This window comes from Melopsittacus undulatus, chromosome 8, assembly GCF_012275295.1.
Source record: "Melopsittacus undulatus isolate bMelUnd1 chromosome 8, bMelUnd1.mat.Z, whole genome shotgun sequence".
NCBI lineage: Eukaryota > Metazoa > Chordata > Aves > Psittaciformes > Psittaculidae > Melopsittacus > Melopsittacus undulatus.
In genome coordinates this window covers 44,676,940-44,821,118 of record NC_047534.1, presented here as the reverse complement: position 1 = coordinate 44,821,118, position 144,179 = coordinate 44,676,940, and the positions used below count along the sequence as shown (strand labels likewise).

General features: G+C 37.5%; 1 protein-coding gene across 1 annotated transcript; it reads right to left on the bottom strand.

Annotated features, from left to right (window-relative positions):
* Positions 1–79,319: 79,319 nt before the first annotated feature.
* On the bottom strand, positions 79,320–143,192 carry GRB14 (growth factor receptor bound protein 14). Its single transcript, XM_034065545.1, has 14 exons — positions 143,050–143,192; positions 141,292–141,424; positions 108,207–108,363; positions 101,994–102,115; positions 99,600–99,674; positions 92,311–92,448; positions 91,165–91,275; positions 90,879–90,974; positions 90,218–90,298; positions 87,957–88,073; positions 87,789–87,846; positions 87,614–87,701; positions 83,813–83,906; positions 79,320–79,496 (listed from the first exon to the last, which is right to left on the bottom strand). The coding sequence occupies exons 1-14, from the start codon at positions 143,190–143,192 to the stop codon at positions 79,350–79,352; spliced, it is 1,560 nt and encodes a 519-aa protein (XP_033921436.1). The 3' UTR covers positions 79,320–79,349.
* Positions 143,193–144,179: the final 987 nt, after the last annotated feature.

Below are 144,179 nucleotides of genomic sequence, written 5' to 3'. Positions count from 1 at the left end.
TTTCATTTTTCTTACTTCCATAAATTAGAAGAAATTACTTTGGAAATAAAATAGAAAGAGGTAAAAAAAATATCAATAAGAGAAAATTCCAGCCTGATTGTGCTGAAAACTTAGAAATCAAGTTCAGCTAAATTAAAATGAGCTCTAAGGCATGAGAGGTGAAACAGTTTATTCCACTAAATCCAGGATAACAGGAAAAGAATCATGAGGATAGACAAGATGAGTAGAATCATTTTTCTGTTGGAGCAAGGCACAGATGAAATGATTTCTTTAAAGGACTTTTTTTTTTTTAAGCATTGTTTCTTCTTCAAAGTTTCTTCTTATCCTTTCCTTTAGATTAATCAAGCCTCTCAAAATTAAGCCTTCAATGTACTAATATATTGGTGAAAAAAAAGGTTTTTGATGTTCCTCATCAGCAACAACACAAGATATACTACAAGATCTCATGTCTGTAACAAGCCCTCTCTTGTTTCTTTGAATTGCCAAGTTATTTTCTGTACTTATGAGCATCCAAATCCTTGGTGCACAATACCTCAAGAATGCAGAATATATAAACTATGCCGTTCATCTGGGAACGCACCTTCAGGATACTGTTGTTAAATAGTATCATGGAAATTTTGAAGGTCAAGAAAAACAGTCTCTTTTGTTCCCAACCTTTTCCTAAAACTGGAAATTTTTAGGAAGAACTGAAGAACCCTCTTCCCAAAATTAAATTTCACTATTTCTTTAAAGCATGTTTACTATGCAACTTAGCTGGTTCACATAAAGTACATTTAGGGATATTTATTAACTAAATAACTTCAAATTATTTACATAGCAATGTAGTTATGTATGAAGGGCTCTACATACTCTACATATGTATGCACTGCTCTACACTTAAGAGCCCAAAGGAAAATATGAACCATTAAGAGGAAGCTTTCTAGTAACATAAACCAACAGGAAAGCCAGCTACATGCAGCTCAGAAGCAGTACTTTCACTGGACTTCCACAAAAGAGGAAAAACTGTGGGTCCCTCAACAGAAAAGGAAAACTTCATACCATCTCTATTCCTCATAATGCAGGTGATTTAGTACACTGTAAAGGATTAACAATATATTTGAATATCAAGTCTGGAATTTTATGGAAAATATTTTTTTAAGAAGAGTCTTACTTGATAGACATAAACAAAACTACTAGACATGAGCATCTTGTGAGAGTCAACAAGTCAAAGTTTTCAGTCATGTACACTCAGGTAGTCTATATGCAAGAATTAAGGCCTAAGACAATATCTTTCAAAATGGAGACTATTTGTGTGAAGTGTTGCACATTACTAAAGTCCAAGACGAATACTTTAAATAACACTTCAAGTATTCTCCCTGATTATCTGGAGATGAATTTGTTGTTTACAGAACTGGTGGCTCAACTCTTCATAAAACCCTTTTCCAAGAGGACAGGCAGAAAAGATGGGGCTTTCTTTTCTTTATGAAAACTCCTCATTTTTCTTCTGTCCTAATATTTCTAGTAAAGGATAACATCAGCAGTCCAGTACTATTTCTACAGTAAGAGAGAGCGAGCATCATTTTCTGCTCTTGACAAGCTCCCCCTTAAATGTGCCTCTTAGATGTGATGCCCTATGTCACCGCCTAGCTCTGTGCAGCTACTGTTTCCATGGCTGCTTTTAAAGGTTTTAAAGCTGCCTTTTCACCTGGAAATGTAAATTGGGAAACTCTATCAGGAGGATTGCCTAGTAAGTATTTTTAATCAAAAACTAAATTTTCGGGGATACATTTAGAGAAAGCTTCTCTTAATGCAACCCACAAAAGTTGCAAGCACATCAGTTTTGCACACATAAAACCTGCATTTGTGTGAATAAACAGGGTAATTTGCAAATGTTAACTTGATCAGTCATCTGGTTTGTGTGTACAAATGCAGATTTGCTGTGTGTGTAAGCCTGAGCTAGCAAATTTCCACCCCGAAGTACAGAAACATCAGTAGTTCCGTAGTCAGATTACTGAGTAAAAGAAAAACATTTTAAAACTGGCCTTTAACATTAAAGAACAAAAACTTCTCACAAAAAATTGCATAAGGTTCAATAGGCTTTATCACTTTGACAATACCTTATTGTGAACCCCTATCTTCCAGACCTTAGGATCTTAAGCAAGACATTCAACAATAAAAAAAAAAAACAAACCACTTACACAAAAAAAAAAAAAGAAGTTAAAATAAGTAATGCTGCAAAAAATCGTCTCTATCCTGTTGGCTGAAAAATGCCTTTGAACTCTGACATGTTTAATGGATAATCACTTTGTAGTGTAGGATGTAGCATAAATTTACAGACTATGTACGGTATGAAACTGGCCCCGAAATTGTTATGCCTATGGAATACCAAAGTAGAAGAAAACCTGAATTTGTTTCCAGCCCTGAGATGAAACAAAGAGGGCTTACAATCCAGAACGGGTATTTTGTGAGTGTTTTTTTAGACGGCTGGTACAGACCTTCAAAGCCCTTTGTGTCTTATGACACGGTTATATCCTGAGGATCCCAAGCTTAAGCAACTGCACTAATTACACCTGTGAAAACAGTACTGAGAGACAGCTCGTCACACGCTGGCTTCCACAGTACCTTCAAGCACTTGCTCTCCAATCTAAACCAAACCAACAGGGCTAGATCACTGTTGCAGCCCTCATCCTTCAGTAGTAACACATGCACTGCCCATGCATCCAGAGCCCACATGTTGCTGTCTGAACAGGGGGGTAAAAAACACAAAAAAACCCCCCAAAAAACCGACACAACACACACAACAAACACATGCATCCCCCTGGAAAACCACCCTGACAATACCACGTATAAGAACAAGGTACAATCATAAAAGATTACTTAAAGTCTCCAAAAAGCCTCTGAACCCTGGACCTACACCAAAACATATCTTCTGGCCCTAATTGTTACAGTGATAAGTGCTTGGGTAAAAGCAGCAGTTTGCATTTGTCCCAAGTCACACAACATCCTCTGGAAGGATCAGTTCTTGAGGAGAGCTGTAGCTTAAAGAGCTGATGGAGCTTTTGATGCACTCACTGAGCATCAATTGTTCAGATGCCCTCAAAGGATGTGCTCCTGAGTCTCATGGCATTTGGCCAAAAGCAGCAGGATTCTCTATCAGCAGCAATGAGAGAGAGTAAACTTTTCTCCAACGTGGGCACCGATGTCAAAAACCAGCCAGTCCTCCAGGATAAAACAGATAATTTCAGTGGCATATGTCTCGGCTAATTCTGATCTTTCAAACACTGGCTAAAGTTATGGGGCAATATCTGTGGAAATCTAACCTCTCAAGGACACATGCATAGGGAAACAGATGGCTTGCAACAGACTGTTTAATCCCAAATCAAATAACAGAATCAGCACTTCAGAATGACTGCTTATATAGACACTTCTGTTAGAGTGTGGCCTACAGACAGGCAGCTTATGCAACAAGACCCCCAGAAAAGATTATGTGATACCTTAAAAAAGCCAGCATCTTAAAAAGCAATTCTCCAAAAGTATGTTATAGATAAATAATAAATTTTCCTAGGACAAATTACTTTAAACAATAACTTTTCTTTGTGTAAGTAATATTTTTAAATACATGAGAAATTCACATTTTACTTATTCTTACTTCATCCGTAAATAGTGATTATGGCACAAAACTTGTCATTTTTATGATTTTCTGAAACCAGTAAAAAACAGCTGAGAGAAAATGATCAAAGAACCAAACAAAGAAACAAAGAAGAGTTTTCTTCACATTTTAAAGAATTTAATGTCACAACACAGCACACTGGGAAGCCCAGAAACCACAGAGCATAAGAATAGCTCAGGAAGCGATAAACTCTTGATAACATACTCGAGAAAAACAACAGCTTCACTACTGTGTGAAACTCAGCATCTCTGACGTTACTGAATGCAATCTTTGAAACACACTAAGAGTATTAGCTGCTTTTTTGCAGGAATATTGGAGGGGAAAAAGTGATCATTTTACATCCTAGGATTCCATATTTATATTGAAATGTTTAAAAATATTTTATTTATTTGACAACTGAAATAATCATCAAATCCTCAAAGACCCCAGGCCACCCACCTGCCTGCTATATAACTGCTCACCAGTCAAGCCAACTCGCCCTGGGATGTGCACATACCTCTCCAGCAGCACGCAACTGCACCAGGCTCTGTACCTGCCGCCATTCAATGTACCTTCAGTTCTAAATCCTCACCATTATGGAGAACATCTTATATTCTCTTATTATTGATGCTCTTACCACAACTTGTATCTTCTATAATACAAAGTCAGCTTGTTGCCTATTAGAAATCTGAAGAACCTAAGAAACATTTTAAAAGCTGGTCTATGGAACCAACAACTGCAAAATGCTGTTGTTGAATTTCAACTTGTTTGGTGCTGAGCACAATGAAGGAATTGATCTTGCACCCAGAACCCTATACCTTCAATTTAAGGGGCAAGGAGTTGCTTTATCTCAAGATCAGGCCCATAATTTATTGTATTAGAATTCAATGAAAGCCCAAGGTAGGAGTGTGTGATTCATGTCTGGGATGACCTTTTTCTTTTTTATTCAACAGGAAGTTGTAATCAAAATACCTTTAAAACAGTTTAGTGCACAAGGAATACTGTGACTGGCAGCACCAAGCAAAGTGAATCCCAGATGCTTCTAAATAACCACTGGGCCAATTTTTCTAGCTGCAGTGATTCTATGATAGCAACAAACTGTTGTAGCATACCATGTGTAAATTGGACCACCATTCATAATTTCTGGGGATTGTATAATTACCAGCAAGAAGAAGGTCTAATTCCTGAATTGTTGACCCAAATCTCCTGTTTCAAGAGTTATATTTTCTTTTTCCAGTTACTTCCCGATGATTATTGCATGGTGTTACTGAGTCATCTCAAAAGCAGGAACACTTCAGCAGTGAACAAGTCATATATAAATAATATAGATCAATAATTTTCAACATGTGGTCTGCAGACACTTTAGGTTCACACAACCTTGCTATGAAAAGGAAGCCTACTACAGTAAGTTAACCTTTGCTGCACAGAGATACACGCCTCCACTGGAAAGTACTTGGGGAGCCACAAATCAAAAAAGGTTATAAGCCACTGATGTATGTAATCTGTAAGCAGTTTTAATGCTTTGTAGATTATAAATGCTATTTCCATTTACTGTTTAAAAAACTGCAGAGATTTAAGGCCTCACAAGTTTACTCTGAATATTCAGAGTATGATTGTACCAAACTGTCATCTGAGGAAACAACAAATTATTTAGCCAAATAACATTTGATTAAGTAAAAACCTTAAATTTTGCACCTGTTCTAGTTTTGCACAGCCCTTCATAGCTTTGCTCCCTTGATATATTAGGTTTTAATTCTTGTTATTGACAAACAAAAGCAGCAAACAAAAATAGCACAGCTAGGAGAAACAGATTATCTTTGAAAAACCAGTAGACTTAAACCCTGACAAAAAGCATACAGATTCAGTGAGCCTGTTAAATATAGACAACACTGACAAATAAACAGTCTATATATCTTTGAAGAGCTTATGGTTACACATGCACACACACACCCAGCACTACTGAAACAATGCCCTTATCTCAAGTACTTTCCACATATCAGAGAAGTGGTAAATTTCACAAAGCCTGCACTAATGTTTTGTATTTCCATTCCAAGTGAAAGACACTTCAGTAAGTAAACATGAGTAATTCAATAAAACTGTTGCTAGAGACAATGGAAAAAAAAAACCCAAACAACAAACAACCCTGTTTCAAATGCATTGATAAGTAAATAACAAAAGCAGTGGACAATATTGTGAAACACTGAAGAGCCAAGTTACTCAAAGCTGAGAACAGAATTAGGACAATTTTTAAGCACTCTGGTTGCAGGTTTTTTGGGGTACATTTTTGTTGTGTTTTTTGGTTTTTATTATTTCCCTCCAAGCCCCCATTGTGCTTGACAAACCTAAACCAAATTGTTTGTGCTATACTATTTTATAACTCCGTAGAAACTTAAATACATCAGTTGAGAATAATCACATCCCTCTTAAGGACTGAGAGCATGCTAAACAGCATGCACATATTCCTTTCACACAGTTGGGGTGCGTGGGGTGGGAGAGGCAGGGAGGCGGCTTGCTTAAGAAATGTTTGCATGATTTTGAAAGCTCTGAAATTCATAGTGGGGTGGATTTGAGCACCTCAGGATTTCTATTCTCAGAACTTATCAGAAATTCATAGGCAAAGTAACTTCTCTTCTTACTGGAGTACAGCACAGGGGGTCACCAGCAAGAACCATGGCCTCCGTATTCTAGTCACTAATTTAAAGATATGTCATGACTCCGCAAATGGTGTATGCACATGCCTAACTTCACATGCTACCAGATAGTCTCACTGGATTCAGCAAGGCCATCTACAGTAAGTTAAAAGTAAGCAAGTTTTTAAGGCTTGGTGCTGTAAAGACCTATTTATTTTCTAAGATGATGTAAATGAAGAAAAAAGTGAAGAATGTTAATTCATTCATTATAATATTACTTCATCTAACTTATTTCGACCCTTTTTTCACCAAGATTTACCTGCCAAATCTGCAAAAAAAATTACACAATGAATATTTTTAAATTAAATGAGTTGAAAAGCTCTGCATAATCTTTCCATACTGATGTACTTCACATGAATCTTCTGAGATAGCAGTTATTTTACATAAAGTTTACGAAAATTAGAAGAGTATTTGTGATATTGGAGGAAGAGCTTCTGATGGCAGAGCGACTCACCAGAGACAAACATGCACTGATTCAGTGTTATTTTCTGGAACAAACATTTTGATCCTGGGTCTCATTTCTCATCCATCCCTCTGATAAGGACTGCTATTCTTTACCTTTTCACTGTAGAATTCCTGATAAATTATATGTGCTGGGTAGGCAGAAGAGCCCTTGGAGTAAGATTAATCTTAAACATATAAAACCAAAGGAAAAAAAATCCACAAGTAAGGAAATTATAAATGCAGTTCACTGAGCATCAAATAGTCTGACTCAAACAAATGACTTAAACAGTCATGTTCCACACCACACTTCTGCATGCTGCCCCAGCTACTGCTTCTGAGACACGAGCATATTCAGCCCTTGGCAAAAATGATACATACATTGCAGTGGTCTATATTTGTCTCTCAATAGCAAGGACCTCAACTATAAAATCCTGCCTAATCAAAAATAATAAAAACAAGATGTAATACGTGTCCTGAGGTAGAGAGAAGTCGACCAGGACACTGTTGTTCCACACTGTCTTAAAAACCAGTAGTCAGATGCCTTCAGTCAAGGCAGAGGTCAGTCTTCCAGCAAGTTTGACTCTTCATCTTGTCTCTCCAATTTTTCACTTCTTCTATCTCCCTGAAGTAAAGTTTGAGCCAGTTGTTTTTTATCCTTTTACCTATTTCTTCCAGACAATCTACATTTTGACAGATTAACGTATTCAGTGCAATCAGTTGTATCTTTATCAAACAAAACCTTTTGAATACACCAGCCACTAATCTACACTATAGTCTGCCAGTCAAATTCAGTCTCAAAAAGCAGATATTTTCAATTTCCCTTCAGCGCTCCCAGTACATTGCATTTTAATGGATTCTGTGGGTCATATGGACCAAGTTGAGCCATATGTCAGAAACAAGAAAAAGATGAGTAGTTTTTCTAATGTCACTCTTCCAGGTAAAGAAGGGGTACATTTGAAAACGGTCCAGCAATCTACAACTGCTGAAAATGTCCCTGATCCATAAAAAGCTTTAAAATGTTTGCAAATTAAAAAAAAAAAGCTAAGTTAACTCTTATTTTACCAAATCAATGAGACTCACCAACATAGGTTGATTATAAATACATCCAAACTGCAGCTTGTCCTCTTGTTTCTTAGGGCTGAATAACCAGGGGAAATTACTTGAATATTTAACACAAAAGTCTATAGACTAAGGTACTTTATCCAAGATTTCTCATCTTACAAATACATCTGTAATATTCAATACAATTCTACTTTCTGTAAAAGTTATTTTCAAATATTTTCTTTCATATAACTGAATTTTGGTTCTATTAAAGGATGATTGGTAAAATTCTTTATGGCCATACTGTTTACGCCTGTAGCATAGTTTTTATCATCCAACCCATTCTGAATTGTTTCAATACATTTACTTTCTGCATTGATAAAACTGACTTCTGTGTCCTCTTTTTAGGTACCTGAAACTATGGTTGCTGTAGACTTTCAGCTTCCTTAGCAATTACGTTCTCCTTCTTCTGCCTCTGCTATAGTAACTTTATTTGCTTTAAACGTAAACATATGGGTTTCATTTCCTTTTTTTTTTACTGCTAAAAATAATAAAATTTTTATCAGAAAGCTCTGGTTACTGGTATGGCTTAAAATAGAAGGAATAAAATTATTTTTTTTTTTTTTGCTAGCTTTATCCTTTTAAATAGCAATGTACTTTGGGGGCAGAAAGATAATAGGAATAACACAGAAATGCTTGGCATTCAGGTTGCTTGTTTTTCTAAAACTGTTTAGTTAATGCTTCTCCCACACCCCTTGGGTATAGTTCTTGCCAAGATACAGATTTATATTCACTCTCTTTTCCAGTGCAACTTTTGGAAAGCTAACACATACAGTATGCACTAAGAGCAACTTCTAAGCTGCAGGCAGAATAAAACAGATCCAAAGAGTAAATGTACCTTTGCAGAAAATTGTTGAGTGGATTTAAGTTACAACAATAAACAATAAATAATAAAGTCTTTCTGAAAGCTAGAGAAGCACACGTGTCCTCTTCATTGATTTTATCACTTCATCACACACAACAAATCTGTGTCAACATGAGTGGCAAGTCTCTGAGGTAAAAAATGTACAAGTCAAGGCCATAAAAGCAGACCACATGCTTAGGAATTTGTCTATTGTAACCATAATGAGGTGGCCTGCTGTCTCTAAGGAGACAATTCATGATACAGCATATGCCTAGAGAGAAGTGAAAGACTATTTTATGAGTCCGATACAGTCAGCTGTAAGCCAACAAAGATTCAATTTCTTAAAGAGACAGAGAAAGAAAGCATTCATATGAGGAACAGTCACAAATAACCTGTTTATATGCAACTACATATTGCCCTGCAACAATATTATATCCTACTGGAATTAGCACAGCTATTCATGTAAGTAAAGATTAATCATTTAGTTCTTCAAGAAGAGGCCTTTGATGCATAACATAATCTATTCTATTTACATAAATAGCATTTTTCAGCACTCTGTTAATCTTGACAGTGCTAACAATGTTGGAGCTGTTCAGTCTGGAGAAGACTGCATGGAGACCTCACAGCAGCCTTCCAGTATCTGAAGGGGGCTTACAAGGATGCTGGAGAGGGACCTTTTATCAGGGACTGCAGCAATAGGAAAAAAGGTAACAAACTTAAACTTAAACAATGGAGATTCTATGGTCAGATGGTCAGATATAAGGAAGAAGTTCTTTACTGTGAGGGTGGTGAGTCACTAGAACAGGTTGCCCAAAGAAGTAGTAAATGCTCTATCACTGGCAGTGTTCAAGACCAGGTTAGACAGAGCCTTGAGCCACATGGTCTAGGGTGAGAAGTTCCTGCCCATGGCAGGGGGGTTGGAACGAAATGATTTTAAGGTAGCTTCCAACCCAAACCATTCTGTGATTCAGAGGGGTTACCAATATTAAAACTCCTTTTCTGGAACACACTGAGGAATAAAAAGGCAAAGCAATTTCTTTATGTTCATACTGTACCTTACTACTCTCCTACAACACAAAGCTCGCTTTGGACAATCAAGCTATGCTACTGTACAAACATATACCATTAAAATGCAAAAGGAAGTTGCAGTCTCAAAACTGCTGAAAATTAGGATGGTCTTTGACTGCTGCCTATTATTTACAGAAGTCTGCTCAGAGAGGTGTAAGCTGCCACATTTCACCACAATCATAGCTAAAAATGAAGAAAAAAAAGAAATATGTATGGAGAATTGCCAATCATCTAAAATGACATTTCATATATTTAATGAGGTGGGATGGGGACAGAGAACTAAATGTTCTGTTTTAACAAGCCTTTTACTTTGGACACAGGAGAACAGGAAGGGAAGAAGACCTTACTTTAGACAGCAAGAACTGCAGGACAAAGAATGGAAAAGTGTGGGGTGCTTGAATGCCCTATGGGAGGTGAACCCATAGTAGAAAATAACATAGCTTCTTACTCTCTGACCTTCAACAGACAAAAGGAGCTCTCTTTTGAAAAAGACAGGCAATGATGTAGGGGTTTCTAATATTTTTTTTCCTACAGAAATTTATGTACACCCATTGGAGACTGTTTCAAATCCTGTGAATAGAGTTCATGGGTATAGAGGACTCTCCAAAAGTTTATATAAAGTATCCAGTATCTTTAGCCAACTCCGTACTTTCTTTTTATTTTCTATTAGTAGAGTGTTACATGGAATATTTCAGACTTTCCAGTAGTCATTCATGCAAGCACATTTAGTTAAAAAGGTTATTTCCAAATGCTTCCTCTCTCACATGGAGTTGGAAGAAGCCATACCAATATCAACTGAGTAGTTGATTATGGATTTATAGCCTATAAATTTGAGGGCATATGGTGGGACTCCAAAATGGATATCAAATGTTCACACAGCCTCACACAGATCATGAAGTGAAGTGCAAAATAGGACACAAGTGGCTTGGATACAGTCATTTAGCATCTGCTCCAGCTGTATTAATTCAGGTTGGACATTACACAGTAGCATGATACAGACATAGACAAGCAACTGCACACATAAGACAGCTTGATTATGTCCTAGCCAAAAATCAATTATCATGCAGGAGATCTAGATTACCAGACAGACCTTCCCTCTCCATTATGCAAGTATTAGGTGGAGCAAAAGTGTGTCTTATAATCCTTTCATTCCTGGATGTTATCCACAGTCTTTTATCTTTACTTCATTACAAGTAGGAGAAAAGCTGTTTTCCAGGCATCGTATCTAGTGTACTGCATGCATCAGCAGTAACTCAGTGGACTTCTTGTTAAGAGATACAGTTGATCATAAAATGTAAACCAAAGTGAAGCCAAGAGGAGGCACCTTAAACCCTTGAAGTTTTCCTCACTTCACCTAGACACAAAAAGCTGTGTCTTTGACAAGCATAATCACCTTCTTGGAAAAGAATGCATTGACAGTATATCCAATTTAAAGATCTAGAGCCTTCATGTCAGAAACAATCATCACTCAAAATATAAAATGAAGGCGAGGGAGATGCTGTTTTCTGATGCAGTTTTACCTTAACGCTCATTAAAAGCAAACTAGAAGCAAAGTAAAAAATTGATTACACAAAGCAAAGGTAGCAACATCAGTACTCTTCTTGGCAGAGAATGAAGAGTAATCATTAACATAATTTACATGAACTGTCTGGGGGAAGTCAGAATTTCCATAGCTTACAAAACTGGATGGCACACAATAATGCTAAATAGAAGTGCTGGTTCTTGAGGGGTTGTGGGGAGCATTTAGTATGCTGCATGTTTGTTCACATTAGTCTCTGTAGTCCAAGCAGATGGATGTCAGTCTGTCTCTCTCTCTCACACACACCCCCACATTAGCAAGGCAGAAAAAAAGGGAATATTTTAATTTTGTGCTGCAAGTTTACTCTTGCCACCTGTTTTTACCATTATCAATTAAAATCGGTTGTCTTCATATCACAGGTAGTTAATAATTTGGTTGCTTTGGATCTACTCTCTCAAATCATCAACACCCAGTGGCTGAAGTATTCATTTAGTCAAAATTAGTATCAATAGGATGCTGAGAAGAATTCAGGGGACTACAAAATGCAGGACAATTACTGCTAAGCTTGACTGAAAAAAATCCTTTGTCTTGTGGTAGCAAGTTTTTGCTTTGCTTCTCCAGACTCTTTTCATCTCCTGCTCTTTTGTTTCACTGTTGTTCAACCTTCTCCTTTTCTGGTTCTATTCTTTATTTTTTTTGAATAGTTGTGTGTTCTCACTTTGTAGTTCCCACTCCTGTTTCTTCATCCAGCGCAAGTTAAATGGTTTGGTTTTTCAGAACTAAATGAGCTGATACAAAGTCAGTTGAGGATGTTGTCACAGTTTACAGGATTAGTAACAAAGAAAACGACAGAAGACTGGTCACGCGTTATGCTGCCTAGCCCTGTGATTATATGGTAGCTCCTTGTGAACATCACTGTCAGCTTTAAACCCAAAGAGCCATTATTAATCTGGATCACAAGAATACATTGTTGAAAAAAAACACTACCATCTTCACCTATTTTTCTTCATCTGCTCTCTGTGCTGTTCTAATACTGGCCAAGCTGCAGAAAATATCTTCTGCAAAATCCAAATGGAAGGTAACTGATTCATAATTCTTTATCTATGACCTAACTCGTAGAACTCAATCCTCAGCTGTCTCCAGCCTTTAACAAAGGCTTTCACAGAGCCATCAGAATGAAATAACTGAAATTAAGGTCTGAGGGACCAATCTAAACAGTGTTTCATTGAATGTTAATGAAAATGGCAAGTTTTCAAAAAAGAATTGTTAATATCAGATTTTCTAGTATCTTATAGGATGTTCTTGAATATTTAGGTGACTGGAGGATATTAAAACTTTGAACTGCAGAAGTTTCATGACATCATGAATTAAACTTTATTCCATTAAAATTATTTCATTTGTTATTTGTTATATTGATGTTCAAACATTTCAAACTAGCATATTACAGAGTAGAGCAGGTGTCACGACTTCAATGAACAATTATGCAATATGAGAAGGAGCCTAAGGCTGATTTGAACAATTTACAAAAAAGCACGGAAGTTTGTTCACACAGTCATTATTTTCCTATTCACCAGTCCATCTGCAAATACTCTGTTAATTTAGTCATTGCATACCTTTAGAATACTTTGATTATGCTTCTGTAAACTAAATCATTTTAGGTAATAGATTAACATTTAAGTATGTAAAACATTTTTTCCCCTCCATACAGAATTTTTATTAAAAGACAAATAGAGTTGGAGTGCCACGGATTTTGCATTACAAAATGAAGTTGGAAGCTTCAATGCTGCTTGCTTAGAAGTGCATCTTCATTATATCCAATATTGTTAAAAGCAAGTTCTGCTCTGATTAAGCTTCATCCTTGGTTGTCCGATTGTTTTTGCTCATGGATGCATACCAATTTGTATATTATAAAGAATCTTCTATTGATTCCATGAAGTTGACAATTTGCCTAATGGAGGGCAAGAATAATTTGTGACTGTGCCTTCCCTTCCTTTCCAAAGTGTGCCTCTACAAAATCTGCAGATGACGTATGGTCAGTGCACATTAGGTTCAGAATGAAAACATTTGTCAGCTAGATATCTAATGGCCCATTCACAGTGAATAGATGATGTTCAAAAATCTGTCGATTTTAATGGGTCTTTTAATTACAGCTTTGATGGATATGGTTTGGTTTACCTCATATATTTACCTAACAGGTACAAAAAGCCTAAAGTCTTTTTTACTCACATGTTCATCTTGCAAAACTTAAATTTGAGGAAGCTAATCAAGTCTATTTCCTTTCAAATGAGACTGAGAACCATACATCAGAGGCAGAACTTTAATACCTAAAACTTGAAATACTAGACTGAATTGAATACCTAAAACTCAAAGGAGTGGAATAAATGCAGAGAAAAGATGGTTTAGCAATTTTTTCTTTCACCTGTTTAGAAAGGCAGACTCAATCATCAGTCACATCATGTAAGTATAAGCCTGCATCCATTCAGTTTTCAACACTACTGAGTACAGTATTAAAAAACCCACACTTTATTTCTGGTGACATTTTTCACTACATATTGTCATATATGAAGAGGATTTAAAATGGATGCAACACTGTAACAAAATTTCCTGGTTTTGATGCCATTCATTAATAGCTGAAAACAGCATGCTGAAAAAAAAATCTTTTTAGAGGTAAGAAGACAATTTGCAACCCTCACCCCATCTTTCAATTGAGCACAATTAAGCTGCTATATTGCTTAAGCAAACTTAAAATCTCAGCATTTAATTATCTATGAAGTATCATCACAAAGATTCAACCATTTGTGTTTCTCTGCCTTACAGAAAATGTTTCAAAAACGGGAACACAGAGGCAGAGATTTCATGTTGCTTCAGATGCTGTCAAAGAGGTCTCTCTTTCTCTCCCTTTCTCTGTTGTTTCCAGCCATCCTTCTCTCCATTCTCCTTTGTTTGCTAAAGTAGCTTACTGACTGTAATAAAGGGAGCCCAAGTGTCAGCTTGAGACTGCCATGAAAACTAACATTCACATAAACCATTTTTTCCACTTTTGTTAAGCTTCTTATCAAAAGAACTCTCCCTCTCTCTTTCTCTTTTAGTCTCTCTCGTCTTCTGTCCTTTTTAGGATATCTTTCTAATTTTATTGAGACTCCTCTGTTAAGGTACAGCACTATAGTTCAGTAACTATAGGAAAGTGAACCCAAAAGAGCCAGCTTGAGACTACCACAAACCATTTTCACTTCTTCTGTTAACATTTCATCTCAAAGGACTCTTTTCTCTCTCTGTCAGTTGCAAGGCATCTCTTTGTCTCTATTGTGCTTACTGAGCTAAGGTGCCTCATTGACTGGAGTGAAGTGAACCCAAGCGTGCCAACTTCAGGCTGGCACACATTTTTTAATTTGGTTGAAGTTGACACCCTAAAGGACTGTTTCTGAGCAGCAATGCTCTTCTCCCCCTTACCCCGTGTCTCCTTCACTGAGGTAACTAACATATATATTCACTATAAAAATGTTTTCTAGATTACATATTTGATTTGACAGAATTTAATAGATCATAACCCTGCAGGTCATTCATGGATGTTTCTTTTATTTCTCACCACCCTGTAGAGAACCTGGGATACTGAAGTGAATATCAAATTGGCAAACACACACGACTCCACACCTGCCAAATGTGCTAGGAAAACTTAACAGCAAGGCCTGTTTTTAAGAGAAATACCTCTGAAAATAAGAGACCCAAACTTTTGCTGGGAAAATAACCCACCTAAAAAAAATCCCACTTCAGCCTGTGAAGTTTCATGTCAACTGAAATAATCAGTATACATCTCAAAGCCAAGTCCTAATCACTTCGGTTTGACTCTTTTATAGCATCTATCATTCCCTTGAGTATTTACTTTTGGTGAAAGCCTAATTATTCAGTATAAACAATGAAGATTAAATGGATTATGGCAACCAACCTCTGAGTGGAAAGATATAAGTCTAAAGATGAAGACCAAGACTGACTGGACTACAAACTCCCAGAACAGATTTTAAGTCAGTTGCTGTCAAAATGTACAACCAGCAACGCTTCCCTACCCAAATGTTTCAATGGAATAACACCACACAAGGACTCCAGTATGCAGTACTTGCCATCTCTTTTTGTTTTCAGTGATGTCCTTAACCTACTTTCTATGTCTTTTACGATTTCTGACAATGTTCAGTTAGCTCAATTTAACTCTTTTCTTGCTCTTCTGTACTGCTAAAATAAGTCATTCAGTTTTGAATTGGAAAACAAGAAAGGAAGTTTTTGATAACACGGGGTTTATCCTTCAATTTATTGTAGCCAAAACCCTACACGTTGCTGGCAAGAAAAATCCATGTGCCTTAATTACAGAACGCAACAAAAAAACCTGCTTATTTTTGCACCAGCCTGAGATTAGAAATGAAGTTTCTCTATGCAAAATTAAAACCCAGTCATGTTACTCAAAAATCTGTGCTGCTTATTTGCCTTTTCTCTCCTCCCTTCCTCCTCTTTTTTAAATGTCTGTAGATCACACTAGAATTTCAGGAATATGCATAACGCTAGCAAGCACTGCAAGTAAAAAGGGATTATAAAAATATGCCATTTAATTGTAAATACAGCAGAAATTTTGCTTAGATGTTTTACAAACTTTTATAGAGATTTTTTCTCCAATTAAAGAAAAGGTACAAAAAAAAAACCAAACAAGCAAAAAAAAAAAAAACAACCAAACAAAACAAAACCAAAAACCCAACAAATAGCTTTCTAAAAAAATCTTTAGCTTTTAGAGAAAATATTATGATTTCAGGGAACACAAAAGTTAATACCAGTTTTTGTCCACTATACCCAAAAGCAGCATTGAGCACAAAAGTTATTTCAAGTCATTACCAATAGACCCCTTAATCTTTGTTGCTGCACTAGGGGCTTTTGATTATATTCTGCTCCTGAATATACTACTGTGCAATGGTGCTAGATTCACTGAGCATCACCCCAAGGGAGCAGCAATCAAAATGGTAGGTCCTTCCATATCAAGGGCTTTGTTTTTTCATAGCACATTCAGGATTTATTCTATGTGTCTTCTAGTTTGTGAAACAAACAGATCAGAAGAAAGGATGGAAGTCAGCCACATCATCTATTAACAACAGTATAGCAGCCCATTTCCATTTCTACAGCTAAGAGATGGAAAACATGCAAGTTACCCTAAAGCAAAAGGGTCAGGAGAAAGGTGAAATTTTAGAACATCCAATCTAAAAAAATTAATAAAGGAGAAGGGAATAAATATGTCTTACAAACTTTCAGAAAGGTCGAATTTCTCATTGGGCTCTAATTGAAAACACTTTTAAACAAAACTAAGAACTACATTTTCCTGACTAGGCAAGGGACACAAACAAAACCCTAGAAAACACACCATGACCAAGTAGTGGATAACTGCAAGGCTGGTGATGATTTTCTACAAAAGTTAACATGATCTGGGTATATAAAAACAGAGCTCAGAGTTTAAAGTATCTAGCTAATGTTGACAACAACCACTTGCAAATAGAAAATTAAGTGTAAGACAAACCACATCATCTGACTGTGAATAGTTGTTTTAAATAGATATTTCATTAATTTTTATAATCAGTTTAAGTCTAATTCTCATATTACAACTGAAGTACCAAAAGTCACTAGTCCTCTGAAAATTCTTGTGGGAAAAAAGACAGATAGATACAGATATAGATATAAATAAGAGCATCATAGCTCCTGTTAAGCCCATGGGCATACTGCCATTGTTCTCAGTAAAATTACCTTATCATTAGTGTTCTGAGAGGCTTTTGGAAGCAGAGATAGGTCTTTTCTGATTTTGGAAGAAAGGAAAGTTTACCTTCCATTGCATCAGCAGAAAAGCCAAATTTCACAAGCTGTGATCAGATAAATCAACTATGATTTTTTTTTCTCCTTATGACAAAGCAAATCAGCCTCCTGGGTGAAACAATTAGATGTGCTCTTTAAGTAATACCGGGAACAGATCCATAGGACACAAAAACCTGAGAAATTTTTGAGCCCATTTTGCTCTCTAAGTAGTTAATTTATTGTTTACCTGCAGGAAATAAAATGTTAAAAACAATCTAAGCCTCTGAACCTGTCTCTGGCAAACAGCAAAATAGATACAACCGACCAATTTCAATCAGATTTCTCTGGCAACTTTTCAAAGGCAGGAAGAAGCATGACACAAGTACTCTGCCGGGCCTCATGTGTCTCTGTGAATATTCTGTAAACAAAAGCACTCAGCGCGCATCCCCAATCAAAGTCATACCAGCTGTTGTTCTTCCTGCACTTATTCTCTGCAGTGAAATAGAAGACAAAAATCCTACTACCTGCCCAAGAAAGGAAAAAGAAAAAGAAAGAAAAAAAGTAAAAAAAAAAGGTAAAACAACACACAACAAGTGGGATATTAGTGTGTATTTCAAGAAGACAAATTTTGCTTTCCAGCAGGCATGGATTTGTGTAAAGTTCACAGCATTTCAAGAAACAACAGAAAGACACATTAACTCCACAGTAGTTCATAGAAACTTTGTATGAGATAGGAAATGTATTCATGCTGAAAACATTGAGTCACTAAGCCCTCAGACTGCATTCCAAAAGTCTACCAGAAACATTTCAATCAAGAGTGTATGTGACAGCCAGGCTATTTGGGCTAAAAAGCATTGTGCAGAATTATGTTGGGCAAATCTAGTGCCCTCTAAACGACCTCATATTATGGCCATGGTATTAAGTCATGGAGAAAACTGTAAGTAAGATGAATATTTTTTTTCCCTGAAAAAAAAAAAATAAAAATAAAGGCAAAAAAACCAACTCTCAAGTTCCCAGTAAGAATGTTAGATTACCCCCTCTCCCAGTGGAATGCTTCACTTTCATTTCCAAGTAGCAGTAAGCCTATTGACCCCCATGGTGTTATCCTTTTCACTGCTCTTACAGTATTTTCTTTAATCTCTTGGATCAAAGATTGGTCAATAAAAATCATCTTTGCTTTTGTGGGGAGCAAACAAACTGCACAGAGTCCTATGATAATTGTAAATCTTCACACCTTCGGTATCAAATCTAATGAGAATTTGAGCCAGAGGAAAAAAAAGGATAAAGAAAACAAAAACAAAGACCCAACAGATTTTTTTTCGGGGAGGTGGAGAAGGAGGGGGGAGGGAGGAGAGATAGTGGGGAAGCCATCCAGAAGTATTATCTCTCTGCTAGTTCAGCTTGTAACTCAACTCATTTTTTAATTCTCTTTCAACTTTAACCTATGTCTCCTCTGTGCAGCATCCATATCCTGAAGTTAATATTCCAGAGTATTTTTAGTATCCGTCAGCATCTTTATGATCTGAACAGAGAGGAAGGGACTCTGTTTAGCAGAAACTCCTTGAAGTCACTGACAATCACTGATCACTGCATCTTCATCTACTCTGACCAATACAGAGCATTCCCCTTCTGAGTGCCAAGAAAAACACAGACTGTGGATAGTCCTGGTGATCTGGCCATGACAGGTATAACTTTGAACTGGCCTCAGGTCCCCCATCCCAAGATATAGCACTTGAAAGTCTTAACATTAGTTGAATCACACCTTGTAGACAATCTCTTGCTGTTGCATTTATATTGCCAGCTTCAAACTGCCTTCTTACTTCACCTATGAGCTGCTCAAATCTGCATTGCTACCAAGAAGTCTCCTCATTTCACCTGCTGTATTTGCCTGGCCCTCAGAGAGGTTGTCTGCAAAGCTGCTAACAGATTCTCAGTCAAGCATTCTTCACGCGTAACTCCAGTAAAAAACAATGCAGGTGTATGCCCAGAACATTTTAGTCAGAAGAGAGAAATTCCAGCATACTTGGCTGCATCTTCTCAGAGCAGAGATCCCAGATTCGGACCTTGATTTCACGGAGACTTAAGCCAGATCTTAACTGTGTTATAAGTCATGCTTTTATTTAGCAGCAATTTCCTACTTCATTTTTGAGCTCTACACCATATTTTGGCTCACACTTAAAATAACGAGAAGATTCAAAGATGAAAGGGAATGTTTTCTCTACTTGTTCTACGTGGTACCTTGTATGCACTCTGGAGAGATGTAAAATACCACCCATAAATACTGCACTATAATTATTTTCTCACACGTTCATTGCAAGGTCAAAAGTTATTCTACTAGTGCATTAATCTTAAAAAAAACTAGAGCCTTACTTCCAAATCCCTCAATTCAAGATGTTAAGACAGAGAGAACAGTGTGCGTCCACACATCATCATCATATCCCTGCATTAAGGATCATGAAGATGTCCTCTGCAAATATTGGTCCTTTGGTTCCCAGGGAGAGACAAAGGTGTTCAGAGGACAGATAAAACTTAGGTGAATCCAAATAAACCTAAAATGTAAAGAGCAATCTTGCATTTGCTGCATGAGCAAATTCCCCAGGATTTAAAACTTTGAGCATGCAAGCAATATGTAGCTGGGTTTCTTGCCCAAACCCTGAAGAGTTTTTCCCCTCTCTACCAAGGGAAAACATTTTGTCACTTGGAAAAAGAAATGAAAAAAGTAATTTTTAAGCACTTAATAGGTTTCTACTGAAGAAACAACCTTTTGTTCTCAGATGTGGAAAGGGAGTCTGTTGGATGTTTCCACAATAGTGTCAGTGATATTAGTGCACAGAGAAGCTAACAAAAGGCAGCCATGCTGTCTGCTGCAGCACTAGAACTGGAGCAAAATACAGTAAGGGGGGAGGAGGGCAGAACAAGCTAATTTCAAGATCAATTTCAAAAACAGATTTCAAAATATGAAAATAGAAACTGATACTTTAATGACACACTAAGCTGACACTGATTTAGTTACATTGTTATAGTAACCTCAGAAACACATTTTTTTGTTTAGAGGGACTTCATCATGATTCAAAAACTGTACAGAATGTACAGTTTTTCCCTGAATCTCAGTGCATCTGACATATATCACACACTGCAACAAAGCATAGACACACATTTATCTATATATTCTTACAGTTACACCGTTTATAAGATTTCCCATATGTGATAATAGCAACTCATCTAAAATATGATGGTTTGATTTTGTTTTTTAAATAAAGCACTCAGATACTAGAAATGGAATACTTCATACAGAAAATAGGTTGCTATTCTCTAAAATTGCCTCTAATGTTAGGTGAATATTAATAAAATCCATAAAGCATTAGTACATTATAGTGGCTTTGTTCTGAATTACACAGACCTTTTATGTTTATTCCTCAGTGAAAATGCATTAAAAAAAATTGAAATCCTGTCTAATTGTGCTCTCTGAAGATAGCTGGTAAAATCATTTCTAGCAACAATAAATCAATTGTAGTATTAAAATGACCTGCCAGGTGCATCTTCTGGGTATCAGACTAATTAAGGGAATGTATTAATTGCAACTATTCATCAACACCACCAGTGTTGTTAGGTAATCCTTACAATGAATGTTTTTACTATATTATCCAGCAATGAAACTGCAGTTTGACCAAATACGGCGAACTAAAGAAAAAACAAAAAAGACAAACCCCAAACCCAACCAAATACAAGAAGAGATAATTACATGTGTATATTAATTACATAGACACAACTATCTCAGCAAGGAATTTTACCAGGTTTCAGACTGATTTGGGGATTTCCCCCTGTCCCCCAAAATCCAGTACTATGGTCTAGTTCTGATATAAATTCATATGCATTTTCTGCAGCTGTGAGACAAACTTGACAAAATTAGGATCATGCAGAATCACACAGACCTTCACTGGAAAAGACCATTTACTTCTGGAAATAGATTTACTGGTATCTTCATTATTTTCCACCAGGACTTCTTTATCACTTTAGACATTCTTATAAATTCAGATAGCATAGTTCCAGTCAGTTGTTTTGAATGGTTTGCTGGCTCCCCCAGTGTTATTTTCCCTGCTAAAAATAAAAGCTGTTCTTCAAAACTTCTGATACATTTTATCACCTTGTACAAACAAAAATTGTGGATTACACAATAGCTTCATACATCTCAGACAAAATGCTGGGAGTTGCAGGATGCAGTAAAACTTTACCATAACAATTTCTCTGCCATAATATTTAGGTTAGAAGATTAGGAAAGGTATATGATTATAGACTGAAAGGGGGGTAGGGGAAGGGGGTGCACTGGGGGAGAGGAGGGGAGTGGAAGGGGAAGGCACACGTCTTGAGTTCAACTGGTAAAATACAGAGAATAGTAAATACACAGTCCAAATCTAAAAGACACAAGGACAAATTTCCATCCACTATATCAAAGTTTACATTCCTCTCCCCGGTATGCCATAAACACTCATATCTAGAAGACTGGTTCTTGTTGACTCACTGTCTATACATTTTTGGTCACTAAAACTAGATATAGGTATGGATTTTCCATTGCCACCCCTATGATTCACAGATCATTCTCTATCCCAGGTGAACCAGAGATTGTGCACCTGTAGATGCATAGGAGGTCATTCTTGTGCTCAGGCAAAAACTTAACCCTCTCTTCTAGCTGCATATCCCTAGACAGGCAGTGAGACAGTGAAACCAGTCATACTTCACACATTTGGTCATTTAGTTGTAAACTAGTGCACACAGACTTACATTAGAACAAGTGTGTCTCGATTTTATTAAAGAAAGGAGGGCTGAGGGAGACTTTATAACCCTATGGTTCCTACTTGTGCTTTTGCAAAATTACTCAAGTACTACTTCTGCAGAAAACCCAGAGAACCAGATGGTACTAGATGCAGGTAATCAAAGCTAGGAAGTAAGATCCAGAAACATCAGCATTACAGTGCACATGCCCTGGTAGCAGTTTCCCAACTGAGCTTACCCAAATGCCCGGTGCCAGGCAGAGAGCATGCCAGGTACTGGGGCTCATGGCAGCCAGCCTGTTTAGTGCCCATGGCCACGCACAGCACAGTCAGGATGTTCCTCTTCACACACAGCTCTGCAAACGCACCGCAGTCCTGACCTCCAGCACTGCTTATTGTGGTTTTGAATGTTTCTTGAACAGCTACTGCCAGAATTATCGAAATGAATTAAATAAAAAATAGACCCACAGGGAAAACCACTTGATTTTTTTATTTATGACTCAAAATAAGAATATACCTTCCTACTTTTAAAGTCTGACAAATAAGGTAATTTTAAAATTATGTAGATAATTCACAATCAGTGATGAGTTTTAAAGTCAGCCACCTGTCTCCAGTTTTGTGTCAATACGTCTGAAGAAATTCTCTCTTTCGCCTTTGGTATTCAAAGAGTTAGAAATAGAAGTTCACAAGTAAGATATTGTTCCTGTCTTTCCCTTCACTACCCAGACTGCTTTCTGATCTTCCTTTTGTCCTCAATCCATTCCTTATCCCTTTCACCTCTCTTTCTCACTCTCACTCCGTCCCCTTGATCCATCAGACATAGCCAAGCTATCTGACACCTATGCCTTAAAGTAATTTTGGACAGAAGCAAAATGCCCTAGAATCCTTAGTAATCCTCCTCAGATCCATGTACTGAGCCCTGGGTTGGCTCTTTTATAGCCACAAACAGTCTTTCAGCTAGCTAGCCTGGAAACTGAAAGCTGTTTCAGTAACAGAGGAAGGACAACAAGTCCTAAAAGAAAATGAGCTTGTTCGGGAAAGAAGGGGGGGGGGGGGGGGGAAGGAAAAAAAAAAAAACCCAAAAAAATCTTCTCTTTTCCAGTGTTAACATTAATACAAGCTAGAATGAATGAGCCAATCAATAAATGAAAGTTAAGGAACTCTCTAACTATAGGAGGTAAATGGAGAGACAGCGAGTTCATGGGGGCAGGATCTGTCTTTTCCTTGCAGTTGTACACACTCCATATCCTTGTATAAGACAACGGTTTATGAACACTGGTGGTTTTGTGAATTATTGAAACAGCTACAGCATTCTGTAAGCCCACAGAAAAATGTCTTTCACCCCTTATCATTCCCTATTGAGTCAAAGTGTAGTTTTTGACATACCAGAGTGGGATTTTTCTTTGTCCTTTTCCAGCACAACTAAATCAAAAGCCATATGGAATTCAGGGAGGTAAATAAAAAATAAAACACACACAAAAAAATCAATACACTACTGCCAAAACCCTGTGGATCTTACTACAGTTAGAGTTAAATTACCTTTCATGACTAATCAAGAATTTAGAAAAACTGAAAAGACTACTTGTACCACACTGGGTTTCAGAGCTTACTCTCCCCCAGGTTCAGGGTGTCTCAGCACTCACACACCCCTGGTACAAAAGGCAGATTTCAGTGACAAGCTGCAGGTCTTAAAGCTTTTTCCTCTCATCTTTAAGAGCAAACAACATTTTACAAACTTATCAGTGTAGGAATGCAACAGATCCTTCTATTTGCAAGCTAATATAAAAGGTTTGTTATCCCTCCAACTTTCTATTTTCATAGAATCACTTAGGTTGGAAAAGATCCTTCCAGAGCCAATCCTTCCCATCAAAACAAACAGTCTGGTACATCCAGGGAACATAATATGTGACAGAAAGCAATTAAGGATTACCTCTACATTAGAAGTATTTGTAATGAAAGAATGTGGTGATTTTGGAAGGTGGGGGTGAAGGAGGAGAGAGAAGGAAGAGGAGGAAACTGAGGAGCCAGAAGCTGCTTCCTTCTACCATGGCCCGTCAGACTTCTCACAGGTAGCAGGACATGGATCCAGATTCCATGCTCGGACTATATCAGGGTAAGAGCTTAATTCTTCCTCAGCTCTCACTTGTCATTCCCTAGTAAATCCCAAGGGATGATGAATGTCAGAAACTTCACATCAGACTTACTCTAGCATAACAAGGAGGAGAACCTGACATCAAGCTGTAGCAAATACAGTCAGATTAACTAATTCCCATTGCTGATGATGTTAGATTAGATTTTTGCAAGTTTAAAACAAAAGCTTACCCATTCTCTGCAATTTAAGTGATCGGTCATTTCTAGATCTACCAATTGGTAGACAACCAAACAAAACAAAGAAAAAAAGGTGCTGTACAAGACTTCTTCTTAAGAAAAAAGAAAAATAATAAAGTCATCATTGAAGGAAGTGGAACACACCTGTTACTAAGAGCTACAACACAGACATGGCCAGCCCCTCTCCTTCCCCCAGAGAAGCAATTTACAACAGTGAGAGGGATGTAAGTCAGGGGATCAAACACAACAGAAGTTTAAAAGCGGGTTTTGGCTGCAGTACTGATGCAACCTAATGGGGGCAAGAACAACTTAATGCCACACAAATCCATTTTTCTGGTAGAGCCATAAGGCTCTGAAACAGTCCGACAGCTGATTCCACCTCTCTGGGATGTCAATAGGCAATGCTCTTTAGAAAAGCACAGCCCAGACTTAAGAAGCTTTACTCACTCTTACTTCCTCATGATGAATTGCAGTATGTGCCACATCAAGAGGCAAAGACTTTCAACATTGCCATGTCCAGTGCTCCTAGCATTAAGCTCTTGAAACAGACTGGGGTTTTTTTTCCTGAAAATCCTGCTTCACTTTGTCTACAACAGCAGCAGATCTACTACAAAAGTGACAAGAAAACCCATACCCATAATCTGCATTTTCTCCAATTGTATTGGTACACCAGCTTCCAGCCATTAACAGTAATTGAGTTCACCAATTTCTTTCTTTTCCTCTACCTTGGTTAGAAAAGAAAAAAAAGTGTTGGGTTTTTTTCCTCCCCTCTAAAACTTATCTATTGATTCCAAAAGCATTTCTTCCTTATCATGTTTGTTCCAACAGACTGCTGTTCTCTTTATTGCACTATTCTTCTCTTATGCAGTTATACCTTAAAAGGAGCAGTTGTTTTCTTCTACATTTTATATGGATTTTTAAAGCCAACACTTATGACAGTGTTTTATCCTTAATATAGCTGTAGAATGTACCACATCTTGCCCTATTTTTACATTTTTATTTTGTAGCTGCTCTTTTTTCTGAAAAGTGTCACCCTTCACAGAAATTTTTTTAAACAAGTGTATGCAATCTAACAAACTTTTAGCTCGCTAACAAAAGCAATTGACAGATACATCACATGCAACACAGGTACAAGACAACTGTCAATATGAAAAAAAATGTCTTCCTAATAATGAACAATTGTTTAATGCTATTAACTGAAAAATTTTAAACAAACATTTTATTTAAGCATATTTAGGATAGCTGAACCTCGTTTAACAAAATAGCAATCTGTCTTCCACTGCATATGTAGGTACATAAAAACAATTGTTCAGGACTTCAGTGGCCTTGCCCAGTGCAGGAAACAAGCTGATTTTTGCTGAATCAGGGTCTTATTTCTAAATGATACCAATTTTTCTTTTCACACTTCAGATTTCCTCTCTTTTTTCAGATACAGATAGGGAGGGGGAGGAAGCTTGTTTACTATTCAGAAACACTGGAACAGCAGAACCTCTGCCGGTAATATTTTTTTTTTAGGAGGAATTAAATGTTTTTATTAGAGATCTCCAGTCAACTTACTCTAGTTAAAAGTCATTAGTCTTAAAAAATAACTGCTCTCCATGCTGAAAAAGCCAGCTATCGGATTAGTGGCATTGTTACTTCCATGTGCTAGAAAAAATTTACAGCATCATTCTGTACTGTTTTCACTGCTATTATAACAGGAAATTACCTGCAAGAGGGCACAGTACAAATTAATTCATATTGTTTTTCACTTCGGAGAAAAGTGCATCAGAATAATCACATCAGACAAATAAGTTCTGGTCACTTTGAAATATTCTGGACCACAGAAGCTAAGAAAGTATGGCAATTTCGAATAATTTCTATTTTCTCATTAAACACCAAAGGACTGTTGGTATTTGCACTTCCAAGTTCCCATGAAAGTACCTTTTTATCATTAAAACGATATTTTTCTAAAGGAAAAGTTTACAGCAATAACAGTAGTACTCCGTTTTATAGAAATTTAACATAACCCAGTGTGTTTTATTACTAAAAAACTAAACAAAAAAAAGAAAAAAAGAAAAAGAAAACCAAACCATACTGCCACTGAAGTAAACTATTATTCTCTCAGTTCTTTTTAGTTGTCAAGGAACTGTCATTAAAAACCTAGCTTCAAAAAATTTATCACTAGAGATACAGGTATCTCTTCATGTAAGTTCATTCAATCTATGACTAAGCATAAATACTTGTATTCTTGCCTTTTGTCCTTTCCATCCTCATTTTCCTCAGTTGTCCAAACAATCAGGAATTGCACGTTTCATCTGTTGCCAGCATCTCAATAATTATGATGGAGCTATAAAGGAAGTAATACATTCTGGGAATGATTAAAATCAGCCAAAACATTCTAGGCTCATGATTCATTGTGGTATGAATGAAGACACCATATTTTTGCCTTATGTCTGTCCTGCAAATTTTTCTTAGGTTTTTTTTTCCACCAGTTATCTTTGACCCTTCGTTTGCTTCTCCCCCATCACCTTCTAATTAGGCCACTTCTGTTTTTTTCTGTCTTTCTTGCTCCAGGTATACTTCTGTCCCTGCTCTCACCTTTTTTCCGCACTATGTCTTTCTAAGCACAATACCAATACCACATTTTTTTTCCTCTTTCTGATTTGTGAAAGTCTTTCTTTCCTCTGTCCCTGCCCAGGCTTCCTACCCCCTGCCTACACTTTTCCTTTCTCCTCTATTATGAGGTATGGTCTCTCTTGTATTTCTAGCTCTAAAGTTCACTGAGCTTTTGGGAAGAGAAAACTACAGCTGAGGTGAAACAACATAGGTATGTCCAAAACTACTGCTGGCAATTCAGTTCAGTTATCAGCTTTATTTGTTCAGCTTTCATTGCTACATTTAGAAATTAAATTAAATAAATAAAAATGACACCAAGACAAACCTCTTTGAGAAAAGTACTTGAAGAAATCCTTTTGCCAGGATTTTCACAGACAGCTTAAGCTGTGTGGCTGCTTTTTAGAGGATTATAACATAGTAAAGCACAATAGAAATTGCTAGACTCAAGTGATGTAGATTGAAGCATCCCTACTAACAACAAAACCTCACTAACATAATCCAGGTGAATAGCTAGTTCTTAAAGTACATAGTTGCATGGTTATAACCCTTGTGTAACATACAGCCTCTTCATCTATTCAGTTCAGCTTTTCTGACCTAGTATTTCAAATCAAGAATAACTTTATTATTTTGTTGGCGGTAGTACACAAAGTGTAAGAAGACTGAGGAAAGTGACGATCAATTAGCAGACGTTTGCAAAGACCTTAGAAAAAAGCACATGAAGGAAGAAATGCCATAATTGTATATTCAGCCTCATACTTAGTGTGTCTTGAAGCATGCTGCATTAAGGCTATTGTAACATTACCAGTACTTACATTCTTTTGCAAACCAAAATTACACACCTGCACGATGCTCCTTACAAAACACCTTCTTCAAGAAAACTCTTTAAATGAAATGTAGGCACGTCTATAAATCTTTCCTGATTTTGGTTCTACACTTTAATTTTCTTGTAGCCTTCTCACTTAGATTTTTATAAAGACATTCCTATTCCTATGTCCATATTGAGAATATTATCTTCTATCTACACATCTTTTCAGAAGGAACATTCATTTCTACAACACCTTCTACTGCCTTATATCTTGCTACAAAACAAAAGATTCTTCTGGAAAACTAAGTAATCATACATTACTATTAGATTAATGGATTTTTTTAAATGTTGCCTTTAGGTTTTTGTTTTTTTTTTTTCCCAAATGGTAATAGCCAAAAAAAGGCTTTGAAAAATAATCTATAAATTCAAATGGAGTTTTATTGGATTAATAGCTTCAGAATTTAGGATCTTTTCTTTCCTGACTAAAAATATGTCATGGCAGTATTTCAAAAGATAGGTATTCATATATCCAAACAAGAGTCAGATCTTAAGACTATTAAACACCTAAAAAAATCTTAACCACATGGAATACATTGAAAAGCAGCTAGCACTTCCTAAAGCAGAAAAGGTTTATTCAGGCATCTAACTTCAGGCATCTGATATTAGATGGTTTTGGATGCAGAAATTATGGTAAACATAAGCAGGAAAACATACTTGTGCATAAATATATTAACGACTGGACAGAAACCATTATAGTCAATTTATGGTCTGCCAATCTTCATATTTAGTAGAAACATACTCAAAAGCAATTCAAAAGACAAACTGTGAAATGTGACAAAGAATGAAGAATCAAGCCTTACTAAAAGATATCATAAGTGTTAATAAAGCTGCAGTATCTTACATACAAAGTCTGGAAGGACTTTGATAAAGACTGAAAGCAAGTACATAGAATGTTTGACTGTTTGTGAATGCTATCCACCAGATGAAGTTTTGTCTTCACCCATAAATTAGAAACAGAATTCAAAATCTTACACCACAGTAAGTCTAGTTGATGCAATTCTACATCCCACTTCAGGAAAACTGTTAGTACAAGCTCTAAAAAAAAATTATATTCCACCCACTGCCCCTATATATTTTCGAGTCACTTTAAGATAAATAGTGCTATGATAAGAGGGGGAAAAAACAGGAAAAAAAGCATTAGCACTAGCAGTTCAGCAAAACTATTCTATTCTGAAGAGTTCTGCAGAAATTACACTACGCCAGTGATATTTAATTGTGACATAAAAATTAAACACCATTTACTTGAAATAAAATTGGGATAGTATGTAAATTAAGTAAGTTTCAATTCATGTCTTCTTACTCACATCTGTTGGCAGTTTAAATAGTTTTAGTGTCATTAATTGTTATAAAAGTGCAAGATTTGCTGTATGCTTGCCACTTAGGACCAAAGGCACAAAAGTCTAATTGAACTAAGTAATTAGTAATTTGTCATTTCCTATTGTCAGCAATTACTTTCCATTAGAAATCCTCACTGAAAATTCTAATTTGAAGTGAGGTTTGCATTTTATTGCTGTCCATCCAAATTAGTTTAAAATTGACAGCTACATTTTCGTTTAAAAATTTAAAGATATTAAATATGCTTGAAGACACTGAGGCATATTCCACCCTGTCTGTAGTTGTGATAACGCATCTGGTCTCAAAAGAATGAGAAGAAAAATCCAAAATGATTCTTTCTTGTCTTCAATTACAAAATATGTACCAGCATTACATAGCAGGCCACTCATAATCTTGCTCATGCAAATAGACTCCTTAATTGACAATTTAAATAGGTAACACAGAATATGACACAAAATCATATAAGGGTTCATAGGATTTCTTATTTGCTTTTACACAGAGAACCAGAAATAAATATCACAACTGCAGGTGTAACAGGAATGACACTGTATTTTCATGCCTTGTCCTAGAGGTTTTCCTTGCGGTTTTACTGCAAGAGCAGTTTTTCTTTTGTTATTTTTCAGACTTGTTAAAGCAATCAGTGCTGTCCAGTTGTGAATGCTCGGCATGCAGCACGAGGCAGCACTTGGGAGGGCAGGAGTGCTGCAGGTTCCTCAGAAACGCACAGGGCTGATTAGCCGTGAGGAAGTAGAGTTTTTTAATTAAGAGTTGTCAAACTGATAAGTACCATCATTTCAGGTCTCATAACATAGAATCGCCTAGCAAGCAGCAACTTGGTGCTTGGTAAAATGCTTCTACTGCCCAGTCCAACCCACTCCTGAAACTAGGGGAGGACAGCTACATGTTCCAAGGGACAAACTAGATCAACTTTGTGGGCAGAAAGGCACAAATAAAAGTCATATAAACTGACTGCTGTCCCAGAGCTCTTTTGCAAGCAAATACAAATCTGAATGCAAAAAGCATAAGGTTTTATTGTTTTAATGTAAAAAAAATCCTCAAAACCTGAAATAAGATCCTGCTTAGTGCTGGTTGGCAAATGTTTTAACAGTAAAACTAACAGTTTAGCAGTTTCATACTGAATATGTTCAGAAGATACCAGCTGAATATCAGTTGCTATCCACTTGTAAGTAGGCCTCTCAGAAACACATACAGAATAGAAAATGTGTATGATAAATTATCATAAAATGCAGTAAAGCAATTTGATATATAGAGCTGGCCAAGTGCATAATGATATTTTAATGTATTTATTTACAGATTTAGAAAACTATGAAGACCAGAAGACTAGAGAATTGAACAACTGTATGTCTAACAACAGAACAGTTATTACAGGTAGTTTCAAGCACATTTACACTTCAACTGCAGTTCTACCGTATACTGCCATCTTTCTTTTTCTTAATTTATGTGATGCGATAATTAACCTTTAAATCCAGCAATGGTGATGAATTCCCCTTAAATAGTTACTCATATATACATTCATATTTCCTGAGAGCACACATCTTTCACTGAAACTCTCTCTGATAACTAGTTAATGCACATCACAGACCACTAGCACTCTATATTAAGTACACATTAATTATTGTTAATTTAAAACATAATTCCAATGAAGAAGCATATCCACATGCTTGCAAAAAGCTCATCACAATGGCACAATAAAGAAAAGGGAAGAAATGTGATGATTCTCCACTAACAAATAAGAGGCATTGTCCACAACACCTTTCATAGCTGAAGTAGGCTGTAAAGGAATCTCTCAGTACCAGAGGCCTCTTTCCTTAATTGAACTGTTTCAAGCATCATATTCACCCTTTTTTTTTTTTAAGGGGGATTGTGGAGGGGAAGGATACAGAACAAAACAGAAGGTGGAAAGGTCAACTGGACTCTCAACACAAGTCCACTGGACTGGCAGAAATCTCACTTCAAATCCTCCCCCCACTCATCCACTGCAATCAGTTTTACTTCATACTGTATTGGTAGGAGCTGATTATAATTAGATGTTTGATATGTATTAAAGAAAAAAACGATCACCAAATGCATAGACTTCTTCCTAATTATGTGTTTCCTAATTCCATGGGGTGTTCAAAGCTAGGGTTTGAAGGTATTTTCAGAATAATAAAGATAGTAGGTATATTGCAAACCATTATTCTGCCATTTCTGCAGCTGTGTTTAATTGCCAATAAGGCACTGAACAAAACAGAGAATTAAATTAAAAGTTCAATAAACACTGATCAATATTCTTGTAAATACCAAGTCTATAAAATGATCTTCTCTTTAAATGTAGTTATACTACAGGTACCGTGTAGATGGTCCGCATCTGAATTTCACATGTTGCTTGAAAGTCTAGTTAAATTTCTTTCCAGTAAAATAATTCAGAATGAAGGAATACTGTCAAAAAAGATTATAAATCTACCTTTACTTTTAAACTGTTGCTGTCTTCTGATTTTGCATTAGCTCACAATCAGCTGAATAAAGAAGTCATCTTCTGTCTAACATGTAAATAAATCATCAGCTTCAGTTACTTTACCACTGGCTGTTTGTCATTCAGAAAAATAATGGTTAATCAATGACTAATCAATGAAGATGTGTAACGTATTAGTTTGCAGTCCTTCATCATCCTATTTTCCTCAATTGCCTGGGGGTTTGTGTTCAGTACTTACAGAATCGATTACAATTGTGAGTGATCATTCAGCTCATGTTGAGAGCTGTCAGCTGTGCTTTCTGCTAGGAGTTTTTACCCTCTTGTTTAATACAAGATGCTAATATTTAGCTGCATCTGACAAGCTAGATACCACAGTAGAAAATTTTATAAGAAGTGCTTAAGTAACTAATTGCAACACTACATGTCACTTGATGAAACTAAACTTTTCCTGACTTAACAATAATCATAAGCATTACTGCCTTGCTGTGAAAAATTAAAGGAAAATAGCTGTCTGCTTGAGTCTGATCATGCCTGCAGGGAAAGCCTAAGAAAGGCAACTGACAATGATGTCTTTGTGCATAACTGCAGGGGGAAAACAGATAATTCTTCAATTTTCATATAAACTGACATTCTTCACCATATGACATTCAATGTGTGTGCTCAATTTCCTATCAGAGCCACTAGAAAAGTTGGGCCCACAGACTTTTCATACACAACATAAATGAGTAACAAAGGTTTCTAAAAAGAAAGTAATGTTTCACTGCTTGACAAGACTGTTTGCTTTGAAGCAGATTTAAGCTTGTCACCAACATAAGGAGAAAAGATTGGCTGTTGTTCCCCCACACACGCCAAATATATTACTGCCAATGTATAGGTTTATTCGCTTTAATTATTGTTTTCATACGTCTCTTGGAAAATGCATGTCAGTGGTAGTCATAGGGTGTGATGGTGGAAACTAATAATTGTTAATGTATTTCATTAAATATTTAGAACTGAGCAGTATTGATTAAAACGGCAATGCGTGAGCATTTCTGGCAGTTTTAGCTCCAACAGCTCCCTCTTGTGATTAAAACGTCAAAGCTCCCATGCCTAAACGTTTAGATGTCTTGCTAAGCTTACCGGCACTCTTTTCATAACCTATATTAAGAAAAGGAGGGCGAGGGAAGATGCCTTACAAGAAGATCATGTTAATATAGCTTTCCAACTTAAAAAACTGCTATGCAATTCAATAATCAAGGTTCATATCCAAATTTAATCTAGAAAAGTAAAGAGTAATTTCTCCATTAATTTAAGGAATGTAACTCACCTAAGACTTTTATATATATATACACATATATAAAAATATTTTATATATATATATATATATATATATATACACACACACACGTATATATAAAAAAAACAGTACGGTTCAGTTGCCTTCTTCTTAGCTGATGTGACAGGGAAGATGGCAATAGATTTCAGGAAACAAGCACTTTGAGACCAGAAAAGCCAAAAGCTGCACTGATACCAAAGGTACTGAAAATAATCAGTGCCTGTTTTACACATAGTGCACAGAAACAGTCCAAATACATCCTCTAATTCAAAATAATAAGTGACCTATTAAATGTAGCTAAAAAGCAGTATGATCTTATTATACAGAAGAATATTCCCAGTATTAACTCTTACTTTGTTTTTATGTTTTTGCCGCTTATCTGTATTGGAAATAAAATTACCTTTTGTAAAGGAGCTGATATTCAGAACTTCTGGGGTCTATATGCAGGCATATTGATATAAACCACCAATTTCTAATATGACCAGAGAAACTGCTAGTGTATTTAGTATTACTTCATACAGCAAAGAAATAAAAGCTATTAGCTATCGGTTACATGACTAGTACTAGACAAAAAATATCAGGACTACAAAAAATACGTTTAACAATAATATTCCTTCAATCAAGTAGCAAGAAAATATTGTACAGGAGTAAAACTTCATGTAGCTATATAGCCACATTATCCACAACAGTTGTAAAAGCATGACAATAATCATTATATTTAACATCTATTTTGGAAGAAACTGGTGTTTTAATTTTAAGTCACTTGGCTAAGCTTCCCCCAAGGATCTGGGAAAAAATCCTCCTGATAGCATGGCTGCTTTCTCCCTGAAATTTCCTATAGTACACAGAAATATTTAGGCATGGTCAATTCATCTTAGCAACAACCTGAACACCCACCCCAGCTCCCAGGCCTTCAGAATGACAATACAAATAATTGCTCTGAAAACACAAAGTAAAGGAAACAACACTCTGAATAACGGATGGCATTTTTAGCACAAACTCCTATTATTTCTCATTTCCCAAGTTTCTGCCAAAGACTCAAAGAACAAGAAAAGGTAAAAACAGATCCATTCCTTCTTAGTTGTTTATTGCTTACAGTAGAGCCATATTTTGTTTTGTTAGTTAAGATAAAAACAGAAATAACTGTCTATGTCAAGTTCATTCTCCGAATTACCTTGCTTTGTCAGCTGACACTTTTGGTTTTGGTCTGGAAGGCCCCAGTTCATGGCAATACTATTATCAATAACAGCCAGAGTCCGGTGACTATGTGGTACTAAAATCTCATTTATGACTTTGCCAGCCAAACTGTATTCTGACATTTCATGAAAATTAATTTCCACATTTCAAGTGGAATTGCTAAACTTTGTGTTTAAAACGAAACATTTACACCAAAACATCTAAGCAAATCATATTGCATAATAACAGAAATGTTAATTTTATACAAACAATTGATAAGAAAAGTCTTATGAGCTACATACAGTACAATTCCTGAAGCACAGAACACTTTTTTTCCCCTTGAGATATAATCTTCAAAACTATGACAAATGAAAGACTCAGAAAAGGTTATGACTTGACAAAGTAACATTTTTAAAACTTGGACACCAATCAAATTGATATAAGCATCAGTGATGCAACACTTTCTGACACTAAAGTCTTTACCACTGTCTAAAATATATAGAATAGCCTATTGTGATTGCTTAATGTCAACTTTTGTTCATAAGCTCCTTCATAAAAGTGAAACAGGGAAAAATGATTTAAAGCAGTTCAATTTGTCTATTTACCTTAATCTTTAACTATTCCCATATGTCTTAGCTACATGATGTATGACTCGCCATAAACCAATTTTTCAAAGATATACAAGACAGGAAAAAGTCAGGCTCCTAACATTTTATGCACTGAACTTTCATAGACAGCTGGCAAAACAAAACACTTCTAGACTTTAGAAAAAGCTGAAAGATTATTTTGCTCTCTTGCTTTTACAAAACATTTGCATCCATTAAAATATCTCGTGGCAAAAACTCTCAAGGAAGAAAGTCTCTTTAAAAATCTGAACTAAACAAAAAAGTTTATGTCCGCTATTTTAATAGAAAAATTGGACTTCCAAACCCCAGAGTTATGTGCTCTTTTCTGAAAACCAGCTTGTGACACTGTCCAAATTCTGACATTAAGAATTGCAAGTGGTGTAATCGCACTTTATGGGTATATGCGCAACTCAAGGCACTAAGTCTAATAACCATTTTTAAGTATTTAGTAGTAACACTCAATTCAATATGCATCACACTGAAGCATAGGACAACGCAATACACACTTTTGCTTTAGTTCAAGCAAGAACTTCAATGGCAATTTAGAAAATAAGAAACAGCACAGAATGAAAGTGTCTGACTTACCTAGAACAACCAGTAGACTAGAGCAAGTGAAGATGGTTTTGTTCCATCCAAGAAGTCACAGCATAGGAACCATTTGGGCATTAGGAGTAAGCAGAAACATATTACTCCTACTCTATAAAAAAAATTAAAAACAAAAACAGAGAATAAAAATATGCATAGATTTAGTTGGGTTTAAGTTTCCTTTTATACAATAAAATACATTTATAATTCTGTGTGATGTGCCAAACCAATTAAAAACATAAACTTCAACCAATACTAAAAAAATGTTATTGTTTCAATCTGAAATATTTAAATAACCTTCTATTTTAAAGGACAGAATTTGTGAACTTCATACCTCAGGACAGCTTCCTGAAAAGCTTTAGTTCCTGTTAAATCTAGCAACATACCTATTGTCTGTGATTTGGTACCACTATGTATTTCAAAAAACATTTGGTGTCAGCGACTCACCAGGTAGAAATACTCTGACAATAGGGAGGGGAGGGGGAATGGACAACACACACAACACAAATGTGTGTCTGCTTTCTAAGACAGTATTTTCAGAAACCTCCCTGTCATAAAATCTTTTTGTGCTAAAAACAAAACAATAAGAAGGTACATATATAGAAGGCAGGAGGGGAGGAACTCCTCTTAAACTTACAACTTTAGAAAAGGAAAAATAATTTAATCCAAAATATTTTTTTCTTTTTGAATCCTAGAATTAAAATGGCTGTTTTATAAACTTCAAGTGAGCTTGAGAAACTGACTGCAGATCATGTATACAATGTAGGGTCAATGCTGTATTGAATTTCTAGACCATTTTCAGACTACCTTCTGGCAATGGAAGCATTTTGACCACTGACACTCCCTATGGGTATATCTGACTATCCTGGTACAATGCACCATTCCCCATTATTGAATCTACAACAAACTGCTGTAGGTTATTCATTGATTGAGTGTTTAAGTGTATTCTTTGGGAGCAAATGAAGAACGAAATCTGTAAACAATCACGCACACAAAATCAGCAGAATTCTTCACACAGAGATGGTTTTCAATTTCAGCACTTCATTATCTGCATTCTTTGATAAAAGCTATATCACTTTAAATAAAGATGTACCAGAATTTTTGCTTTTAAAACATACACCAAGCTGCAACGTGGAGCTGCACATTTTATCTCAAAGAAAAATTAAGCCATCATCAGCCAATATGACTATACAGGGACATCAAGTTTAAGAACATCTGCCATACTTTATGCTAACATCTTTATCCAGATCAATTACAATATGCACTATCATAGTTAAATAACCAATATAGATGCAGACTGCAGCTCTATAATATTCCTAATGGAGGTTAGAACAGATATTAAGAGACACATTTTCATAAGCTGAAGCAGTAACTGTGCATGCTTGGATGTCTATGCGTACCTTCAATCAAGCTGTATTTTGATATCACAGAAAAAATGTTCCTTTTTCCATTTTAACCAGTGCAAAAAAACCTTTCTTTCTCTTTTATATATATAGCTCACAGTTCATTTGCACAGTTTGTCTGCCACTATGTATTTATAGCTGTTGCCTGCACAAATAGTTCATACAGTACTAGGGAGCTTTAAAGAAAAACAACCCCAAATAAGACATCTGAAGATTACTTCTCCCTAGTTTTCACCTTCAATTTAACAAAAACTAAGAAAAGGGATCATCCTAGGAATATATACAAATTATATGTCTTCAGCTTGAGAAAACTGCATTTTTATGCATCATTACAAAAGCACAATTTTGTAAACAATAAAAGTTTACATCTTCTGTAGTTAAATATTTAAGTTTTATTATTTCCTCCCATTTTGATTGAAGAACTGTAACTACAATGGCAATACTTTCTGTTTTAAAATAGTACCCACATGCCAGGGATATAGGAGCCTTTGTCATGGGAAGCCCTTTCTATATATCTAGCAAAGATTCAACTGTGCTCCAAAGAGCTCAAAGCTGAGTAGCTTGGAGCAAAACACATAGTATGTTGGAAGTAACTTTTTTGCTCAATGAGCCAAACTTCAAAATACATTATGATCCTGTTATACTAAAGTACTAAAGAACCTGCATGCTCTGTGCACAAAGACATTACAGTGTAAGCTGAGCGTAGACTAGGCAAAAAGTATCTGATCTATCTATAAGCAACCTAGATATGCATATTTACAGACAAGAAAATATTAGGGTTCAGCACAGCAGGACTGCACAGGTATCATAATTCAAGCACTTTAGTTGCATATGCACTTCAAGACAAAGCTCCCCTGCACCTGCTAGTACAAAGACATGTGTGGCTGTGTTCAGACTGCAAATTTGAGTGAGGTCTTCAGTAAGGGCCCCTTGGAGCAGTGCTGTCAGAGAGAACCTTAAGTTCACAGTCAGACTAGAAGGATTCAGTTTAGATTACCAGGGAGTAGGACTGCAAGTTGCACTATGACAGCATCTGTTCTGCAACTTAGACATTCCCAGTAGGTGCTTTTGAGCGGACACTCAAGTGTTTTATTAAATTGTGGTAAGGTATCAATTTCCTCTGCTGTCTGACAAGGTTCAAATCCATACCTCCTACTTCCCCAGGGGGCAGCTCAGCCATCTGCCAGAACCCCTAGCCTATGCTTTTCCTTTCACTTTAGTGGAACCATAGGCACATAGTTGGCAGACTAGTGTGGTACTGGACGTATTCATATACAGAAATCTAACAGCACTAGCCTCCAGATGCTTGCTTAATTCCATAGATGTCCAAAGCTCTGCCCAAGAATGGGATTCTGTTATATCCCATTACACTTGCAGGAATCCTAGAATATTTTGTCTCTTCTACAGCTGCTACTTCAGAAACATGTGGGTTTCCCATACTACACCTTCTGGCCACGCACAGGAACATTGACTGCTCTAAGACTTTCTGAAACAGCACAAAGTATCTACATTTTGACACAGCAATAGCCTATAAGTTTCCCAGAGCATCTCAGATACCAGGAGCAGTCTAACCATATTAGCTTTCTTGAGATATGAGGATTAGCATAACTAGGGTAGCCCCAGCTAATAAAGTTTGGGGTTTGGTGGGTTTTTTTTTTTAGCCTGTAGTTCAGTCATCTGTTCACAACACTCATTTGACTATGGAAACTTGCTTTTTTGTTCTGATTCTAAATATAGCTAGAATAAGAAGCATCTTATTCTTGAACATTGAAAAACACATATTCATACAGCCCACTGGGAAGCTGTATTTTGTATGAAATAGTAAATGGGTAAAACACAGTCACTGGAACAAACAGCAGAGCACAGATTTTCCATTCCTAGCAGACTACTTCCCAGCCAAGAATCCTGCTTGTTCCCTTCAGGCCAACACATCTTTCCTGAAACGGAGGGGGGGAGCAATCTAGATATAGTATAAGGTAGCAAGACCTCACACAGAAAAGGAGATGGGTTTAAACCTGGTGAAGGTTTAAGTCTGCCAGCCTGACCAAAGGTCCTTCTGCTGAACACTTCATACCAGTGGACAGAAATCCCTTTCAGAAAAGGAATATCCTGGTTTGCTTTTCTGTAAATAAACAGCATCAAGGATCAAACACCAAGAGGCAGCTTAAGGTTATAAATATCACATAAAGGTAGATGTCCAAGCTCTGAAAAATTAATGCAGTGCTTCAGTACCACTTGTAATCTTGATTTCTTATTGACTAATTTAGATGGTTGCCTTGTAAGTGTCTTTGTATAGAAAAGATCAGTAAATCTAGTGGTTTACACTATCCGTAAATCTCTATCAGTCAGAGAAGCCAAAGTAGAGGTTTAATATTGCAAATGAGGCCCCTACACGTCAGGCATTGCTGCATTCCATGTCATAACAACTGTATTGTGACTTAAGAGCATTTATACCTGCAGGCTCAAACACACAACTAAATCTGTAGGTTCTACAGAGGACTTGGAAGCACTTTAAACCTCACCTTGAATCTCATGGCTGACTAACTCAGTATTAATTCTGTTACAACATAGGGCTGCCTTTGGAAAAGAGGGCTTATGTCATCATGGGAATTTTCATGATTCGTCAAAGCAACACAATCATAAACCAGACAGAACAAGGAGAAAAGTTGATAGTGGTGGGGGGTGGTTGGGGTTTTCTTATAATCAGTAAAGTTATATGGCATGATAACTGTGCTTATTTTATAAACTCATCTTGTAAGGTTGGGTAAGCCTAGTAACAGCAGTATTAAGAAGTCACTCTAGAGTTTTGTATTCTTGTATTTTTATTGGTAGGTAAAGGAGAGAAAAAGGACTTTCTTCCTCTGTATACTGAACATGTACAGCAAAGCAAACTATCCTCAAAGAATTTTTCCTTTGGGACAGTTGCATGCACATACATATCTTTAAATTATATTAACATGGAAAAACTAGGGCATTCATCACCTTTCTGCACAAAAGTCTATGTTTTCTTTCCCATCCTGAGGAAGACATCAAGCCTGCATGTAATCACCTTGTCACTGTTTCAATTTAATTGTGGTCAGAACTTGTGTGGGTCAGAACTCCCAGAAGTGGGTCTTAGTCATTTGAGGGCAGATATTTCACTCCCCAAGTCAAGTTTGTTGATTTGTTGAAAGAAGCTGACTCTGCTGCAAAGTTGTTTTGTTTTAAACATAGAGATCACCTTATGTGTGATTACATCAAAAGGGTCACATGAAAGAAGCCTGAACCCATTTGGGTGAGCACGTTGAAGTCCCACAGGTATGAATGGATGCCTTCCATTAAGGCTGTGGTGGAAAGATCTTACAATCAGCAAGCGACAATGCTTGAGACTGCACACACCACACAAACTTTGCTCTCTGATGCATATGTACTACATTAGAGTCTTGAAATATATGGTCACTTCTGGTTTCAATCATAATATGTACTTTCTATAGATAAACACATGCAGCATTGTATGTTACATATTCCAGGCAGAGAAAGTCTTCTAGAACATCCACAATGTCCACATACAATAAGGAATATCACACTAGAATATAGCAAACCAGAAACCAGAATATAGCAAAGCAGAAAAACATAGTTTATGTTTACATTCTGCCAAATGCCGGGTTACCTGCTCCCACTTTGTTTGTTGCACCTAAGGGAGTCCTCAGTGAAAACTGAAAAGAAATCTGTACCACAGCTGCTGCTTGAGTCCATAAGTTTTCCACAGGAGAGAAAGACATCTTCAGGGCATACCACTGCCACTGCTAACAATACATTACTAGGATCATCCTAGGTTTTACCAAGCATGTGTTAGTATGCACTGTTTTAAGAACTATGAGGTAAGATTAAGTTTGCTTTTCAGATGGTCACAGCCAAGAGGGATAACTATTATTATTTTTCTTTATTTTGTTGGGACAAGAAGAGTGCACAAAACAGAAAAATTCTTTGAAGATTACTTAGGCAGAGGTCCATCTTGACTCCCCAGTATGGAAGTTATCCCCATCTTCTATTCTCATCAAGGAAACTATCTTCAGTTCTGATTATGACAACTCAGTATTTAATCTGTTCTTTAGAAATCTGCAGTAAGGAAGGCTGAAGGAACAAGTTCTTAAAATGACAGTGTGTTACTGCTTCTACTATGAAACTTTAGGGGAATGTCAGAAGCAGGCACAAATCTGGCAGGCAGCTTGCCAGAATCTTGGTGAATCGTACACTCACCTAGGTTGGAAAAGACTCTTAAGATAACTGAGTTCAACTGTTAATATAATGCTGCCAAGTCTACCACTAAACATAGTGATATTTGAATATACTCTGATCCACCCCAATAAGAACAATTTCCTTCTTAGGAAACTATCTGAAGAAGAAAAAATGTAGCAGTTGAAGGGAAGAGAGTTCTATATTTTTGAAACTTTATTGCTTGAAATTAGTAAAGATTTCTGAGTACAAGATAGTCTCTTAATAATTTAAGACTCTTTTCTATATTAAAGATTTGTTGGTCTTACACCTTGATGGATTCAAAAGGCCCAAAATAGAAGCAATACAAACACGTATCTTCTATCTTTGTCATGTGCTACTAAAGGAGAAAAGTGATTTTTGAAACTAGACTACTACATTTGAATATAATTGGCTTCTGAAGGTGCTACATTTCTTTTGTATAGAGTATAAATTACGCAAGTGCTTTTTACTTCCTGAGCTGTGATGTAGAAGTGTTGATCTAGAACAGCTGGAAAAATTAGTTATTGACACATCACTTTAGAAAAGGCTTAATACAGAAGGACAGAGAAAGGGTTGCATGTTTAACATTAGCATAATGGAATGACACTTACTGCAAATTTAATTACCTAATATGCATATTTGAAAGTTGTCTGAAAATAGTCACTGACCACTTATTGTAGTTACTGAAAAATTACCAGCTCCAACTGCTTGGACACTAGAGGCTGACAGACGCAGCGCTTGTTCCTGTCAGAACAAAGGGAGAAGCTAGTGGGAATGTAAGCACATTTTGTAAGGTAGTGTTTATTATCACTAAGGTGTCTAGTACAGATTGTGGGCAGATAGTCATAGAATAATTAGGGCTAGAAAGACCTTAAGATCATCTAGTTCAAACCTCTCTGCCACATTCAGGGACTCTTTACGTTAGACCATGTCACCCAAGGCTCTGTCCAACTTGTCTTGAACACTGAGGGATGTAGCATTTACTACTATTTTGGGCAACCTCTTTGAGTGCCTCACCACCCTCACAGTAAAGAACTTGTTCCTTATATCTAACCTGAATTTCCCCTGAAGTCGGAGGAAGCCTCACAGACCAGACTGGGAGGAAAGCTGTATAAATTTTATCCCATGCCTTTTGATGAGAAATGGCTCTGATGATGGTCTATCTACATTGATTTCACAAAGAGGTATCTGCCACATAGGCACCATCAGCCACCAAATTTACTTGGTCAAGGCCAAAAGGCAACATAAAAACTCAGCAAGACCTATATTAGTCTCCCCACAGAATACTTCTGCACTGGTGTCAGCTAAAACAACACTGAGAATTTAAACATAAATGTGAAATTATATACATGCTACTAAGCAACAGAAGTCAAGCTTAATTACATTTGGCTGCATGGATCAAATATTGCTTTCAAACATCAAATAATATAATTCAGAAATCCGGAAGTTTGGATTGTGATATTTACCCCATGTTAACAGTTGCAAAGATTATACTATGTCTATTTAAAAGGAAGTGTGATTGCTATGACAGTAATTTATTCTCATGTATTTCTTTCATTATTTAAATAATTGCCAAGTACCAAGGCACAAGACAACACCTACACAATTGTACAACATGGCTGTTTTGCCCTCCTTTCCATTGACTAGCATATGCTTACCTGTACTAAGATAACAGGAATTAACAAGGGTTGCATGACAATCTTACTTTGCCTTATTTTTTCAAATGTAGCATAGATAAGGTCATCTCCTCTGTAACACAGAGACTGGACAGGAAGAAGACCCCATCTGAGATTTCTCCTTAATTCAGGAAATTAAACTGGGACCTTCTATCCCACCACTCTCCAGCAAAAGGGAGCCCAGAAGGGAAGATTGGTAAATTTGCAAATCAGATTAAAAGCATGTTTGATTTCTTCGGGTTCTGAGCTAGACACTGTCACTTAGTAGGAAAAAAAATTGCTTGTGAGTGATCTACTGCACAGCAGGACTTTGGTTGTGGTTACTTGCAGCCTGCTCCCTGACAGCTGCTCATCCATTCTGTGCCCAGTAAGTCTCAGAGCAGAAGGAAACGCTGTCCTGAGCGCTTGCTGTTAAAATTAAACTGCTCTTAACAAAACAAGGGGACATCAAGCATCCAGCCTTATTAAAACATACACAAGAGTCACTTGGCACCTTCAAGTGCGATTTGAAGTACACTGTATTTCTGATCAACAGAAGATTGGTTTTCTTCATATAGGCACGACTGTAAATGGAGCATTTGTTTGAAATTGATCTCCCCAGTGCAAGTTTTAATGTGTTGTTAAATTCGACCATTTAAACCAGAACCAGTGAAATAAAACTCTGATGACTCTTCAAGAATTTAAGATTAATGCAGAAGGAAATTACCTTGCCTAGTCATGCCTACTTTTATTAGTACCCTGCAGTTGTGTTTTATTTTGGATGTGGCAAAAGTATGATTTGAAAGTCAAGAAGGCAACTTCTTGCATTTTGTAATTAATTATTGAACACAGAACAGTGCTAAAGCTGCATTTCCGAAGTTTGTGGTGTTGCATTTTGCAAGTTTTACTTAACAAAACTGCAGTCATGGCAGTAAGAAATTACGTCTTCCAAGGATCATGCTGAGAAATGGCAAATGTATTTCTGAATCCATATATCCAGCAATCATTATACCAGCACTGCAGAATCTGACAATTGGCTTTTCTTTTCTTATTTTTAGACATTTTCTCTTTTTTTTTTTTTTTAACATCGAAACAGATGCAGTCTTGAAACATTTCAGTAGGTTCCACTGATTACATACGTAGGGTGCAAACTGAGATTATTCCCAGCGTATTACTTTCAATTTTTATTGTGGTTTTAAGGAGAGTGTTATTTTTAATTCATGGTGAAATCTGTTTTATTTATAAAGCTGCTGTGTACAGGGAATTCATTAGCAAAATGGAAAAACTAACTAGACCAAGAGGGTTAGAGAAGTTCTAAAACATTTTATTAAGTTCTTCAGGTGAACTGTACTCTTGCTGGCACATCACAGCACACTATGTGGACTTCTCCTCAAGCCTCTGCTCACAAGAACTGCACAGCTATACTCCGGTGAAAAGTTTCAGTGCCTAATCATTAGCTACATAGCTCAAAAGATATTCAATATATTAATTCAATTAAATTAACAGAATCTGCTGTTTACTTAAGCCTGCCTTTAAATGCAAAGCTGAACTGAACGACCTAATTTTATCACCTCCCTTCCATTCTTCTCCTTTCCTTACCAACAAAAGTAAGCCTCCAGAAAATGCCTTATTGAAATACATGCATATTAAATAGCAATGGGCTGATAGAAGGTAGTATAATAGTGAGAAACATTGAGGAACAACAATTTTTATTTTTGCGTTGGTCAATACAAGAATGGCATTTGGTGCTCTGTGATTATATTTCGATGGTTGTTCACATAACAAAGACAGAATTGGAAAAGACAGACCAAGTAGCATTAGATTCTAAATATTTCTTGAATATTCTTTTCTTTTTTTCTGGCCATAAGAATGAACTGAAAATAAATATATAACTAAATAAAAGGAGAAGAAACTTTACAGAAAGAGTAACAAGCATTCTTAAAAGTGCTTTGAACACTTCATAGAGAAACATGAGACAAATAGTAAAAACCCTCTGAGGTACAAATGCTTTCATCATGAAATTACACGCTGAGATTCAAACTTCCACTATGAATTACACGGAACTCTTTAGTTAGTTGTGTGTGTGCAAGTGTTTAGCACAAGGCCGACAGCTCTATAGAGTGTTAAGCAAATGATGATTGCCTGAGTCTACGCTTAAAGTTGTCTGATCCACACTGAAGGTCTTTATAGCACTGAGCATGACCAGACAATATTTTGGGGAAGAGAATGAAGAGTAGGTATTTCCATTTGAAAACACGAAAGATATTTTCACGAAGGCAGAATGACAAAAGCTGGAGCTTGGCCAGGTTATTAGCATTAAATTTCCTCCTCTTGGGAAAACAAAAGTTCCATGAAGTTTTTAATTACCATAGGTGGTCAGGACCTCTAATTTGCATCATCTGAAAGACCTAAAATGTGTTATACAAGTATGTATGGGCAAGTAAAGTTTTTAGCTGGCAAAAGGGTAGTTTTTCTGTTTAAATTCAAATGTCAAGAAAGATTTAAAATAAAAACCCTAACACAATCTGATCCCTGAGCCCCGAAACTCAAACACTTTCCCTTAAGTCATATGTAAAAAGAATAAACAAAACCAAATTTTAGAAGTTTTAATTTTATGCCTCAGAAAATTTAGATGCCTTCACTGCAGACTGGACCTTATCTTGGGAGAGGGAAGGAAGGACAGGGAGAGAGGCCAGGGGGGTGGAGATTGACACACCACTAGCACTAGAGCATATACTAAGCAGGCTGAAAAGGAAGAGAGCTGATCATGCAAAAAAAATCCTTTTTATATTCAGAGCCATGCATTTGAAGGCAAAGGGGAGGGAGAAGCTGTGGGAGTTTTTCAGTTGCTTTATTCAACAAATCACAAGGTATAACTGAGCATAACACATCATTACAATACCCAGGCAACCTCTAAATGATAAACTAACCCAGCCTCAGAGTTAGGAGGGACTCAAACTTTTCAAAACATATTTTGAACAAGAGCAATCCTGATCCTCAGGGCTTTTTTTCATGCCTCACCTGGAAGACATATTCAATAAAATTTAACATTTTCTAGTACACTACAGTCCAGAGCCCAAAAAGACCAATAGATCAGTAACTAGTATTCAGACTTTAACAAGGGATCTGTCACACCAGAACCGCTTGAAAGCATTAGAGGTATGAAGTTAGTCACCACAAGCCACTCTCAACTTCCTTGTGCTGGAGAAGACAACAGTCAGCAACTCCAGATCACTCCGCAACAGTCCTCTTGGTCTCAAAGAGAGGGGACAACATACACTGGAGTGCTCACCTCAAGAAGCAGCTGCCACGCACTAAAGTAATTCCTGCCCAAAACTCTGGCAGCAGTAGGGACAAGAAAGTTTTCTACCCCACAGCTCCCTTTGGTATCAACTCCTCCTCTCCCTGTAAGAAAAGCTAGCACTGTCTGTCCATCTCACCAGTACAGGAAAGTGCCAGAACTTGTGCTTAAAAGTTTATGTAGGAGTGGAGGTAAGCAGGTGTCTAGCTGAAAAATAATTAATGCATATTCTGAGGACATAATGAGGAGTAGATTCAGATACCCTGGGGGGATACAAGGAGAAGAAACTTGTTCCCCCATCAATTGCATCTATCTCAGGACCTCAAAAACAGTCCTTCTCCCCCACTCTCCCTCAAAACTTGTCCATAGTATTGCCAAAATTACTTGAGTAGATCAGTACTTTCAGCTGAGTAATTAGATGTATCCTAGGTTCTTGAAGATATCTACTTCTCTTTCTGATGATTTCTGGTCATATTATTTTTCTTAACAGCCAACAGGTTTATTACACAGAACATAATCCCATCTCTGAACACCATAGGAGGAAATCAGGAAAGGAAAGTTCATCTCTTCACAATGGAAGACTTCCTAGTCACATCTAAACAAAAAATTGTCCCAGTTTAGCTGATAGAAACAGGCTATGCTGTTGCATCTGTAGATTCAGATTTTCTTCCTGCATTTTCACACTGCTGCATACAGCTGCAATAAAAATGCATTTGTATTGCTTACCTATGGCATGAGAAAAAACCTCACTACACCACAGTTCATGTGCAGTCCTGGAGAGCAGCTGATTTGTTTGGCCAATAGTTACATCTCCCTTCAGACACCATTAAACAAGCATTTAATCATTCCCTCCTGCAGCCTGTCACAAGACAGCTTTCACAACCAATAACTCTGAAGAGATGTTAAGATTGTACTGCCAAGAGCTGGGCAACACTTACTGATGTGAAACTGCTAAACTTTGTGGTGTTTCTGCTTATCTGTGTGATATCGAAGTATTTCTAGGGTTCTTGCCATTGCTGTGTGTAAGCCTACACTTAAAAGGTCTCTCTGTACTCTGAAAAAAATCATATTCACTCTACAATGAGCAGGAAACAGCTGAAAGCACTGAAAGCACAGTAGGACATGGTTGGGTACATCAAAGGAGGAACAGTTGTGTCACCAGCCAGGTTAGCAGAGCCAGCAGGGAAGCTGCACAGAGGATAGAGGACATTAGATGTAATGTATTTCAAATTTTGACAAGTGCTATAAAAATTCAAAATCAGACAGAAATAGTACAGTTGGAGAAAAAGAGAAAAAAAAATCACCACCACACAACTATACCACAGAGAAGAGGGGCAAGTATTTCAGAAGAAAACAAGAGTTAAACCATAAAGGTTGTGGTGAGCAAATAAAGAACAGAACACAACATTTCTCCAAGCACACTAATAGTATGACAGTATTGCTATATTATTATTATGGGATGTCCAGATGCAAAATTTCCCTGAGTTCGTGCACAAGACTAAATACTCAGGAGAAGATCTGAGTCTCCAAATATCCTTATGCACCTCTGTTCACTAACAGCACTGCTGTTGTACTCATGATATTCTACAGTTCTAAGTACAAGAGATAACATTTCCTTGGAAATTTAGCTTTACTCAAACTATGCAAAATTGGATTTTTAAACATGGTGAGAAGCCAGACAAGTTTCCAAGCACAGAAGCTCTTCAGATGTTCCAACTTGGTTTTAAATTGAGAGCTATCACTGCAAGCTTCATTTGATTAATTTAGAAGAGATGATCTAACCCCTCTAACAGTATCTTTTCAATAACAGTTTTTGAAACAGTAGCCTCAAAAGCACAGTCTACCCAAGCTGCAAAAGCAGCCACAGACCTACTCCACAAAAGCCTCAAGCCTCCAAACACATTAAAAATTGCCAGAGAGAAAAGACAGGCTCCTCAATATTGCCACACTTGCTCTCAGAACATCTTGCAGATACTCCTTCAACTCAGACTCTTGGGACTTTCCTAGCTCCTCTAAGTCAACATCTGCCTCCTTCAAAGATGCATTATGTACATACTCAAGATAAAGAAGCACCCAGTGCATCCATATTCTAGATTGCCATCTACCAGCCTTCCTTGAAGCATCATTAAACCATTACAATTTATGTTAGGAGAAGACCACATCTCAAGAAATTCACTGACAATGGAAGATCCTGCTTCTACTCTGCAAACCTCATAAAGTCTAAAGCAAAACACATCACTGGAATCAAACACCCCATAAGCTATTCATTACCTAACAGAAGCAGGCAAACACAGAGCAGTCAAGACAGAAGATGACCATTAACTGCCATAACTACACAGTGCTAAAACAATTTATGTCTCTTACAAAGCCACCTATGGTTTCAGTTAACATAATTCCTGACAGCCACTGTGAACCCAAATGTGAATAGAAAAGTGATAAAAGGGGCAGATATGCTAATAATTACTGCAGAATATTTTCCACCAAAGAACCATTCAATAGTTAACTTCTCGGCCTGAAGTGAGAGCAAGCTGAAGAAACATTTAAGAGAGTGGACTAGAACTAACATTCATAGCTATACATACATAGCTACAACTGTAGTGACAACACAGTGATAATGTTCTTTTGGAATATTAGAGTTTATTCACCAACCTTCTACACCCAAATATTTGCTTAATATTCCACAAATGATAATTATCTTTCTCTTTCTCTGTGCCACAGAGGTTAGTGACCTTGTCACCCCTCTCCTTGTTAATATTTCCCATTTGCTCCACAGGTCCAGTCACCTTCTCTTTCAAATTGCCTAATTGATGACCATAATCAAGTTAAGCTCAGAGCAACTGTTCTCAACCTATATTTAATTCTGAAGGGGCCTTTTTTTTTTGCTTCTATTTCAGACCTAGGAATGGCTTTGTGTTCAAAAACTTGTTTGTCCCTCCCCTCCAACCCTGCAGCTCTACCAGTTGTTTTCATATCAGTCTTCTCAAAGAGCTTGAGATAAGGCATAAACTTGTTCAGACTAACCAAAAAGCTAAAAGCATGCTGTTATTATCTTTCTTAAGCCTTCAGATAAGTAGAAACTTTACCTAAACAGTCAATTTCTATCTGTAACATGAATTTCTGGAAGAAGAGAAAGGAGAGCACCACATAGTTTTCTTCAGTTATTTTTTCTAGATCAATAAAAACAAAAGCTAAGAACCAGATGTATCTAATGCAATGATAGTAGCTCTAAGACTGATGCAGAGTCCCATGTTAACACGTTTTCCTCCACCTCAATCTCCAAACCAATCATGACTGCAGCAGCAGGCTTTATGCCAAGGAAAAAAAGTGTCAGTGGTACACAGCAGAATCTTTTTCACCTTATTTCTTACAAACCTTGGGCTCCTCAGGCATCTCAGATCCTTTGAAAAGACTGATAAGGGTTCTGTTGATGTTACCAGATTCTTCTTTAAGCCAAGCTATCAGAGGCACAGATCTTCCCTTCTGAGTACAGGGAACTGATGCCAAGTGATGGTAAGTGTCCCTACACTGCATATTGTTCTAATGCTGGGCCATCAGGAACACTGAGTCAGAATGATTCAGTGATAGGGTCCAAAGAATCAAGCTGAACTTTGCAAGTCCTAATATACAGTAGTATCTGCTGGAAAGACGCATGTGCTCTGTAATATCAGTGTCTCCTTTGCTGAAGATTAAGTATAATTTGGAAGTTAATTATTGCATCAGTTTTTCATTTTGGAGATTTATTTTTATTTCAAAGTAGCACTGATGTTTCAGATCCTTTCCCCATACAAAGTGACTCAAGTTACATATTTGTCACATTTCACTGTTATATACTTAACCAGTATATATTTTAATAGTCCAACATTATCAACAAACCACTCCCAATCCCTTCTGCAGCTTTCAATTTTAAATACCCTGGAAAGAAAAAAAGCAACTATTTTGTAGCTGAGGCAATACAAAGCTATTGCTTCCCTCCTTCTCAATGCTTTGGGATTATTTTCTTTCTGCTAGTAGCAAATATCCATTTATGTTTGCTAACTTGCTTGTCACTGAATAGGCATCCTCATGTAAGCACATCAAGCCATTTGAGAACTGTAGTACCCCTGCTTTCCAGCTGTCAACACACTTATAATTGAAGCTGCCAATAGGACTGAATTTTATGGTCTTAGATGGCAGCTATACCAGCAGCAAAACAGAAACCACTAAACTTTGTTCAGCACCTGCAATATCAGTAAGATCTGAACTCAAGTCTCCCGAGGTGAAAGGAAAGTGTATGAAGCCCACCATGCCACCTAGCCCTCAGCGTATTAAGATATTAATTAGTCACTTTCCTTATTATTCAGTCAAAATATGCTGGATTGAAACAAATTAGATTTTTAGCACATATTTCACACATTGGATCAAGTCTTGCAAGGGTTTTCTTTTATTATTTATAAGTTCATGTGCTGTCTTCCTGAGGAAAATGAGATGGTCTGTATGAGGAAAAAGGTAAAAGGAAAGCAGAGAAATGAAAATCAGATATTCCCTAATGATATTTAAAAATAGAAATTTTGCTACTGTTACATACAGCATGTTCCATCTTTTGAGATTTAATGGCTCTCTTGTGGTTTAATGGAGAATTACTTTCAGTAATTGATTATTAAAATTTAAAATTGCTAACCATCTTCATTATTAGATGAGTGAACTTGTTATCCTTGTAATTAAAAAAGCTTGAGATTCACTTTCATCCTGTTGACAGAATGGGCAGATAGGCTCAGCACTCCAGTGTGATGGTTTCAGGGTCCTTGTTTGACAAATACATCCAGCAAGTTATTTGACAATGCAAATACAGCACATGCACAAAACTAAGCAAAAAAATACTGAAAAAAAGGTAAAAAATAACCCCCCCTACAAACTAATTAAAGTTTTCAGTCCAAACTGCCATAGAGAGAACACAATATTTTTTCAATAAATTTCAATTGAATTTGCGTAAAAAAGAAAATGTATATACATTGTTTGTGTTACAAATAATATCCCACATGATACACGGGAAAATTTTTTCCTAGATGCAGGGCTATTTTCACCTTTTGGTAATTAGTGCTGGCTTCCTACCTAGCTATATTAATACAGAATTATGTCTGGGATGAATTTGAATACTGTCCTCTTCCCCCTTAAGAAAGCCTTACAGCCTCATGAAGGGAAGTAAATGGGCCTGTTACATTCAAGTCATCTTAAACAATAAAGAAGGAGAACCAGTTTTAAGATAACATTTTAAATGCAATTTAAAAGGCTGAGGGTGTGCACAAGAGAAGTCATTCTTTGGCCTTTCTGTTGAGACTACCAAAAACATTTCAGGTCCCAACTGTAATTCTACAGGCAGCACTCGAAAACATGAAATGTTTATTACAAAGTTTTACAATAAAAAGTTTACCAACTTTCTGGAGCTGTCTGCATTGTGTTGTCATTCCCATACTTTGTAAAATGATACAGGACCATCAGAAGTTCATTACTGTTACAGAGGAGCAGAGCTCCAATCACCTTGAAAATCATCTTTTCATCCTGTATATTTAATAGTAGTTTCTTTGGCAAAGACATTGCTTGCATGAATCTTTTGGCATATTCAGTGAGATGAGAAAATTGCCACCTGCATTGCTTATCCTGAAAAGCACAAGTAAATTTCCAAAATATACTGCAAAGATGTCGAAGAACAAATTTCCCATTGCAATGAGTCAGAAATCTGCTCTTTTTACCACCACATTGTGGAATCTCTCTAACCAAATGGTAATATCAGTGTTAAATCCCTACAAACTATGTCAGAAGCATAGTCCACAGGCCTTGCAGTATTTATAAACACTTTCTCCTGTCTATTCCAGGTTCTCTTTTCTTCCACTCAGTTCTTGCTCATGATTGTTCTTTTCACCTCCCAAAGTAGGGGAATGCTACTTACTGTGCCTATAAATCAGCATAGATACATCTCAGCACAATGCAATGGCAGATTAAGAATAATTAATGACAAGCATTAACACCCCAGGATGCAACGTCAATACTACTTTCAAAATAGGCCATGAAGGGAAATCCCAGACCCTTAGCAGAGTATGCTCCAATACATAACAGATAGAGCAGTAAGAGTTTTTCTCCATATAGCTACTAGCAGACAAAGAACATATCTGTGATAGTCTGCATCAAATACACTACTGTCCATTTCAGATTACTGTGCCTGCACTTCACACCAGGTATTTAGTACCTTAGCAGTGATATGATGAGGACAAGCTTGCACAATCTTTGATCTTTGATCACAGGCAAATCCATGTCAGAGATATTCAAATGCTAAAGAAGTAGATGCAGTTGGGAACATTAAAATAAATAAATAAACAAATAAATAAATAAGTAAATCCTTAGGTCTGTTTTCAGCTTTATCCTGGGAAGCAGAGAGCAAGCAGAATAGTGGCAGACATCAACAATGTCTAGTAAAATACAGATGCTTTTGCACGCACAAAACAGCAGCAGATTACCCATTAGGCTTGGATTACAGCTGAGATTAAATTTAAACAGAAGGATGTGAAAAATTCGATTTGTTGCTTCATTCGAGCAAGCTATTATGGATAGCAGGAAATATTTTGTTGATATGCAATGAATGTGCTTCCTTTTCATCCTGTATTGTTTAATCATGAAGGCTTTGAGATACTAGCATTTAATGGAGTACATTTGGTAATCTCCAAACAGTCCCACAGCTGCAAGTACTTTGGTGAGTAGAGGGAAGCAGAAAGGGCCAGGTGGAAGCAAGTCTCAAAAGCTTTATATAAGTAGTAATGCCAGTATACTCTACAGAGCCTAAAAGCTGACTCAAAGAAGATGGGGAAAGACAATGCAATTTACATTTGCTGTAACCTGCCTTTTCCTTTAAGGGCACTGAATTCCTGGTAAGCAAACTCTACTATAAGCAGTGCCAGCATGAAGTGTTCTTTTCAGCTGTCTAGATGCAATAATCACAATTCTAAGGTTTGTTTTGGGAGAAGGTGGGGTGAAGGCAGAGGGTGGACTGTCCAAAAAGATACAGATACAGCTCTGCGCATGAGCCTCAAGACTCAGCTGTCCATGATACAGTCACACAGAGCTAGTGCAAATGTCTGTACAATCACCCAACTATATACAGCACATGAAAAAAACAAAACTCAGTGCATGCTTGTGCTTTTCTTAAGTAACTCATCACATTCCCCTATATGAAAAATCTAAATCCCTTGAACTTCCCTAAAAGATCTATTTCCATAAGGCACTTATTAAAATTACAGATTGCTCTAATTCAGTATGTCATTAACTAATGTTGTGGATGGATTACAAACTCATTGTCACCCCTACACATGGTACACTGGGTATCAGTTTGGATGTTTGGCTCTGTGCCTGGTTGCAGCATGGGAAATCCAAACCTTCAAAGCTGGCCTTGTGTCCTTCTACCCTCCTAAGAGAGTTTCTCCTTGTCCTTACATGGCACTGCTATGTTCTTATTATAGGAACAGAATACCTAAAGCCTAGTGCAAAGACAAATAAATCTCTACCCTAAGGACAGAGTAGAAATGAGCTAATTGGACAACTTTTTTTTTCCAGAAGTCCATTAATGTTAAACTTACATCTTCCTTCACTTACATTATGTAATGCACATATATAACTTATGCATGCAGGAAGCCCTTTTTCCTCTAGTTTTGGTAACTGCATACTCAGCCTTGGGTCCAGCATGCATCACCCTGACCAAGCTGATTTCCATTGCATTGATATTCTAAATAACTAGCTCACAGTAGGCATCTTAGGGTTTGCATTTTACATACAACAAGACAGCCAAGAGAACCATTTTTTTTCTTTTTCAAGTGAATCAACTGAAATTACATCTGATTTAACATGATGCTTTTTCTCTACATTCTGGCTAAAGAAAAATGATTCTTAAAACTTGCATAGGAGCAGTATCAGAAGTCTACTTGTACTGACTACAAAACACCCTGGGGTTTTATATTTTAAATAAATATTTCAAAATACTGAACCATTTACAATGGTAAATTCTACATCAAGATTCACAGGAGTAAAAAAAAAAAAAAAAACAAAAAAAAAATACCAAACCAAATGTACAAAAACAGAAAATTTACTTTCAACTCTCTAATTAGAATCTCAAAGATCTGAGAAAATACCCCCCCAAAAACCCACCAAACCAAAAGCCCTATACTTCTCTTTTTTTGCTTCTTCTGGATGCAGTTGAAATCTGGTGCCAATAACACATATTAGTATTATAATGAAATGTTTAACAGTGTATAATCTTTCATTCATATCTATATTAGTTCAGGTAGTGAAAGAATGGTGATTAACACTTCATTTACAAAAGGATGCACAAGTGCCTAGTACTGGATTTGGATGGGGCAATTTAAGACATTAGCTGCTTTTCAGTAGCTTAACTACCAAGACATATCAAATTCACATTACAACTGAAATACTGGTTTGACTATTGCCCAAAGAAGGTAAAGGGGAAAGGTGGGGAACCTTGAAGACCTTTTTCCAGACAATGCCAGTGACACAGACAAATGCAATGCAATTTTATTTTATTGACACTTTTCAAATAAGTCTGAAAAATACAGTATTCCAGTTAAATTGATAATTTTGTTAAGAAACTAGTAACTTCAGCTGAGAAGTATAACAAGCCACCATGGAACATTTTTCTGCCTGTCAAGCTATAGTCTATATGTGCTAAAGATTTATAAGGCTATGCCACAACCTCTGCAAGTACAGTAAAGCAGAGTATTATCAACTGAAAATAAGATTGCACTGAGTCTTGCTTTAGTTTATTGTGAACTATTAAGTGATTGAAATTTTACACTGTTATCTACATCCAGAAAGTTTGACAGGCTTCTCTTTGTTGTTGAAACCATGACAATTGCTAGGTATAATATAGCTATCCATTTAAAAATACCTTCATTAACATAAATAGTATCAACTTCAGTCAGTTTTGATCTTGCTGCAGGGAGTACAGCCTTCAAAAGATTGATAACTATCTCTGCTAACTAAATTTTCATACCATAGCAAACCAAACAATTGGTTTACTGATACATTCAAACACCATTTATGAAATTCCTCCAGTCAGGTTTTTCTATTGCTTTAAATCTATACCTGTTCAATTCATAGGATCTGCTTTAGCTTGCTAAACTCCTGCAAAACCAGTTCTATTACAGTGCCAGAGGGATTTATATGTGGTTTTGTTTTATAAACCACAGGCTGAAGACAAGAAATGTCTGACACTTGCAGAAAGCAATCCTGTCTGGCACAGCAATGACCATGAATCAGAAGTTGGTAGATTTACTGAGTGACATGGGGAGCCTTCTCAGGGTATTTGTAGCTACAGTCACCTATCTCCATCACCTCGAGGGTGCTAAAAGCTCACACCACCAGTCCCACAGCACCCATATGCCTCAAGGCAGAGGACAAGACAAGCCTCAACCAAAAAAAAGCAGCTCTAGAAGCTCCTTACTTCCATCAGCTCCCTGATTTCCTGATACCACTGTACAAGAAGCTTCACACAACCCCACCAAGGACAACTATCAGATACCATGCCCCTCTCTAAATCATTACTCTGAGCTGCAAAAAAAAAAAAAAGGAGTCTCTTGGGTCTTAGAACAAAGTAACATGAAATTCTCTATACTATGTACTCTCATTCCACTACTTTTATTCTCCTTTCTCATCAGAAAAGTCAGTCCTCAACTGACAGTCAACTCCCATTAACTAGGTTGTTTACAAGCAATAAATAAGCTATTAACAGCACTTAGATTTTGTGAAGTTATAGTAAGGTGTCTCCAAAGATCCAATTTCCGTTTTGTTCCTTAGCAGAAGATGTGGAAATAATGAAAAATAATTTAAAAATTATCACACAGGCAAGTCCAGAAATGAATACCAAGAACACTCATATCAGTGTTTTGCTAATTAAACAGTGAATCACAAAATAGTTAGGGTTGGAAAGGACCTTAACATCATGCAGTTCCAACCCCCCTGCCATGGGCAGGGACACCTCACACTAAACCACATCACCCAAGGCTTCATCCAACCTGGCCTTGAACACTGCCAGGAATGGAGCATTCACTACCTCCCTGGGCATCCCATTCCAGTGCCTCACCACCCTAACAGTAAAGAATTTCTTCCTTATATCCAATCTAAACCTCCCCTGTTTCAGTTTTAACACGTTACCTCTTGTCCTATCACTACAGTCCCTAATGAAGAGTCCCTCACCAGCATCCCTAAGCCCCCCTTCGGATACTGGCGGGCTGCTACGAGGTCTCCATGCAGCCTTCTCTTCTCCAGGCTGAACAGGCCCAACTTTCTCAGCCTGTCTTCATATGGAAGGTGCTCCAGTCCCCTGATCATCCTCATGGCCCTCCTCTGGACTTGTTCTAACAGTTCCATGTCCTTTTTATGTTGCGGACACCAGAACTGCACACAATACTCCAAGTGAGGTCTCACAAAAGCAGAGTAGAGGGGCAGGATCACCTCCTTTGACCTGCTGGTCATGCTTCTTTTGATGCAGCCCAGGATACGGTTGGCTTTCTGGGCTGCAAGCACACACTGAAGCTGGCTCATGTTCATTTTCTCATTGACCAACACCCCCAAGTCCTTCTCCGCAGGGCTGCTCTGAATCTCTTCTCTGCCCAACCTGTATCTGTACCTGGGATTTCTCCAACCCAGGTGTAGGACCTTGCACTTGGCATGGTTAAACTTCATGAGGTTGGCATCAGCCCACCTCACAAGCGTGTCAAGGTCCCTCTGGATGGCATTCCTTCCGTCCAGCGTATCAACTGAACCACACAGCTTGGTGTCATTGGCAAACTTGCTGAGGGCACACTCAATCCCACTGTCCATGCCACCAACAAAGATGTTGAACAAGAGCGGTCCCAACACCAATCCCTGAGGGACAACACTTGTTACTTGATCTCCAGCCAGACATTGAGCCATTGACCACAACTTTTTGCATGCAGCCATCCAGCCAGTTCTTTATCCACCAAGTGGTCCATCCATCAAACGGATGTCTCCTCAATTTAGAGACAAGGATGTCATGTGGGACAGTGTCGAACACTTTGCACAAGTCCAGGTAGATGACATCAACTGCTCTACCCTGTCCATTATTTCCGTAGCCCCATCATAGGAGGCCACCAAATTGGTCAGGCAGGATTTCCCCTTAGTGAAGCCATGTTGGCTGTCACCAAGCACCTTGTTGTTTTTCATGTGCCCTAGCATGCCTTCCAGGAGAATCTGCTCCAAGATTTTGCCAGGCACAGAGGTGAGACTGACTGGTCTGTAATTCCCTGGGTCATCCATTTTCCCCTTCTTGAAAATGAAGGTTGTATTTCCCTTTTTCCAGTCATTGAGAACTTCACCTGACTGCCATGATTTTTCAAATATGATGGACAGTGGTTTAGCAACTTCATTCGCCAGCTTTTTCAGGACCTACGGATGGATTTCATCAGGTCCCATGGACTTGTGCATGTTCAGGTTCTCAGATGGTCTTGAACCAGATCCTCTCCTACAGTGGGACCAAGGTCATCATTCTCACAGTCCCTGCATCTGCCTTCCAAGACTTGGGTGGTGTGGTCAGAGCATTTGCCAGTGAAGACTGAGGCAAAGAAGTCATTAAGAACCTGAGCCTTCTCTCCAAATCGAGGCTAGACAGTTCTGATAGCTTCCAGAGGGGGCCTACGTTGTCCCCAGTTTGCCTTTTATTCACTCTGTACCTACAGAATCCCTTTCTGTTATCTTTCATATGCCTAGGCAAGTTTAATTTTAACTGGTCCTTAGCTCTCCTAACCTGGTCCCTAGCTTCCCAGACAACATCCCTGTATTCTTCCCAGGAGACCTGTCCTTGCTTCCACCTTTTATAAGCCTCTTTATTTCTTTGAAGTTTCCTCAGCAGTTCCTTATCCATCCAAGGAGGTCTCCTGGCCCTCCTGCTGCACTTCCTTCTAGTTGGGATGCAACACTCCACCAGCTATACAATAATTGGCTGTAGCATCTAGACCACAAGATTTAAACAAGTTTCTTACCTTAAAATAAATTGAAAACCTGATGTACATGCATACACAAACAAAATATTCCTAACTCTACATAGAAATCATACTATAGGCTATCGGATAATGCAAGTATCAACAAAAACTGAGGGCCAAGATCTAATCTCATGGCAGGCCCTAAGCATAACATTTGCCTCCATGGAAAGCAAGATGATGGGTGACCGGTTGTGCAGAATCCGACCTACATGGTGTAGGTATCAGACGTATTTTCATGGAAGGTACAGTGAAAGCAAGTTCTATTTGTTTTGTGCTGCAAATTGTTTTCCCCTCTGCAATATTTTATGAACCTTGTCACTATTCCTTCTGCACAGAATCAATGATTGAGTTGTTTGTGGGGTTGTTTGCTTGTTTGTGGGGTTCTGGGAGGGTTTTTTTGGTTGGTGTTTTGTTTGGTTTTTAATTCAGAGTGGTCACATGCACACACACCAACTCGTCACCTTGGGAGCCACACACCCATCGTTACCAAATGTCCTTGGACCAGCAGAACTGCACAGCAGCCCTTACTTAGGGCCACAGGAAACAGTAATTAAACCATGCTTTTCTTAACTAAAAACAGTGCATGGAAAATAACTAATTTTCCATTGCATATACAATTTATATTTTTTCCATTCCACACATTTGCACAAGTACTGTGATGGAAACATCCAAACTCTTGCATTAAACTCAAAGCTTATAATTTAAGAGCATAAGTTATAGATATACATGGAATACTGAGAAAATATTAACTATCACTACAAATATCAGTACAATGATTACAGAAATATGCTGACCTCTGAACTTACTGCTATTATTTAGTCATGCACTCCATGAGCTTTTTGTTGTTGCTTTACAACATACCAAATAGTTTAGGCTACAAATGTTTAGTTTCTCAGTCCTGCCTTTGCAGGAAGAGTGCTCAAAGCCTGTAGCCAGTCTCAGACTGCAGACCAGCAGCAGAGTATGTTACAGTTCCCTGCTGTGCTCAACACTGATGTGAGAACTGCAAGAGAACAAGGGCAAAGCTTTGCCTCTCCAGCTCTAACAGTTCTGGAGCACCCCCTTTAACAGCCAAGACAGCAGGGCTTTTATTTAGCTAGACCAACCTAGAACCTAGAGTACCAACTGTCCAAAAAAGGGATACCATCTCAAATTAACTAAGACAATGAACTCAACTATGATGTTTTATCTAGAGCCAAAGTAGTGCAATTCAGAGGCTGCTAGGAAAAAATAAGTGATGCTTCCAAAACTAAAGGTAAAGAATCGCAGTTTTAATAGATGTCCTGTCTCCTGTGTGGGGCAGAAACAACAGACCAAGAGACATTTTAACATTGTAAATATGCATCTTATTACACACACACTCCCCTGTAAAAGCTGCCAGCTCAAATAGGATGTTTTCCCCCTTCTGAAGGTTTTTGAAAGGGGCACCATTTTGATTAAAACCCAGGGGAAAGTAGAAGTCGTAAGAGCAGAGGGAACGGCTCCAGCTCAGAAGGCTGAAAAACAAAGATCCTGTTGTTCATAACTGCTCTGATCCCAGGTCATGTTAGCTTTTTGTGGCATTAGGCAATGGCTGCTTAAAAACTATCTTTCTGCAGTCCAGGGGACAAAAACACAGCAGTGTAGATCATTACTTTTCTGATAACACTAAAAAACCTAGGGTACAGTTGAGCTGTTAATAAAGCCTGCAAAAGCCATTTTCTCACACCCCGCATACTCTTGTGGTGTGTCTTCAAGGCACAGTTATTCCTTTTTAATCACATATTACCTGTTAGCAGCTCTTCGTCAAAAGATCCCCAGCCTCTCTCCCTTTGCTGTGTAGGTGGTAGCTATCACCCAGTCTTTTAGCTTTCTCCCTCAATTCCTGCAGAAAAATCTCACCCTCCAATCCTTGAGTCACAAGTATCCCTCTCTGCTCAGGGACTGTCACCACCTATCTTCTCTTGTCTGGTTGCCCAGCATATTTGATTCTCTCTCAAGGTAGAGCTGAATGTGGGCTTTTACATCTGCCTCCTTACACCTTACAGATGCACTGCTCAGCCAACCGGGAAGTCTTCTCTTCTGCTTGGTGGAAAGGAAGTTGTTCTTTAACACTTACCTAAGTATTAAACTAAAGCTTATGATTCTTCTGGTTCTTCACTTTTACAGATTTTTCAACAATAAACCAAATACATATCTGTGACTTTTCTCCAGTCTCTTCTGCACTGGAATTTCAAGTGCAGTAATTGCTACATTTTGTTTCAATAGGATTTTTACTGCTATTAAATTTAAACCAAGTATGAGTTGCAAATTGCTTCTAGCCTAGGGCAGACACATCTTACTCCAGGGCTTAATACTTTATTTGACCCTAGTTTGACTTTGTATCAGGATCTACAAGACTAATCAGACGGGTAGCTTCAAAGAAGCTTCAGGCATTAGCTTTTTAGGCCTTTTCCTTAGAAATTGTTCCTCTAAGAACAACCACAACATGAATAATAGTCAGCATTAGAAAAACAGGGAAACTGTTTCAACAAGCTTTTCCTTTTCTTCCAAAGAGGAATGCAAGATTCAAGGACCTGCAAGTCTTCTATATACAGCAGTGACCTTATCTAAGAAATGTTGCATGTAAGGCAGTAACACAGGTACTATGAGGTAGAATACCAATGTGCACCAGCAGCTTAATACGTGCAATACTCAATTTATCCTCTTCAGGAATTCTGACCTCCTACAAACAGAGTCAAGAACAAACACAGATTGCACCTATAATAAATATGCCTATAAGCAGCAATAGTCATATTTTGCATTTACAGTAAACTCTCTAATGGATGTAGATACATAGCACTTAAAAGGTCGGAAAGCTTAGGATCTTCTTGTTCAGTTCATTTCTTAGCATCTGGAAGGGCTACAGGAAATCTTTTCCCCACACATTTTTGACCCTTTTGCCAAAATTCATACACTTAGTATCTTATGTACTGTGATAGATGAAGCTGCTTTTTCACCTCTGTTTGCATGCCATCCCTACAACTCATGACATTATTAACCTCTGTTTTTCAGCATCTAATAGATGTCACCAGAAAAACAGTTTTAATAAATGTATCCTGGAAGATTCCTTTTGGAGCTAAGGTACCATATGTGAAAAGGAAAAATAATGATAAGTGATAAATGGGATAAAGATTTTAGGGAAATTTTATTGTATTTAATTAATCTACCATTTTTACTAAGTTGCTTTCAAGTGAAATGGCTTTTTACCAACTCCTTTTGAAAAGGTTAGAAGGGTATTCCCTGAGCTACAGTCATTAGCATATAGATGTCTCTTAAGTGTTAATTTCTGTTTTCACTGAATGAATGTAATTTAAAATGAGGCCCTTTCAAATCAGTTAACTTCAGCCATTTGAGAAAGATAAGAAAAACAGACTGGAGCATAAACCTCAGCAAAACCTGCTTCTTAAGGATAAATATATGTCACTATATGAGTCTCCATTGCCACATGCTGCAAATGATAGATTTCAGGAAAATAATGGGAAAGGGTGGGTGCTGGGATTAAAGTCCTACCACTAGGTGACAGAATCCATTAATAGGGTTAACAATAACAAAAAGGGTTACTTTTATAAGGTTTGGGTTTGTTTTTTTTTTAATAGTTGAAACCAGACTAGAAATTAGGGTTGTGGCAAACAGCTTTATACCTACAACAATTTATCCTTTTTCAGTTTTATGCAACAAAAGGAATCCAGCTCCTAAATTAATGAACAGTATACCAACTATCATCTTCAGCTGGATCAAGATTAGAAGCATTTTGAAGTTTTTTGTTTAAAATAAGATAGTACAGGTTCACTATGTTGTCCAATGAACCTCTGACACAACTGCCCATCCAGACACACCATGTTCTCAAAGAAAAGACGATTTCTCTTTATCAGGTCTCCAGCACTTTATAAAATAGTTAAACATGTCTCATTCTCCATCATAGAGCCATATCTTCATCAGACAACTTCCCTAAAGTTATCTTTTTTTGTGGAGTGATCATCACTTGCTTAAATATCTTTTACTTCCGGGGGGGGGGGGGGGGGGGGGGGGGGGGGGGTCTGCAGAGAGAAGGGGAAGAAAAAGAATCAATCAACTTCAACCTTGGAGAACATATTGTCTCATGAGAAACATGAGATTTGGGAAAGTGAGTTGCCCTGATCTACACAGGAATTCCACCTGTTCTGGCAAAGCTGCACGGCTTTTGATTATATTTAGTTTGCACATACTGAAATAATAATTATTGCTGTATTTTGGCAGTCAAAGTCCTCTGAAAGTGTGTTTGTTCTGAACATGCCAGCATCTGGAGAAGTCAGACCCAAGCCACAGTGTTTTCTGGGCACCAAGAACAAGGTGTGTCAGGCACTGGAAATGAAACCAGGAAGACCATTCTTCATTTTTCCCCACACAAGCCAATATTATATTAGGGAAGGGAACAGTGTAATGATTAGAAAGTCAAAAACAAAGGTCAGCTTTCTATCCATAAAGAGAAAGCAATAGCAGCCAGAAAGCAGAGTTTGATAGATTAATATTAAAGGGACAAAAAGTCAGACTATGAATAAAACACACATCAAAAATATGAATCAATAACATCCCCAAAACCCAGGTTCTACGTTCTCAGTCGGAGATTAATAGTATTCTCCTTCTAAGTTACTACTTTTTGCCACTTCTACAAGTTGCTCCATTCAGTCAAGCAAAGTAAAGGCTCATACTGTAGGATATACTAGACGGATTGGCCAAGAAAGAAGTCAGTGTTTTTCCTTACATACAAATTCTCTCTTATTCTCTACTTTACAGTCAAAACCAACTGATTACACTGAAATAGCATTTAGGTTGCAAAGTCAACATTCAACAGGGAGGAAAGACTACATTAAACAAGCACTGACAATTACACATATCCAAACTACTGTTCTGAGTTCAGATGAGGTTGTCTTCCTGAGACAGGTAATGTCAGAGAAAAACTTGTAAATACTTTAGTCAACGTGTCTCAGCCATGTTCAAGATGAATTTTCTCGTCTCAATCTTTCCTCTACCAACAGATTGAAGGCAGGCCAGCTAATGCCAGCTGTTGTATGGTTACAAGTCTATTCTGACCTGGAGTAAGACCAGCAACAACATATGAAATAAACTGAAGAGACAGCAAGAACATTCAGCTTTGATATTCTTTTTTTACCCCAGTCACTTTTCTGCATCAGACTTGCTTGAAATATGCTGATTATGCAAACTCTGAAGATGAGCTTTATGGTCTTCAAGTAAGTATAAATGCATTACTCAATCTAATATTGTAACAGCAAATATATATAATAGCAGCTAGGGGCTGGTCCATTTAATGAATCCTTGCTAATAAATCCAGCTTGTTTAAATAAGTGATGCAGTGGCACTGCAGGTACTCCAGTCTCTGCTCTTGGATATGAATTGCCCACAGAGGGAGGGATTACCCACCCACAGAATTATTCAGGTTTCCCATGTTTACCCTCTGTACAATTATCTACATTACATATTGGTTTCACCAGCCCTGTTCTACGAATAAGAAGCATTTCCATGTAAATGGCCGAGTGGAAGTTATGAAATCACCTTTCACAGTTGCAAGCACACCTATGCTAACCTTTGTTTAGTGCTTTAAACAAACACCAAACCAGACTTTTATTTTCTGTTCCCATTCTGGAAGATATTTAGGAAAAGCATGATAACTTTAAACAGTTATTTAAATCCCTGAGATTCTATTTTGCATTTGAAGTTTTTTTACGTATAGTTCCTATACCATTTTTAAAAAGTTCAATAGCTAAATTTCTTCACATTATCTCTTCCACAACAAAAATGAAAACATGTTTTTAGCAGAGCTATAAAGGCATTTATGGCATCTTTTTATATGCCATCATATTCTGTATTTTTGATTGGTTCTTCATGTAAGCAGAATCCTTGTGCTCTGTTCTTAGTGTGTATGAAATGCGAACAGTCTTTAGAAATGCAGATAATCAAAAAAAGAGCCACTAGGGAAACAAAGTAATAACATTAGCTAATGCCACACAGTAATGTTTATTTAACAAATCTGTGTTGCATGCCTGACATTTCCCCTGGCATCAATTTATTTTGTTTTGCTTTTTTCTGATAGCAGCACAAATGCATTTAAAATGTAAACTTATTTTACACCTACCAAAGTGTATACACAATATAATAAAAACATATACATCTTTTTTAATATCTTATGGGAATACATACTGGAGATGTGCATAAAGCCCAGCCACCAAAGTAAACGATCTAGATTATGGAAAATGTTCATTTTTACCTTTCCCAATAGCTACTACAACTGCAATTCTCAGTGCACTGTACATCACTGCATTATGTTATTTATAAAGTGCCACAATGTGACAAAATGATGCTATCCATCAGGATACAATCTTAACTGAAAGTGGCAGGGGAAGTGGAGTGGATGGAAAGATACCTTCACAGCCCATTCAAACTGGCAGTTTGGAATAGTTACAAATGGCAGTTTTCAGAAGTTTAATTTACTGGTCATCTGTAAAAGTGTACACAAATGATTCCATGAACCAAATTAGAAAAAAACTTTCTACTTTCAAACTTCTCTGTAACCAGGCTATCTCTTGCTCCACTTTTCTTCCAACCAAAGATCATACCATTTCATTCATGCCACCTTTGCTTTCTTTTGTAGAATCCTAGATTTGTCAGCTTTCCTTTTCAGGATCAGTACCTTTCCTCACTTAGAAAGCCAGGCCAGCCATCTGTTTCCAAGAAAGCCATTTTAATTTCTCTTTTTTTTCATTGTCTGTCAGTCTCTTCTCTTTGCTGCTTCACTAGACTTTTTCAGAACACTAAAATCCCAAACTTTATATCTTCTCTTCTAAAATGTTCAAGTTACATCAGACAACACCAAGGACAACATCGGACAACACAGCACACAAGATGACATCTCTTTCATGTATACCCACAGGCTACTTTCAAAGTAATGAAGAGTTTATTTTTTTAATAGAAAACTAAAAAAAGTGTCATTGAATTCAGAGTAATGGGAAAGAATAACCTGAAGCATGCACATACAATGACTGGCCACAAGTTTGATACTACCTCTCCAAGACCAGCAGTTGAATGCTCAACAGACATCACAAATAGAGTGCAGTGTACTGTGAGGAAGTTCTCTAATGATAGACCAGGTACAGTAGGGCAAGCAACAGGAAGGGTTCCTCTATACGGCTCCTGTTTCCCACTCCCTCTACCAGCATTTTACAGGTGACCACTGGTAGGAAGTTAATTTTGAGTCTATTTGACTTAAATGTATTTGGAGATATTACCAAAAATATGAACAAACACTTCCCCACCCCACTCAGCATTTGGGGAATGAGGGGAAGAGAATTCTTGCTGTCAAAGTAGCTATTCCTAGAGGGAAAGGGTACTTGTCTTTTTCAATGGTTTAATTTCATTTCTTCAGTACTCTGTTGTGCTTTTACCACCTCTCATATAGAGCCAGCAAGACTGCATTTCCACCTCTGAAAATCATTAGCAGTTAGCAGCTGTCCAGGTGCAGGAATTTGGGGCAGAAGGTTTCACAGAAGAGAGGATACATCAAAATCCTTCCTTGACCCAAAGGAAATTACAGCTTTCAACTAATCTTTATGGGCTCATACCTCCATTTACACACTAAAGTACTCGGGAACTAAAGAATGGAAGTAAGCTGACTGGAAAAGGTTTAACAAGGAACTATATACATCTGGGTAGTTTTGACTAGACTATGAAATCAATACAGCAAGGTTTATGTTTTCTTAAACTATCCTTAAGAAAAAGGCCTGGATATAGAAGCTATTTTATAACATGGGATTCTTACTGCTATTGCTGCTATAGCAGAATCTGTAAGGATACACTAGGATATGCTGCCATATGGTCATATTTGCTCAGTTGCCCAGCTCCATCTATTTTCTTCTCTAGTACAAGAGCAGCTTGTTTTGCACAGGGAAACACTCAAACTATTAAATCAAAAGGTATTCCTCTAAGTATAATGCATCATTTAAAAACCTGTTAGCCCAGTGTCATGTTTTAAGCCCAGCCAGTAACTCAGAACCACACAGCTGTTTGCTAAACCCTCCACCCCCATCCAAAGAAGGACAGGGAAGAGAATCATAAGAATGTAAACCCCAAGGGCTGAGATAAGAACAGTCCAATAACTAAAGTTTATATTAAAGTAATATAAAACTACTACTACCACCAGTAATAATAATGACAAGGGAAATAATAAGGAGAATATAAAATTAAAAACAAACATACAAACAAAAAAAACACCAATAAACACAAGTTATGCATAACACAGTTGCTCACCACCCACTGACTGATACCCAGACCTACCCAAGCAGTGATCTGGGCCTTCCAGGTAACTCCCCCCAGTTTGTATACTGGGCATGATGTGCTGTGATATTGAATACCCCTTTGGCTAGTTTGGGTCAGGTTTCTCTGCTTCCTCCCCATTTCTTGTGCCCCTCTTCACTGGCAGAGCAGGGGACTGAAAAGTCCATGACTGGAGCAACAACTAAAACATTGGTGTGTTACCAGCATTGTTCTCAGACTAAAACTAAAACACAGCACTGCACCAGCTACTAGGAAGAAGAAAGATAACTGTTACAGCTGAACCCAGGACACCCAGGTATAAATGTCACTGTTTACTTGTTCAACTGATAAATCCTTTAACTGGCATAAAACCAGAATGTGAATGCTTACCCAAAGACATCATATGCTGTGCATTACAAAAATTTCTTTTAAAGTCTGCATGCAGTAAATCACAGCTGACTGCCATTAAATGTTTTAATAGCACATTGATATATTTGGTGCACCGCTATTCACTGTTCATATGTACACAGTACATAGGTTATTTCCCTCTGTGTACCAGTATTATAACACTTGAACAAGTTCTATGCACTTATTTTGAGTCTGCCATCTTAAAGAGTTTAACTAATGTTCAATAAAGAGCAAAAAACCCAAAGCACACCTCCTTATCTGACTTCAGCATACCACACCAGCACAACTTTTCCATGTATCACCAAGATCAACACTGTGTAAATTGGCAGATACCTCAGTTACGAAGTGGAAGACATATTCTGTGTCAGGCCCCTAGATCTTTGGCACTCTCTTCCAGTTTCATGCACTCTTGGTCTCTAATACCTCTGCAGAACATTCTAATCTTGTTCAGCCAGCAGAAGAAAACAGAAAATCTTACACAAGAATTTTAGTCAGTATATTTATTCAATATTAAGCAGCTTGATATAATGAACCTTCATTGTTCTTCTTTCTAAAGATGTTTTTTTCCCAGCACAGAGACTCGGTAATGTATAAGAATTTCAGAGACTAATATGTTACTGGCTGTAGTCTGTGTTGCTTTCTTCCTTTTCTCAAGTGCTAGTGTCATATATCCTCATATAGCATCATTCTAGTCCTTTCTCTGCCACAACTGTTTTTCCTAAACTGTTAGCTTTCCATGTCTGGGTCTGTCATTACCTCTGTCCCACATTCAAAAGCCTTAAAAAGTTACAGGCAAGATCTATTGGAAGTCCATGGTGCAATCATTATACAGTATTGAAAGTGTCAGATGCAGATTTTGTGCCAAAGCTACTATTTCTTTAAAGCCTCACTTTCTCTTGGGTTTCTATTACATAAAGCATCTCCTATGCATATATGAATTCTTTGCTTTGGATGCATAAGGGGTTTTTAATAGTATTCATCACCTAAAAAAGATTTTTATTTTTATACACTCATGTTGAGGGTTGTTTCCCTGCCCCTGCTTATGTCAAAGATACCATAATATGTTACAAAATGTAAAACTGAGGCAAATGTCTAATTCAATACTGAGGAAAGCAGTAATACCCTGGGACTGACAGAATGGAGGCTGATATACTTGATTTAGAGAAATTTACTCCTCACACCCACAAATAACATACACATATATTATAAATGATACAAAAATCTGTTTGAGACCACTAATTAGAAATGAAGTAGTACTTTGCACAAACAGATTCTCCTTTACCAGATGGTTTCCACTAACAATCACCAATAAAAAGCCTGTTGGAGTAGCTTATGTTCAGCTAGATTAGAAGAGGCCAGAAACAGCACCGCTACATCAGCAATTAATTTCATCAGAAAGATTCTGTGACAGTTCTGTCTGGGAACTCTGGCTTTTACAACTTCCTTTACTCTGTGCAGATTTCATTTCTGCAGTGTAACATTCCTGACAACCTTTCTGCAGCAAAACTGCATTTTTTGGTTGCGAAAGATTAGTTTCATAGTCCTACCTTAGCCTTTACTATAAAAGTAAACATGCTATCTAATGACCAAAAGTTTTGACTCACTGTAAGATGACAGATTTCAGCCAAAATATCAAAACCTTTATCTTAAATACTGTTTCTATTGGCATGTCACTAATTTATCTCAAATGTCATCAAATGATTTTTGGCAACAGTTCTTTGTCTCTGGTGTCCTTATTATATCACCACTCAGGAAGTCAGAGGAATACATTTTCTATGAATAATATTTTTACTCAAGTAGTAGTGAAAACAAGACTGGCCATTTTTCAGAAGAGCTAAGGTAACATGCACCTTTAAGCACGAAATGCAATCCCTTCCCAAGCAAAGTATCATCATGTAAAAACCTAGAATCTGCTAAATGCAGCAAAATACAAGTAAACAGATTATACACACACATGTTGGATATGAACAGTAGCCACAAAACCCCTACCTACTTAAAAGGAACACCACCACCCCCACTCCCAAAAAAAAGCCAAACACACACACCAAAGCAAACAAACCAAACTACTGTTCCTTCCATTCCAACCATTCTACCATTCCAACCCAAGCTCTTGTCGCTTGCTCAGCTCCTCAGTTATTCTTGACTTCTTGCCATCTTCCCATGCTCTTTGTGGTTGGATTTCTCATTGCAGATCTTCATTTAAAATTATTATTCTAGCTTCTGAATACCATCTTATCCCCACCCACACAGCACAGACCAAGTGCTTCAGTCCTACTCCTCCCTCCCACACTGACAAGAAAAAAGCCTGAGGTCATGACTGGGTGCTGCTTGTTCCTCAGAGTCTGCATCCACAGGCAGACTACTCAAGTTTCTTTGTACCAATTACAGTTCTCCAAACAGGATTAATACTAAGTCCCTGTTTTACTAAACCAAACTTAACTATGTATGTACCTTGAACGTACTCTGACAGAAAGGTACCAAGAGATTGTCCGAGATCTCATATTCGCTGCGAAGACTTCGTTATGTGCCTGGGTAAACTGTGAGGAGAAGCTTTGCACCAAGTCTGGTGCTGGAGCCAAGAGATTTAAACTTGCATCCCTACCCCTAGGAAACAGAGGCTCTTTGCAAGAATACTGTACAGAAGACAGGTAACTTTGTTTCTTTTAAAAGTACAGGAATGGCATTAATGAGCTTATTTGACACTTCATTATGTAATGTGTGCAGTTTCAAAAATAATCTTCATTATGAAGTTTGTAACATCATGAAAGATTCTTTAAAGTACTTTTTAAAGTGTCCCAGTTCTATATGTGAAAAGAAACTATAAAAATCAGAATGAAAGAACAATTCTTAAATTAGTACAAGGGCAGAGCAACAGCTTTTTTTTTTTTTTTTCAGAAATGGCTTTTATGCTGAACATGTTTGCAGTTCTCAAATTTCTGGGTGTAGCTGTCAACATGTACATTCACTTTGAGAATATCGTCCTGGCTTAATGAGGTCTCATGGAATGATTTCTTTTAATAAAAAGTTAACATGTTTACATATGTGGTTTCCACCTACTTTTTAAAAATCTACTCCTCAGCAGAAACATCACAGCAAAGTTTTCTTTAAAACTTTACAGTGCATTCAACTATTTGAAGTCAGGCAGCTTCCAATGAAATGTTCAAGTACCCATTGTGCCATTGTGTTAGCTAACCTTTAACAAGTATAGATCACTTCCGCATAAGAAACCTAAGCGAGAAAAAAGTCACAAGACAATCACATTTTGTTTACAACTATGTGCCATCAGCAAATAGTGCCACAATACATAACACTAAATAGAAATAAGACTTCTTACTAGTCTCCCCATCTTTGGTCAAGCCTCATAATAGCAGCATACACCATGTGTCCACCTCACTTCTTTGCGTCACCATCTCTCTACCTGTCTCCAGTTTATGTTGTTGTTTCTGTTAGAGCACAAGATTAGATTCAGAAAACATATCCGCCTCACAGCAAAGCTTCCCTTGCAACATGAGGCTGCCATATGATGAATTCAGAGTTGTTCAGTAAAGATACCAGTGTTCTGCTAGCTCAGAATTGCTCCATGAGACCCCATAGGGCTCATGACAGAGCTGGTGACAATTTTCAGATTCATACACATCAGTGCAAGAACGCCTCAGAATTATGGGTCAACAGGTTCAGACTCTGCCCCTACCCCAAGCTGCTGAAGTCACTGTTCTTCTTCAACTTCTTCTCTTCCTTCTCATTCACTTTTCCATTCTCCAGTGTTTCTCAGAGTTGAAGCTGCCACAGCCTACTTGCTAAACTGGCATGGCTCTCTAGCGTTACATTTTCCCCAACCTCTTAATTGTCACAGTTTTCTTCAGGAGCTCTCAATTTATTACATTTTTCTTCTCTTGAACTACTTGCAACCAGTCTGATATGCTAGAAAGGCAAACCACTCCACTATAAAGATTTTCAGTTACCTCAAGTTTGATTTTATTGTGTGTGGGCTCAAACCACAACAACCACCCAGTACTAGCACTTCCTAGCTCTACCACCACATTTCTCTGTAAGGAGCCTGCATAACATCAAATACATTTTTCTTCTACTGTTACAAGTTTGAAAGCATCCTTGAACAGTACATGTGCATTAATCCAGTCAGTATCAAGCTTTCAGCACTAGATTTAGCAACTGTAGATACAGAACCAATGTTGCTTCCAGATTACATCAAAAACTTGCTAAAAAATGGCAAATCAACAATGCTTTTCATATAGCAGAGGGTTTTTTCTTCATTTCTATAAAAGGATAAATTCTAGGAAGACAAATAACTGACAAAAAAATCAAAGAGATGAGTTTTGAAAGGAATAAAAAAATATAATCTAGAAAGAATTACATACAGAGGGAAAGAAAAGTTGAAAGCCTAGAAGAATACCAATAGTTCTTGCAGCTCCTCAGAGCAACACAATGGCAAAAGCATATTAATTCTTCTGTTTCTAAATTCATGCTGAAGTGCCTTATTTCAAGTGGAAGTAAGAGCAGAAGTGGAACACACATCCCTGCAGACAAAGGACCATTTCACTTCATCACAGAACAACCTAGAATTCATCTGTTGCAAACCCCCATTATCTTTTAAGAAAAGGGGTAACACAATTTAGCTGAACTTCTTTGCCATGGGGAAGCCCTTTAAGGGACACCTGTACAGCTGATACTCTTTGAACTAGTGTATTAGTTTTATTTCTAGCAAAGCAACAATCAGATCATTCCTATAATGCTTTTCAGTTCCTAAATCTACAGTGCTGAGGAATGAGTAACTTCTTCAGTATTGTAGATCTCACACTTTCACAAGGCCAAGGCCACTTCAAATACAGATTCCTACTGCAAATCCTTTATTGTAAAAAGGCTGTGGGGTTTTTTTGTTGTTGTTGGGTTTCCTTTAGACACAAAATACAGGCTAATAAATGCAAATAGCATTATCAACATATAAGTGCTAAGGAGGAAAAACATTCTTAATTTTTAGTTCAACTTCATATACTGTTCTTCATTTCCCTCAAAAATAGAAATGGATACTTTACAGTCAGAGTGAACCCAGTGACCATAGTCCATCATTAAATATAATATCAGCCACAATTTCCACTTCAGCACCAAGTGAAGTATCACCTTATAACACTTTGTGAATTTCCACAAGCCCTCCAAGTTATTTTTGACATCTTTGACTCTGATCCTGCCAACACTTACACACATTATCTTAAGCATACTGAAATCCATAGCATTATGTACAGCACACAAACAAGCATATGCATAATTTCAGAAATGAGGACTTAATTGTTCAGTACAGAAGCAAAAAAGCCCTTCAGATGTGATATGAACAGGTCAGGAAAAAGAAATCACTCCAATAGGATACCTATTGTTGTTCTAAGTCCTAGTATCTCTTAAAGTTCCTTCTCTAACATTCCTTCCCTGTCCTTCCACCCTCCTACACATATCACCTCCTTTACATTCTCATTAAATGCCTAAAAATAACTAACTATGCATATGGTCTGAGTACCACAGCCCTATACCATGTAACTGGGGAGAAAGTATTTTAGTTTGAATAGCTGACCTCACATCCATCATCAGAAGATATTTTCCCAGAACTTAAACATCTAGCATAGGCAGTAGAGCTATTGCGGAACTCCACACAATTCAACACACTAAGGTTTGCTCGGTTAAAAAAATGCCAAAGCAAACTACAAATAGACAAACAAAACCCCAGCCTGTGAAAACTTCAAGTATATATTTTTTGCCTCCCACCTGCATCTTACTGCATTGTAAAAAGATTTGAAGTTACTTTTTCCTTCCCTTCAGTTTAAGGATTTTTCTTCACGTTAGAAAGTTTTCATTGTCATTAAAAACCTATCTAAACTTATGATCCCACTTGAGAAAACATCAGCCTACCCCATATTCAGGAACACAAGACTAAGGACTCATTCTTTTGTTCAGCTTCAGCCACAACGAGGGAAGCAAGAAGAGATACATTCAATATCCTCTCAATTTCTTCTAACAACTTGCTTACCCTAGTTGATGCTCTTTCCTCTGCTCCTTCTCTTTCCCCCAGTAGGTAGCTGGCATAATAGAAGGGGAAGCTGAAATAGATTTGTGAAAAAGCAGTGTTTCGACTTAGTTCAGAGCAAGAAGAAAGCAAGAAAGGAAGGTTGTACATCTGAGTCAATGTACCTCCCAGAGAACTAAAGAAATGTTTCCAGGACTGTGCTCTGATAAGGAAGTTCCTAGGTTGCAGCCTAATTTCACATCATCCAGGAGGCACACCTGCTATTTTGGATAAAGAAAAGCCATTTTTACTTAGACTTATCCTCCACAGCAAGATCCTAGCTATGCAAGTTCTCTAGTGATAGCAATACAAACACCTTCCTTGGCTCTCACTCTAGACAAAGTCACATTTGTGTTCTGCTGCCTATTATGGTCAGAGCTAGAAATACACACTACACATTACTAAAGCCTAAGAATACCACACAGAGTTGCAGATTTGAAAATAAAGGCATTTTAACTTATAAATACAGTACCAAAAAAAAGGACAGCATAACAGGTACATAACAACCTCTCCTTATGCTTTATCCCTCTCCACACCAAACCCAAATCTTAAAAAATACACAATTTCACTTACTATTCCTGCTGACTCCAAATTGCTGCATAACATGTCTTCTCTAACACAAACACCTACAAGCTAAACACAGACCACACGGGGCAACTCATTAACAATCCCAAGCTAATGGGGCTCATCAGCCACACCTGAGGTGTGACTCCTCCCTTTCCAGGAGGCAAAGGGCACAGTAGCAGTTCTGGGCTATTCATACCCTACTTTGCATAGGCCCTCATCTTCCTTCAAGCCTCATCAACAGTAATTCACTCCCATAGGGTGCTGGGGTCATCAGCCATGGTCTTCAGTGGTGCTGCACCAGGCAGAGCATCAGCTCTCCCTGCTGCAGAGTGCAGCCGTGGGAGGGATGCTGCCTAGCATCTACCCTCCCTGCCCCACTGTGTGCTAGCATAGAAGGGTGGCAGCACACAACCTCAACCACAGCCCTGGCCTGTTCCAGCTCCCAGTACATAGCCAGGTTCTGTCATCTCTTGTAGCATCTCAGAGCCATTACAAAACATCTAACACACCACACGTGGCCACACACAAACACATGCCAAAAGCTGCGCCATGCCACAGCACTGGCTAGTGGCTGCTGCCTTCACTCTCCAGGCTGCTCCTACACTGCCATGAGGATTCGCTTCTCTCAGGGAGGTGGAAAGCAAAAAGCCAGGCCCCAGGGCTGCCTCTCTGCTCTATCTACTCCCTTAATGGGTAATAAAGTCACTTTCTTTCCCCCAGGGGAGGGAGGACAGCCCATCTCTTCCAAAGCCAACCCTGCAGGTTCAACAGCACCACCCTGGGCTCCAGAGGATCCCACTGCCCCCACCCTCGAACCTGCCAAATTGCTGCCTTGGGCCCTTCTTACCACCCACCTCACATGCAGGGACAGCATCGGGAACAGCCCCTCTTAGGGACCTTTGCCTGGCATTTACCGCACTGCCCGGCTGTTCCCTGGTGGCATTAACGTACCTGAGCGGCTCCCATGGAAACCCTGGGGTTACTCACACATCGAAAATCCAGCATATGCTTAAATGTTTGTTGAAACCGCATCTTCATATAGTTTCGTTTCTAACCGTATGGTTTAGGGGAATTGTCCGTAGTATCAGCGTTAATTGCATAAAGTTCTGTTTTGAAAATATGACTCACTAGTTGATAGTTTTCCCAAATTGCTTAAAAGATTAATAAAATAATCAACTTAGCAGAGGGGAAAAAAACCCACAGACTGTTCCTGTAAGGAAATCGCTTTATTGCCCATACATGTGAATGAGCTGTTTTAATACTCAGGTTCACTGCCTCCTCTGCATTTAATCTCTTCCCTTTTATGTCCTACTCTGATTTTTTTTTAAAGACTTTCAGGCTTTTTTAAAATTAATTATACAAATCATTAGTATTAAAAAGGTAATATAATGGTTTCAAGAACAAGCTTCACAGACTATCTGCATATTTAATCATCTCTGCTAATAAATTTTTAATCACTCATTGAGTTCAGGTTCTTGTCTTGAAGCTTAACTTGATAACAAACCTAGCAACTGGTAGAACTAATTGGTACAGAGTGAGTGAATAATTTATAAGAGGAAAAAGCGCTGGGTGTTCTGGAGGTGTGCAGAGACCACAAGTCACAGATATTTTTCTGAGAGGAAGCAGGAAAACAGCGGCTGATTACAGGAATTTCACGATACACTGCTGACATCCAGAGGCCAACAGTCAATACTGTTCACGTATGTGAAGCGGGCTGTAAAGCATGCTGTAAAGTCAGATTCATTAAGTTTTAAATATTCATGCATTTCATTACAGTTAACATTAATTGCACTACCATACACATTGATTATGCATAGACCATAAGTGTTTAACCTCTGAAAGCTTGCAAGTATATTCAAGCAATGGCGTATGTTCCATCTTTGATGATTTCAGTGAAAGCTTCAGCTACGAAGTTGAAATTAGAAATGGAATGCATTACAGTGCTGAGGAATAGTAGTCTGAAATATCAGACCAGTGATAATTACTTTGTTAACCAAACAGAAAGGCTGACGTAAGCTGTAAGTTGCTTTGTATTTTTATAAACTAAAGTAATATAGGTAACAAAAATTCCGCATAAGATTCCTTGCAGACAAACGCTAGACTGATTTGCAAGCTGCATTTATTAAATAGTTTTAAACAGTTAAAACTAATTGGTGGCTGAGTGGCTTCCATTTAGATGAAGATGAGTAGCTTTTATACTATGTAACAACAGAAAAAAAATGCCATTCTGCTGAAATAAGCTGATTTGTGTCTTAAAATGAGACACCCCAAAACCCACTTACACTACAGAATAGCTCTACCCCCAAGGAAGCACAAAATGCTGTAATTCTTAAACCAGGATGTAACAGACAACATTTGACAGAAATTCAATTATCCTTGAAAGATCCCACTTGTAGTTAGTTACATACGTAATCCTCTTTTATTTAACGGGTTAAAGCTCTCTTTCAAAACATTTAGTTTGATGAACTGAAGACCTACTACATTTCAAAAAATTCATTAAGTGACTTAGTAAGATTGTTAAGTAAAAACACTCAGAAGTTTAAAAATGTCACCTAACGCTGCCCATGAACCTTAATTCCAGCCCTGTATGTATATGCATTATGAAACACCAGTGAATTAACTTTTAATCTCCTTTGAGCCAAGAAGATTTTAAGATTGGAAACTAAGGCACAAAAGGGCATGCCAACAAATACAATGCTGCGCTGAGGTTCAGAGCAATCCCTGAACTAGCTCACATCTTTAGAGCTTACTCTTGCAGGGCTAATTACCCCAGATAGAAAGCTGGGCTCGTACTGTTACACTGCTTGTGGCACCTCTGCATGGTAAACTCAGTTCTCTCTTCCTGGCATTGCACTACACTACACAGATACACTCGAAGAAAGTATGAAATTTTCAACCTGAAGAAAGTGTGCTGTGTTTCTAACGTAACATGCTCCAAACTCAGGTGCTCTGACACTTCGTTTTTCATCCAGAAGTTTAAGACTGTAGGTTCTAACCTCCCCAAAGTAAAGATAAAAATAAATCACCTCCCTACGTACTAAAAAACCCTCTACAAACATGACCAAATGAAATTGTGGTTGTTTGGTTTTTTGGTTGGTTGGTTGGTTTTGGGGGGTTTCTGTGGGGTTGGTTTGTTTGTTTTTTATTGTTGGGTTGGGGTTTTTTTTCCCCCCTTTTTTTTTTTAGTCCTTAAATTCTCTCTGAGGTAAATATAAAATTTTCCACAATTTTTAGAGAAGCAAACCATTGGAGATTCACAGACTGGCTTGCCCAAAATAGTTCTGCTTTCTCCTTGAGCTGTTAACAACTCCTGATTAGCCAATTATTTTTGTAACAGTGGGCACTTAAGTGTAGTATTCCTAATCAGAAGCCTCAGTTAACACACAGAAATTCTGTTTCAAACAGTATTGCCTACACCCTCAAAGAACTTTACACTCAGACATATCCTGGGTGGTATCATAAAAAATCCTGCCCTTTTTCTGATGAGAAAACACTGGTAGCTAGCAAGGATCTTGCAAGTTACACATCAACCACCTGTACCATTTAGCATGTTTTAAAGTAGTCTGGGATATCAAAGGGTTTTGTTTGTGTGTTTGTTGGTGGGTTTTTTGTTTGGTTGGTTTTACACATTAAGACTACCTCCCTTCATGGTTCTTCCTTCAGTAATATTTAAACAAGGAGGTAGCCTGTTAAGGCATTTAAACACCAAACTAGATTTAGTTGCTTTTACTGGTTTGATCTTCATGAGGTAGTCACAACCAACCATACAGTTCAGGAAAAGTATGCACATTTGTATAAGATTTTGTATTCACAGCAAAATTTCAGTTTAGATTTCAATTGAAAGCTGTCAAAATGCAGGAGACAACACTTTACAGGGTAAGAATGCTTTGACTACTTGCCAGTTTAAAACTTTAAAACGTCTAAACTCCATGTTCATTAAGGAGTACTTTGTTTTACTTCAGGTCTCCTTTTTGAGTTTTTTTTGGGGGGTTTCTTGTGTGTGTGTTGTTTTGGGGCTTTTTTTGGGTTCTTTTTCTGGTGGGGTTTTTTGTTTGTTTTCGGGGTTTTTTTCACTTCTTAAAAAAGCTTAAAATAAGCAGGCAAAGATTTTTGATGTCTCTCCACCACATAATCCCCACATTCTTTTTTTTTCTGATAGGTCCAAAGGCCCTCACCCACTAAGCAGTTAAGCTTCTCTACCAAGCATGATAGCAAACACATAAAGAGAAATAAAAATTAGGCAAAACTTTCACATGTCCAAGCAGAAATGCACTACTGTAGACAATTCATTTTATTTGTCAGATGATCAAAAAAACAGGGATGCAGAGGAACATGTCTCTTATTCTATACCTGTCCCTGAAATAATACTAGGCCTAAGAAGTAATCACATTATTAAACCAAATCTGAAGAGGTTTTAATTAAAAGTATATTTTTGTAATTCAAATTGTAATTACATTCAAGGTTTAAGTGTTAAATTTATTAGACTGTGAAGAGTTTTACAAGGCATTCCTAATGTAATGAGCTTAGGCACTGCATATGCTGCATCTTTGGTACACGTTATGAAGAGCTGCTTTTTTAATGAGCTTTAAAAAACACATTTGCATACCAGAGGAAAAGGTCAGTGATGTGTGGATCAAGTCGGTAAATTAAGTATCACAGTATTATGTTATTATGATTGCCTTCCACAGACACACAATAACAAAACCATAGTTACCATACTATTCTAATGCTTCCATATACATAACCTTGTCAGCTAACACACACTGTTACTCTGCACCTCTGGTCCATCTTACTCCATCCCTTGCACAGGCCTCCTTCACCTTCTATCCTCATGAGCTCCAACAGCAGAACAGCTGGGTTGTCTGACAGTCAGAGAATCAAGCACAGGCAGGAGGGGCTGCATTCAGTGTGATGGTCCATCTCCAAGCACTACTTTGCACAGTGTTTACCCCAAATAAAGATACCCAGGGCTAGGTCCTGAAGCCTCATAACAAGATCAAACATATTGGGCAGCAAAGTATCATGACAAGGATGCCTCTTTCAACCCAAGCCCCACTCAAGTCTTTGTTCAAGGATGCAGCATCATCATCTCTCTTTCAAAACAGAGATGCCAAAAATATTTCTAACACTATGATCCAAAATTCAACTTGCTCTACCAAAACAGTTCCCTTTAGCTAAAATATTACATGTTTGGCAATCTCTAAAGACTGGTTGACTGGTAGCTATATTGAAATTATTACTCTGTGATAAATAATAAAACAAGCTAGAAACTGACTGCAAATACACTCTCACAAGGTTTTCAGCAAAGAGTAAAATTCACTGGATTTACCTTTATTTGTAAGTATTGTAAATATTGTAAATGTATAAATATTTGAATAGTACCTTTATTTTTTAAGGGCAATTAAGTTGATTCCCTCCCCAACTCTGCAACAATCAACAGAGATCTCTCTCCCTCTATGTTAGAGACTGTAGGTATATACTAAACCATGTTATGCATGTTTATAAGTATCACAGCCTAGCAAGTGACACTTCAGCTCTGTATAATGATGTAGATTTAGTCATTAGAGAAAAAAAAGTCCTTTACAATATTACAACAGTAATAGCACAACTCAATACAACTGATCAGCTAGAAGTGGTTTTAATGATTTTTCACTTTTTGGATATGATAATCCTCAAAGTAGCATTCAAAAATATAGTGCAAAATATTTATTCATTTTATTTACAAATAAAATGTGCAGTTCAGCTTCTTATCCTCACCACAGTAAATATAATTTTTTATGTGATGTATAGAAACTGAGAGGCATTCAGAGACAAAAAGTTAATTTTAAACCTAAGAACAAAGATCTTCCCTTCAGCTATATTTTCGTAGAAGTGACACAATATCATTTTTAATTGTTTTCAGTTGAAAAAGAAAACCCAAAAGAAATCCAAGACAACACTAAAGAATTACATATGAAAGAAGGTTGTGTTTTTTCTTAAACCATAAAGTTAAATTTGTTGTGACAATCACAAGGCAAAGTTCTTATCTATATAGAATATAAATTTTTTCTTGCAGCTTAAACATAGAATCTTTACAATGTAATGCTTTTTTCCCTTCTTACTATACAAATTGCCTCTAAGGGGAAAAAAATCCAGTATCTTCCTTTCCCTTTGATGAAACAACAGGTACTTTGGTTAAAGAGCAATTCGTGCACAATAGTGTTTTAACTTGCAAGGCAGTACTCCTTTATTAAGTTGGTAGAATTCCACTAGCTGGATGAGATCAGTAAATCTGGTATGACCATCATCAAGGGTATAGAATAGCTTCCCATCATCTTCCAACTGTAAAAATGGAAAAAAAATAAAAATAGAATAAAATTGTCCTTTGCTATGGTATTTCTTCATGCTTGACATATTTGAGAAGCCTTCTTTGTAGACCAAGATATTTTAATCTCATGATTACTGAGAGAGGAAAAATACAGCGATCATTCACAGCAAGATCAAAAATGCACAACAGAAAGATAAAGCATTCTTCAACTTTCCCTTTAATTTAGGTATGTGCCTAAAAGGAAAGAACAGTTAAATAAATATAATATAAATAATATTCTTTCTGCATTAACAATACTTCTTTATGCCTTTGCTTTGGATGATAACTGGAGTTTATATGAACACTGAGTTTTTACAGAATGGCAAGAAACAGCCAAGACAACTAACTACTACATTTTATATAATTTATTTTATAAGGTGCACACTACTTAACTTGTGTACAAGATGATATGTGTTATCAAAGAAACTGCCCATTGCAAAAGTAACATTCTTGATGTAGTAATATATTCTTTGTTGTAGGAGAAAGAACAGATGCAGCTCCAAATGCATGCATTAGCATAGATACAGGAAAGAAAGAAGAAACTGAGAAACATAGCTTGAAATGTTGCCTTTGACTTTCAGATGCTTAAAAATTTACAATCAGTATTTCCCTATTCTAGGTTACTGAACATTGGCTCTTGGCCAGTTTGTACTGCATTGCCAACTTACTTCATCTACTGCTGATACATCTAGTATGAAGAAGCTTCAGTGCAACAGTAACTAACTAGTACTAATGTAAATAGAGATAAAAATCTCTACTTAAACTGTTTTAAAAAAGAAGAGGGAAAAAAAAGACTTTACAAGATTTGGACATACTGAACAGAAGATCCTGAAGTAGGGCTAGTGTACAGCAGCAGATGGTATGCAAGGCAAAGATGCAACTATCCCACTGGAGTACAGGAGAAAGAAGATATAATTAGCTCTCTTACCTGTAATTAAGATTTCTCATCTGAAGCAGCTGTTGAACTGCTTACAACTTACAGCAATTCTACCCCTTTCTACTATGTCTGGAAGTACTTTGCAATTTCTTTATTCTTAGACTTGGTCAGGTGAGGTCAAACACTGCTAGTTAAGGAATTACCAATGCGTGCATGTGTAAATTCCTGTGCTCCAGCAAAGAACCTGAAAATGGATTATCATCCATTGGACTTTCTTCTGCATGCAGTTGTCCTGACAACACACTGAAGACAAGGAAGAGTTGACAATTCAGAAGCCTGTTGAAGAGGATTTAATTTTCAGCTTGTTTATCCCCCCTCCAAATTAATCCCAAAGCTTGAACTGAATACCAGATTGCTAATTCTAAAGCAATCAGTATTTTGCAAAGGAAAAATTCATATCAAAGTTATGCTGCTCAGGAACCTAACATTTTCTGCAAGCTAAGAAGGCTGTTAGGAAAAAAACATTTAGTGGAAAAAGACAGTCCCAGAAATGTATATCCATTCTTCTTTCACACAGACTACAGAGCAAGTAATTTCTACACTGATATTAACTTGTATCAGCTCAGAGTAGTAAGGCTGAAAAATACATTTAAGATACCAAGTTCTCCAATTTTCACAGTATGGGATCCTAAATGTATCCCAAAGGATTTCTTTTCAATTTTTTATAATCAGTTCCCTGCCACCCACCTGCAAAACCTGTTGCACATGTTACCAACGTTAACATGATGCACTTGTTAATGTGCAGGAAGCTTGAATTAGTAGGCTTCATGCCCTATCTGAAAGGAGACATTTTTAAATGCAGTATTTTACACGAAGCAATCTAAAATGTAACAGAAAAATAATCTAGAGACTGAATTATTTTCAACTAGTAAAAAGACCTAAATGCCATATATTTACTTACATTAGGAAAAATATTTTCCCAATGACTGGAAAAAGACAAGAGTTTAGAATAACAGTACAATTTGAAGTTCAAAAAGACAATCTTGATCTTCAACTGACAAGCTACCAATTTATTGCAGTAACACAAAATGTCTTGCTTCTTAGAAAAACAATAACTTCATTTAGAAGATCAACAGCAGCCTCCCCCTCACCCTTCCCCTCAAAAAATGCTTTTCTGAACTCCTTAGTATTGGTCTAGCAAAAAGAGAACATGAGATAAGTCTGGGTATTGAGAATGGCATGAGGGTACTGAATGCAATGGCAAATTACATGACAGAAAGGAACTGAAGTATGTCTGTTTGGTGAGCTATCAGGATCTATTTACATTCTCTCTCCAGATGAAGTTGTTCTCATTATAGGTATTTATTTTCCCCCCTGGTAACTAGCATAGGAGCCTTCCAGTATCTGAAGGGGGCCTACAGGGATGCTGGTGAGGGACTATTCATTAGGGACTGTAGCGATAGGACAAGGGGTAACAGGTTGAAACTTAAAACAGCAGAGGTTTAGACTTGATATAAGGAAGAAATTCTTTACTGTTAGGGTGTTGAGGTGCTGGAATGGGTTGCCCAGAGAGGTTGTGAATGCTCCATCCCTGGCACTGTTCAAGACCAGGTTGGATGAAGCCTTGGGTGATATGGTTTAGTGTGAGGTGTCCCTGCCCATGGCAGGGGGGTTGGAACTAGATGATTTTAAGGTCCTTTCTGACCCTAACTATTCTATGATTCTACTTCAAAACCAATTGAAAAAAAAAGTCCTGCAGGTAAGACAGGTTTTACACTGAAGTGGAACAGGTCATCTACACTATCAGCATGGAAAAACTGACCCAAGTCTGTATGTCAAAACAAGGAATTCTTGGCTTCTCCAAAGACCCTACAACAGGAGAGCAAGGTTTTAGCATGCATATATATGATTAATTCCTCAAATGCACTGCTTACATCTGAAGAACATAAGAATTGACTTGGTAATTTTTCTGAAGAGGAGAATTATCCAGCTCAGGGAAAACTGAAGATAACTGCAGCTTTTGGCTACCTCTGCTCTCACAGAAGAGAGATTCTCTTTCCTAATAGGGAAAGAAAAAGTGGTCTCTTAAAATTGAGAGTTAAATGACATCCCAAATGCAGTAGAATCATACAGTATTTGTATGGAGTTCAGAAGGTTTTCTAAGCAACACAACACTTATCCCAAAGTAAATACTAGAAGTGACCACAGTCAGTAGCACAGAGATCTTACACTTGGGATTCTAACACCAGAGCATACACTGATGCTCACAAGGAAACCAGGACATAGCTATCACTTTTGGATGAAGGGATCCTCCATTGTTTATTCCTAAACACAACAAAAATCCTGGGCAATTCTTGTAACTAACATTGTTAACATTTCACTCCTTTCCTCCCCTGAAATAGTGCTTCAGTTTTATTCTACAGGAACTTTTTTAGGGGAAAATATCAGCTATAAGCCCTAGGTATGGCATACAGAAATTTGGTGAATGATCATAGTGGATCAGCAGATCAGAAACAAAACAAAAGCCGCTACACTCATTTTTACTGAGAAACAGCAAAGTATCACAAAAACTTCAGGAGGAAGAAACGTGGAGGATAGAATATTATGTGGTCTGGAAGAAAGTTTTTTGTGAAGAGAGAAGAAAAAGCTATAAGTCTGCTCAGTTATGTGGCTACAACACATAACATTGAAGTGTTTTTCATCTCAACAGAAGCATCCTGTACAAACACCAGCATAAACCACCTCAGAAAAGAGTGGAAGAGATGGGTAAAGCTGGCCATTCCGGAAGGATAACTGATCATCAATGAAAACTGATGGAAATACAATTTCAATTTAGGAAATTTCAGCTTACCTCTGAGTAGCTGGGCTAAATACGGGTATCATTTTTTTTGCTAAAATTGTCCCTTTGAAGAAGATTTGGGCATGAATATACCACAATAACAAAAATGAAGAAGAGAGGTCAGAACAAAATGTTTGAAAAATATTGACAGAAACTATCCTGAACAGGTGAGTCAGATACACAAACACACACATCATAGGCAGGCCACCTAAACAGATGACTAAAACCAAATTGTGCACGTATCTTAAATTGAACAGGTAATATGACCTTTATTCATACAAGATTTTCTGCCATCAGGATTGCTTCTGTTACAGTTCTAACAGATTTGTCTATGTCTTTAAGACACATTTTAGGATTTCACAATACTAGCCAAGCTTTGTAACCGATCAAACATCAAACATCAAACTCACAAATGTTCAGCTCTACTCAAGAATACTAATTATTTTTAGTGACAGAGGTATTATGCTTATATCTTCTGTATAACAGCAAATGAAAAAAAATCCATCAATATTCTATCACCATTATTCAATTGTTTTGGTTTACAACTGTATATATAAACTGAAATATTTACTTACAGGTACAATCTGAAAATGCTTTATTTTTAATCCATGACTCAATGACAATACAAATGTTTTGGGGTTACTTTGGCTATCACGTACCAGGAATACCCTAAAAGAGATTGAAAATGTTCACAGTAAGGGCACTCTGGAAATCCTTTTGGAAACACCTAGTTAGAACTATTGCAATTCATTTTAGTAAGTATTAGTGAAAAGCAAAAATAGCATTAATTATGTATATCATGCTTTTAATCAGTGTTTCTTTGCAAATGTGTCACTGGAAATGCTTTTTCTTAAATTCTTCTTCACCTTGTCTTATTATGTGAAAAATATGCACTCTCAGAATGAATGACACTGTAGGCGTTAGTTTTTACACTGCACAGAATTACAATGCATCTCTTCAGACAGAAAAGCACCCTCAAAGTTTGTGCTTTGAACAAATTTTTTATTTGGATTTTGACCCAAATATTGTGTGACTGTGTTACCTAAATCACAAATGTTATAGGGGAAATTCAAAAGGTGGCTTAACAGGAAGTTTACAGAAAGGGTAATGCAAGACTTGCAGGATGACTTTCATGTCTGGCCAATATTCATAAATGCACGCTCACTTCTGCACATCAGCACAATTCCCACTGAGACACACGTACACTCTGCTCACTTTATGGCATCATTATTCAAATCACAACACTCTCAGTGGTTAACAGCTGTCTCTGCAAATAGTTCACTGAAAATGTATTCCAACCAGGTTATAGACAGACATAATTTTGCCATAATCCTGATATACCTGATATAGGCTAAGGATCATTACCAATAAGAGAGAGCTTTCACTGAATCACTGGGTTTGGAATATCAGCTGAGAACAGTTTGGAGGACAGAGGGAAGTACTTGATTCACAGCTCTGTAGTGGACAGAGTCCAAACTGTATTGTGCAGGTCTGGAACAGATATGGCTAACGAATGTACCAAGTAAGGGAAAAGGAGGGACAGCCATTGAAAAGCTTGTTGCTCTTTTAGGTCACAAAAGAAACAGGTAAGAAAGACTTGTATGTATCAACCATGTAAGCACTAGTGGCCACCTACTTTTGCCCAACCACGTACCAGGAATGAGAGCATAACTGCTATATGAAAAGAAGGGATTTCAGGAGAAGAAAGCAGAAAAGGCTTACAGTGGATTTTCACTAACGGCATGGATGCAAACTACTAATTTCATACTCAAAATGATTTAAGAGTTCTATTTTTATAAGGTAAGAAAATACTTGGAATTAAGAATTTTGGAGTCCATAATCATTATAACTTCCATCAAAATCCCCATCCATTCTAATTCGGAGCTCTGATACTAATTTAGTTATCAGTGAGGGATAACTGCCAACTCAGCATGCCTTAAGAGCACACAGCAAGTATAAGGACAGATAAGACTTCCGATAGACTCAGGCTCTCTTAACAAGCTCTCTCTCACCACCTAGTGGCCTTTCACCCTCTTCAGGACATAAAAATGTTCAGAGCACAGCTACACAGATCCTTCACATAAACTTGAATGTTTTCTATGTTTGTCATTAAGGCCGACATTTTATTTTTCTTCAGAAAGATGACACTATAAGAATGTGGCACTTTGCAGATATCCAAAATGGAGTTGGCAAATGTCAGTACTGGGATCCACATTAAACAGCACAGAAAGTAATCACATTGGGTGGGAAAGAAAATTCAGGTTAATTAGGACTTATGTTCCCATTCATCAGTTCTTCTAATTTTCTTACTTTTTTCATTTTTTAACAGCAGAGACAAGCAACATTTGTTCGCCTTTACATAAAAAGATCTTTACTCTTTTCTAACCTTATCACAATAGAACTACTTTAGTTGTCAAAGTACCTTTAATAACTTTATTATGAAGAAAGGATTGTAGTTCACAGAATCTTAGGAATGTTAGTTGGAAGGAAGCTTTTCAGACATGCTGGATGACTCCAAACAACTACCCCTTCATAAACTTATAAGGAATTCTCTGAATGACCAGTTGCATTTTGTCATGGGCCTTTTGGTAACGCTATAATCCCATTCATCAATCAGATGCCAATCAGTTTTCAATCCTGTCAACCATTTATCACTGAAATGTCTTCAAATGCCCTTTAGAGGATGAAGTATGAAATCTATAAAATTGCTACATAAACTTTGTTAAGAAATTTGGCTTTACAGTGGAACAGTAGATCCAAAAACTTTTTTTCTTCATAGCACACCTTAAGACTGCTGCTGTCCCTGCTACTGGGTTATTCAAATACTGATACTACTGTATATCCTTTCTATAACAGTCCCTTTGTCTTCTGTAACCATTATGAACAGACTATCTGTTGGTACACATGGTATTAAAGAGGTCCTATGACCTCTGTCATATATGCAGGATATCTCCCTGCATGGGATCATTTTAAAAGGCTTGACATGGATTATTTTCTCTGCCCCACCCTCTGCCCCCAGAAACTAAAATCTTATTATTTTCATTTAAAACTTTTGTATTTCTGGTGAAAATTACTTCTTTCGGCTTTTCAAAAAGCATAGCATTTTTCACATGCTGTAATGTATTCATGATGTCATTGTAACTCCTGAATATGTATGTGACAGCACATGGGTGCTCATAGTACCATCAAGTCTAGACATTCTATACAAGAGTATCATCCTCACCAAAACCATGCACACCTATGAATAGATCCAAGAATATAACATAAAGAACACTGTACTAAACTAATGTTAGCAAGGTATTTGCATGTTCATCTTGAACACCATTGCTCTTTACTCGCCATATCTACTGGGTTTCATTTAACAGTGTGTTTGTGTGTACCCACTGAAATACAATGGAAGATTCATCAGCCCTGGAATTATACACTGCTCAGAAATACGTGTTTGAGTCACCTCCATGTCCTGTCCCTCTCATGTAACAAATACAAAATGAATGCAGAGTACAGGAACAGCTTCAGGATCATTAGACAGACTTAAAAATAGGAACCTTTACATGGAAAAAGAAGGAAAAATACAAAAGGGGAAGTCCAATTAGCCATCCTGACTGACTAGGACTAACTTTCCATTGCCTTTTTTTCCTTGAGCCTTTTCTGCAGATGTAGAAAACAGTATTACTTAATCTAAAACTGAAGGATTTAACCAGTAATTTGATGTTACAGGCACCTAACTGGACACACAGAAACTTAGTTTTATGCAATTACTCATGGAATAAAGGAGGCCCAAATTTACATTGAATGCAGGAGTAAGGATAAAAACATAAAAAAATAGGAGGATTTGAACATAAAATATTTATTTTGTAATTTTTGAAAACTAATATTTAAATGAGAGAAAAAAAAGTCTTATCCTAACATTTATTATTTACCTTTAGGGTACAATATGATTTTTTCAGTCATTTTACGAGGAAAAGCATACGCTGTTCAATGGCTGTCCCTGCACAGTTCATCTCAGAATAATGTTTTCAGGCTTTTGTTTCATTCTTTCATCACTAACAAGAGATACAAAATACACTGGTGCCAAAGTTGACAGTTCCCAGAGAATATTGTGCAAATACAAAGCTCAAGTGCCTGGCTCTGAGCGGACTTAAGTAATCGGTCAGTGACAGAATCAAAGTGTTAGATCACCATTTTATTGCTTCCAGAAGATATAAAACAGAAATCAACTGATCCCCAGATAGCCCTATATAAAATAATTTTTACTTCTATCAGGCAAGTGCAAACTCTTTTTTCTTCCATTTTCCTCCCCCAATAAGAAGTACATTAAAATAGCAGCTTTTGACTAGAAATGTGTCTCAGAAAAGTTATGTAAAGAATTAGCTTACCCATCTACAAGCCCATGCTGCAAAATAAGTCTCTGAGCCTCTTCTCTAGATATTTTATGATGAAACCACGACTGAGATCTGTGTATACCTGTAGAAATAAAGATCTTTAAAAAATATTTTGCCTTTATTGAAAGAACCAGCTATTGCATTTCTCTGGCAATTAACTCACACATACCCATGTTAGACATGGCAATAGGACTACCATGTGAGTTGAGTCGTAGACAACCTCTCCTCTGTATGAGAGAGAAGTAAAAACATGATTTCAAAGCTTTTTTTGTTAGGAAAACAATCAAACAAAAACAACCCAGAAAATACTATTCTGATAAAACAAAGGTATTGATACCCGCCACACTAATCCTTCTTCGACTGCAACTGAAAGGGCTTCTGTTGGATTTTCTATAATTCTGCTTCTGTGTCCTGAGAAATCCATTGCTACCAAAGAATTTTCTGAAATGCTTCTCTGCAACAAAGAAAACTAGATTTAGTTTGTTCATTTTTTAAAACATCCATCACTTAGAAGTCAGCTTCTGAAAAAACATTATGTTTTGTAAGTGGTGTTTCAAGTCTCCAGTGTTTTCCATCAGAGCCAAACTCATTTAACCCGAGGGAGCATTTGCAATTCCAGTGCCGCTGCAAACTGCAATTTTACAGTCTGGCAGGAGAGATCATCTTTTTGCCTACTGCAATGGACGATAAGTGCATCAATTTACCCGAAACTCTCTTTATATATTTAACTATAACAAGCCCTTTGCATGTCAAAACAGGTCAGGAAACTGCTATTAAGTTGTCCAAGTAACAAAAAAAGGATAACATATAAAATTCTTACACATAACCATCAAATTAACAAAGATTTGGAATATTTCATTATACATTTCATAAACTTATATATTTTAATATAAACTTTCACTCAAAGTTTACTGGATTTTACAGACTTAACAACTGTAGGATCTGCTATACTTTTTCTCCTAGTGAAGATCAAGTTTGTAGCAATAGAATAAAAACACCAAAGTTTGACAAAACAGTCTTAAAACTCATCAAAATATTTCTCAGAAACCAAGGTTTACAAAATCAAGTTTAATACAGATTGTAATGGCTTTAATGTTGGCAGGCGCTGAAATATCAAAAGATTAAAAGAACATTCTAGCATTGTGTAAGTTAAAGTAAAATCTGGAACACAAGAGGCCCAGATTTCTGTAGGGCTAGCAAAGCTTCCCAGTCCAAAACCAAAGCAGCTCTGTTTTGCTCCTGTTTGGTTACAAGCATGAATGTAACTAGAAATTACAGTTCACTGTAATTCTTGACACTGTAACCTAAGGTCTGCCTGAGTAACTGTAACCTGAAAAGAACTTTGGAAAAGTAAAAAACATGGGTGAAATAAGAGAAAACATTTGTCTCTAGGAGAGTGGAGGGAACTCCTTGTAGCTGACATGGTTGTGAGTTATTGAGGAATGTGAAACATGGAAGTGGTTCCCCTGCGAAGTATGTTCCTCAGCTTGTGCACTTAATTCCCAAGTTTATCTAATTTGCTGTTTAATTCATGAATTATGCACAAGTAGAAAAACAGTGCCATGCTTAATATTGGTTATAGATTCTGTCTGTGTTACAAACTATGTGAGTTAAAAAGCATGCATAAGAGAAGAGAGAATCAGTAATGGCTCCCAGATCCATTATAAAAGCAGCAGCTAGGTACTGTAACAGCTTCACATAACAGGAAGTGAAAACATAGTCCATGTATTAATCACAGTTTTGAAACCATGCTTATTAGCAATATCACTGAAAACTAATTTTTTTAATACCTGTAATGGCAAATGCATGTTTTAGGCATTTTAACAGCAAGAACTACAAAAAAAGCTAAAAAAATCCACCATAAAATCACTGTAATGAGTCCTTGCAACAAGTAATTCTTACTTAATTTAGCCAAAAAAACCCACAAAAGTGATATAAATCATCCATGAAAAAGTCTGAAATCAAATGACTCATAAAGAACTGGGATAATATAAGATATTAAAGAAAAGGACAACCTGATCCAATCCCAACTATCTTACTGAGGAGCTGGACACAGCATCTACTATAGGCTGCTGTCCTCCAAATTTCAGTTCTGCCAAATTACAGTGTTCCTCTGAAGTCCAGTCAGTACTGCACCAACTGAAATTCACCTCAAACACTTAACATTTCATATTTAAAAAATTAAAATGGAAGTATTACTGTATACCAAGAAGGATTTGTTACATCTTTCTTATACAGCACTTAGAGCATGTGTATCCTTAAACACTTCGCTTCTTTTTTAATGCATTTATAGTTCTGCTGCTGTTTCCAAAATCCTCTTTCCATTCTTTTTGACTGTGATAATAATGCCAATGAACCCTTAAAATACTGGTGATTTGACAAAGGGAAAAAGCCTCTTAATTGGTTTGCACTACCTGACTTGCATCAAGTAATTAATTAGCTCTGTAGTCAACGCTGACAGCCCTGAATATTTCGGCAAGCATTTGCACATGCAAAGATTTGCAGGATCAGGTCAGTAGTATAACTGACACAAGTTACTTAAAAATAGCATGATGACAGAAACAATGTATTTATTCATGGAGGTACTGTGGGACATACCATAGGTGTTATATTCAAAGGGCTGCAGCCACTTCTACCTTGATATGGTTGCATGTAATTCTGATACAGCTGCATCCCATACTAAAACCAGAAAATAACATGGTTAGCATTTTCAATTATAAACCTAAGCCAAGTAAATTGTTTTTCCAAGATGTAAATAATAACACATGCTTTTCTTTACCATTAAAACTCAGGGACAAATGCTGTTAGGATAAGGAAATGCACATTATCATCATTGTTGCCTCTGCCTTTATAAACGTACACTGCATTAAATACTACCCATTTAATACAACAAATTACCTACTCCTATTTTGTCACACAGAGACACATTTTAAAAGCATACTAAAAACATTCTTGTGTATTCCTATTGTTTTGTTCAATATTACTCTACAATCTCAATGACTTCAACAAGGCTGCATACAAACATATGCTTACAGTTAAGTATTTGCAGGACTAAGGCTTCAAGACATCATCCCATGCCCTACAATGATTTCAGTAATTTGGTCTCCATTTATTGGGATGAAATACAGTAAGATTTCACATTTCAGAGTACAAAGTTGATATTGCATTGCATGGGAACCTAGATACTCCTCTACCACACAATATCAAAATATCACATAGTAAACTTAAGCAAGAAGCTAACTCCACACAGAAAAATTACCTTAAGCAACCTAATTGCTGTCATCCAACAGGTCCTACTTTGTTCATCATCTGCACAGAGCTGTTTCAGGTCTCTGGTTCCTCTTGATTTGTTAGGCTAGAAGGCCACAGCACATTTTTTTAGCATTAATGCATATCTTGAAGATAATACCTGTTGAAATAAAAGCCACTAATTCTCCTATTTTATAAGAGACAGCTGAATGTTGTTTTCAGAAAACTTAAAGTATCTTCAGCTTACCTAAAAATTGTGGCTTACTTTAATATGTATCAGAATAATAAGCTTGTACCTTAAAGCAGAATCCATAGTTTGTTGGTGCTCCAGAAATCTTTTTGCCTGTCAAAGACATGTACATATCACTATTGCTGAATTCACAGAAAAACTGCAGATGCCTTGGCTCCTAAAAAGAAGAGCAACGTACTATAGTTAGACTATTTTTAGCCAGTCTCTCCACATAATAAACTCAGGAGATGTAGTAGTTATCCTGTTCCAAAATAGTCTTAACGTACTGTAGTTTTAACTCTGACATCATGAAATCTAGGAAGAGATAACTCAGCATTTATTTCATAATGCAGAGGAAAAACACATCAAACTAGTCAAAGAGTTCATTCTTCCAGAGAGGGAGAAAAACCAAAGTACCAGTGATGATACTTCTGGGAAAACATCCACTAAATTCAAGCCACAATAATATTAGAGTAGGAGTCAAGTTTTGACAGCTGTATGTATTTCAAACATCAAAATAAAAGGGACTGTCATAATCTGAAAACTGTCCACTACTATTTCTAACCATTATCTCCACCCTGTAAGATGAACTCAGCTAAGGAAGAAAACAAAAGAAATTTGCTGAAGGATACAAAAGCAGCTCAATAATTACTCTGTCAGTTAACACAGAAAATACAGAACAAGAAAAAACTTTGGTTTAAGTGGTTTACGTAAAAGGTGTCTCAACTCCAATGTATACAGTTTAACATAACCACGTTTAAAGAACTGCCACCAAAAAGTTGAAGTAGTAAAATGGAAAACTGTACAGTGACAAAATGTGAGAACTCTCAAAATCTTTCTGTAAAATCCCTTTATACACAGGGTTTTGTTTATTTTACATAATGAAGTAAGACAAACACTTTTCAAAGCATCTACTTACACTTCAGCATTTTAACTACTAGTTGAAAATTCATTTTAAAAGGGTACTCTGTTAACTGACTGGAAAAATATTGATCAGAACAAAGCAAAGTTAGGCAAAAAGAAACTACTGTTTCTAAGACAATACTTTCCCAGTTTTATATCACTTTAGATTTTATCTGTAATAAATATTTTTTTTCCTTTTTATCATTGCAAGTTGAAATTAAAATTTTTGTTATTAGAACAGATTTGAAGCACATACATATTTGCTCTAACTTCATTAGGTTCTCCCTTTTTTTTTTCTTTCTTCCCTTACCTTAGATGTACCTTTAATGGAAAAATAAAGGCCAGATCTTCTCAAAAGAAAGTACAATTTTTTCCAGGATTTTTTCCCCTGCTCCTTTGCATGCAAATAACCATGAATCTCAGGATATGTGCTGGAGCTTAGGAACATCTGAAAGAAAACATCAGATATGCATTTTTCTTTCCATCTGAAACCAGCTTTCTATTTCACTAACATAGACAGAACTAAGGGGAATAAACCCCTAAATCCAGTATCACACCACAGTAATTCAATTATGATTGCATCTAATCCCATTAGGAGTACCTCTGACTTAAGATGTGTAGAGTGTTACACAACTCCAAGGTATGCTAAGCAAGTTACATATTTATATGGAACATATGGTTTGAAATGAGAGCATTAGTTATGCAATATGTTGACTTCAGCAACAAAACCAGTGTTAAGAAGTTCTGATCCCATGCCTCAGACCCTATTTATATAAAACTGCAAATGAATGCTACCAACAGAAGAAGAAGAAAAAAAAAGCTACCTCTCCTTCCCCCTGTGTTACAAACCAGATAAGGGAACCAACCTAAGTTAAAATTAATTCAGCAAAGAAATCACAAAAACTGAATCACAAACCCATGCAGGTCAGGTAGATGTTACCATTTTCAAAAGGAAGAGACAAAGGAGGGACCTGCAGTGGTGCCTGAGCAGGAGCTTTAGGAGCCAAAGCCAGAAGCTGGGCCAATTATCAGGACAACTTCTGCTTAAGATATTCAATGGCTTTGCTTTAGCCATTTCAACCAGACATAGCCAGAGTGCAACACAACTGTTACCTTACAAGATACTGTTATCTTAGCAAAGACCAAGTACACAGTTTTACTCAGTCTGTAGAAGAAAACTGCAGAAGTACCCACTAAAAGCTGGCAACCATATTAACTTTATGCTAATTCCATGAAATGCACTCATTTTTATTACTCTTCTTCCAATAAAACTGCTCAGAACAATGACTCACATCTAAACATACTAACCTAGAACCCTTCAATTTCCATACATGCAAAGGAAGCACTGTCATTCCCAAGCTCTTCAAGGAAACTTGCCCCAGGCTGGTCTGTAGTATCATAAATACTATCTAGACTTATATAGAGGTAGGGAACAAAGGGTTTTCTGGTTGGCATCTGCAGTTTCCATTGCTGTATTTTCCTCCTGTCCACTGCCACTTTCAGAAAATCTGATTTGAGGACACATTGCAACAGATTACCAGGCAAGAGACAGAATGGCTAATACAGGACTGCAGCAAAATAATGAAATGAATGTGATTTTGGAAGCAGATCAAGTTCTTTAGACACTAAATAATGCAGTTCAACCAAGAAACACAAGGTTGCTTTCACTTTTATTGTTTTCCTATCTTGCAGTCTAAATTCAGCTGGTGTGAATGCAGTAACATGGGCAGGCTTCACCTGACAGGGGAATGCCCTAGCTCACAGCAAAGAATGCATTATGAATAGCTTCACCGCTAGTCACCTGAATAGTTAATTTACAGTAAGAGTGGGTACATCTATCTACAGTGCTACTGCTACACAGCTGTGTGCAAATGCAGTTTAAGCTATTTCAGCCACACTGAAGCAGATGGGTAGGTTCTGGTAGGTGTTCCAGCCTGTTTTCTTCCCATTTGCCACAAATGAACAGGTTCACTGATGGCAAATGTCAAGGCTGAGTTGAAGAAGTATTTTAACTCCATAAACAAAGTCAAATGGAAGCTTTAGGAAAATCTAAATGAGTCAATCTATGTAAAAAAAAAAAAAAAAAAGAACAGCATCTTTTTAGGGTTTAGTATTTCTGCTTAACATGAAAGGAGTGGTTGGCTCGCAGCCTGCACAAGTGTCTTTCCCAGGATTTCTGCCATAAGAGCTTCAAACCAAAAGTGCTGTCATGAAAAACACGTTTCTTACTCAGCAGACCAAAGTGGAATACAAAATACAAAGCTCAGCTTCAACAGTCATCGCTGTGCCCATGCTATCAATTAAAATAAAGTAGCAATAATGCTAGGAAAAAGGCAATCCCAAATCCATCTTTTACTTTCTAAGACAGCTGAGGACTGTGTGAGAAAATACAACATGAGCAAGCTGAAGTTAAAACTAGTAACTGTCAGAAGAAATGAGCAGTAAAAATATTTCAGTCAGAATTGAATGCAGTAAACACCTAAAATTAAAGATAGTAGGAAAAACAAATTCATTGGGATTTCTGTTCTGGGTTGGTTTATGGTAGGGTTTTTTGTTGTTGTTTTGGTTGCTTGTTTGTTTTTTTTTTAATGGAGGTTCATAAAAATTTAGTATTGGGGGAATGCATCCCTGTTCATACAGGTAATCAATATACAACTAATATAAGAAAAATAAGAAAAGTCTTTAATATAGTAAGATGAATTGTGGAGAATTAAATGATGGTATGCTGCAGGCAGGGATTACTGGTCACATGATATGCAGAAATAAGCTTGTGCCCTCTCTCCCATGCAGTGAAATATATAACATGATTTGTAGGGTGGTGTCAAATGTCACCATGTCTTTCAGATAGTAGCATATGACAGCACCAAGGACTCAATTATGATTTGCTTATCTGTAAAACCAATTTAAAATCAAGCTGAACAAAAACCAAAGCAAAATAAATGCCTGTTGTTGGTAAAAAAACAAACCAATCAACAGGTGAAAAAACAGAACAGGAAAACACACTGCACTGTCTCAAATTAATATAATAAAAAAAAAATAATCAGAAATTCTAGATGTCACTAAATGCAATGAGGTTTGAGAGCCATACTCATAACTATAAACCTTATTTGTATGCACCTTCAAAATATAACCCCCATTTTCAAGAAGGGGAAAATGGTTGACCCAGGGAATTACAAACCAGTCAGTCTCACCTCTGTGCCTGGCAAAATCTTGGAGCAGATTCTCCTGGAAGGCATTGCTAGGGCACATGAAAAACAACAAAGTGCTTGGTGACAGCCAGCATGGCTTCACTAAGGGGAAATCCTGCCTGACCAGTTTGGTGGCCTTCTATGATGGGGCTACAAAAGTGATGGACAGAGGTGGAGCAGTTGATGTCATCTACCTGGACCTGTGCAAAGCGTTCGACACTGTCCCACACGACATCCTTGTCTCTAAATTGAGGAGACATCAATTTGATAGGTGGACCATTTGGTGGATAAAGAACTGGCTGGATGGTCGCACTCAAAGAGTTGTGGTCAATGGTTCAGTGTCCGTCTGGAGACCAGTAACGAGTGTGTCCCTCAGGGATCGGTGTTGGGACCGGTCTTGTTTAACATCTTTATCAATGACATGGACAGTGGGATTGAGTGTGCCCTCAGCGAGTTTGCCGATGACACCAAGCTGTGTGGTTCGACTGATACGCTGGAGGGAAGGAATGCCATCCAGAGGGACCTTGACACGCTTGTGAGGTGGGCTGATGCCAACCTCATGAAATTTAACCATGACAAGTGCAAGGTCCTACACCTGGGTCAGAGCAATCCCAGGCACAGCTACAGAGCAGCCCTGCGGAGAAGGAGTTGGGGGTATTAGTCAATGAGACAATGAACACGAGCCAGCTTCAGTGTGCACTTGCAGCCCAGAAAGCCAACCGTATTCTGGCCTGCATCAAAAGAAGTGTGACCAGCAGGTCAAAGCAGGTGATCCTGCCCCTCTACTCTGCTCTTGTGAGACCTCACTTAGAGTATTGGGTGCAGTTCTGGTGTCCTCAACATAAAAAAGGATATGGAACTGTTAGAACAAGTCCAGAGGAGCGCCACGAGGATGATCAGGGGACTGGAGCACCTCCCATATGAAGACAGGCTGAGAAAGTTGGGGCTGTTCAGCCTGGAGAAGAGAAGGCTGCGTGGAGACCTCATAGCAGCCTTCCAGTATCTGACGGAGGCCTACAGGGATGCTGGTGAGGGACTCTTCATTAGGGACTGTAGGGATACGACAAGGGGTAATGGGTTGACACTTAAACAGCAGAGGTTTAGACTGGATATAAGGAAGAAATTCTTTCCTGTTAGGGTGGTGAGGTACTGGAATGGGTTGCCCAGGGATGTTGTGAATGCTCCATCCCTGGCAGTGTTCAAGGCCAGGTTGGATGAAGTCTTGGGTGACATGGTTTAGTGTGAGGTGTCCCTGCCCATGGCAGGGGGGTTGGAACTGCACGATCTTAAGGTCCTTTCCAACCCTAACTATTCTATGATTCTATGATTTTTAATGAAAGACTGGTTGCAGTAGCATAGAAAATATTTGCTAATGGGGATGCTTCTCAAGCATTACACACTATTTTTGAGAGTCAAAGAAGCAAACATTTTCCTAAAGCTCTGTGAATCAAGTTGAATTTGATGACTGATTTTTTCAAAGATGTGATTACAGCTGGCAATCACCCAGCCCAATGCTACTGGGAATGAGCAGGATTTTCCCCTAAACCTGCTGATAAATAATAGGGCACCAAGCAGTTCCAGTGAAGAACTGTTACTGACTCTCAGTATTGTCTCCTGTTGACTTCAGTCAGATTGAGAGTTTTAGACTGGCAGAAAGGCCAGAAAAACCTAGAAAGGAAAATGGGAAAGGCAGACTAGAACACGCCTAGGAGATTGACAAAAGACTGAAATTTTGTGCATGGCTATTTCAGCCTGAAATCAAGGAAAAGTCACTATTCTACCTTTCGCAAAATGGTAAATGCCTGTCTTGATAATCCTGCTGCGTCATTATCTTAATTTTTGCATACATAAAATTTACTTTGTTATGCTTATTTAGGAAAGGCATATGTTCTCTTCTTTAATATATCCTACATCAGGTGCAAGGTTCTTTTTATTCCTCTGGAAGACAGGTTGGACATGTGGTGTGCACAACAGTTTTTTTTAATGTATTTACACTTTAAAAAGCAATTAGAAAGAAGCAGCCAAATTGGTGAACAGAACTCTGAACTTGAAGTCTACCTACCAAATCTGAATATCAATTCCATCCATTAAACGGGGGGAGGGAAATAGGTCTACTCTTAAAAACAAAACCAGAAAGAACCTGCTATTTTGAAGGTGCCACTGTTAAATTTAAAACAGTGACATACTGCATAGGGGAAAAAAATAAAAATCTGTTACAAATAAATATAAAGCCTCTCCAAATTAAAAATTGGAGAAATGTTATTCACAGATAAAAAAAAAAAAAAAAAAACCCAAATTTTGACCCTTCAAAGGAATTTAAAAATTACACCAACACCTTATTGACCTCAGTGAGGTAGGATATCACCTATTAAGGACCCAGTTCTGTCAACACTCTATGCTGTGCAGTCTATTATTGGAAATGCTGTCATGAATAAGAGAGGCCTCAGATTAAGAGCTACATATTAGCTTCCATTTTGAAATGTTGTTAAGTACCCAACTTGCAAAAATAATCTACATCAAGACTTCCAGATGATCCATACTGCCTACCACTAGACATGTATATACAGCAGAGCAGCTGTATTCTAATAAGTATGGCTTCTAATTCTAATAGTGACACTTTTTTTCAGGCTATAGGTCAAGCCTCTCTTTGGTATACACAGATACTTGGTATATGTCAGACCTAGCAATTTTACTTACCACATGCTAAATGATAGGAGACAGGTAAACTGGACGTGTTTTTTTGTTTTCAGGCTATTCAGATGTTCTGACTTGAAGTCATCAGCCAAAATACTCACTTTCAATGAAAGTCAAGAAAAACATACTTGAAAAATATTTTACTTGCTCACCGCTCAATCCACAAAAAACTATAGAAGTATCAGAAGTGATTTTTTAATCACTTGTAAGCATTGAGTTGTTAAAACTAATGTCTCTTTTGATACTTGACCAAGCACATCACAAATAATAACCAAGACTATTAAATTGTCTTAATGAAAGTTTCCAAGGATATAGCGACTGGCTGTAAACAACCAACCCAACAGCTTCTGCTGAAACATGTGTGACGACTGCACAATTCACGAAGGTATTCTCTACCTTATGCCTCCTAAGTTTTATTGAACAAAATACAATTAAACAGACAATACAACATAAAATAGCAATAGAGGAGTGTTCACAACAGATTTTTCCATCTACCAAAATGGGATGTAATCATTACCTATTTAGAATGATTCTTAATCTTATCCACATGCTCTGCACATTCGCTATATATCATATATGGGCAAGAATATCTAAATCAAATGTTTATGTTAGGCTGCAAAATCTATTTGCTATTTGCATAGCAAAAGTGAAGCAATTTTCATTAGATATGCAGCATCTGTAGAAATTAATTTTTTTTATTTAGGTTTGTAAAAATTACTTACAGAATCTAGTATTTGTCAATTATATTTAATTTGAAACATTTTTATTCTATTTGGGGTTAACTTAACCTCCTGACTAACATCCACTTTTATAAGGATGTAACTTTTTAATACAGAGGAATGTTTTGAGAATTAGTTGTTTAATGTTTTTCATTTACTGGCAGATGCTAAAGGAGAATTTATTATATAATGAAAAAAAACCCAACAACCTAGTTTTAATATTTCCTTTAGTTCTACCTTAAATATCTTGTGTTATTATGTTGCCTTTCCAATCAGTCTTTATCCCCAAAACTCACACATAGGCTTGCTGTCTTAAGACCAGTGAAAGTTCTTCTATTAATTATTTTTTCTACTGACAAGCAAACAAGAATGATGAGTATGTTTCCACCTTTATTACTCATTTTTCCCCTCTTTTGGAAGTAAGACGATGATCCCTGATATGGTCATTCTGTGAAATTATTCCCACTGTAAATTAAAATCTTGTGTCCACTTAAAAGATGACTAACACTGAGTGACCTACCATTTTTTTTTCCCAAAGGCTACAGTAGCCTTCAAGCTAACAAATCATACTAGTCAGTCTAAATTTTCTACTCATTAAGTTTAACCATTTAAGCCTTTTTTTTATATCCAGTTGTATCACATTACCATTTCCTCGTTATTCTACCAATGCCTGCGATTAAGTATATGCCAAGTACTGCAGCACTCCACCTTTTTAAGGAGACAGGGTCTTTCACCTGAAATATCCAATAAAGGCATCAACCATTTTATACTTCATTTTCTGTTTTGACACTCCATGGCTCTGAAAGAATGTGTAAGTTTCCAAGTGTGGTCATACACACCACTTTGTACCTCATAGGGAAAAAAAAATATTAACCATATTTTGACTTATTCAAAACCTAGGAACAGATCCAACAGTGGCAAAGAATTATGCTCACAACAAAACAGGCAATGGGAAATTCTAAATTGTGCTGGCTCATCTTAATTAAAAGATTACATACCTGTAATATCCCAGAGTGGCTTACAGCTGCATGGGTCTCACTTGGAAAAGATATCATATGATCTGGAAAAAAGCTCTGTAACAATAACAATTTGTATCAAAGTTCAATAAAAATAAACATAAAATTTCCTACCTCTTTTGGATGTAAAATTAAAGTTCTCCATGCCCTGCAAGACACTGCAGATGCTGTGATCTAGTAATTCACATTTACCTTACTATCATTCCTAAATTTGTGGCATCTGATATATTATTTGCTGAAAACCTTAAAAATTTTGGGAAAACATAAGCAGTTTCTGTGTGGGGTTCTTAAAGAGCCAAGGCTACATAGTGAGCAATTCCGATACCCTGAGTCTTGCTACTCTAAAATAAGAAGAGTCTTGGCAGGCCTAAACTAGGTCAATTGTCTTGTTATTCCTCTGTAATTTTCCATGTTTTCGTGCAAAGAATGATCCCTGCCAAGGTTGTAGTTTCCCACTGTATTTTCAGAGTAAAGTATTTAATCACAATTATAACAAGGTGTAAACATTAGCTCTGTAAACGATAGTAACCTCTAGACTAACCAATTAGAGCTCAGTATCCAAGGCCGTTACATAAGGGAGTAAGGGTATAAGAAGAGCACTGTATCTAATAAAGTTTGGCAATCGTTTGATCATCTTGATTGCCTCTGCGCTGTCCGGGACTCCTGCATCAACAGTTTCTGGAAGCAAGAGGATTTCATACACCAGTACTTGGCCCTTAGTGCTGTTTTTCTAGTAGTAATTTCTATCGCTGTTGATGTATAAGAGTTGCTGGGGGTTCAATGTGCTGCAAAGTAGGGGCAATATATGCCAACATTTTCTTCTATTGCTTTCCTTACACTAGAAACCCAGCAAAATATTTTGGAATAATTTCCATTAATAGAGAATAAGTCCTCTCATTTTTTACCTAACTGTCCACTTTGTATATGAAGATCAGTTAAATCTAACTATATTAATATGGTATGGTTAAAAAGTCCACATTTAAAGTGTCAATTTCATTGTCAAGGAAAGGTCAAGGGGTAATTTATGGACAGACCTGCAGCTGGGGAGTTCAATACAGTCATGCAAATATGAACCAGCCAAGAATCTGATCATTACTTATGAAGTTTTCCCAAGGTCTGGACAAGTTTGAAGCTAATATTCCCTCGACCATCCAATGTCCAGTGACCTTCATTTTTAATAAGACTGAACTACTGTTAGGGTTGATGCATATCAACTCATTTCTAGTGAAGCATCCCTACTACATCTGGGCCCACAGTACCCAGAAGAATGACTCAACAGAAACAGTAGGGTCTCTGATCAACCACAGTTGCTTATGCTAGTCATAGCTGCATGTCTGCCACACTCCACAGCTGGTTCCACTCACTGGCTAACCACACACTTCTTTGAAAGCTACTTAGCTAACCATAGACTGTCTAAAACTTAGAATTTTTCACTGGTGCAATGATACCTCTATGCTGGGGAGTACATGATTTGCTCAGAGAAACACAGGTGGAGAAAGAAGAAAACCTCTGATCTCTTGGATCTTTTGTTATCTTAATATTTACCTTTTCATCCTTTTCACAGGTAGGTAATTTGAGTTCCCTTCCACTTTTCACCTTTCAAGTCCTCATACATTTCTGCTATTTCCCCCTTTGACATCTGAAACAAGCTGGCTTTATAAGAGACAGCATCAGGAGTGATCCAAATACACCATGCATTTAAGCAACCAAATGGTGAATTTCTCCAGCTGAGCCACGACTGCTTCCATAGCCTTTGACATCAGCCACGGTCTGAATTAGCAACATTAACCTTTGGCAACATCCTTGAATTACAAGTTGTCTCTGTTCTCCTTCCATTCCTTACATACACTAACTCTGGCTTCACTTCCACTTACTTGTAATAGGTTATGGCTGCTCACAGCCTTTTGTGTCAGCTGTCATTTAGCTGCAGCTGTGAGAAGCTGCCATTGGGCAGCACGGGCCCATAACATTCGATTTTCACTTTAACAATAAAATCCATCTTTGCTACAGATGACCCTCCTCACACTGCTTCATTTTATGTTTTGTTGTCACTTGATGGGAACTTCATTCAATTTCAATAACTTTATTTTGTTGCAGGTCTATGTGCAAACTTCAGTGTAGTTAAGCCCATGTCTGCATGTCTGCCCCCTCACTTCCCAAAAACTAAATGTATGAACAGGGATGTTTTACAGTTGCAACAAAGGGACTAGACAACAGTTACATGGCCAACTCATATGTTCCTATATCTCAGATATTCTCTCCCAGTTACTCCTTTTGGCTCTAATAACTTTACACTGCCTATCCACATGTAACAGAAAAGACTTTCTTGTAACTACAGCAATTGCACCACTTCACAGATACAATGTCAGGACTTACCAGGGGATTTTTAAAAAATTCATACTTGGCATAATTTTTTCTAAAATACAGTTTATTTTCTTCTTCCGTTACCCAATTTGACTGGACTTCCATTACTAATTCATGGTCCTCTATAGCTCTTCCTGTAAAAAAACACAAACAAATTAAAATAAACCCAAAACCCAGATAACCTGCACCTTAAGAGCCTAAGAGTAGAATGTGAAAACACAAAGATCAGGTAATTAAAATATTACTATACTAATTTAAACAAATACAAACAATGAAACAAGCAACCTGAACACGGTCCGCTACTTAGGTCCATGTTACACCAAACTGCTGTTCCACCTCAGTAGGGCCCAACTTCTGAGGTAGGTCACACATGGGTTATTTTTGTTGTGCTTTGCTTCTTTTACAGGGGCAGCTGAGGGCTTTATTCTATTGTATGGCCAAATCCACATTCTCCCTGTAGCAGCCTGTCTGTGGTTTCTGTTGGGAATGTCTTCCTAGCAGCTGTAGGACTAGCGTGCACAAAAGGAACGGTAAAAGTAAGCCATGAAAAAAATAAAAAAACAAAACAAAAATAACCTACAAAGTGAATCCTAATGTGTAGTTTGTCTTTGCAATGGGGCGAGGGGAAGAAAAGGCAAAGAATTCAGTTGTAGTACAGCACTGGCAAACAGAATCGGTATTCTCACTGTTTTAGACTGCTTCTACCATTTAGAATCTTGAGTGAGTTTTTCCATTTTACAACAGTATGATATGAACTTAAAGGAAATACATAGAATTTAAAAACTTTCCTGTAGATGTGTGGTGCATGTTGACATGTTGGATACTTTGAGTAATGCAACGAGACTACTCATAGTGCAGGAAGTTAAGCGTAAATTCTCAAGACTATGCATACATGCATAATTTGCCTATAATATTATTTATACTGCATATCCCACACACACATTTTTTTGATACATTTCATCAGCTTGTGAATTGATATTACGAAAAAAAAAAAAAAACTAAAAACCCTACCATGGACCTGCTTCCAAATGAGCACACAGTTTTTGTGCCCACTTGTATTTTGTTGTGGACTCAAACTAATGAGAATAAATGGAACTGAATAAAGTTGTGTATTTTATTTAAATTATCATTGGCACCTCCAAATTTAAATTACACTCCAACAATGAGTTACAGGTTAAGAACAAATTTGACTTCTAAACTGATGTGTCTCTGCCAGTTATGGAGTTTTAACATCCAATTCTGATCACGGTTTCAACAGGAAAAGGCAATTAAAAATTCATTATAAAAACCATGCAGCTTACGATTTTCTGATCCTAATTTTCTAATCCCATTTTCTCCACTTAGAGAAATTTTATTAGAAATTTTTTTAAAAGTCCTAACACATAAAATAATAGTATTTAAAAAAAAAACAAAATTTAATTAAGCATAACATTAAATTAATATAAATGGTAAATTTTTGCAAGTGGTCCTGGCTAAACAAATAGCCTAACTTTCATATGGTGTAGTGTGGACAACATCCTAAGAGATAAAACACAAACCTCATTCTGAAATCATTAAAACCTCTTTAGAATAACAATATCTTTCTATTGATCTTCTCTTGCCATCATAGTCACTGTTTCATGCTTCCACATGTTGGGTAACAGCTTTATTGTAGCCCACAAATCTATAAGCTTCTTCAGGAAATTTCCAGCTAGCAAATTTAGAGACAATACATTCATACAACTAAATTTCACCACAGTGGGAAAATATCAAGCTCATAACTGGCATAAGACAAAGCACTCTGACAATCAAGCAGGGCAAAGTTAAAATTTCCACTGAATTTAACTCATTGCTGAGCCCATACAGACAGAAATTAAGGATGCTACTTGAAAGTCACATATTGTAAGTGGATTAAATGAAGCACACAAAACCAGAAAACAAAAAATACCCCCAAAATAGAGAAAGTGAGCCTTTGAAAAACGTTGTACATGCTGCTCTACTGCAAAACACATTCAGATGCAAGAGACACTAAAGAACTGAAGCTCTTACTCAAAATCAGCATTTTTTTTTCCTTTCAATTTTATGGAGAGAAAGTGCTCCTCTGGGATGACATTTAAAACTCTTAAATGCTTGGCATTGTGACATTTAAGAAAATACCATTTCCTCAAGAGTTACTTCTTGGTACAAAAATAAGAAATTCTGCATCACCCCAATGGATAGGTAAGGCTGCTGGTATTTCTTTATTTTTAAGGTGACATATCAGAGAATATTCTACAATTTATTCAACTTACTTTCTTGAAGAAACCGAAATACAGAGTTAGTGTGCTCCAAAACACAGCCCTCTAATCAAATCTCTAAACGTTGCCATGAAAAAGGCACACTTTGGTTTAGTTAGATAATTTTTTCTCTTCCAGCTAGATAGCAAAGTTTCTGCCTCCTTCTCTACCATCTCTTTATTACTACTACATGAGGACCACCTTCTCCAAAACAGTCTCCTCAACTATGGAAAATAACTAAAGCACATGAAAGATTTAATACTGAAATCCATGACAGAATGCATTTCAAATGGTCTCCCTAGCCACCCAAATCGGGGAGGGGATTAAACCAAATAAAAACCAGAAAAGCCATTGCTCAGTACTACTGCACAGATAATGCTTTGTGAGCCTTCCCACAGACTACCTAAAAGAATGCAGATAGTGAAATCAAAACAAGACAGTGAAGCATAACAATGATGTGCCTAACCAAGCCACTACTTCCTACTCACAGAGGAATCCTAGAATGCAAGTCTATTGAGCTGCAGAAGCAAAATGAAAAATGTTTACAGTCAACACAAAAATTTCTCGCTAGAGAAGAAAAATTTCAGCATGAAGAGAGTACTTTTTTTTCAAAGGAGAACAGCTATGGAAAACTTCTGTTTTCACAGGCTGCCCTGTCTGTATAGGGGAATTATGTGACCCAAACACCAAGGTACCTAGTGGTAGGGATGACATAGCATCATCAAAATCCAGGTATACCACAGTAGCCTTTAATAATCTCAGGCAAGGTGAAAAACATCTATGAATTTCTTTGAATTCAGTAGCCTGGGACAATGGGACAAAGAAGGAACATAGCAGAAGCACACAGCTCTGAAATACATTGAGATTTATAGTGCTGTAATAGTTCTCATACTTTGGATAGTTGAAATAGAGCCCAGGCTACTGCAAAACTTCGGAGGTGGGTAGGAAGACTGAGCATCCCAGGTGACAGGGCAAAGGCAGGGGGTTGTTATGGGTGCCAAAAGGCAGGCAGATGGAGTACACCAGTCAGTGCCTCAGGGAGGTGGTGGAGGAACCATCTCACCTGCCCACTTGCCGAGTCAACACCACCTGGTCAGTGCCTGCCATGTAGCGTAGTGAGGACATGACAATGCTTAATGTACAACAATACAGCTCCACACTGAAAGGCATATAGGACTGTGAAAACAGGACTATACAGACTGTGGATTTGTTTTGGTTTAGGTGGAATATTTTTTTTTCCTTCTTTTTAACTTTCACATGCAGGTACCTCCACACAGAAATGTGCGAACACTCCAGTGATGTAATTAATGTCTGTCTTGATTAAAAGCAGAACACTGTACTCAGCTCACTAAGATTCGTGCAATTATACCTAATTCAGGAGTATTCAGACAGCTGTTAGATATCAAAGAAAATGTTCACTAATTTATGAATACATTATTAATCCCTGTAATACTGGAATTTACATAAACATACACACAGTATTTCTTCCTTCTATATCCATTTGCTGAAGTTGGGAGCAGAAAAAGACTCTCCAAACTTCCATGGATAAAATACACAACAAATTAATAAATAGCAAACGGTCCAAAACTAAATCATCATTTGAAAAATATTTGTTCACACTACTCATCCAGTGCTTAAGAATATACTTAAAGCAAGTCAAAATCAGTATGTTAAGTATTTCAAACAAAACCAATCTAACACTGTTATAAAAATAAATCTATTACATTCAGTATCATTAAAAACGTAGAAGAAATCTCATGTTGCTCTTAATAATGTTGGATTGCCATTTATAAGAGGAGGTTTAGACTGGATGTTAGGAAAAATTTCTTTACCAAAAGGGTGATCAGGCACTGGAACAGCCTTCCCAGGGAAGTGGTTGAATCACCATCCCTGCATATGTTCAAAAACCTGCCTTTAGTGACATGGCTTGGAGGTGGACATGGCAGTCCTGGGACAGAGGTTGGACTTGATCCTAAAGGTCTTTTCCAGCCTAGTTGATTCTATGATTCTAAGAAATTTTTTTATTTTAGAAATTATTAGTTCATCTCTTTCTAAAATTATGCCCTAAGCATACAAGTAATTTTTATTATTTCATAATCTTAGGAAAAGCAACTTCACTAATGATTTTATATTGAAATCTTCCAAGATATCCTCCAGACTGAAGAAAGCACTCTCTGACAAAGAGTGCACAAGCCACTATTGCTCTGCCATAGTTTGTCAAAAGTGTCTTCTTCAGTAGCTACTACACTACTTAAACACTAAACCACTTAAACACCAGCCACACTATAAAATACAGAAAACACTACTACTATTTATATAGTAGTGCTGTCTAAATCCATTTTTTATACCTCCTCTTCTGTAGCAGTGCTCAACTCAGATTTAACTCTGACCTTACTCTGAGCTGGAAGCATCTTACAACTGATACATTCAGTGCAAAAGGTTTTAAATATCTCTGAAATGTTACAAAGCAACAAAAAACTCTGAAAGAAATGTTTGTGACTGCCTTCATGGGACAAAGGACCAGAAAATGGCAGAAAACAGCTTTCTCTTTTGTAGTTCATCTTTAAAATATGGCTGTTCAACATAACACAGTCAGAGCTGCACAGTTAAGTTTATTTTAAACAAATGCACAAGTCCAGACTCCCTAGGTAAATACCCAGAAAGAGAGTTTAACAATAGCCTTTAGCCATATATAAATCTCCATGGTGTGTGTGTGTGCAGGGGGAGGGTTGTTTGGTTTTTTGTTGATGGTGTTTTTTCAAAAATCTACAGTACTGGAGTTGTCAGGTATCAGTGCAGTCTCTTCTGAGAATTAAGGACTCCAAGTTTTCTGTGTGTTTTAGGATGCAGAGAGGCCTCAAAACATTCTCTTTGTCAAACCATGCTTTGCACTGGCAGCTGGAACTGCTTTTGAGGTTGCAGAAGTACTGTCTTTGGTAACTCTTGTACAGTGCCAAAGTTAAATAATAATATGGAAGCTTTCAGTGACATGAAATTGAAAGCAGATTTTTTTAATGGCATTTGTCTTTTAGTAAAGTTTTCTGATATAGTTCCTTATCAAAACCAAACACAATACAGAACTGAAAAGTCATGCTGTAAAAGTAAGACTGTCTGACTAGAGTTCAATAACACATCCTAACAGTGGATTTCTAAACTCATCTTTTGCTGAGTGAAGTCTTTCATGTGTTCTGTATTTCTTATATCTCTGAAAACATCCCCTTTTTTATGCTGCAAAATTACATCTCTACACTTGAAAAAGGTACAGAGACCAGAAGGCAAAACCATAGTTGTAATATGAAACTATAAATTACACCTTTTAAACTGTGTAGCAGAAAAAGAAGGAATACTGATGATGTGGAAGGAGTTCAGTGTGTTTCATTTCCAGCAACTTAAAATACTAAGCATAACGTCACTTCAACATAGCTCACTGGTCCTTAACTAGGAGTTTAGAAGAACGGTTTTGTTCTGTCTTTAAATAGTCCTGTCCCAAGGTTCACAACACATATAGCCAAACTGAGTGCATTAAAATACTAACAGCCTACTTTAATGTTGTTTTTGAATACTTGGTCCTATTGTCCAGATATAATAGCAGCTTTCTGTCTTTGATGTCAGAGGTTTCACTGAGGTGTGTTGGAAACAGCAAAACTTTTGTTGTCTTGCTAGACAAGCAGGAAATACCAGTAAAAGATGAAGAACTGACAAAGAAAAGCAAGGAAGAGTGATGAAGAATCACTCTTACAGATGCAGAAAAAGTAACATGAGGCAAATGCACTATGACAAAATGTACTTTATAGCTATGCTTTCAACAAAAAGAGAAACAGAAGCAACAAGCCCCCAAAAGAATAAATTCACGCAAGTCCTCCATCATTTAGCTTCCAAGCCTTTCTATAGCAATTGTACTTCTATGCGAAAATGGAAAAAAAAAACCCACTTCATTTACTGCCAAACAATTGTATGGTATTAATCTTACCTAAACCTGTGTGGGTAAGTTGTTCAAACAGAGTCCAGCTATGGTCATCAATGTAGTGGTTCTTCAGTATCAAGAGCTGACATACATCCCTGGCTGTTATATCACTTGGTACTTCCAAAGCTCTGCTAGTATTGTCTTCACTATATACTTTAATTACCTGCAATAAATAAAAAAAGCTAAAATATCCGTAAGTTTAACCTTTGATTCAGTTAGTTCAAATACATTCCTCTCTCATATTCACGAGTGAGACAAGAACCTATACATATAGGATGCAATACTAAAACCAGCCATTTCTCCCTAGTGCAGTGGTGTAATGGAGAACAAAACAGCTGAGTAAAGCATATCCCACTTCGAAGTTTGGCTACTGGTCATCTTTTGCCACAGGACACTGAAAAGATCGTTGCATTCCCTTAAAAAAAATATAATAGAGAGACAAATAAACCTGGTGAAAACGTACATTTTTACGTAAGCTAAAGAAGAAATCACAGAGCATAAACAGTGAAATTCAAGAATTCAGTGACTGCAGAACTCTAAGAGTTGATATAGAGTTAGTTCAGAGAACAATCAGATTCAAGAAGCTCATAATTCTACATACAATGAAACAGGAAATGCTGGACATGCTTCAAATTTTCACAAGCAAGAACTGAAGTGATGAGTTAATAAAAAGACATACAAACATACATAAAAAATCAAAAATATCATACATGGGAAAGAATTACCATCATATGAGGACCAGAGAAGGAAACAAAATATTGTAGAACATGTAGATGCAAAAAATCTTATTACAAATATACAATCTTTATTGCGTTCTATCAGCATTTTTTTCAAGCTTCTTTATTCTACTGGAAGGGGTGTGGAGGGGAGGAAGCAGAGGCAATGCAAACTCTCAGGAGTTATCCTGTCATTTTCACTTTTAAATGTCAGTTTGAAAGTTCTTTTTCTCCACTGGTATGTATTTTAAGAGTCCTAAAGAATGGGTGTCCATAATTTCCTGAAAAGATGAAACTAACCTTGCTGATGCTTAGTTTCAAATTAAGAGGCTGAGGAACTCTTACTGCATAGTGATTGTTTGAAGGAAGGCATGACCATTTAGGTATGTTTTCTGTATTTTCTTTATCTGAAGGAGAATTAATTAAATGAATCAGATGACTCTCTGAACTGGATGGAACTGATGCAAATCCCCATAGTGACTAAGCCCATTAAGTTCAATGCAGAAGGGTTTTTTTTCCTGGTATAGGAGTAGAAAATATTTCATATTCCTCAAAGAAGTCAAGAAACCCAATACTCTGTTAGATTTCCTCTATTTTGCATTTTTTAAAAGTAGACAAAATACGAACAGTGAAAAATATTGACACTCCCCACACAAGGATCAATTTATACTCCTGTGGTATTATATGTGGTAACGATAACACATTCCCAGAATAAAAAACTTGTTTGAGATTTTATTATAAACACAGGCAGATAAACATGAACAGTAGGTATAGAAGATCTGATGCAACATTAAACATGCCATAAAAATCTTCCAGGTACTCAGAAACACACTAAGTTATCAGGTCTGGTATGCAGTACCTTGTATTTTCAAACAAGCATTTTCACTGGAAAGCTGCTCAGTGTCATGAGGCTGAGAAGTAAATACAACAATTGATCCTCAAGAATCAGATTTATTTGCCAATATTTACATTTTCCAGTACTGTGAAGTAACAGTGTTGTTTGTTCTCTACCAAAACAATGAGAGTCTGAATGTCCATTCCCAGCGCAGTGCTTGCTGTGTACTGTGCTAATGGAAACACTAAGCAGCTCCCTTGCTAGTGACAGTGGCCACAGCAGCAAGGAATTCAGCACAGGTTAAACTACCTTGCCTACTCTGTCTGTGTCAAAGCACAGGCATCCTCAAGACAAAGAGCATCAAAGATGTTTTGAATTTATCCCCAAAATCCTCTCAGTTTATTCAATTCATCCATATTCATCAGAATACATCACACACCTCACCTGAACTTTATAGACAAAACCTAAACACAGTTGTAAGCCCTTCATTAGACAAGACACAAATTCTTAAAGACAAACAAACATGTTATTGTCAGTCAGTCCTTAATTTGCTACCTTACTAAACACATGCTGATTTCAAGCATCTAATGAACAATCAGCAATGTATTGTTGCCCTAACCTGTTACAGCAGGTCCTGCTGTTTTGTGCTGAAGTTGGTAGGTAAATGAGCAAAGAGCCACAACTTCATCTCCTGCCATGTGCTTCTTTCCCACTAAATGCAAAAATTTTCCCTTGACCTCCACTCCAAATCAGGTCATCTCACCCATGATTTCTAAATAACAAGGAAAAAGGACTCCATTTGAATACCACATAGTGATTAAAGCACCTTGATGGCCTTACTCCTCTTCATAATCCTGTTTTTCATTATGGAACTACATATATGCCAGTTCTGTTACAAACTTTGGCCCTGTGTATTAGATCAGCATGAAGTCCATGATGATTTGCTTTAATACTTCAGCTAATAAGTGATGACAGCTCAAGCGTTCCACACAAGGTTCAGCCACCCTTGCCACAACACCAATCTTCAGGATATAGCAATCATTAAAAGTGGTGAATTCTGTCTCTATTCATGAATTTGCCACCTCAGAGCAAGAGTCTTCCCACAAAAAGAGACAGACCTGAAGGAAGTAGAGCCAAAGTTTCCACAGGCCTAAGCTGCATCCCACTATTAACATTCAATACAAAAGGCAAGAAGACCACATCAATATTGAATTGAATGACCAATACCACCAAAGCAGCCATGGCTGGAGTTCTAAGATGTCTATGGTTCGGCAGCATTCCCAAGTGGGACCGGTTAGCAATGCAGCATGCTTGCAGTATGATCATGTCCCATACTACACACAGACACACCAGACTCCTGCTCCCATCACACAGAAATTATGTTTTGCAGGTCAGGATAAAGCAGTATGAATTATTTAAAATCCTGCAGTATTTACAGAGATTCAAATATGAAGTTAAAAGAAGTGTCTAGCATGCTGTGCTGTGAATGAGGTAGAGGGCTATACTGGTGAGTGGACAAAACAGCACCCCATCACCTTAAAACATGTCCTACTCTGGGCAGCACTGAAGGTCAGGGACAGCTTCATTAGCCTCTTCAGTTAGTCTGTATGAGGCTTAATCTAAAAGATTTTACAGGCTAATGTGCCAGAAAGGAGAGAGACAGTATAGAATGGGAAAGAAAAGGAGAGAATTAAAGTGACTTTCCTAGTATTGGACTAGATGATCATTGTAGGTCCCTTTCAACTGAAATACTGTATATCTCAATCATTTCTCCATAATGCCAGGGTGAGAACCCATGCCAGTGCCCTGGCTAGGGACCCTGCCAACATGTACTAGCCACTATAGTTTTCTCCAGGTACTCATCAAGTTAGGTGGTGTGCTTGTTTCACAGCAAGAGCATGTACAGCCCATACTGAGGCCCTTGATGGATGATTTTTTACAGAAATTCTTTTTAAAAGGGTTAAGAGTCACAGTGGAGATGACTACGCTCTTATGGCTGAGGAAATAGAAAAACACTTTTTAAAATGCTGAAGACAGCAGCACAAGTCATAATAATGAGCTGCCTGCAGCCATTCAACTCAGGGAGCGGGAAGCCTTGGAGGTGGCCTTGGACTACAGGAGCACAGCTAAAACAAAACAACATAACAAAAAAACAATGGCAAAAAAGAAACCACACAGAGTTTATATTCTCTGTGAGTATTTTCACTTGGCTTTCTCAGCATAGTGAAATAAATCCAGCACAAGTCTAGGACAATGGATCACCCCCACTCACAGCTATGATACATTGTCTTACAATGTTGTGCCCTTTTTCCTTTCCTTGCAAGGGAGTCAAATACAGCTAAAGACAACAGTCATGTAATAGACTCTTCTAAACTTCTGCTACGATCTTATTTTAATGAATTGAATATGAAGTGTAAATCTCATGAGTTAGAGTGACCTCTGATGGGTTTTTAATTAGAAAAAGTCGCTTGTTCTGTGCTTTCTGCTGTGTTTGAAGCAAAATCCCCAGTAGGATTTGCTGGGAATGTATTTGTCCCATGGGGATTGGTTCAGATAAATAATGATAAATTCAAAATCCCATATTTCCTTGGAAATATGTTGCAAAAATACTTCTTTTGCCAGAAACAGGGGATGCTCTACGAAGTTAAGGGTGGCAGGATTATGCTAAAGATGTAGTTACACTTGCCTCCCACAGAGACAGAGATAAGGAAATCTGAGTGACCATCTCTTTATTTTTATTAGCAGTTACCATCATGTACTGGGCTGCCCAGTCATCCCCACTCTCTTCTATTCTTTCCCTGAAAATTTGACTGAGAAGTAGCACACTGTTGTGGTTTAAGCACAACCATAAATCAGACCCATGCAGTCACTCTCTCACTCCCCTCTACCTTTCTCCCCCAGCTCCCAGAGGGATGGGGAGGAGAATCAGAAGAGTGTAACTCCCACGGGTTGAGATAAGAACAGTCCAGTAACTAAGGTGTAACACAAATCACTGCTGCTACCACCAATAATAATAATGGTAAGGGAAAAAACAAGGGAAGAGAATACAACCGCTCACCACCTGCCAACCAACACCCTGCCCGACCGGAGAAGTGATCTTGCCCTTCCGGGTAACTGCCCCTAATTTATACAGTGGGCATGACGTGCTGTGGTATAGAATACCTCTTTAGCTAGTTTGGATCAGGTGTCCTGTCTCTGCTTCCTCCCAGCTTCGCCTCCTCCCAGGCAGCTACTAAGAAGGAGAAAAATGACTGCTACTGCTGAACCCAGGACACACATAACAAAAAAATTGTTAATTGAGGAGAACCTGTCATCACCATTTTCATTACAGCACACTCTTGACGTTTGTTCAAGCTATTTAAGTTCCCTTGACGATACCTTTAAGTAGAAAGTTTGGAAAAGTTGCCTTGGTAGTGTTCAAATTTTCCCTTTCCTGTCTAGTTTATAAATATAAGGAGACTTTAGTAGTTCCCAGAGCCAGAAAAAGAAACATCTCAATAGATTCCATTTAAGCCACTGGAAGTAAGAAATTAGCAACTCCAAGATCTTCTTATAAGAGGAAAGTACAAAGCTGAGCATGGGAAGTATTAATCATTTTTATTGCCTATGGGAGCAGGCAAGGAATTACAGCCTTTCTCATTCCATTTTTCAGTATATTAAAAATCAGCCAAGATCCCAGAAGTATGTGCAATGCATCTTTATCCCTCCAAAAAATTATTTTGTTAAGAAATGTTGCTTCAAAGTAAAACATATCATGTGTCACTAATCGTCTGAACTCAGAATGTAAAATCAATATTGACAAATATAATATAGTATTTAACATAGAAAATGAAAAAGGAGACTCTAGCTTTTATACTAGAAAATAATTAGATGGGGAAAAAAACCCAGAAACTGTTTAAAAGAATAAGTAAAAGAGCACATAAGGCAATCAGTGTGGGAGGAAGGAGGAGCAATAGAAGGCTGGACTCCCCCGAGTCTTCTTTCACACTCAATCATCATCTCCACTACAATAATTAAATAATATGTTTCATACACTTTTAAGAGAGGGTGTCCAAGTCTGATTCTTCAGAATTTTCAAGCCATCTGTTTTGAAAGTTCCAATCTGCAGAAACAGCACAAACATATGGAAGGACCATACCCTGCACTGAGGAATTTCAAATTTCAAACTAATTCCTAACATGTGAAAGAAACCAGGTAGATCCAACAAAAAAAGAACCACTCAGCACATGGAGTCCATATTTAAGTGCCTACATCAAAATGGCCTGACATTTACATGGTTCTTAATGTTTCTTTACCGCCATTAAGACAGTATGGATAATCAATAATCAGACCCTTTGAAAAAAAAAAAAAACCAACAAAAAACAAACTCAGGCCACTTTTATTTATAAAGGTATAAGCTCCTAAGTTAAGCTTATCATTTCTACAATTATTTTTCCCCCATGAATAACACATTGCACATTTTGTACTTAACTTTACAATTTCAGTCACATTTATGTGAAATGTAGAGTTACTGTATGCAAAACCAGACCTTGAAAAAGTCTTACACTCCAGGGTGCCATACTTCCACTGAGATCCTGCCTGATAGTGTGCTAACCTCTTTCTTTAGTCCCAGCTAACAGGCTATTTGCCTGAAGCATTTGTTCTCAAACTTCCAACCTTGCCCCCTGCTAGATAAAGTTTTTTGCTTATTGATACTGGCAGAGGGTAGGGGAATTTGGAGTGTATTTGAACTACAATGGAAGTACTTGGACATTTCCAGCATTTTGAACTATTTTATGTCTTCTATCAATAATCTGTCTTGATTTTAGAGTGAATTGGCAAAATTCTACATTCATGAAAACATTTAAGGGCAGTATAACTCACAACTAGTTAAAAAAAAGTAAAAAATAAGCGTGTCAATAAAGTTATAAAGTTTGCTGTCTTCATTACCAGGTGAGTTAAAAGACTTCCCCTTTAAATATCCCTCTCTATAGTTCAAAGGCCACCTTCCAATATTTCCATCCAAGGGGAGGATTTCCAGGCCAAAAAGACCCCAAACCAAACTAAATCAAACCCACAGTGCATATAATGGTAAATTGCAGCTGCTCATTGTAAAGCAACTATTTTCTCAATCAACACAATAGGAGTTTACCAAAATTTGTCCTCTACATGTCTCTGTGAGACTTTATTCACATAAGACCACTGACAAGCTCAAATTCTCTAACAATTCACTGATTTCTTGACTCAAAACATTATTTTTTTTTTTAGGCATAAATACTCTGTGAGAAGTTATTCAAATAAATGATTAATTTTGTGGTAACTATGTGCACATTATCAATTAAAACAATTTCTATTTATTTTCTGGGCACTAGAGCAGCTGTCAATAGCTCACACAGTTACTCCCCTCCCCCAGATGCTTAGTACTGTCTCTGTGCCCTGTCTAATCTAGTACAATACTGACCATCCCACGAAAAAGGAACTAAACGGCAATGTGAAGAAGTAACGGCAATGTGAAGAAGTAACATTCTTCTGTGAAATTCTGTGAAACATAAAAATATTTTTCCCCTATAGGGAAAAAGGTCCAATCCTCTATGTGCTGTCTGACTTTGGGCAAGTCAATATTAGGCCCTCAGTTTCCTTTTTGTAAAATGGGGCAGGGGAACTGAAATGTGTTGCTGTACAGCAGGGTAACAGATTGAACTCATTAGGATTTATAAAGCACTTAGACTTACTCATAGGACTACTGCTTTAGATGTGTAAATATGCTGTATTATAAAAAGGGAGGTTAAATTATGCAGATCTCCAAATTACAATAAGCTATGTGCAAAAATATACCACCAAATTCCTTTCAAATGAAGGTTATGACAATCACATTATGATATTAGAAAAAATGACAGAATAAAGACAAAGGTGATATGTAATTATCTGAAAGACAACATCAGTAAAACTGAAAAGAAACAAGGTTTGAGAGACAACAGGAAAGTTAAAATATAAATATTATTTAATCATGAATTTGATACATTCATGTTTTCAATAGTGGCCAGCAGAAGCAAAATATAGTTATAAATAGCAATCAAACAGTTATAGATTTCATTTCTCTGTATAAAACTGAACAAAAGGCAAGATACAGAGAAAGCGATTTCCACACTTTGGACAATTAACTCATAGTACAACTACTTCTACAGCAGAAAGTGCGATTATTGTTAACTAAACAATAGCTATACTATAACTGAAGAATTAAATAACAGGTATGTTGTAAAGTTCAATATCCTGAAAGAAAGAACTGCAGTAATAAACATGCAGATTAAACATAGAAAGTGAGAGTTTTATCACTATCAATAGCCATTACCACAACAAAGGACCAAATCAGGAGTAACAAATGAAAAAACACAATACATTCCTTAAAAAGAATGTACATTATTTATAAGAAAAGGTGAGGGTGCAACAATTTATTTAAATAGAGTCTCAAATTATTTTGCCTTACAAGAGATGTTTTTCAGACTATGAAGATTCCAAACAAAAGCAGCTAAAAAGGTATTTCAAGTACAACTGGTAAGATGTGTATGATAGCTGTGAGGAAATTAAAGCATCATTTGCAAAAATTTTAAATAATGCAATTCCATGGAACAGCAGAAATGAAAAGAAATTAGCAGCTTTGCCAAATGATTAAGCAGTCAAAGAATCACTAATACAAGATAAACACACTGCAGAGCAGTTAAGTGATTTATCTGCATTAACTATTCACAACAGATATAGAAGAGCATGTTCTCCCAGATATACTCTTTACAGGTGAAATATTGCCAGTTTAAATAGAAGGAACGCTGGAAATGAAAAAGAAAAAAAACAAATAGAATCATAGAATCATAGAATATTTAGGATTGGAAAGGACCTCAAGATCATCTAGTTCCAACCCCCCTGCCATGGGCAGGAACACGTCACACTAAAACATATCACCCAAGGCTTCAATAGAATCATAGAATATTTAGGATTGGAAAGGACCTCAAGAATAGTTATCAGAAGGTTATATAGTCTAAAAAGTAAAGAAATGTAAGAGCCAAAACTTTGGTCTATTCTATCATCAACAGAAACGGAAGCCTAGAATCCATCTTTTCGTCATCTGATGTGCATAGTGCATAAACTTCTGTTGAGTCCTAAGAAAGAGGAAAAGCCCAAGGGCTATTGCGGCAGATTTTGGGGTGTTGTATTACGAATTTGTGAGACACCATTGCCAGGAAGATAGGTAATAACCTACTAACATTACCTGAACCTGTCTCTGTGAAAATCCACTCTTAAATTTATGAGAATTTTTCCCCATCTTGTTCATAGCAGTTACTAGAATGGTTTAGACTAATCACAGAACCACAGAATCACAGAATCCCATGGGTTGGAAGGGACCTCGAAAGATCATCTAGTCCAAACCCCCTGCAGGAGCAGGGTAACCTAGAGTACATCACACAGGAGCTTGTCATCATACTTCTTAAAAACTCAGTGGGGTAATGCAGTTCACGTTAATGAGTATCAGTAACTTTTCCCAAGTCCTTCAAAAGAAGAGCTATTATGAAAATTAAACAGTTATGGAGTGAAAGACTGCAAAATACAGACAAACAGAATTAACACTTCATTCTTAGAACAGCTGGCTATAGTCAAGTAATTTCAGGCTCACACTCATACTAACCTTTAAGTCAGAGTAGAGAATCTATGTCTTATGAGCCATGATAAAAATAAGCCTTAGTTATTTTTGATTACATTATTGAGTAATGCTAACATCTGACACAAGCCTCTTGGCCATGGGAAGGTAAAAGGATCTCTATTCCTGATTCCTTTGTACCACCTACTCACAGACAGCTAATCCAATATAGGTCACTTCTCAACTTCAGTGCACAGTAAGCATGTTAATCTAAACCCAGTACACAGACAGGTGGATCTCATTTAGGAAGGCAAGACAGTTTTACATCTTCCTGTCCACTAAAAATAAATAAATACAAAAAATGATGACAACAAACTAGTGAAACATGGGTAAAATTCCTGAACCAAGGGAAATGAATATAAAACCCACTGGAGAACATAACACAACCCAGCTTATGAACAAGTACAGTTAACAAGCTATTCTCCCCTCTAGCTATGCATCGCCATGTCTTGGTGTCAGAATCACCATGCTTTTTCATACAGCTCAGTATGTCCAATCAATACAGCTCACAATACAAAGCTTACATTATTTAGGCTAAATGTACATGCTGCATGACCCATAATCTTTACTTGGAGCTACCTTTTCTCATGAAATTCATATAAAATTGCTAAAATAAATAGCAAGGTACAAAACTCATCTTGGTAGTTGCTAAGAGTTTCATATTTTGCCACCAAAGTCCTTTAAGATAAAGTTGAAAAGCCTTATTGTTGAATTAAACAGATCAATATTCAGACTGGGCTTGATTATTGCGTTACGGTTAATAAGAGTACTTTCACATGAACTTTTCATTGTGAAAAGTTAATTTAGTGGAGATGAACAGCTTATTAGCCTTATCAGTAAATTTATGGTATTAGTAATTTCAGTGCTTTGTTTCCAGACTGCCTGCTAAGCCTTAACTTTACACAGCTTTTACATCTTTAATACTAATACACAACTTTACAGTTTATTATACTGATATTTACAATATTTTATTATGCTTTATTTTTTATTACATTTTACGATAATATATTACATCACATTATATGATATGTTATCATATTGATTATATTTATTGAGACCTGACTTGGGAGTATTGTGTGTGGTTCTAGTGTCCTCAATGTAAGGACACGGAGCTGTTGGAGCAAGTCCAGAGGAGGGCCACAGGGATGATGAGGGAGCTCGAACACCTCCTGAATGACGATGGGCTGAGAAAGTTGGGGCTGTTCAGCCTACAGAAGGTGGCGTAGAGACCTCATAGCAGCCTTCCAGTATCTGAAGGGGGCCTACAAGGATGCCAGAAAGGGACTCTTCATTAGGGACTGTAGTGATAGGACAAGGGGTAATGGGTTAAAACTTAAACAGGGGAAATTCAGGTTAGATATAAGGAAGAAGTTCTTTACTGTGAGGGTGGTGAGGCACTGGAACAGTTTGCCTAAAGAAGTGGTAAATGCGCTGTCCCTGGAAGTGTTCAAAGCCAGGCTGAAGACAGTCTTGGGTGACATGGTCTAGTGAGGTGTCCCTGCCTATGCCAGGGAGGTTGGAACCAGGTGATCTTGAAGTCCTTTCTAACCCAAACTATTCTATGATTTATATATAATTATAAATATTATATATTACTTATACATCTATAATATATATTCTATTGTATATAATTCTATATACTATATATATATACACAATATATATAATAGCAACATTTAGAATGTGTTTACCATATACTGATGAAAAAACATCCAGTTAGGCTAACTGGACTTAAAAAGAGGAAGGGTATGGAAAATCATATAAGAGGATTCAAAGAATCTGACTTGAAGGAGGAACTTCATCATTCATTAAAAAAAATAATAATAAAAATGGTGAAATAGAAATGGAAAGAAAACGAAAAAAGCTTGTAGTGCACCAGTGCAAAATATGGTAGAAATATGGTAGAAACTAGAAATATGGTAGAAATTATCCATATACTATGCTGCTTTCCAAAGAAGTCGCGCATGAAGACTGGGGGAGAAATTTAATGCAAAGCCACTAAAATACACTTCTGTTTTTCTGGGGTTTCTGTACAACAAAGTTAAGGGCAGGATGTTATCAGCTGCCTCATGTTTGAATAGCTTGTCCTTATTTATGTCAAAGCACAAACATTATTTAAATGAGGCTTTCTGTATTTAATAGTGCAGTTTGTCCAACATATCCTTTGCTTGTCAGAGATAAATAGAATTCTGTGTTCCAGCACAAGAGAAAGCAAATCTGTTACTGCCATGTCCTGGCTGCACTCTATGTTTCCAAAGAGATACCAGCTACAAAAAAGTACCTATTGTTTCTACTGGGTTTTCACACTGTGTTGCTGATTTCTCCACAGATCTCTTGCTAAACTAAGACCAAGTCTCTGAATAGTATCATTAAGAGACCAATTAGTTTCTCATTTCTTTTACAGTGGCCTAAAAGAATTTTTTTAAGTTAGAAAAAAAAAATAATTTTGTTTCTTAAAATCTTCTTTCAGTTTTATAATCCTATGCAAACTTCTGGCTTGAACTACAACACAGCTTCAAAGCGAAGAGTGCCTTTGTCACCACCTTTATCACTGATGTGTTCCCATGGATGTCATTAGAGGAGGAAAAGAATGTAGATTTCGTAAGACCAAACAAATTTTAGATTTTGAGCTAAAGAAGATACAGTTTGAAAATTTCCCAGAATTTCTGGAGTTGTACAAGGAACATCCAGAGCAAGTATGACAAAGGGTATGTATGTTAACCCACTGCAATAGTTGTTTTAGAATGCTGAAGCACTTTGCAAAAAAACCCAAAACAACCCACTTTGCAGAGTCAGACTACAACATCCTTTCAGCTCAGTACTGTCTTTAGGTATCTGTTTCTAGTCATTGGTGGCACAGAACAGCAAGGTTTAACTGCTTCTGACAGAACATTTTATCCCTTAGCACTTTTCAACTTGGCTTTCATTTTTTTCACACAGCATTGTTCCCTCCTGCCTAAGCACAAATCCAAACAGAGAGTAGATCCTGCAATAAAGTTAATAAGTCTACTCAAACTATGTAAAAACTTCAACTATACACTGTCATATTATTACAGGTTTGTCTGCAAATTATCCTGACAAATCCAAACCACTACAGAAACAGAGAAAGAAAACCAGGAACACCTGGGCATGGAAATCAGGCCCTGAAATTGTTGGAAAAAATGTAATAGTCATCTAATGCAGGAGACACTCACTAAACCAAATGAAGAAAGTGGAACAAAAAAATAATATGAAGTGGATTATATAGTAGTAAGGTGTCCTGGGTTCTTCAGCAGTAGCAGTCATTTTTCTCAGTCTTAGTAGCTGGTGCAGCGCTATGTTTTTGACTTTCAGCCTGGGAACAGCGCTGATAACACCGATGTTTTTAGTTGTTGCTCAGTAATGTTTACTCTGACCAAGGACTTTCTGAGTCTCATGCTCTGCCTGGGAGGAGGTGAAGCTGGGAGGAAGCAGAGACAGGACACCTGACCCAAACTAGCTAAAGAGGTATTCTATACCACAGCACGTCATGCCCACTGTATATACTGGGGGCAGTTACCCGGAAGGGCAAGATCACTTCTCCGGTCGGGCAGGGTGTTGGTTGGCAGGTGGTGAGCGGTTGTATTCTCTTCCCTTGTTTTTTCCCTTACCATTATTATTATTGGTGATAGCAGCAGTGATTTGTGTTACACCTTAGTTACTGGACTGTTCTTATCTCAACCCGTGGGAGTTACACTCTTCTGATTCTCCTCCCCATCCCTCCAGGAGTCAGGGGAGCAAGGTAGAGGGGAGTGAGAGAGTGGCTGCATGGTTCTGGGTTGCTAGCTGGTCTTAAACTACAACGTAAGGAGAGAGTAGTCACTTTAGAAATTCAGTGTATTTTGACAGTATTTACCTCTGATGATTTGTTCTGAAATGAAAATGAGGCAAGTAATCTGAACATCCTTCAGTCGTCCAGGAAAACTGAGAAGTCAGTAGCACATTTTTCAGCTATACACATGGTGTTATACCCTAAATTCAGAGGCCTTCTGAGCTGTCTGGCTTCTGCTTCTCTTCCCCACATATAAGCCATGTCCATATTGTCATAAATGTATGTATTTTATTTGTGTTATGATCATCCTGAAAGTCTTGTCAAGCCTTGAAAGTCTTGACAAACATCAATCCAACAAATTACAATTAACAGGATCAACGGAAAAATAACAACATTGAGGGCTTGTATATGCAGCTGATGAATAATTTGATGAGTTAGTTAAGTCTGGTTGTCAAGCTAATATAAGGCAAGCAGAGAGCTCCAATTGCTATTCAGTCTAAATAGAATTTAATTGCTAACCTCTTGGAGAATGGAATTAACTGGTTCAGAAAAGAAGTCTAAGTGGTCTAAGAAAAAAGCACAATGTTAAGTTAGGGCAAAGGTCAGAGACGGAAATTATACAATGTACAAGAGTAATGAGACACTGTGAAGAAATCAGACTAACTGAGGAATAGTGAAAAAAGAGGATTCTAGTTAAGAAGGAAAAGCATTAATGGTGTCAAGTGAACACCTCCTCCCAGGTCTCAGTCCCTCATAAGAATTTTAGTGGTGCCACACAGAAAAGGTATCAGCAAAGACAAACAGCAGGAAGTTGTAACAGCGGGGATGTGGAAGGCATGGCTAAGAAAGGAACCAAAGATGTCTCTGCAAGTTAATGTTTTTGACGCCCAAGCATGTGTACGGGTAGATATAGGTCAGCAGCCCAAGACCACCATTAGGATTTGACAGAAAGAGGAGATGAAATATGGTCTGAGAAATATGATGAAATATCATAAATATGATGAAAGCCTATCAACTCCAGCTCAAGAAGATGGATATGCATTATTGGAATGTTTGACTTAGGAAGTTTGACTTGCCATGCTTTGTACGATTCCCTAGGCACTCTACAGTGTATTATGCACCATACTGTGGTAGAATAAATTTGTTCTCATTTAACTACTTTAAACTATAAAAAATAGGTTGCCTTGAAATAATGTAAACACAAATAAAGGCTTGAATAAGGAAGAAAACTTCAAAACAGAAACTTTAGGAAATCACTACCCAGTGTAAGAGACTAAGATGGACTGGAACTAGGGTAAAATTTCCAGCATTAAAATAGAACTGTATTGCTTCAGAAGTTTTGATCTGTGCTGGGTTGACCCTGGCTGGATGCCAGGTGCCCACCAAAGCTGCTCTATCACTTCCCTCCTCATATGAACAGGGGAGAGAAAACGTAATAAAAGGCTCATGGGTCATATTAAGGACAGAAAGATCACTCAACAATTGCCATCACATGCAAACCAGACTTGACTTGAGGAAATTAATTTTATTACCAATCAAAATCACAGTAGGATAATGAGAAAAAAAAAACAACAAACCTCCAAATCTTTAAATCCCTTCTCATCACTACTCCCTTCTTCTCAGGTGTAACTTTACTCCAGATTGCCTCTACCTTCTCCCTGCTCAGTGGTGCAGGGGATCAAGAAACAGGGGTTGTGGTCAGTTCATCACATGCTGTCTCTGGTGCTCCCTCCTCCCCAGAGGAAGGACTCCTAACACTCTTACCCTGCTCCAGAGTAGAGTCCTTCCAATGGGAAACAGTTCTCCATGAACTTCATCAGTATCAGTTCTTTTGACTGCCTGCATCTTTTCCACTAACTGTTCCAGTGTGGATCCCTTCTATGGGGTGCAGTCCTTCAGGAACAGGCTGCTCCACCATGGATCCCTCATGAGGTCACAAGTCCTGCCAGCAAACCTGCTCCATCATGGGCTCCTCTCTCCATAGAGCCATAGGTCCTGCCAGGAGCCTGCTTCAGAACAGGCTTCCTATACGGTCACAGCCTCCTTCAGGCATCCCCCTGCTCCAGTGTGGTGTCCTTCCCAGACTGCAGGTGAATATCTGCTCCACCATGGAGCTCCATGGGCTGCAAGGGGCACAGCCTGCCTCACCATGGTCTGTACCACAGGCTGATAGGGAATCTCTGCTCTTACACCTAGAACACCACTTCCTTACCTCCTCCTTCATTTTGGTTTTGCTGTTTGCAGAGCTGCTTCTCTCACATATTAGCAATCTTCCCTCCAGCTGCAGTTGCACAACACACAGCAAGTTTTTTCCCCCTCCTTAACTATGTCATCCCAGAGGTGCTACATTGCTGATGGGCTCAGCCCTGGGCAGTGGCGAGTCCGTCTTGGAGCTGCTGGTATTGGCTCTATCAGACACAGGGGAAGCTTCTGTCAGCTTCTCACAGAAGCCACCCCTGTAGCCCCCCCACTACTGGAACCTTGTCATGCAAACACAGTGTATGATAATACAGTCAGAACTTCATTTTTAGGTGCTTAAGGCAGCTGGCTTTTTGTTGGGTTGGTCCTGCCTTTGTTCCTGACCCACAGGCACAAAAAACAAGGAGCAGGGGAGACACAGGGCATGGCCAGTACCCATAGCAACAGCATAGAAATGAGGAAGAAAGCAAGCTTAAATATGAAGCATTGCTTGATGCAAGGTAATGAATTTAACTGGTATTTATTAATGCATCTTCAATTTATCAAAAACAAAATCTAATTTTTCAGGTACTTGCTTATGTATTGTTGTAGCATGTTGAAAGCAACACAAAGAAGAGGTGTAAGTTAGGAAAATTTGATTTTTCACACAGGACTGACACCAACACCTTGTGTATGGTTTGTTGAGTTTCTCCCTTCATATACAGCAATGTAGCATAATCAGTATGAGGTTTACTGTCAGCAGAGATAACTACTCAGCAATAGCTCCTGGTATACTTCAAGGCTAGATAACACAGTCTGAAGGTCAAGTTCTGACTTCTTGAAGCCTAATTTATTCAAGAGGAGACTAAAGTACTAGAGCTAGAAAATGGCCAAGCACTTTCTTAAGTTGATGAAAAAGCTGTTGTTGTTTTTGGTTTTTTTTTTTTCCAAAGGATTTCTGCCAACAGAAAAGGATTATGAGCAGAACAGGGCACTAAACACTGCCAATTTCCTTGGTTACTGTATGAAGAATGTTAGATGTTCAAAGAAGGCAAGAAGAAACTGAAAAAAAAAAAAAAAACGTATCAAAGATTTGTTCAAGAACTGAAGACAGAGAGGAGACAGAGTGCAACGTTAATTGTGTCACTAAACCTTGTCAAACTATACAAGGGACAAGTAATGACCAAGTGCATTAAACCATTAAGATTTTAAGACTTTTTAAAATGCTCTGTGCACTTACTACTCACCCTTTCTCACATACACATGCATCCCTATCTACCTTCATGGCAACTATGCAGCACAGTACTATACATTTTAAACTCCAAGCTCATTGACCATTTTCTGTACAACATATTATGTAAAACTGCATTGCTTGTAGAGACTGGAATGTTGCAGGATAGAAAAATCCTCCTTCTCCACCCCAGCAGCTGAACCGTAAGGACTCCTACAGTTAGTGCCATTTTGATTTCATTTATATGAAATGTGGGATCATTTTTATACATGATTAAAAATTGTAGTAGGTTCTACGGGTTTCATGTTATTCAAAGCAAGAAATGACTGGCAAACGACATATGACTGCTATACCCCCTGAGGAGGCCCTGTCAATAGGGACTCCTGAACAGTCCCTAGACCTAACCAGACCTCTTTCACAATGACAGAGAATGTCAGTCTACCACCCTCCTTCTTCCCTATCATCCACAAACTGAACTTCTAGCATCAGTTCAGCCTCTGTCATGAGTAGGTAGCAATACCTGCAAGTACGGTATGACATGACTGAATTCTAGGCAGTTCATGAACACTCTCACAACTAACAGGAAAGTTGTATGCTTCCTTGAACAAGTATCTGAGGTAGATACTTCTAAAACTAGTTTTGTGAAGCTTCAATGTATTATTAAGAGAAAGCAAGAATTATATATACCCCCAAACCAAATGCAGCTATCTCAGCACATGTTAGATATAACAACAGTGACAAGACTTTTCCTTGAGCCTACACAGCAGCTTGGCCTTCTAGCAATTTTAAACACAAGTTTATTTCAAAAACACAATACCAGTCTCCTGAATTCAGTCTGGGTTTCTGCCCACTCCCATATATATTCCTCCTCCTCCTTCCTCAACTCTTGTTCTGGCTTTACATACTTTACTGTATGTATCGAACTGCACTTCCAGCAGCAGCATATCCCGATGCTTTATCCTAGTAATCTATCTCTAAGATTTAATTCTATACTGAATTTCCAGTTAGGCCTATCTTACTGCTTTACCTGTGGTTATCCCCATTGTCTTCTCTCAGACCTCCCAGTAAGTCACAAAACATTCCATCAAGAATAAGCCACTTACAGTGATTCAAATACTTCACCTTGACAACCACAGGTTTTCTGAACACTCTTCCTAAAGTCTTTAAAGCACACTCAAGTCTATCTCCCACTTAAACCTCTCATTTGTGTTCAAATCATTGCAAGATGTTACCCTTTCTTTTACTATTGTACTGTATTATTTATTACTGTATTTCTCTTATTTTTATTCTGTAAAACAAGACAAAAGGGCACAAATCTTGTTTACGCATCTTTACATGACTGTTTTTAAAACTGTCCTTACAAAGAGATGTTTCATACATGAATGCTTTGCCTGCCTCCAGTTATTTTATAAAAGGTATCCACTTAATGACACCATTACCATGTCACTTACAGTGCCTTATTTAAAATTCCTGGATTAGCACATTGGCCTTTCATCTCAGGGAACCCAAATGCAGAACTGAAAAATTACTTTCAGGCTCTTAGCCTTGCAGACAGACATCACTAATTCTCAGTACAATTTGGTTTAAGTGACCATTTTTTCCTTGGGGGAGGGGCAAATGTTGATTAAAGTAGCGTGTGACTTCAGGCCAGAAAAATAAATGGAATAAAGATGCAAGAGAATCTTGAAATTTGCATGCTTATAACATTCCTTGACTTGAGCAATCTAAATCACATCCTCATTTTCTAATCAATATTTCTTCCATTTAAAAGACACTATACAATCTCTTAAAGAATCACTGGAAATTATTCAGCTGCAATACCTACCACATACGTACAACAAAGGTTTTCAACACCATGTAACCTAGTATCCTATAAAGTTCCCTGCTGCTGTGGAAAAAAATACAACCCTCATTGTTTATACACCTTGTGTCCAACATCAGGTGTGTAAGCACTCTTCTGTATTTAACATTTAAATGCCCACAAGTCTGCCAGACTTGTTATCTTGAATAAATGATTAGTCTTTAACTGACTGTAAAACACTGTTCTGAATCCATTATGACCTTTAGAATCTAATTTAAAAAAAAAAACAAAACAAAACAAAAAACACAAAAACCCCCAACACATTTTAGACAAATACACAAAATTATTCACACAAAACATAAAGAAGACATTTACTCTAACTGCACTGGATTAATTATATGTCTAGTCTAAACACACTATAAATCTGGTTGTAATAGTACTCAATATGCATAATTCCCCATGTTTATTAAGCAAGTAATTTTTCTGCCTGTGCTAAAAACACCCTTGGAAACTAAATGAGGCTCTACAGCTTTAGTTAAAAATGGATTACTTAAGAATAAAACACATCAACTGTGGTAAGTACCTATTTTAAACCAGAAAGAAGTATGAAATAACTTTGGACAAGACACATTACATATGTAGAATGAAAATGAGAGAAAAACATATATTCAAGAAACTGGCAGAACAGCCAGATGAGCACACTGACAACGCAAACTTTTACCTTTTGTGAGGGAGGAGAAATACCACAATAAAATGAGACTTCTTACACAATTACCCATCCCATGAATTTAAGAAATAATGACTGGGGATGTTCGATAGCCTAAAATAGTACTTCATGAGCTAAAGCTTAAGTTTCCTTGATCATGCAGTGCTAACACAACATTTTTACATTTTCAGATTCTTCTTGCATTACAAAAAATTGATGTTGCACTACTTTTAGTTAAAGGAGATGTCTAAGGTTCTAATGTCCATGAGAAACAAACCCAAATTTACACATGCACATGTATGCTCAACTGTTACTTCTTACAAGCAAGGTTCTTTCTTGCCTGCCTTCCTACCTTCCCTCCCTCACTCCAGTATTCCAGTTCCAGAAATTATGTTATTGCTACAGAAATAACAAAAGCACTTTCCGCAAAGAGAGAAGATTCTTACAGGAGGAATTCTACATGTGTAGATAAAAACATCGCAAGCATAAACAGGACTATTAAATTTGGCAGTGAGACCTCAGTGAGGACACATGCCTTTGAGAATTTTTGCAACTATGTGTAACCCAATACCTACCTAAGGCAACATCCTGTGCTGCTTCCTCCTGCTACTGCCATTTGGCTTGCAAAGTGCACAGAGAAAAAGTAAAGCCAGTAACTGCTGAAAGCTAATTTGATAGTAGTGTTGAAAATATTTGTTTTAAAATAGGAGAGAATGCACAGTAGATGGTCTTACTCACCATGTAGTTGTCAAAAGAGAAAAACCCATAAGTTTCCTCAGAGAATGATGCCCATCTCTCAACAGCAAAAAAAGAAAATTAATCCACTAAAATACACAGTTCAGTTAAAACCGGGTTTCCCAGCCTTAGGAATGCTAGATTGAGCAAAGTTATACATCTCTCCCCTCCCACCTAGCACCAAGTACTGCTGTATGCATACGGGAGGACTCCAGCACAACTACACACTGCAAGAACAAAGACCTTCATTTCCTAACATACAAATAATCAAAGAACAGTCAAAAATAAAATAACTATGACAACTGAAGATTTGAGACCAGGTGGGGTGTTAAGGGGAGGAAGAGAGGAAGGGAAGGGAACACCACAGCATTGAGAGGATGAGAGCTGAGAGAAAAAAACCCATAAACCATAATTTTTAAAATTGTCAGGACTGTAACACAGATAGGCCAAATTATCAGGACAAAACTGTGTAAGAACTTATCATGCACACATCTAAACCTGAAAGAGGAGTTACTATACCAGAAAAGTAGTATGTGATTTTATGAAGTTAGTAATATAATCTAAGCTGTACCAATCACACTAAAATTGTATGTTCACAGGCTTCCCCTCCAACTCAAACAATGAAGTAATCTAAAAGAATAACATATATCCCAAATCAGTAAGAGCTACATGTTTATACTACTTTAGACCTGCTGGACTTATGCCAATACCATAAAAAGTATATGCTGTGTCCTGTGAATATTGCTCAAGAGAATCATTTAATACAGTGAAATTTAATTTTTCACATTGGTGGTATATTAAAAGCCTCTGAGTAACAGAAGAATTTATTAACAGTGATTCAGGCAAATTAGGCAGCACTGAATTTTTGAAAAATATCTACACATTTACAAAATAAATTGAACTAATGAATTACTTAGTTTGTTACAACTAACTTCTTAGAAGCTAATATATCTGCCTTAATAGAGAGTCATATTTCTGTACTTCACTTCCATGTGTATTTTTAACTTCACAGATACCCCCAATGCATAGAGTTACACCAGGCAAGCCTAGTGCACGTATGTGTAATGATTTTGTATTGCTTCCACTTTTTAGTGACTTAATAAAAAAAGGGAAGCTACAGTGGCTATGGAGAAACACTGTGCAGTGTTACCCTGATTCCCAAAATACATAATGGGCCATTCAGTACTAATGGGCTAGCCAGCAGGAGTAAGAAAAAAGTATTTTGCATTTAAGGCTGATGTAAACCCTGTGGAACTAGGCTCCAGTAATCCTCCATTAGACACAGTACCATAGCCTTCTACAGAGGCATATATTAATATTCTGAAATGCCATTATCACACTCCATATTTAAAACCTACATTAATCTGTAAGCAAAATCAACTTGCACAAGGTACAGAATTATAGTAACAAAAAAGCACAGTAACAAATATTCATTTATGTACACATAAATATTTATGTATGTTGTGTAAATATGTACCTCACATAATTTATTACACTAGAGAAATAAAAAAATAAATATTAAATATATTTATTTAAAACATTATTTATGCTAAATACATGTATTACCAATCCATACTAAAATCAGAATTATAAGACTGATGTAAATGCTGTACCCCTTTCTGCAGAGCTATTGGCATAACTGCAGGCAGTGTTACTCAAAGACAAACTCATGTCTGCTCTTCACAAAACTGACCATCCTTCAAAGTGATAACATGAAGCAGAACAAAGTAGTTAGCAATATTTCTTGAAGCCTAACTTCTTAAAACCTAAATATTGGACAGTCAGTGCAAAGAAAAGACTAAGAATGTAGTAAATGACACCCATTCAAAGCCAATTACAGAAGATACTGGGTACGACTAACTGGAAATCAACCAAAGAGCTTGAAAACTCATCTTCTCTCCTTGGAAAGGCCAACACTGGTATGTCTGGCTATAAAAATAAGCAGAACAATATGCATTTCTATCACTCAGAAACTTGTCTTCACTGTCAAAACAAAAACAAAACGCAAATGATTAAAAGACTGTATTTTAACACTTCATAATGAGTGGTTACAGTGTTGGGGTTTTCTTCCTGTCTTTTCCCAGCAAACAAAATACTCTTCAATGCTTCTGATCTTCAGGTTTAAAGAAAGTAGCTGAGCATAAGAACAGATGTGTCCATGAAGTTTCATTCTGATTCTTATCTACATTTATTCAGAGCAGCAGCAAACCCCATCTTTTACTCAAGTAATACAATTTCTACTGTTGCAGTGCAACAAAGCCCTGAAAATGTGGCAAGTAAAATGTTACAAAGGAATGGAATTTAAGACTGTTTTATGAACTCAAATTGTTGATCACCCCACTTACATTATTTATTTTATGTATCAAATACCTGCATAACAAGCCTGGTTTCATTAATGTGGTTCTAAGGAAGTAATATTTTTTTAATTCTTCAGGAAAAAGGGTAGAATTCTGCATTCCGTATACAATAAAGAAAGCTATAATCTTTTTTAAAGGTCTCATAATGTGCTTTATAGCAGAAAAAGTTTTTTGCTTTTATGCATCATGACTAAGCAATAATCCTGTTGTAAACCAAATTGTTAAACAGATGCTGGAACTGTAATATTTGATATTTCTTTTAAAACTCCTGAACAGCAGTTTGCATCAGAAACATTGCTCACCACCAGTGAAGATTGCAGATATTCTGCTAAAATTATTTATATTAAGTATTCATAACATCTCATGCAATAATGTATCAGATATGGAGACTACTGCAGTTTCATAGGAAGTTACTTTATCATGGAGCACACATTTCATGTATATGTCCTAGAAATATTCATTACTGACTTAGCAAATAGTACAACAGTCCATGCTAAAATTCATTAGATCATATTGATAGCATTTTCCCTCTCAGTAATTAGAGATGAACACCCAAAATGTCTAGGGAAAAAAAGTGTTATCTCCAAGACATAAGCAATGTCAATATACTGGCAAGTTAAAGATAAACAATGTAATTTAATGTAATTTTTCAAGTGGCAAAAACTACATGACAAGTCACTGGCACCAGTAAGACACTTCAGAATCCATGCACTCAAAGCATGTATCTTCATGATAAATCACCCTAACGTCAGCAGGGCATAGGTAAATTCTGTTGATGACAAGAACACCAAACACCATAAATAGAAAAAGAATACAGCTCCCTCCCAAAAAACTAAAATTTTACCTGCAGCTCCCAAAGAGTAATAAACACTCCTAAGAAATAGGAAGTAAATACTTTCCTAAACTTTCAAAACCTTTTGTCCTTGATTGAAACACATGGGATGGAAAAAAACTGGTAAGGAACTGATGTCAAGTCACAAAGAGAACTTGTTTGCAGACAGACATTTGATCTTTGTTCAGTCAGTTTTAAAACAAGAGCTTTTTAATAAAACTATAAAACCAGTGAAAATACAGCAGATATTATCCATTTCCTTGGCTCAATAAAGGTTCAGTTTTAACTTGATTCATTTTACACTGAGTATCTAGCAGCAAGAGATCCATAGCAACTGATCTTCTAGGTTTAAGGTATATTTATTTGTTTCTATCTTTCTCTCTTAAGCTCCAGTTCAAAACTCTAATGACTAATTTGAGAAATCAGAAGAATCAAAATCTATTCTAGAGATTGAGTTTAAAGTGTTCATTCCAAATCTTACAGAATTAACATCCTTTTCTACTAGAGATAGTTATAATAAATGTCAAGTGTTTGCAATTAGGTTTTTACCTTTCAGGCACACAGTTTCATTTCCTATGGGAACATGTTCTCAAAATTCTGTAATACAGCTTCAAAATTTTGCTGTAAGAAAACAACTTGTGGTAACAGAGCCTGATCCTGTAGGAATTGTACTCACAGGTATATTAGATATGCATATATTGTAGCACACATAAAAGCATTTAATAGAAATTTAATAAGACTAACACACCACAAAAAAGAAACAGCACAATTCATAGTTTCAGTTCTTCCCCTTTTTAGCCTTCCCATGGATGAGCCAGATATTCCAAACAATACAGCATATTGGCACAGTTCAAGGGCAAAGCTAAATAACCCAAAGCAAGACCCCAAATCCTGCACTGAAGAGTTATCTCCAAATATGTCATTTCATAGTTCTCAGAAGACTGTTGTCCTTTTGCTGGCCAAGAAAAATGTACTACATGAACTCTGAACTCCTTTTGAATGTTATCCTTCAATTACCCATGTGTCAGCTTCCTTCTTCTCCCTGGTTATAGCTATGATATAACTGGGTCAAACTGACCCTTAAACATAGTTAAAACAAGATTGTCAGACTCAGTGGCTGTATTTGGAAGGGCTTTGAGCAACTTGGTCTAATGGAAAGTGTCTCTGCCCAAGGCAGCGCGATTGGAAATGGATGACCTTTAAGGTCCTTCCAATGCAAACCATTCTTTGACTCTGTGATGAATTCATCATTCAGCTGCTCCAAAGACCTATTAGTTTCGAATATCTGAAGTCTTCTGTATGGCTTGATTGACACAGCAAGTACATTATTCTAATTTTCCATTAAGTCTATTCCTTATGTAAGCTTTTACCAGCTATCTCCAAATCGTTAATAATATTACAAGACTGACATTATCTTTCATACCTATGAGTATTCAATGTGTTTGCCCAATACCTGCTAAAAAACAACAAAGTTACAAACCCCCTACTGGACACTTAAATTAAAAAAAAAAAAGTATTAATGCCTAACCTTCAGTGTTACTTAATCAGGCCATTGTCTTGTGGGCAGAAGTACAAAGTACAAAAAGTTTAAGAAATAACTCAAGAGGTATCCTTTTCAAAACTCTTTTCAACTGGCTTTTGATCTTAAATGAAGGGGAAAAAAAACACAAACAAACCACCACCAACAACCAAACAAACAAAAGCCAGAGCATAGCCTTTTCATGGCTGCTCTTCAGGTCCATCAATGACAACGATATTATCCTAAGATCATAGAAAGGAGTAGTTATGAAGACACTGGGGAAAAATGGATCTCATTGTTCAGTGACTTTCCCAGATGAGACAACACACAAATGTACTTTCAAAGCTCCATGTTCTGAAGTTCCCTGAATACAATAAACTGAAATTTGTTTACTATTAAAGTCAGTAATCATGGACTAGAGTCAATCATCTACATGACTACATCAGAAGCAAAACAGCTTTCCAGGACAATCTGAAATTGGACAGCTGTTACCTCCTGAACAAGTCAGATGCACAAATACCCTACACTTTGAGAAAAACAAAAAAAAAGAAAAAAATCACTTTAAAATATAACTTCATTACAATAATCAGATATAAATATGAAGGCAACCAGTCAAAAATTACAGATATGTGAACTAAGTATGAAAATCATGATATGGATAATTTTCTTTTAGCCCTAATAAATAATTATTATACTAGACAGAAACTAGACAGATGCTGCCTGCTTACCAAAATGGAAGAGATTATTCCTAATGCTACAACACACTAACCAGGCGGGCTGATGTTAGAGAAAAGCCTAATCATGAAAATCACAGGAGCCTGGACAAAATCTTCTGTTTTACCAGATTATTCATCTCCCCTCCAATGATAATGGAAGGGTTCACACTGCAGGAATAACGGCAGAAAGCTGAGCACTACTCTTTAACACAGGTCTATATTTTGCAGTACCAAAGAGCATGACGCAGGTTTCCATCCTTTTCCTTTCAATTCTCCTTACAAACCTGTGGGATCTAAAAGCCTTGTTATGCACACTCCTTGCAAAGCCTTTCACCTGTCTATTTTCACTATCAGTAGGTTGAAGCCTGACTGAAAAGCATACTGATAACAAAGTTCTGTCAACTGAGTTTTAAGAAAACCCTCATATTGAGGGCTTTCCCCTCACTACATGGCAGCAAATTCTTGAAAACTTTCAGCCTGTTTCTCAACAGTTGATACCATTTCTGTGCCATTATCAAGTGCCTGCAGCTGTTCATAAACTCCAAATCTTAATGTAATCAGTAACAGGAGTTATCATAACATAACTAAAATAAAAAGGCTATTTATAGTCTAAGAATGCAGTCATTGAAAAATCCAATTCTGCTCCCAAGGCAATCTACTGTATCTTGTTTTATTGTGCATATAATATCCAGTTAAGAAGCAAAGAAATAGACACACTGGTAAGCAGTATATACATGCATATCAGAAACAGCAGGAACAATCCATCTGTATCCTAATTAGAAGCACAGGCACACCTCTAAGATAACCAATATACATTTATCTCTTGAGACTTCAGTACTAAATATCAAGTACACTATTGGGCTCAAATATGAGCTGACTGGCTGCAAATGAATGCTCTGTGACTGAAACAGGAGAAAAGAAAGTTCACACTCTTACTAGAGCAGAGGTCTAATTTCTTTTCCCTCCCACAGCTGCCCTTGTTGAAAAAATTTCTTTGGCCTGATTAGCCTTTTTTTCTTTTTTATCTTCCCATTTGAGGTGACTCCCGTAAGGACTCTAACATGTGAGACATGCTTAAGTACACCATCTTGAAGGTTTCTTTTTATCTTATTCCCAAATTAAAGGCAGTCATACAGAGATGAGTGAATTCCCTCAGAAGTAACAGTTTTAAACATGTTGAAGACAAACAAGAACATGGCCAGTGATCTCCCACTTACCATTGCAGGATTTCATCACTTGCTAGAGATATATCCCATCACAGAAATAATCAGCTGCTAGAAAAGTTTAGAAATCCCCAACTGGAAGCTCTATCAGTGATAACATCAATCTCAGATAAATGATACAACTTATAAATGTTACTTGACACTATTCTGATTAACCCAGACGTGTCCCTGAAAGTCAGATGGGAAAGTTACCTATTTTGATCAAAAGACAGTTCAGACAGTGGTCAGTAAAAGGAAGAAGACAACAGTGTTTTGTTGTTATGATACTGATGTCTGGCATCCCACATTTACCACAGTATCACTTACTGAAAATGCCACCAATGAGAAGCCACCTGAAAAAAGATCTGTCAATAAAATATTTATTTAATCATGCATCTATCTATGGCAGACAATGGAGCTGCTACAAATGACCTTAAATTCTCAGTTATCCAGTCTATTCCTAAAGAAATGCAACCATTCCTGGGAAAAACTATAAATAAAAGCAGTCCTAGTATCTATCACATCTAATTCCCTTCTGAAAATCATAAGGATTCAAGCTCCATTCATCAGAATTTAATCTTTTAAAGCCAAGCTCAATATAAGCGAATTATCAAAAGTGACTCAGCAACATTAGAGCAGAAGTTCCCTGCAGTTTCAGCTAGCTTTAACTGTAAAACTTCTTTATACTCAAAGAAATCGAGACTGATTTTACCACTCTCTGCTCTAGCCACCCGATAATTACAAAATACTAGAGAGGTGTCACAGGACCAAAATACTAGGTAGTCAACTCAGAATTCAAGAGATTAATGTTAAAGAACTACTTTTGGGAGAATCAAAGTTTCCAAATTTACAGACATTTTCTACACAAAGAATTAGATCTACTGCAATGTACCAGAGGTTTCTTGTTCAAAATATAACTTCCAAAAGGCACAGAAGAGGCAGTTTCTTGTTTTGAGAAAACAGTCCTAACAAAAAAGATTAGACACTTCAGTTTTGATTTTCAGGCTGCTGAAGCCAAAACCATTCAAAATCAAAGGCATGATTAAAATCATTCCAATTTTTAAAACACTGGCAAAATGTCTACCAATATCATTGACAGCACTGATGATTTTTTTTTAAATCTTTTGTAGCTAGAAATTGCAAAAATTTAAGCCTAATGTTTTTCTGATGTGAATTAAACAACAAGCTTGCAGAGGCAATATCTTAGTAACCAGAAAAGTTAAAGTAAAATTGGTTTTGTGCTCATTTGAAAGGAAAAAAAATACCTGCTATTTTTGTTAAATTAGAATGTTTAGAGTCTTTGCTTGAGTTGTTTTAGGACAGTAACAAAGTACAAGGTTAATGTGTAATAACATTCAGGGTTGATGTGAAGTTTGACAGAAAGCAATTTCTTGCCTCTGTAAGAACGATACACTAATGAATGAACCAATGTAAAGAAGATAAAGTAAAATACAGAAAGAAAAACAAAAGTCAAAACCAGGTGATTCATCTGAAATTTCTGCAGGCTGATGTATCAGATAGTTTGTGCTAGGCCACTTCAGAATAAACAAAGTGATACTCCTTATTGCTAAACTGAAAAACTGTTCAACTGCCTCCAGAGTTTTACCTATATAGACCTGTTGACTTTCTGCCACAGTGTTAAGGCAACTGGACAAAGCACAAAGGTACATGCATTCAAACAGCAACTTTTAATGGCAGTCTAACTACTTTTAATCTGCTATAATAGCAATAAATCTTTCCTGGAAGGGTAGCTACAGCCATTTAAATGAAGAACAGGGGCAGAAACTGGAGCAGAAGACCACCAGGTGAGACACCACAAAAAGGAGTCCAACTGAATCAAGTCTTTATATTAGAGATTTCATGTAGAAATCTTGAGTTTGTACAGGTTATATTTTTCTGTTAATCTGTAAACTGGCTGGAAAGACCTTTTCCTTTCCCTTCCTCCTTTCAAATTCTAAGGGTGTTTTTCTGTGTAATTTAGAGAAAGACATGGGAGAAACATATATATATATGCTTACAAACTGGAAGGAAGAAATACTAAGAACTGATAAAAGAGGTATGTGCAATGCTGTCCAACCTGGAAAGGATCTGTTGAGAAACGGACAGACTGAAATTACAGAGTAAATTTAATTAATGCATCTTTGGCTAGAAAATGTATTTCAACTCATGGAAATTGCTTGAAAATACATGAATTATTACATTTAAATAAAAAATCTTTTTGTATTAAAAGTCAAGAGAAAAACAGTATTTCAGAAAAAAAAACACCCCGTCATAAAAACATCTAAGTACCAGATACTTAACCATTTATGCCTGCTAATAGAATTATATGAAAAATGTGTAAGAATGAGGCTTCAAGTGGGTACACTAGAAGACCCTGAACTATAGCTATAGAACAAAATAAATGGTACTCCAACTGCAACCGTCAATGGTAAATATTATTCATACACTTAGAAGGGCACACATTTAAAGAAACATCTGTTCTTTGTCATAAAGTTGCTTTCAGTTCTTCTTTGCCAAAGAGCTTTAGATGAAAATCTTTGTTAATGCAAAAAAGTGAAGTGACATTCCACTACAGCCAAATATGTATTTGAGATCTTTATACAATAGATTTCCTGGAAAGAACATTGTGGGAGTATATTTGGATTCTAAATGATAAAAATATCTACTTGTTTAGAACATCAAGAAAGACAAAAGAGGCAAGATAAAATTCCTAAGATTTGAGTGTTCTTCACCTTGAGATTTACTTGAGTTTTATTTTTGCACTTCTAATTTAATTTAAAAACACAAGGCACTAATTACCTTGAACTACTTTTGTGATGAAACACTTTCTGGCTTATCCTTGATCAGGGCAAGAACTATCACTCCCGTGCAAATGACTCAGGTTTTGATTTCAGAAAGACTTCAAAGCTAAGCCTTCATAAAACTATAGTAACTTCTTTTTAGTTCATTTGACCAAAGAAAACTAAAAGCATACTAAAGAACAGAACATGTTTACTTACAGTTAATATTTTTCCCTACCAATATCCATTTTGCTCATAATTAGAGACAAAAGTACAAAGTGTTTTATATTTTAAGTGTCTTGCCACTTCTGGGAGAACACAGACTCTGAGACACAATTAGATGTTTCACATGAGTTCACAAACTCCACCCAGTAACGGCAAATGATCAATTCCTCCATAGCCAACATTTCCTAGCATGCACCTAGTTGATCATGCTGTGCCAAACATGAGCAAAAAACTGGGATTTTGGTCTTTTCAAATAGAAGTCTCACACTCTGAAGCACAAAATGCCGTTTACCTGAACATATACAAATATAACATAATTCAGGCCCAAAGTACCCAAGTCCCTCCTACATTTCTTCCAAGGATACCAAACCTGATGATTTCTTACAGGATAGATTACACAATCCACAAAGTAATCTTGCCATCTATACATTCAGTTTCAGGTTTCACCTCTACATCTTTCCCTTGAGGATGAGGGCATTAACTACATAAACCCACTCCAACTTGTGAAACATCTCAAAGTTCCACCTTCCCAAACATGGGTGTGATATCATAACATCAGTTCCACAGGGTCAACTCCAGGAAATGCTCCACTGAGAATAGCTCATCTGACACAGAAGCCCGCAGTTCTCAGCAGCATAGTGTTGGCCTGTCCTTTCTATTCTCCCAGCTTCTAAACCTTCCTCTAGGATAATAGAATTTGTCACTATACTGACTCTATACTTTTACTCCTTATTTTGACCTCCACCATTCTCCTGTTTTTTAAATGAAAAGAGAACAAAGCAGTCCAGGTTGTCTCTCAAGGTTTGTTCTAATTACTCTCACCATGTCATGATTATGAGTCTGTGGGGATACAACACAAAACTCTTTCAAAACTGCAGAAAGGAAAAGAAGATGGACAGCTGTATTGATGAGGCAGACCAAATAATGTTCAGACATACACATGTCCTCCTTCCCAAGCACAGAGGCAACTCACTATTCTCCTACATGGCGTTTACCAATTTGCTTTTATAAACTTATTTCCTGTAAGTCAACCCCACAAACAAACACACTGTTCAAGCAGCATGTTCAATGTTTTGAGACTCTTATGATAAAAGATCACCAGAATACATAAAGAACTTCAGCTTAGAAAAACAAGAATTCAAAATAATGCTAATTATCTATTCAGAAGAGAAAAGATTTCAGATGTCATAGGTGTTAAGAATAAGAGAATAGATACTTGTGACAACTTCTTTTTTCCTGGGAAGTAGAAAATCTTTTCTGGAGAGAAAAAAACAAGACAGAAGAGGCATAACTTCTTTTTTTTCTTTTAGAAAAGCCTATTTTGATAATAGCTACTTATTAGACATAAGTAGAAATTCACTCTGTAATTTTTCTTTATTATGCCTAAAATAAAGACATAGTAGAAAAAGAAACTAAATGAGAAAGAAAGCAATCTAAAAGAAGAATCACTGAAAAACATGTAGATCATCAGAGGGGCAACAGAAAAAAATCTCGCACCTATCAACAATATTAAGATTTTTTAAAAGTGCTTAAATGTAGCTCGTTTCTCTAAGGAGTTCCAAAACTATCAAACTGTAACAGTAATATTCGTGACCTTGGGGACTGCATACAATGAAATTTTTGTATTTGGCTTAAGTATTTGCAGACAGAGATGTTACAAAGTTGGCAAAATAAAAATATGGGGACATGATATTTCCAAGCACGACCTCCACAACTGTGGGAAGTCAAAGCCACAGCCAATTCACTTCTCCTCTTTTCACACCTCTCTCCTTTACAAACCTAAGTAATTTTATAAATATATTAGAAGACTTCAACCTGAATCAAAGATAAAAAGTTTAACTCAACAGTTGCCATTTGGCCTCAGCCTTTAATAACTTTAAATTAAGAACTTAAGAACAGTCATACTGAGTCTGACAGAAGGTCTGCTTAGCCCAGCACCATTTATCCTGCAGTGGCCATAAACAGATACCTTGGTGAAAAGCTTTTTGACAGAAAGCATGGTCCTGTTAAAATGCCTCCTTTAAATAAAAGGAAGACTCCTCACAGTTCTTCCGGTAACTGGCAAATGTACCAGGCCCTTCGTATTATTTTAGCACCATTATTATTTTAGCTCACTTCTGTCAGTAAACGAGCTGTTCTTGATCCTACTTTTACTAGAGAGAACACTACACTCTTAAATGGAAAACCAACAGAATGGAAGGACTATGAGCAGAAATTGTCACAAAATATATGAGAAGAATCTTTATGAAGAAACAGACATGAAATCAGCAAAGCTATGAACTCCAGCTTCTGAGAGACTGAATTTAACACTTGGCTGGGTTAACTGATCAAGCCAGTCAGTAATGTTAACCATGACAGGCCACAAAAGCAGATAGTTGACCTTTGTATGTTAAACCTTGCTTGGGAAATCTACTAACCAGTTGCAAGCACAAAAGTTACTACAATAAGTGCAACTTAATCCAGCAACATGTGTAATTTAAACTAATTCTTTAATGTGGCTTCTAGCACTTACGTTCAGAAAGATGTTACTAGTACAGTGTTCTTCCTGCCTCTGCAGTCAATGCTTCTACTGTCCAAGCACAAAACTATGGCACTTTTAGCAACTGCTTCAGCAATGTTTAGAGACACACTGACCAGAAATGCTTCAGATTAGTATTACTATTGTTAAGAAAGAACAAAAAGCAATAAAAGTACTCCAGAAGGACACTACAGCGCGAACATGAAAAATATGGCAAGATAGGATCAGTAGTTTCCCAGACACATACATATTTTTTCACTGCAGAAGCAGGGATAAGATCCTCCTTAAGGTGTCAGCCAGGAATCTGCTAATAAAGTTCTCTGGCAGGCACACAGAAACAGCCATGATTGGTCAACTTCAGAAAAGTTAATACAACTACAAGAAACTTTGACTTCCAGACAATTTCTTCATGCAAACCTAAAAACTGAATAACCAACAGCAGTGTAAGTTCATACACCTCCAATATCATCCCTAAAACTGTTAAGACAGGGTCTTGCAGACCACTGAGAATGTGAAGGAAGTGGTACCCTTAATCCTACAGTTGTTCCTTGTCAGAACTCATTCTAGGCTCAAGAAAACAGAATGTAAGCTTTTAGAATGAAGGAGATCTTCAACACCAGTAATTTCCATTAATTGGAAATTTCCTCCTTAATCTATGCCCCTGCTCAGGATAACATTTAAATTGTGTGTGAACAGAACTAAGACAAAGCATTGCCAGGTCTGTCTGCCCACTCAGAACTTCCATTGGTTTATACTTTAAGGCATTTATGGAAATACAGTAACATCAGCTGTAGACAAATAAACACACATGCATATAAAATATATGCCATGTACACAGCATTTGCTCCTTCCCCATAAATTTTGGGTTTATTCAATTATCCTACCAAAATTAGACCTTCAGACAAAAGAAGCTGCTCAATGGCTGTTAAATTTCTCTGTGCTATAGCACTGATGACAGTAATTGGAGGTTGGGAGGAAGGGAAGAAAGACATTAACTTCTCTTTTAAGGACATAAAGTACTGCCTGCCTGCCCCTGCTTCCGCTTTACCCGAAAAATTTTCACAGTCACATGTAGGCTCTGTGAAAGAACAGTCACATCTAGAGTCACAGGTTCCAAAACCTCATTTTCTACAATCATCAGTGACCTACAGAGAAAATCTCACCAAATTACAGAAATATGGAACACCTTTATTAGAAAAATAACTTAATAGGTAACTGAGCTTTTTCCTCAAGCTTTCATGAAACCAATCTATAATTTGTCAAATAATAATTTAGAAATCTTACCTGCTTTTTTCTTGAAGTTTCCTTGGACAACAGGCTGGCTGACAAAACTGATGCAAACGGAGAGCAGCAGAGCTCAGGAAAAGGGTTTGGAATTGCTGAGATCTCCAAAATATTGTCATCTTTCTGTTTTCTCCTATTTCAGCAAAATACATAATATCAAACATAACAAATAGCAACTGCTGTTAAAATTGCAGTATCCAACCACAGTGCATTAAATACTAAGGCATTAATACCACAATGCTTCCTGGTTGCAGCAATTAGCTTCTTTATGCAGTTATTCTTTTTCAATCAGTAGGCTGAATCTATTAACATACAGTGCTTAACACTACTTGAAAGCAATCCAAGTATACAGCTCTGAATATAAAGTTGTTTGAATATTTTTAAGTCTTTGCAGAGCAGGAGCACAGTTATATTTATATTGGCTCCTAAGGACATTAGTAAATATTGTGTTGTCCCTGTGTTCATGCCATTCCCTATGTACACATATTACAACAGCGGATGCATGTAACTTCTCAGTAATACTTCTTGAGTACATCACAACTGTTTTTTAAACCGATGGAAACTTTTTTTTTCACCAGGAGTCAAAGTGACTGACAAGGCAAAATACCGCAAAGCTATACACTCCTTTCTGGTTTCAACTGCATTTGTACTTGTATCTCCATAGCTCCATCATAAAATAAATGTTTCAGCAGTTGCTGACTCCTTAAATCTGATTGTGTCTGAAGCATCACCAAGCAGTATTTGCAAGAGTTGTGAAGATAATCACTCCTGTACTTACTTTAAATCAGTGCATAACTGATCTCTTCAGCAACACCTTAATAACATGGCTGTTTAGATGGCTATGTACATTACAGTGCATGGTTTTCTCACAGAAAATACTCAACAGCACTTTGTCTACTTGCTTTCATTTGGACAGCAACACCCAGTCTGCCTACATATTTTCTGTATGTGTGAGTTGATGACTCCAAGTATTTAGCTTTATTACCTTATTATTATCACTCCAGATTTCACATACTAATTGGTACAATGTGGGAAAAACCATGAGAGTAAGGTAATGATGCAGAATGAAGACACTTTACTTTCTGTAAATCCTCACTGAATATTCACTTAAAGTGCTATCTAGCATTACGGAGTGAAAAATCCCATATGCAGTATTTTAAGATTCTGCAAACTTCAGTCTACCAAAACTGATCAGACGCTTCATGAAAAGCCTAGCTCACAGTTTCCCTTACTAAGAATAGAGACCAGTGCCTTTAAGAACAGCCTCAGAGGTAGCAAACGGTGCACTTCGCTGACAGCAATTACAGCGGCATCGCTAACGGTGGAGCCGTTTATCTCACGAACATTGTAAGACAAGACACTGCAAAGAGAAAGTAGAGTCCCGGTTCGGTGTGACAAGGCAGGCTCGCCAACATCGTCTTTTTCCACCTCAAACTGGGAAACCTCTAAAAAGAAGGGGGGGGGGGGGGGGGGGGGGGGGGGGTAGTGGGAGTGCGGACGCCACACATCTGCAGCGCAGAGAAGTGTCTGCAGGGCCGGGAAACAACTTTGGAGTTCCAGAGAGGCGCGGGCCGGTCCCGGCCCAGGCCGCCCCGCTCCTGGCCCCCTCCCCACACCGCCGCTACCTAAGCCGCGGGGCACTCACACCCTCAGGCCCCGCTCCCGCCCGCAGGACGCCGGTCAGCCCCTAGACGGCGGCAGGCGGGCCCTCGAGGGAGCAGGCAGGGCCGGCGGTGCCCGCCCGGGGTCCGGCCTTACCTGTCGGGGGGCGAGGGCTGCGGGTCCCCCCCAGGGGGCTGGGGGAGCGGGCAGGGGGAGCCCGCTGCGCCGCGGGGGCCGCCGCCCTCGGGCTCCACCGCCGTCCCTGAGGCGCGCAGCACACCGGGCAGCGGGGCGGCCATCGGCGGCGGCGACGTCCTGGCTCGGCCGCCCTCGCGGGAGGCACGTCGGAGAGCGGCCCCGGCGCTGCCGGGCGTGTCGGGCGGAGGCTGCTCTCCGCTCCCGCTGCGAAGGGGGGAGGTGGCGGGGAGCGAGGGGAAGCGCCGCTCGGGCGGAGAACGGCACCGAACGCCTTCCCCGGCACACGTGCGCGGGCGGCGGCGGGGGTGGGCGGCCGCCGGCTCCACGCTGTGGCGGGCGGGGGCCGAGCCGTGCCCTTTCGGCTGCTGCCGCGCCGGGGCGGAAGGTGCCCTGCGCTCCGCTCCCTGGCGGCACAGCGGGAGGGCCCCGGCAGGTGCGCGGCTCCCCCTCCCTCATCCCGGGACTCGAGGCCGCGGTGTCACCCGACCCATCAGGAGCGTCGAGCCGGGCCTGACAGAGCGCCAGGGCGGCCGAGGACGGGGAGCGCTGCCCCTTGACTCCTGAGGAGTTGGCTCGGGCCTGGCCGGTAACCTTCTCCCCGGCTGGGCCGGCCCGTGCCGCACCGACGCTCACTGCCTGAGGGGTCTGGTGCTTGTTTAAGAGCCTGACAAACCATTAACGAAACTACCCCATCCCTCTGTGAGGTCGGGGATTTATGGTTATGCCTTACAGAAATAAGGAATGAACAAGGCCGGAGGACAGACCCGTACTTTCGTGCCAAACAAGCAGCTCTCGGGGGGAGGCTGGGTTCTCAGCCGAGCCCAGGGATCGCGTTCACCTGCAGCTCTAATGAGAGAGGAAAGTGGTTTATTGTTGTGCCTTGGGCTACTTCACAGCAGTCTGCACCACTGAAGAAGCCAGCTCCTGTCCGTCTTTTATGTACACAGAATCCTACATGCCAATTCCACAGCCACCATTTTTGCCATTGAAAAATAAAATTACCTTCTCACTGGACGAAGAACAGTTTGATAGCACCAAACAGAGTGGGTAAAAATGTGTAAATCAGCCAGTTTGTTACAAAGTCAAAT

Coding starts and splice junctions, on each gene's coding strand:
- GRB14 (XM_034065545.1), bottom strand. CDS start 143,192: ATGGCCGCCCCGCTGCCCGGTGTGCTGCGCGCCTCAGGGACGGCGGTG. Junction 99,675..101,993: donor AATTTTTTAAAAATCCCCTG/GTAAGTCCTGAC, acceptor TTATTGTTACAG/AGCTTTTTTCCAGATCATAT. Junction 91,276..92,310: donor CCATTAAAGGTACATCTAAG/GTAAGGGAAGAA, acceptor TCTTCTTTTTAG/GAGCCAAGGCATCTGCAGTT.